The sequence below is a fragment of the Fringilla coelebs genome (genome assembly GCF_963513975.1).
Source record: "Fringilla coelebs genome assembly, chromosome: 15".
NCBI classification, from domain to species: Eukaryota; Metazoa; Chordata; class Aves; order Passeriformes; family Fringillidae; genus Fringilla; species Fringilla coelebs.
The window spans coordinates 1,233,241-1,375,326 of NC_140041.1; the positions used below are offsets into that span (position 1 = coordinate 1,233,241).

Here is a 142,086-nt window from a genome sequence, read left to right on the forward strand (position 1 = left end):
CAGCATCATATGTTAAAAGCATTAAATGACCTGCAGACCCTAAAGCTTGCTTTTTTCCCAAACAGGGTACTACCCTTCCTAAGCTGGAGCCCAAATTTGCCAACTATGTTAAGAATTGCTTCAGGACAGAGGACCAGAAGGTAACAGAATTCATCAGACCTTGATAAAGTCCAAAAACTTTTATAACCTTAGGGATTCTTCTCCACTTCTTAATCTTTACAAGCTTTGGACTGTTTTAAAGGGTTGCAAACCACAAACAATACTTCAGGTTAAATATATAGGAATGGTTTTAAGGGTTTTAGTTGGCTAAGACAGGAAAGCTAATATTTTATTACATTTTTCCAGCTTTTATATGGTTGGTAAATTATCTCTTGCTTACTAAACCCACAGAATTTTCCTTTTGGCACCATACTGGCTAAGGAAATGAGCTGTGGTTTCCCTTGCTGCTGAATTTGGCCACCTCAGCCAGTCTGGTGTTCAGCCCTTTGTTGGGGAGGGTGTCTGGGACAGCAGAGCTGTTTTGTGATGGAGATTATGGCATTCTTGCCATATTCTCTCCCAGAATCAACAGAGCTCTTGAAAGAGCACAAGCAAAAAGGTGATACCAGGAAGCAAGTTTCTGATTTAGTTATTACATAACACAGACTAAGCTGAAAATGGGTCTTGATTTCCCTATCAGAATTCCATCAAGTCAGTTTTGCAGTGACAGAATTGCTTATGCTCTCCTGCTTCCCTCAGTGGTTTGGTGTAAACTTGTCTGATGGACAAATTGATATGTTCCTGAAGGAATGTTGAAAAGCAGTCAGCCTCAGCTACTTGACCTGCTGTGGCATTAGCCAGGGTGGGCAGAGTTCAGCCAGTATTTGCCTTACTGATCCACACCCATCCTCTCACCTTCACTGAATTCTTACTATTGTGATCTAGTGTGGGTAATAATCTTATAGCAGAAGGATCCAATGTCATGCTTTCAACTTGATTTTCTCTGAAAGGAATGTACTTTTGTAACAATTTATTGTGGTGATAGTAAACTAAAAATAATTTTTTTTAATGGATTTCAATTTCTAACTTTCTGTGTACACTTCCAGGTCATTCAAGCTCTCTGGCAGTGGAGACAGACTCTGTAAGAAAAGAAAACAGTTAAAACAGTTCGTTAAAATCTGCAGTCTTATTTCTGTAACCATTATTTGGCTGTTCTTTTTAAAAATACTGAAAGAGCTTTCCCTCCTGTGTCTGATAAATGTCATCCAGATTACCTTGCCAAGAATGTGTTGTCCAAAATGCCTGTTTAGTTTTTAAAGACAGGACTCCACCCTCAGCTTCATTTTAAGTATGTATGGAATGTTTTGATAAGGCATGGTGGCGGTCAGACAAATGGAAACGGTGGGGAGACTTAATGTATGTGAAAAAATAAAATTTAGTATTTTAATAAAGTACTATTGTTTCTTTTTTTATGGATGAGGGGAATCTGCATACTGAACCCAGGGATAATTGGGCTTTAAAGTTCTCTGAGGAACTACCTTTGAGTATTTTAGCTGCTTCTCTTTAACAAGTACACATAAACTATTGTGTGTTGTCAGCTTCAAAAACAGCTCTAGTTCCACGAGCTTTGGAGCTACGGAGCAGATGATTGGGAAGAAGACTGAAGTGGCAAGCAGGGCTTTATTCTTGTCTGAAAGTGACCACTAATTATATAATTGCCTAAAACAGCCCTTCCTGCATCTCAGTTTCTGACCTGCTTGACTGCACTTTGGTTTATGGTTTCTCTCTAACTACCGGGTTTATAGGGCCTGGAACTCCACTTGTAAAATGCAATACTTTTGATCTGGGATTTGCTGGCTGTGCTGTTCTCTAAGGAGCTGCAGTCTGAGGCTGCTTCCCATAATGACTCCTGGGAGGATTTTGTGGAGAGAACAATTAGCTTGAATGCTGTAGGGTGTGCCTAGAGAGCTCACTGAGTGAGTGCAGAGCCTGTGGATAAATTCCTGGGAATGCTGAGACTGATCTCCAACAAATTCAAAAGCTTAGATGAGCAGGAAGTCCTCTCTGTTCCTCTGGCCTACACATGATGCTCAGAGCCAGTTAAATTTTGGGCCATTTTTGTTACATGAAGTAAAAACATCCGTGTGTGTGAGGGCTTACAGGTGAAGGGAAGCATGGATGTCTGTGCACTGAGGATGAAACTCCTCAAGGCTCCTGTTTGCTGTCACTTCCAGTGCATGACTGTTCTACCTTGTGTCCAGTAACTGCAGTCATGGAGACTGAAGAATACTCAGGAAACATTCAAACGCTTGTATGGTAACTATCAAACTCTGCTTTAATCCTTGCTGTGTTTGAGAATTAACACAATTGACGTGTTCTCACAGCAGGAAACCCCTAACTGAGTAAAGCAGGTTGAGTTTTCCCCGCTTGAAGGGCTTGGGACAGCTGGCTCCTGCAGCAGGTGGCTTTGCAGGACATGTGAACACGCACTGCATTGTGCTGATTGCCCATGGGATCTGTTCAACTTAGCATTCTCCAGAAGTTGTTTAGGTAGGGTATACAATTCAGTTTGTAAAATTGCCACTGAATTTCTTTTTTTATTCTTGCTATTATAAAATCCTTGGTTCCTATAGTTAAGATGCTGGGTGCAATGGAAAGCAGCGCAGGTCTCCAGAAGCAAATAGTTCTTTTGGGGAAAAAAGCCAAGGGGAAGTGCATGGTAGACAAGCAAAATGGTGCAAGTCTTGTGTCAAAGGTTCATTTAAACTTGAGTATAATTGCAGCATGTGAAATGGCAGAGTATAACGGTTTGAAATGCCTTTTTTGGTGGGGTTATGTCAATAGATGATGTCATACTCACAAGTGAGAGCAGATTTCCCTGGTGAAACAGAGCTAATGGCACAGACAGGTTTATTTAAGCAAAATTGCCCACAATTTTGGCCGAAAGAAGTGAAAATTGTACAGTAATTTCAGCAAGAAATTACTAGCCAGTAAAATACTCTGATTACTAAAGTTTTAAGAAAAGCCAGGATGTTGTTTGTAGGTGACTGACTAAAGCAGGTCTGGGGTGCAGCCATGCTCTGCACAAGCATTGCAGGGGAAGGCAGAGCCTGGATGGCCAGCTCTGAAGGAAATCATTGCTGTGCTGGTGCTGAGGTATAATGTAGGTCAAATCGTTGTCAGGCTGCTGTTGAACCTCATGTGGCATCTTTGAGGCACCCTTGTGGCATAACAATAACTTTACTTGGCCCTGGTTGGGTCCTGCACTGTTCCCTGCCAGTTTATGGAGTCGTGAGGGGTGGTCACTGCCCCACTTCTGGCCGTGGGGCCTTTTCCCTACCTCTGCTGTTGTGCTGGTCACATCTCCAAACCCTGGCTCCTTTTGGGACTGGCCATCTAATGACTGGATGCAGCTGATCCTCTTGGATGTTCACGTGCAGCTGCCAGTTCTTTCACTTGAACAGAGCCTCAAAGTTTGATTTTAATATAAGCTCAGATCTGAAAATACCTGTTGAAGAGAAAAGACAAATACCAGTTGTGGGTTTTTGAAGTACTCTTTTTGACTTTCTGCAGAGTTGAAACAAGTTCTTGCCATGGTAATGATGGCAACAAAGCTATAGTGTTTTGATAGCTGTGTTGAGGGGTCTAAGCTTGTGTGTGATCCTGGTCCTTGAGGCTGGCTGATTTGAGAGCATGGAGCTCTGCAGCCAAATGCATTGCTGTTTCCTAACGCTGGGATGGGAAAACAACCTGACTTCTTTACAGGATGATGAAATGCCTCTCCAGGTAGCGGTGCCTTCACCTTTCCTTTGTACATGAATTGCCCCTACTGCTGCCTTTCCTGTTGCAGATCCTGTCTGTTCCGGCTTTTTCCTATTTCATTTCCTTCTGCAAGTGTTTCATTCCCTACAGTGAACAGGTAGCTGTGTCCCCCTGTGTGGGACAAAGGGGAGGCCACCCAGCTGAGTGTGGGTGTGCCACCGTGCTATGTTGGCTGCAGATGGATCTCTGAGTCTCTGGTGTCTCTTGACATCTCACTTCAGAAGAGGTGATAACAGAAGGACACCATCCTGTTAGGAGCTCTCAGGCTGTGCCTTATTCCTAGGGGTTTTCAAGAGAAATGGTTGTGGCTGCCTTAGATCTGTCCTGGGGTTCTCTTTGCTCTGATCCAGCAAACCTGCCAGAGTGGCTTTTCAGAGTCCAGGGGCTGTGAAGACTTCAAGGCTCTTTGCCTGTGCTCAGCAATTGTTGCAGCCTTTGGAGAGAAGCAACTCAAGCATGGCTGGCAGGAGGGTGGGAGTGTGTGTGGGCTGAGGTAATGGAAAACAGGGCCAGGATGGGTGGCGGTTCTGGGCTCCTTGCCACCCAGACGGTCCCTCAGGGGCTGAGTTCATGCTCCTACCCCGATACCCCAAGCCATGTCCTCTTTTGCATGTGCCATTACTGACTAGCAGCCAAGCTCTCTCGACTTTTGCTTCCTTCTCTGTGGAACCAGTACCTACCTAGATCCTTATTCTCACTGTTTATCCAAAAGGGCGTTAAAGACTGGATCCTACTTAGAAATGTCAGAAAAAGCTACAAAAGAATGGGGTGGTTTGGAGCTCAGTGTTGGATGGAGCACAGCGCCTTTATTCCTGCCCTTGGCTAGTGGGCAGTAGCTTCTGGCAAGCAACAGCAAGTGATTGTGTTGAGTGAGGTTTGGAGGTTTTGTGATCTGGTATTTATTAAGGATTGCTTTGTCTGAGCCTGGTTCTCAATGAGAACACAGAAAGCTGAGTGTGTGTGATGGGGTGCAGGAAAAGTGATGCTGGATTTGCAGGTGTGCTTCAAGGGGCCTGCCTTGTCCTCCCATTTGCAGGGAGCACAGGGAATGCCCTCCTGGCTGCTCACTGCTTTACCTGCATGGACACTTGTGGGAACAATTCTGGGTTATGTTGGATCAGCTCTTTGGTGACTGGCCTTTGGATTGTCTACGTAAATGAATTTTAAGCAGTGCCTAATTGGGACCAAGTAAATCAATCAAATATATCAAATGTTAATTAAGATGTGTGCTGTGGGGACCACATGTATGGCCTGTGTCCAGTTGTAGGAATATGACTTTTACTCTTCTCCTTTCTTCAAAAGCTTCCCTCCTTCCACCACTTCTGTCACCTCTCCCTGACCAAGCCATAAGAGCCTCTATGGGAAAAGGATTCTGGGAGAAAACAAGCAAGAAAGGGCAATGAATAAAACAAGGGGGGAAAAGATGGCCAAGGGTCAAATCAAAAGTGAGAATGGGAAAAGTGAAGACCCTGGGAGGGATGCTCAGCAGGGCACCTCTGACAGTGCCCACCCTCACTGACCTGGCCGTGCCAGCGCCGTGTGCTGCTGCCCAGAGCCTTGTCCGGGACAAGGGCATGGCCAGCACCCTGCTTGTGCTGCAGATGGCCAAGAGGGAACAGAGCTGGGCCACTCAGAGTTGATGTGCCTGATTCACCTCGAGTGATTATGCTGCTACTAGAAACAGTCGTTGAAGGCAATTTTGTTAGAAGGGTCCTGGATTCTTACTCAACCAATTGCTGGGGCCTGAAGCCTGCTGAGCCCCATCCAATTTTGGTGACTTACTTTATTTAAGAGAAAACAGTTTCTTTTGCCTGTTTTCAAATTAAGCCTTAGGTTTTACATTGCTTTTAGTTTTTCTTAATGAGTAATAATTGCAGGGAGAATTAAAGATGTATTGTAGCTGTTTGAGGTATTTGGCATTTCACCACTGCAGCCACTTTTATCCATGCCTGTTCAAAAAACTCTTCCCACTGCTCCTTACATTTGTCCCAAAGTTGTAATTGTGCTATTTTCCCAGGAATGTCCTTGATAAAAGGCTCCTAGTAGCCCTTATCGTGCTATTTCGAGGCAGTGTAAGTTATCTGGGCACTGCTGCAAGTGGTGTAAAGCTGTTCCCTGGGTGTAAATGTGTGTGAGGACACCAACAACAGTGCACAGCTACAGCTAATGAGTAAAGCTTCCAGTTTAATAATAAGGCCACCTCTGGTGTTTAGGACATTCTTCCTTGTTTCTTAAATATTTTTCCCATACTTTCAAGCCTTACCTTCCAATTTTTTACATGGAAAATAGATTTTAACTCAATGACTGTAGCTAAGGGCAATAACATGTAATTGGACCACTGAATGCAGGGCACTCAGCCAGTCCTTGTGATCTGCAGAGAGCACAGGACAGGGAGATTGGGGGATCTTGGCTTCATTTTTAGGGTCTTGAATTAGGAGAGATGCTTCCACTTGTTCCCTCTGGCTTCATGGTTCTAAATAGTCCTTTCCAACTCCTTCCTAGTTCTACATCTTGCCACAACCTTCTTGCTTAGTCCTTCACTGCTCTTCAGACTTTTCAGTCTTCTGATCCTTTTCAGTTCTTCCTCCAGTCTTCCCTAGCCACTGCTGTTGGAGCAGCATGCCTTTCCCTGATCTCTAGGAAAAGCTTGCACACCATTAGAAACATGGTGCTCCTGCATGAATCTGTCCCCTGTCTGGGTTGCTTGGCAGTGTCCCTCAGAGCCCAGCTGTGGCCACGGTGGAGAGCACTGATAAAAGCCCTGCTGCTGTACCTCCAAGTGGGTGGAGCTCTGCTTGCAGGAGACATTTGTGCATGCCCTAGGAGAATGGGACTTCCAGAGATGTCTCTTTACTGATGTGTGACATTGTAGAAAAATTACATTTTCCAATATTTTTTGTGTAAATCCACCCATATGATGTTTACTGAATTCTTGCTCTGATGCAAAGTGTGGCTACAGTTCCCCTTCAGAAAGATTAGTAGAAACACAGGTTTGCCAGCATTGTTTTCAGGAACTGTGCTGTCTCACAGCCCACCCTGAGTTCCTCTGGGGTCACTCATTCACTTATGTCGCCACTGGGGACTGACACAGGGCATTGAGAGGTCTGTGATGTTGCCAGTCAGTGCCTGAGCTGCCCCTGCAGTGTGACTGCCAGCTGTGGGGACATGGGGTGGTCATGCACATTGTGTGAGTCCTGCCCTGAGCCAGCAGCAGAGGGCAGGAGCCCAGGCTGGTGGTGTGGGGAGGGATGGGTCATCCCACAGACAGGGCTTGAGATGGGGACTTGCTGGAGACAGCTTAATTCAGAAGACTTCAGTCATAAGAGGTTTATGTTTAAGAGCTGTTGAGCTGAAAAGCTCTAAGTTAAGGAAATATTAAGTTTTGAAGCTTAACAGCTTGTGATTTTTAATTTTTTTTTTTTTTAGGGAAAAGTGAAACCATAGAGGAATATAAATCCAAGGAGCCAAGCCCTAGGATTTAATGCATTGCAAAGGCTGAAAAGTGGAATTTCCCACTGGTTTGTGTAAGGTTGTCTGCAGAGGTTGGCCTGTTCTTGCCTCCCTTTAAAATCATTCTAGCAGCTGTCTCATGCTTTCAGAGGGGAGCTGCAGTGCTCCTGGGCACTGGGATCACCCTGTGCCAGACACTGGAGCAGGGTGGCCAGGCTGGGGGACACAGGGTGGGGGCAAGCTCTGGCTAAGGGGCCCTGGGCACTGGAGAGGGGCTGGATACCCAGGAGAGCAGGGTGTTGAACCAACCCACTGGCCTGCCCTTCAGCTTGAGATGTTCATCCTTGTCAGGGATTACCTTCATTGCTCTGCTGATAAAGTCCTGGGATTTGTTTATGAGTAAGCTGGAGCTTTTAGAGGAATCTGAGGGTTCACTCCCCAAATCCCATTGAAAATCCAAGGGGTGTTTGAGGGAGTAAAACCTTGATAAACTCTAAAACCCTGCCTGCTGAATAATGCCTGCCTCTCTAGGGCTTCTTTTCTCTTACAATGATACACATGGGAATTCGGGCTGTAGCATGCTGGGCTCTCCCTCTGCAAGGGGCCATGAGACATCCCTGTGCTTGAGAGCTGGAAGGGATGCTGCAGTTGCCTCAGTTCCTGAGAAGTCCAGGCTGTGATGGCTGAATCCAAGTCCTGACTGTTCTTCACCATGTTCATTCTGCAAGACTGTGCCTGAATGTGGTGGAGCTGAGGCTGAAGTCCTGTCCTCCTGGACAATTCAGGTCATTTTGAGGTGGCTACTCTGTCAAATGGCAGTAACTGCAAAGCATCCCCTCCTTCCCTGGGTGTCCAGACTATGTGGCAGAAGTGTTCCTTACCTTGGGAGGAAGTTGTCTTTTTGGGTGTAAACTGGATAAAGGCAGAACATGCACCCCAGTCAGTCTGAAAGTTGTCTTTCCTTTTACCAAGGCTTTCAAATTCAGAAAACCTCTTCAGTTGGATTTTCCAGTTGGATTTTTCCAGGAAAAGTCTGGACACAAGGCTGGAGATGCAGATAACAGGAGTAAACTGCACACGGATTTGCTCACTGCAGCAGGGCTGGGATGTAGAGCTGAACTTGGTCTTTGTAAAGCATCAGCCCAGGTTTTTCATTTTAATTTAAATCTTGGTGTGCCAGATGCAGCGGGGCCAGATCCTGGCCATTCCTGCTGGCTTCTCTTTCACATTCCAAAGGGGTATCTGGGGTAGGAAGGCTTCCCATTCAAGCATGCTCTTAAGTCCTTGGCCCCATTGAATGGGCTCCATGCTCTGTGAAATGCCTGCTCCTCATGGGATATGGACCAGTGGAGCAGGGCGAGGGAAGCTCATTTCACCGGGGGCACCTTCACTGCCCTGCAAGTGAAAGGTCAGGCTGCTCAGACTTTGATTTGAGCTGCTGAAGGGCAGTCACTAATCCAATAAGCCACCGAGGGACTGTAGGACACAGCCTTAATTCAGGCATTTGCAAGGGTGAGTGGAAGGCAGTAACCCCAGGAGCTGCCAGGGTGTGCTGCAGTGCACGCTCCTGCCCGGCCCTGTCTTTGTTTATAAAGTGTTGAGAACGTCAGGCTCTCCGGAACTGCTGTGCCAGCCTTCACACCCTGAGCGTGCTGTAAGAAAAATAAACACCCTGAAAGGTTTTCCAGTGGGCATTGGCTTCTCTGGCTGGATTTGTGCTGGGAATCTGATCACACAAGAGCCTTCAGCTGTGGAGCAACAGGTTTGGGTGTGGAGCTTTTAATATTAAATATATGTATATACATACAGATATACATATACACACATGCTCATATAAATTCATAACAGCATGCCGCTAAATGATATTTTGATTTTTTTCAGAGATATGTATGAGCTGTCTCTATTCTGTGCCCCATCTGAGTTGTTCAAGACTGGTAGTCTGAAATTCACCCAATATTGGTATTATTCTCCAGGTAACTATTTGGATATTGAAGATTTAGTAGTTTTGCCAGGCTACTGAGGCGCAAAGGATGGATCTATTTTAAAAAAGAACTTTTGTGATTACAAATACAATAATTGAAAGAAGAAAGCCCTCATGTGCCCTCTTTAAAACAACCCCTCGTGTTGTCCTGGCAGTTTTTGCTGATTGAGGTGTCCAGGTCCTTCTGGCCTGTGTGGATCCAAGTCCTTTGGGTCGTGGCTGTGGGGGCAGCTGTGCTACCAGCACATGGCTCCACAGCATGGTCTGGGCCAGCATCACCTGGGATGAGTTTTTCCATGCCTAGCTCACAGCTCTGTTGTAGCTGCTGTAATTTTACATGCTGTTGGGGCAATTAAAGTGATCAGTGTTAGAAGCAGCTTTACAAATTCCTTTTTGAGCTGTTCTGCTTCCAGCCAGGTGCAGCAGCCTTGGACAGCTTGGGTGTCGGGCAGAGCCATCAGTGGTCGTATGCAGCGCTTTGTCTTGGAGGCAGGTAGGTGATGGAAAAGCCTGAGGAGCAGCCAAGGCTCACGCCCACAGGTGACTGTGAGGGTTTTGGAGGAGTTACTGCCTCTGGCTTTGCAGAACTCCTGTGTGCATTGGGCAGCAGATACCGGACTTAGCAAGGTGAGGGGCTGGGCATGACCCTGTGCTGTGGATACTTCTCCTGTGGGGCTGAGCAGCACCTACTAGCAGAAGATGGCACAGGCTGGGCTTCTGCCACCCAAACTGCTTCCAAGAAATGAGGTACCGGTGATGATTAGGGATATATGGAATATTTTCACATCTAAACTAAATACTGTGATCTTGTGAGTCCCCAAATTCTGAATCATTCCAGTGTAGGCATCTTGGTGAGCTCAACTTGTAGGGCTCAGGATGGTGGCTCTGATGTTCTTGGCCATGTGTGAAAACAGCTTTCAGCTGTGGCAAGGTGCCATGGGACTGCCAGGACAGGGATGCATGGGGCCTCTGATGTAGGTGACATCAGCAATTGACAGCAGTTTGGGTTTTTGTTGTTTTTTTTTTTTTTTTTTTAAACTTGAATATCCATAAGACCAGAAGTGTGAAGTCTGTTAGATACATCACAGACATGTGTTAGTGCTGGAAATTTTAAAAGGACTTGCTTTGATTACTGTTTTAAAACTTAATGTTTTCTGTGCCTCTTGGGCCTGAAACTATGGGCCAAAACACCCTGTGACTTGATACCTGAAGGCTCCCCAGTGATGAACTCCAGGGATTAAAGATGTTGCTTGATTTGTGGCTGAGAGTGCTGGGGGAGCGAGCACCTCAGTCCCCGCAGGGGTGGGAGCAGCTGGGCCCGACACGCTGCGCTGATGCACGCTGTTATTTGAGTGGAGAATTTGGAAAGCTCAGAGTTCTGAGCTATGGTTATATTCTCACTTAATAAAGTGTTAACTGACGTTGGGTGCTCTTTGGAGAGTTCGGCTATGTGTGGAGGTTAACATTTCCTGGCATCTTGTCTGCTATAAGAGGAAAGAGTTACCATACGTTATCAGCGTCTGATTTTTTTTTTTTTTTCTTAAAAAAGCAAACCCCCAAACAAACCAAAAAAACCTCCAAAGTTGAGGGGGAGGAAACCTCTGGGCTTTCCCCGGGGCTGCGGGCGGTGCGGGGCGGCGGAGCGGCCGCTGGAGGGCAGGCGAGCCGTGCGGAGCGGCGGAGGCAGCGCCGGCAGCCCGGCGCTCTGACCCCGCCGTCCGCGTCCCGCGGGGGAGCGGTGCCGGGCCCATGGACCGGGCGGCCGCGGCTGTCCCGGCCCGCGAGGGGCCGCTCCGGGGCTGCCGGGCCCCGCTGCCGCCCGCCCGGGGCTCGACGGGCACGGGACGCGCTCCCGCCCCATCGGAGGTAAGGGCGCACGGCCCCCGGGCAGCCGCGGTCACACGTGTCGGTGAACGGGGCACGGCCGCTGTGCCGGGGGTTCCGAGCCCCTCGCGTCCCGGGCGAGCGGCGGCGCCGCCCGCTCTGTCGGGCCGGGGAGGGCTCGGGGGAGCCCGACCCCCTACCTGGCTTGCTCTGTAAAAAACGCTTCCCCGGGCGGCGCTGCCCGCGGCCGGGCGGTGCCCCCTCCGCGCAGGCGGTGCCAGCCCCGGGGCCGCCCGGGCGGGTCCCGCCTCCCGCTCCGCGCCCCGCGCATCGCTATGCCGCCCGCCCGGAGCGCGCAGCGCGGCGCCGGCAGCGGAGCGGAGCCCGGAGCGGGGCGCGGCGGCGGCCGAGAGGCTCCATCCGCCCGGCGGGGCTGGCCCGGCCCGGGGGGACGCGGGGGGGGCACTTGCTGATGATCGGAAGTTACTGACAATAAGCACCTTCATCCCCCCAAAGGCGGAGAGAGGGAGAGGAGGAGGAGGAGAGACAGGGGGAGAGGAGAGCTGATGCCTGACGAGTCACTCGGCTGAGGCAGAGCGGGCGGTACCACAACTTCCCGGCGGCGCGGAGCGGCGCGGAGCAGCGCGGCGCGGATCGGAGCTCGCCGGCCGGATCGCTCCCATGTCAGCGCGGCGGCGAGGGACTGCGCTCCGCTAGCGACCAGCCGCCGGCCAACCCCCTCCTCGCCCAGCGATGTATTCACTGCTCTCAGCCTGCACTTGCCTGTAAGGATTATGGCATATTTCTAAATATTTTTTTTAATTTTAAAAAATATTTTAAATTTTTAAAAAAACTTTCATTCTGGAGGCTCCGGTTGCATTTTCCTTGCAGCCAGGTGGTAATGGGGACCGGCGTCTTTTTATAAGCAGAGCATCGCTCTGAACCCTTTAAAAAATTGCAAACAAAAACAAAGAAAAAACCAAACAAAACAAAAATCAACTTTAATCATTCTACCGCATCATTTGATCTTTTGTTGTTTTTTTTTTTTCTCCAGATGTTTACATTTCCTGCTGCTGTGCTTTCAGGTACAGGTACGTGTCCTTTCTGTCCTCTCTCGCTTTTGGTTGTAAAATAGAAACAAAGGCGGCGTGCTGACCTCGAGTGCCAGGCAGGTTTGGCTGGGGCTTTCACTTGTTTCCCCCTAGTTTTTATAGCTGTATTAAACGGAGCCCCGCATCAGATGCTGGAGTGTCACTTGCCCTGGAGCTTCCCTGTGCTCAGCTCCTGTCCCGTGCCCCGTTATGCTCGGCCGCCGGTACGGGCAGGGGTGCAGCCGGTGCGCTGGTAGCCTGCCGTAGCAGCATCCTCTGGAGTGCATTAGCCTGGCTAATGATGTGAGAGGGAGTGCTGGACTCTCCTTGCACAATGTTGATTGATGCACTTGCCTTGGAAGAGCAGGCTCTCTCCTGCTCGCCCTTTTTTCCTTTTTTTTTTTTTTAATTTTCTTTTTATTTTCTTTTTTTTTTTTTTTCTCTTCTTCCCCTCTTCGGTAACTCACTCCCAAAAACCGATGCTTTGAAAAACACAAGTTTTCCTAGCCAAGAGAAGGAGGCTGCGTGCTCCCTCCCCATTATTCAGTAGAACGCCGTCCAAGTCAGCTCCAGCCTTTGATCCTGTCTCGGCAGGAATGAGGCCGTTGGAGGAACACCCTGAGCGAGGCTCTGCAGCCCAGGTGCCCGCGGGGAGGGGATGGCAGCTGCCCCACGGCCTCAGGGATTTTAGCTGGACATCCTGGAGCTGACCCACCTGCGGGGCCGCGCAGAGCAGGTGCCACTTCGGTGGCTCCGGCCACCTTCCCGCCGGAGCTGGGGGACACTTGTGACACCCTGGGCCCTGAGTTGTGCTTTGGCCGGGATTGCACCTGCTCAGCCTCTCCAGATCCCCAGCGGCAGCAGGGGATGGTCCTGGATGAGCGCTGCCTTGGAGGGGGCTCCATCCCTCTGGCCGAGCTAAAACCCGAACCAGCCCCATCCCTTGCTCTCCCACCCAATCCAAAAATTGCCCGATCGCATTTTTTTCTTCATCCCCTCCAAAAAGTGCAGCTCGAACCCGACGCCAGCAGAGCCTCCCGTGGTGGAGCAGCCTCCCCAGCAGGAGGATCCGCAGCTGTAAATTACCCTGCCGTTGGAAGGTGTTTGCTCTGTTTCTCTGCTGCGGGTTTTTTTCAGCCCGAGGAATCACAGGCTGCGCCGGGCTCGCAGCGCCGGAACCCTTTGCAGCGGGGAGAGGTTTTTTTGCGCTTGTGCGGTAACTGAAGTTAATCAGCCCTCCAGCCCCCTTCCTCTCCCCCTCCCTTCGGTGCTTTTAGTGAATCAGAAAAAGTTTGGCTGGCTGCCTGGAAAGCACTTGCTAAAATCTGATCTCTTACTTCAGCAGCCTTAAAACAAAGTTATTGGCATTTATACAGTTGGAGCTTGCAGGCTTCCAAAGCAATAAAATAATAAAAAAAAAACCAGGAAAAAAAGAAGAAAGCTCTGTGCTCTGGTGCTATTAGAACCATACTTGCTACCTTTTGTGCTGATTTTGCAGCGTTTTGGGGGCTGTGAGGTGGGATGGGCTCGGCGGAGGGGTCCTGGCTGTGGCTGGAGAGGCGGCAGAGCTCGCTGGGTGACACACGCAGAGCCGAGCTCCTCCGGCGATTGGTGTGGGGAGCCAAAACATTAGATTAGTCATACTCGAGGGCCTTCGAGTGAGTGTTTACAGTATTAATGGTAGATGAAAAGATGTGAATGCTGTAAGTTTTTATTGCCCATTTTGTTACACTTTCTTTCTGGATTTATTCATGGGATTACATGTTTTGAGCCTGAATGGGACCAAGGGATTATAGGATTTCTTTAATAATGATCAGTTTGGGTAGGAGTTAGCCTTTGGTGAACTGGAGCAAATTAATGCATCACTTAGGTTTAATATTTATTTAGTCTAAAGGAAGTTGTTTAGTTTTGCTTAAAGGGCTCTGTGTTGTATTGGGGAGATTTAAGAGTTCCTGAAGGGGATTATATTCTAAGGCTGCCTCTCGCCCTGCGTTCAAGCCATGATCTGTGGCTCGTCCTGTGTGCTGCTCTTAGAATGACTCTGCTCTGCTGCTGCCTGGTACCTGTGGCTCTGTGTGCAGAGGCAGAAATCCCTCCAGTGTGTGTGGGGCTGGAGGGATTCTGGGACAAAACACCATGGTTTGGGTATGCTCTGTGTTCTGGTGGATCCTTGTGTACAAGGGCTGTGGTGCATTGATGTGTGAGCTGCTGCCGTTCTGTGGTGGGGGCTCAGCTCTGGTCAAAAGCCTTCTCACAGACCCCAAGGCCACCCTGCAGCTGCCAGTGGCTGATGGGGCAGGTGTAGTATCTCCTGTGGGCAGGTTGTGGCAGCACTGGGAAGTGTCTCCAGCCCTGGCCACAGGGAGGTTGGAGGGTCAGGAGTTTCCAGGAGCAGGATTTAGACCCCTGGATGAGTCGGACTCCTCCAGGGCTTTGCCATCGTGTGACATTTCCACCAAGAAGCACAGGGATTAACACATGGTGGGACAGAGGGGAGCACTGCTGGAGCATGGGGGCAGCACAGCCCTGGAGCAGCCCTGGACCTCACAGGGCTCCCTGGAGGAGAGGTCATTCACCTCCCCCTGCGACAGCAATGCCCCTGTCTTGTTTTCTTCTCTTGCCTCTTAGGAAGTCACTCTGATGCTTGGAGTTGCTGCAGTTCCAAAGCAGGGACACTGGGTACCCTTGCAGACCCTGGAGACAATAATTTCTTGATGCAGGTTGTTCTCAGGAATGCTCTTTCGCTGATGGTTACTGCACTCTCCCTCTATCACATGTCATTAGCGTTCTTCAGTTTATTCTCCTACCTTTTCACACTCCAGGGGCGATTTCTCTTCCATGTGTTTTTTTTGTTCTGTATGCTTTGGGTTTTGGGTGGTTTTGGGTTTGGCTTTGGCTTTGGAATCAGTCTCTGCTCTACAAGCAGGTGAGAAACCCCGGAAGCACCTTGCAGGGTTGGAGGGGATTGCCCCATGCTGCTCTGGCTCTAGCAGCGCCAGTGACCCTGAGGATAGCAAATCTGGGGACATGAGATCTCAAAGGGCCCCCTTTGCCAGGGCAGGTGGGGGCTGAAGGCAGCTTCAGTGTAAGTTGAGCAGTAGAATCTGAGGTTCTGGGTGCTGTCCTGGTTTGCAAGAGCTTCCAGCCCTTCTGTCCCTGAGCCAGCTCAAGTGCATGGCCAGGCAGAGCCCGGGGCAATGCCAGCGTGGGCTGCCCTGGCTGTGCTGCAGAGCAGAGGGTGGTCCTGCCTCAGCCTCTTCCCTGCCTGATAAACCTCGCCATGTTCTCCTACACAGAGTGCATCTGTCTTAGATTATGAAGAGGTCCCTGATAGGGCCAAATCCTTTGCTTTTATGGCTCTTGTAGGTTAAGATCCAGCTTTGGAATCTGATCCAGAAGCAAACAGGAGGTCAGAGGAATGCACAAGGCAGCACTGGGCTATTTTCACATCTGCTGGTGTTGTGTAAGAGGAAGGCTGCTGTGTGCCATGCCAATAGCAACTTATGTTTCTCCTAAGCTCCTGTGCAGCGACAGACAGTTATTGTTTGGGACATTGTAAAGTGAGACACGGAGAAGTGTTGCTTCCACACGTTCAGTGAGCCAGATCCTGCGGTCTGGCGAAGGCACACACAGCACATGTCAGAGCGTGAGCCTGCTGAGCAGCTCCCTCCCCTCTCCCTGCCTGCTGCTCCATAGCTGCTCTCGCTGGGACCAGCAGGACGGGTGCTGAGTGCCACCAAATGGCTCTGGGGACTCACTGTGGAGAAGCCAAAGGAGGTCCTGCTCACAACCTGCCCAGCTTGCCTTGCTGGCCACTCCCTGTGCGTGTGCAGCAGTGCCAGAGCCACAGCTCCCTGCCTGCCCTGTCCTTGCTCTCCTGGTGAGAGCACCAAAGGCAGGTTGCTGGACTGCACATCCCCAACAAGGTTATTCTCATGTCTCCCCTCCCTGCCCATGGGCACCCACCTGCCTTTGTCCTCTCTGGGTGGCACAGTGTCCGTCTTGAGGCGGTGCCAAGGCTATGTGTGCTGCCAGGGGTGGAGCTTTGGGCATCCCCACATTGCTCCTGAAACGCTGTGGGATGGGGTAGATGGTGCCTCAGCGGGCTGCTCCTTCCTCGTGGTCAAGCCCTGCGTGCCAAGACTCACTGGGGCCCAGAGCCCCCCAGGCTGGGTGATCCTGTGCCTGCCCTCTCTGCTCAGCCTGGATTGGGAACACCACGTCCTCAGCACAGCATCCTTGTGCCAGTGCCTGCTTCCTGCTCCACGAGGGTGGAGAAGTCATGCTGAGAAAGACAGAATATGGCAAATGTTGTCTGCAAGAGGCTGGGCAGCTCTGTGTTGATTTTTTCGGATTGCACCTGCCTTGATTACTAGGCAGCGAGAAGACCAGAGAAGCTGTGTAAGCAAAGCCTGAGTTAATGAGCAGAGGAGCTCAGGGATGTGGAAGTGCTTGGCCCCTTCATGGGCTGGAGTTGATGGAATGGTCCCTGGCTGTGGCTCCACGCTCTGCTGGACTCCCAGTGGTGGATGCAGTTCCTGATGGCACGGCTCTGCTGGCCTGCAACCTGCAGAGGCAGCGTCCTGTTGTGCATGAAATCGTTTGTTCCAGTTGCAAATGCCCTTGCTCTCCAGGAAATAACCATGTGGCTTGCCACAAGGGATTTTTATTCCCTGCTGCTGACTCATTGCACCAGAATATGAAGTGTTGTGTCCTGAAGCTGCCCTGTGTATCCTGCTTCTGCCTGCTGCACTTGGGAGAGCTTGGGCTTCTGGAGGAGGAGGAGACACATTGGAGCAGTTGCCTGGGCTGGAGCAGGGAAGCTGAGTGGCAGTGGGCTGAGGTGTGCTGGGTTCTCCTGTGGGAGGGGCGAGGCTCAGCTTAGCTCAGGGGGGCCTAGGTGTGGGTCTTGCTCCTACACAGATGGGGGTGTGCAGCGTGTGCCCCACCAGCAGCTCCTGGCTGCCTGCCCTGGGAACACCGTGCCTTTGCTTCTCACTGAAGGTCCCCAGCCCTTCAAAGTGCTGGGACAGGTTCTCTGCAACAAAGACCCCTCAAAGACATTTAACAGGAAGATTTGCAAAGCTGTTTCCAGATTCTCAGCCCATCGAGGCTGACACAAACGTGAGCTGCTTCAGCGTTTGGGGGCTTGGCTGTGCTGTGGCAATGGGCAGCAGAGCAGAGCTCCTTGGGGGCTCTGCCCTGCACCCCTGTGGGAGCGCAGTTTGCTTTTCCAAAGCTCCAGAGGTGTGTGAGGGGCTTCAGAGGAACAGAGATGGCCATGGGTGTGGTTGAGGAGAGTGCCTAGAAGGACACCATGAGGTTCAGATTTTAATGGATGCAGTGTGATGGTTGTATTGTATTTTGGTTTTGCTTTCCTTATTGCACCTGGCAAGCACAAGACTGGATGGAGGCGAGGGGCGCAGGCTTTGGAGTAGTGCAGGATTTGGAGCGGTGTGAGGTTCAATGCTGGGTTCAGAGCAGTGTGGGATTCTGAGAGGTGCAGGGTTTGGAGCAGTGCTGGGATGGAGTGCAGTGGGATTCACAGGAGGAATTCCTGCTCAAGCTCAGAATTAGTTTTCCTTATAGAGTAGCTTGGCTGTATCATACCACGGTGGGAGAGAAAAGAGCAGAGCAAGCAAAGGGCAGCACTGCCCGAGCTCTGTGGCTGTGGCTGGCATGGGGGATGCAGCTGGTGCTGCAAGTGACTGCTGAGGGTTGCAGGAGGCTCAGGGAGGATGAGCAGCACTGGGGGCTCAGGCAGCCACGCTGAATACTTGATTTGGCTGTAAGCTGGTAGCACCGAGCTGGTCAGCCAGGCCACTGGGCACTCTCTGCTGTGGGAGGCTGAGCTCAAGAGAGGGACTCATCTGGGACTGAAAATCATTATTTTGGCTATATAAGCTACTTCCCAGATCCTTGGGAGTGTTTTTATGTATCTCTTCTTTCCTTACGACTCTGTTTTGCTCTTTTCTCTTCTCCCTTGCAGAGCTTCTTTTGCTTTGTTTTTCCACAGATTTAGATACTTTATTATGATAAGTGCAGGTGAAAAAATGTGTTAATGGAACGTGATTTAAAAAGGGAAAAGAGGAATGGCTGCTGTTGATGCCTGGCCAGGGATGGGGATACCTCTTGCCTGGGTCCCTGCCTGGGGTGTGTGAGCTGCTCTGGCCCTGGGGTGGGTTGTGCTGGGGGAGCTGGAAGCCCTGGGCCCAGGCAGGCACCTCACTGCCCTCCTGCCTGTGAGATGCTCTGCTGCAGGGCATGGCCTTCCTGTGCTCTGATGCTGAGACCAGGGGGCTTCCACCTGGGTACTTGTGGCCTGGAAGGTCCAGACATGATTGTTTTTCTTTCCTTCCCTGGGTTTTTGTGTTTTGGTCACCTGCTGTGCCATAACAGCAGGTACAAGCAGAAATTATGCAGAGCTGTGCAATGTGCTGCCTACCTAGCATGTCGCCTCTGTGTCCTGATGCCTCTCCAGATGTCCATGGAGGATTAGGCATCCGGAAAAGCAGCTGGAAGGAAAGTAAGAAAAAAACCCAAAATATAAAAGACTGTCTGGCTCTGCAAAAGTATTTTGCTATTGCCATTCAGCAGCCTCGCCATAGCATGAAGAGAAAGAAAGGGGAACAGAGAGGAAGGAGGAGGCTTAGCCTGTCATGGTCTGCGTGTTTCCCTTTGTGCTACCTCCTCACAGCCCCAGGGGCTGCGGCGGGTGGGAGCCGACTGCCAATCTTCCCCCTCCAGGGGCTGGGTTCTGGTCTGTGCCCCCGGTGCTTCCATCTGGGGCTGGTTCCCTGGGCAGTGCTGCCTCAGCCCTGCCTGCTCTGCCCACACCAACTGCTGCATTTCAGGCTGAACCGCAGGGCAGCGTTGTCCAGGCGGTGACAGCACATCCTGCCCTTTGCCAGGCGCTCACACCCTGCTCACTGTGCCTGCTCACGGAGTTACTGCCTCGGTTCTGCTGCAGCCAGGAGAGCCAGAACACTTTGAACCTCTGGAGCTCAGGTGCAGAGCTGCTCTGATGATGTCCTGCCCGTGACTCCTTGGCTGGTGCTGCTCTGGCCGTGGGGCTGCGGCTGGGCTGGTGCTGCTGAGTCTGCTGCCAATGCTGCTGGAGGTCAGCGTGCTTTGGGGGCTGTGGGAGAGCAGGGGAGGATCTGAGGCTGTGGCATTGGGGTAAAAGGCCTCAAGGTGTGCCAGGGAAGGTTTAGATGGGATATTAGGAAAAAAATTCTTCAACAAAAATGTTGTCAAGCGCTGGAAGAGTGGAGCCATACCTGGAAGTGTTCAAAAGATGTGTGGGTGTGGCGCTCGAGCACCTGGTTTAGCCATGGGCCTGGTAGTGCTGGGTTAACAGGTGGATTAGTGATCTTAGAGGATTTTTCCAACCTAAATGTTCTGTGATAAGAAGTGGGCAGTGGGGAATGGCCCAGCACATCCTGCTCACTGTTGTGTGGCTGGTGATGGACAGGAGATGGGGCAGAGTGCAGCCCCTGGGCTCACCCATGTGGAGAAGGAAGCGGGGGCAGGCTGGGGATGCTGGCGCTTGCTCCAGGCAGACCCAGAGCCCCCGTGGTGGCCATGCTGAGGGGGCTGCATCTGGAAACAGTGAGGAGCTGGCACTGAGTGGAAGCAGGGTGGAGAGGGGCCCAGTGTGCCCTGTGATTCCTCTGCTCATCATTTAAAATCCAAATGGATGGATTGCTAAATCTTGGTCACGGTCCCAGAGAAGTGCATATTGTGTGGATAGAAATGTGAGGATGCAGCAATTAATAACAGGTTGCTTTTCCTACAAGGTATTCCCAGGACTCGTTAGTCCTCCCAGTTCCTTTTTCTCCTATTTCTCCTGTATTTCAAATCCCATTTTTCCTGCTATAATACTATCTTTGGCATCTTTTTGAAGGACAGCTTGTTAAAAAGCTTTCGTATCTTTTGGAATACCCTGAGCTGCTCTTGCACAGAAATCCAGAAAAATGCAGGGAGCAGTGGTGAGCCTAGTCAATGACTGTGAGTAGTGTGTGTGTGCTGGGTGTCTGTAGGCATGGCTGGTGGGATGGGAAGCCCTGGGAGCATAAATTAGAAAGTGGGTTAAGGACATTTTTGATAGAAGGGTATTTTGCTGCTTCTCTGATGGTTTTTATCCATTTGAGGAGAGGGGTGGTCAGGAAAGCTGGCAGTGCTGTGACCACTGGGGCTGGGGTCCCTTCTTTCCTGTCACACCCTGGGTGATCTCACAGCACAGTTGCATTGCTTCTCCTGTTGGAGTATGGGCTACAATCCTGATCAGATAATTGGATTTGCCTTCCCAAGCTGAATTCAAACCACAGGTGGACTTGGACTGTGTTGTAGGAATGAACAGTGAGTGGAGTCTGTGCTCTGTTTCCAGCCATGTTCTCCAGCTCTAACATGAAGCTGCTTTTGGCCCTTACTCTTGCAGGCCGGAAGGTTGTGACCCCACATGAGCAGCCTCAGTCCCTGGGTTTGAGGCTGCACTGTAGGACTGCACGGGCAGTGCAGTATTGATTAACTGTACAATAAATTATGATGTATGTAGTGCAGGTTTCTGACCCCGTGGTCGCGACCTTGCAGTGATTGGGAGCGTTCCGGCCAGCTGAGATCGGAGCAGCCCCAGCAATCCATGGGGAGCAGCAGCTCTGCTGCAGGGACAGCACTGCTGCTGCTGCAGGGACAGCACTGCTGTTGCTGCAGGGACAGCACTGCTGCTGCTGCTGCAGGGACAGCACTGCTGCTGCTGCTGCAGGGACAGCACTGCTGCTGCTGCTGCAGGGACAGCACTGCTGCTGCTGCAGGGACAGCACTGCTGCTGCTGCAGGGACAGCACTGCTGCTGCTGCAGGGACAGCACTGCTGCTGCTGCTGCACGGACAGTGCTGCTGCTGCTGCTGCAGGGACAGCACTGCTGCTGCTGCAGGGACAGCACTGCTGCTGCTGCTGCAGGGACAGCACTGCTGCTGCTGCAAGGACAGCACTGCTGCTGCTGCAGGGACAGCACTGCTGCTGCAGGGACAGCACTGCTGCTGCTGCAGGGACAGCACTGCTGCTGCTGCTGCTGCTGCAGGGACAGCACTGCTGCAGGCACTGGCACCTTTGTCCCCAGGAGCAGGCAGTGCTGCCAGCTTTCCCTGCAATTCCACCTGGAGCTCCGTGCTGGGAGCTGAGCTGTGCCAGCCTGACCCCAGGCTGTGGGCACGGGAGGGACTGGGTGTGTGTTTCCATTGGGGTTCTCAAAGCTGGAACATCTCAGGCTGGAAGGGAGGAGTGAGGGCAGCTCTGGCCAGCATGGAGAGTCTGCCCTGCTCATCACGGTTTGAGCTGGGAGGGACCTTAAAGCCCACCCTGTTCCAACCCCTGCTGTGGGCAGGGACACCTTCCACTGTCCCAGGCTGCTCCAAGCCCCAGTGTCCAACCTGGCCTGGGACACTGCCAGGAATGAAGCACCCCTGAGGCTGCCAGAGCTCCAGGAGTGTTTGGACAGCACTCCCTGGAATGCACAGGGTGGGACTGGTGGGGTGTATGTACAGGGCCAGGGGTTGGACTGGATGATCCTAATGAGTACCTTCCAATTCAGAATATTCTGTGATTGTCTGGGTAATCTGTGCCAGTGCCTGACCACCTTCCTAACATCTTATCTAGATCTCTCTTCTTTTATTTTAAACCCATTCCCCCTTGTCCTGTACAAAATGGGAACAGTCTGCCCGCAAGGCTGAGGACTTGCTTTGTGCTGTTTATGTTGAAAGAGTAGGTAATAGGAATTTGACTGCTATTTAAATGTAGCAAACAAGCAAATTGAATTGATTTGCTCAGCTTTCATTTCTGGGAGCCTGATTTCCCCAGTGTGCTCCCTCGCTGAGCACCATCAGCTTCAGTGGTGGGGCTTCACTCCCAGAGGAAATTTGTGCAAAGTCTGATCTGAGGTCAGCAAGGCCGAGCTGGCAGAGCTGTCCTGTGCTGGGTGGTGGCCCTGGGGGTGGCACCTGAGGGCATCCCCAGACCAGGCAGGGACCTGGGGGTGTCGGGACGAGGCACCCGGCCTTTCATTCCCGCAGTGCAGTGGGCGTGGTGCTGGTGGCTCAAAGAAAGGGCTCCGGGGATCCCCAGCTCCATGGCACAGGGTCTCATGGCTGTGTCTGCCCGTGTCTGGCCTGAATTTCCCCCCAGCAGCATTTTCCCACTGCTGGTGACTGGTGATGGATGGAGCAAAATGTGGGGGTTCTTCCTGGTACCCCCAAGCTGTGCAGGGATGCAGCAGCCCAAACCTCAGTGATTTTAACACCACTTTATTTTTTCCCTTATTTAAAATATTTCAAAAACAGTTTTATTTTCCAAAACTGTTGAGAATTGTTCCCTGAAAATGGGAAACTTGCAATCTAAATTAATTAATACCAAATGAGACTTATCCCTAACTCAACAAAGCTGAAAGATAAGAAATCCTATTTGCCTGGTGTTTGCAGTGTAAATATTTCCAGGCAGAAGTGTGGCTAATAGAGATCAGAACAAATCTTCTATTAGAAAACAAACTCTGCTTTTCTTTTCTGGCCCTAGGCTCATGTTTGTTATATGGGATCCTGAAGGCAGATTGACAATTTGGTTTGGATTAAAGTCAACACATGGTTTATGCCATATTTTTGATAAGGCTCAGTAGTAATCTGATTTTTTTCCCAGGCTGTCTTTAGTACATAAGTAGTAGAATTGTCCATTCCTGGGAATATTTTTGCAGTGAAGCTATTGAAGAATTTATTTCTGGAGGGAAGATGAAATTTCTTGCTTTAAAAACTCTTAAAATCCCAAGTCAAGTTGAAATCCATTAACTGCAAGCTGTAAGCTTGATGTGAGCTGGGCAAACTTCAAGCTATTTTATTAACTGATCTAGAGAGTCTTTTTTTAAATATCTTTGGAAAGGCAGAGAGGAGGAGGCTGGCTCATGCAGGGGGAGTAGAGCAGGTCCCTGTGCTTTACCACCAGCGCCCAGTTCCGACAAGCAGGAGTAAAACCAGCCACCATTTGCACCTCTGTGTGCTTGTGAGCTCAGGCTTCTTCATGGCAATACCAGGGCACATGCTGCTGGTTCCCTCCTTGGCGAGTCCCCAAAGGGGGCTTTGGGTACCCTTGGCTACAACCCGCTGTGTATTTGTATGGTACCGATTGATTCTGGTTATAAATAAGCTTCACTCTCCAAAGTGAAGTGTCTTTTTGTCATTACTGTGTTTCCTAGAAAGAAAGTGGGGAAAAAAAGTAGAAAAATTGGGAATGGGAAGGACCCAAGGAGGAACTGGGAATTGCTCACTGCCTTTGAACTCTGTGCCTCAGCAGCTCTGTGCCTGGAAACCCATCTGCAAAGCTCTGGGTCTGTCCTCACTGGAGGATCCAGAGAGCTGTTGTGGCTCATTCTGTGGCCATCTCCATCTCTGATACCAGTGTGGAAACTCCCAAATGGGATTATTTGATCAGGATTAAATGGGTCCCAGAGTTGTCTTTGGTGCTTGAGGGTACCTGGTGCTGGCAGGACCTGCTGGGTGATTGTTCAGTGCTAGAACTGGACCCTGGAAAAGCTCTGACTTGATGGTGGTGCTGAAAGCAAGTGAGATACCTGTGCCAGCTCTACATTACCTCCCTGGAAAGGGCAGTTAGTGGGGCTGAATGGTGCCTGCATCTGCATTCATTTGAAGCTGCCTCCAGCAGCAGGTTGTGCCCAGCCAGGGGCTCAGGTGAGCTGTGCCCTGAGTGACAGCTGCTGGCACCTGTCATGGGCTGAGCTTCTTGTCCCTCAGCCAGTGGAGCGGGTTCCCCGCATCCCTCCGTGCCCGGGAGCCGAGAGCTCTGGCCTGCAGTGGAGATGTGTGTCTGCACAATTAGCGTGGCCCTTCCTTCCCTGGAGCAGAATGCTTTATTGATTTCTGTGGCCCACTCACCCCCACCTATTCAGCAATAATGACCCTTCCACCCCAACTCTAAATCATCCCAGCATGCCTCGCCCGTAAGCCCTCTAATCTTTTTGGGTTGTTGTTGGTATTTATGCTCATGGAGGTTTATGATCTGTCGGTGCTGGCTGCTGAAATGCTTTATTTATCCATAGGCTGGGCCACACAGGGAGCGTCCTTATCCTGGTATCATGTTCAGGATGCTGTAGTTAAGGGTTGTGTCAGCACTTCCATGCACAAATCTTGTTATTCAGGGGTTTTGCAATTCCGTGGAAAAGAAAACCGGCGACCTGGCACGGCAAACATGAGAGCCCAACACCCCACTGCTCATTTAGGGATTACTAGATGGGCAACCTTGTTCCTTGAGGAAAGTAGCCAAAAACATCCTCCTCCCTTGGTTTGATTTTGTGCAAAGAAAACCCTCTTTAGTGTGCCTGTGCTGGGGTGGGATGGAGAGAGCACAGGGAGGCAGGACACTGGCTGGGACCCTCTCTGGATGCTTGGAACAAACCTGTGGCTGGTGCAGACCAGAGCTGCATTTTCCTCAGAATGTGTGGCTGTGGAGAGCTCAGGAGCTGCTCCCGGGGCCACAGCCCTGCCAACAGCAGGTGATGGGTTTTATAAATGTGATTTATGGCCCTGTTAGTGCAGGAGCTTGTGGGCTTATAAATTATTTGGAGATTTCTCAATGATAGAGGGAGTGTGGTATAAACAGGAGAGATAATAGGGCTTGAGAATGTGTTTCAAAGGGCTTTTGGGGAAGGAGAAGTTCTGTGACTGCTGGCAGGCATGGGGTGATCCTGGCTGTGCTGGAGGAAGAGCCTTTACAGACCAACCCAGCCAGCATATTTTTTATTTCTCCCTGTTAATGCTGATGGGTTTTGTGGGCACTCCATGGACAGCCTGGAGCAGAATTCATAATTTGGAGCAAAAATGCTCATGGAGCCCTTTGGCCTGGGACAACAGCCTGGGGCTGGCATTGAGGGTGACAATGCAATTGAGGGTACAATGCATGGAGGGTACAATGCAGTCAGAACTGATCAGTCCTCAGGCAGGAGCAGGCAGTGCTGAAGCAGTGAGGGAGCTGACAAAAAAGATGGAGAGACAATTTACAGGGTGATACAGTGCCAGGACAAAAGGGAATGGCTTCACACTGCCAGAGGGCAGGGTTGGATGGGATATTAGGAAAAGTGCTTCCCTGTGAGGTGGGCAGGCCCTGGCACAGGGTGCCCAGAGCAGCTGGGGCTGCCCCTGGATCCCTGGCAGTGCCCAAGGCCAGGCTGGACAGGGCTGGGAGCAGCCTGGGATGGTGGAAGGTATCCCTGCCATGGCAGGGGTGGAACCAGGGGATCTTTAAGGTCCCTTCCATCCCAGGCCATTCTATGACTCATCCTGTGGTTCCTCAGGAAGGGGACTCTGTCACAGAGGAAAATCAGGATGCCAAACTGCTGCTGGATCCTTTTGTTAGCAGGAATGGGGCTGGTGTGGATGGCAGGGACTCCTGAGGAGGTCCCTTCCCCTTGGCACCATTCCCACAGAGGTCACTGGGTGTTACCTTGTTGGAATGAGCAGGAGTGGAACTGACTGGAGCTCAGGAAAAGATTTCTAGAGAGGACACCTGATAGAGGAAAGTGATGCTGGGATAATTCAGTCAGGTCCCCAGGTATCTCTGCTGAATCAGCTTTTAGAGAAGCCACTGCTCACCTGAGGTCAGCACTTGGGAGCTGCTGTGGGGACAGTTGCTGGCCGAGTCTCTGTTTTCTTTGCAAATGCAATGCAAAAAGATATTTGGTGAGTTCTGCCCTGCCCTGGTGTGCACTGCTCGGTAGTTGCCGTGTTTTACCCTAGAGGGAGTTGCTTTTCTGCAGTGGGAGCAGGGATCTGTGCTCCTTGGAGGATGTCAGGGGACCAGATGAAAGGAGCTCCCAGGATAAGCACGGGATCGCCGCTGAGGTGCTGCCCCTGCAAATGTTTATTCTCTTATGGGCAGGTTGGTCTTTGATGATCTTCCATCTCCTTCTGGTGGCAGGGTTTTCCTCGGTATCCCTTGGGTTTTCCTAAGTATCCCTCAGGTTTTCTGTATCTTGTGCCTTTGCTCCGGTTTTTGTGGAGGTCTCGACTGTGCTGCTATCAAGCAGAAGAGCAGAGATGTCACCTTGAACCTGCAGGCCCATGCTTCAAACTGACATTTAAAGTCCTTGTGGTGAATAACTCTGCCTTTTTCCAGGGTTTAGGAAATGCCTGACCAGTTTCAGGGTAGTGGGCTTGGGGTTTCTGCTCTGTGCTGCTGTTGTGGCCAAACGGGTTTGCAGCAGGAGCATCTCCCCTGGGGAAAGGGGAGAGAAGGTCAGGGGTGCTCTGAGCCTGGCACGTTTCTCAGTAATTGGACTCAGGTCCAATTGAAGAGGTGAACAAATTGCTGGTAATACTTTCAGTGGGGTGCTGCAGCTTTTGTCCCAGGAACACCCCACTGGGAGCCCTGCCCGCTGCAGCCCCGCTGCTGTGGCCAGCCAGGCTCCTCCAGCCTGGGGGAGCAGCAGAGGGTCCTGGGCACAGCCCCTGTGCTCAGCCAGCAACGCCCTTGGCGGGGGCAGGGAGCCCTCAGTCCCCTGCTCTCCTGTGCAGAGCCACCTGTGCTGGGCAAGGGTTTAATTCCTGCATCCCAGAGCTGGTTATTTCAGCAGGACTGCTTTCTCCATCGAGAAAATAGAGGGGTTTTGTCAAGGTAGTGGAGGCATTTGTAGCGTGCCGAGCTCTCTGGTCTGTGGTTTCACAAGGGTTGGTTGGGGCTGTTCTGCAAAGCCTGTTGCAGATTTCTTTGCAGCAACACCAATGCTGGGAGGAGGGACAGGGACATGAAATGATTCTGAGAAATCTGTGTATCCTGGTGTGAGCAGCGAGGAGTGGTGGCAGCAGCACAGAGCCTCTCAGGGATGTGGGGTCCAGCATGGTGAAAGGTGAAGGACGTTGCCACTGGTGAACAGAGTGCAGGGGACATGGATGAACACAGAAACTTCCTCTGGAGCAGGGAGTGCACCCCGTGCAGAGGCGAGGTGCCAGAGCTGGAGTGGTCACACTCGTGCGCGGTCAGGTCAGACCTTCCAGCCCTGACCTCCCTCGCCAGCCCTGGGCAGCGGCTCAGGGAGGCAACACTTGGCCAGGCTCGGGGGAAGTCAGAAGGACCACCCAGTTCTGATAAGGGCAATTTAGAAAGGAAGGGGGAGATTGTGAAAAGAGGGGCAAAGGGGCACAAAGGGAAGAAAAAACCCACCCCACCGCCAAACAAAACTGAAGATCAGGACCGCTGTTAAACACACTGCCTGTGAGGGAGGTCTCACCGTGCCTTTTCTCATCTAGAGCCAGCCAGGATTGTATTAACAGCTTCAACGCAATGGAACAAATTAATCCCTGATGTAATTGAAATCGGTGAGGTCTCACAATAGGTGAGTTTGACCCAGTGGGATAGAAATAGAACAAGTATTGGAATGAAGGAGTGAAACGAAGTCACACTGTTCAGCCATTGGTATTTCATTCCTAGAAACAAAGGCCAGACAAATGCAGAGAATACATGGCTCTGCTGGGCATGGTTGAAAGCTGCTCAATAATATCAAGCTTTGAAGGGATATTTCTGTGTGGAGAGGAAGTATATAGCAGAGATATAACAAGCATTAAAAAAGACAAAGAAAGAAAGGAAGAAAGAAAAAGCTCTGCTTGCTCCTTGCCTGATGGATAGCATGGTAAAAAATACCAGCTGTCAACTAATAATCGTCACCATCATTATCATCGAGATATATTGCAATTGGAGAAAAATAAGAAAAAGAGTTAAGGTCTAAATTGTATTTCTGGAGACTTGAACTGTCAGGAGCCCATGGCAAGCTGTGGCCTCCCGCAGATCTCCCTCAGCTGAGGCGCCTGGCGTTGGTTTGCTTTGGTCAACACAGGCAGCAGGAACTGGTCCCGCTGGGAAAGGGCTGCCCTTGGGTGCTGGGAGGGGGCTCAGTCTGGGCCCCTTTGGTGCTGCAGCCCCAGGGCACAGCTCAGGGGCACGGGGGCTGCCCAGTGCAGGCAGCTGAGTGCTGCTGCTCGTGGTGACAGTGTCAGCAATGTGACCTGGGAGCTGCAGGCAGTGACCTGTTCTGAGCCAGTCAGCACAGACAGGTGCAGGGGAAGATGAGAGGCTGGGGGTGTTGGACCCCTCTGGGAGCTGCGTTTCAGCACCTCAGCAGCACTCTGCTGCTGGGCTGTGCTGTGAGCAGCGACATCCTGCCTCCAGCTGGGCTCCTAAAAGCCATTCATCAAGGCTGAAACCCTGCTCTTCCCCAGGATTAACCATTTCCCAGGGTGCCACAAGATTAGAATCTCACCACATCACACATGGTGCATTTTCACAGTTCTGGCTACGGCTCATTCCACCATCAAAAGGAGAAACTTGGTTTTCTTGAAGGTGGCATCATCTTTCTCTAGAAAACAGTAAAATACTGATTGATGGGCCATAAAACATTCATTTCCTCAAATTCTCAGGTTCCAGTTGTTTGGCACTCCCTCCAGCCTCCCTCCTGGTTTCATACCAGGCTCAGTAACACTGTGCCTGCCATTCCAAGGCCGACAGATGCCTTGCTTTTGCAGTGGTGCGTGGCTTGGACAGCTGGCGGGGTCTTGGAGCTGCTGGAAGTGTGGCTGAGTGATGGCTGCATTTCTCAGAGGCTGTGTGTTTCAGAGGGAACAGAGGTCTGGCACTGCCCGAGGAGATCCAAGCTGCCTTTCTGAATGCACAAGGCAGCTCTCCGCAGGAAAGGAGGCTTCACTTGCAGAACAGCTTTTGGATCCAAGTATGTGTCACCTCACAGAGCTGTGTCCCCTTCTCTAAGGCCTGGAAATGTGTTCACCTTGGGTCTTATTAAACATTTCTGAAACCCAAAGGGATGGGCAGGCTTGACCCCCACATCACCCCATTTCCTTCTCCTTTTCCAGCTTTCTCACCAAAAAGAAATACCAAAAAGCATTTCAATGTAAATGCCATTGGTAAAGTTTTTTGTGGAATCTCCTATCTGATCACTTTGAGCCACCACTTCCACAGTGCTCCATGCCCTTTCTCACAGACCGTCCCAAAGGGTGCACAGACACCATCCATGGTGACATCTCCCACAGTTTAAATTTTTGGATATTTATCTTTCAAGACAAAAATATTTTTCCATGGGTATCGGGAAGAAACAAACACCAAAGCAAAGCTCTGTTATTTGGAAAGGCTTAGTTCCATTTGTGGAATTCTGGCACTGCTGCACCATGGCCTCTCTCCCACTGGATGTACCGAGCTTCACTGCAGAGTACCTTCTCTGCATATCTGAAGGTGGAGCTGCTTTTCCAAAGGTGCTCCTGGAGCCACAGAAGGGACACACCCGAGCACTGCTCGTCCCCTCCCGCCTGGCTGCCAGAGGCTGTGACACGACATAACAACATCCTGGTGGTGGATTGCCTTTGCAGTTAAATGGAGGAAAAAAGAGTGCATTGTGTTTCACTTGTGCTGAGGGTGGCTGCCATGGGGAGCTAGCAAATCCTGCTGTGATTTGGATACAGGAATTCTGCCAAAGTCATGGAAGCAAAGTGGTTGGTTACTTGCCTTTGAGGGCTTGAGAGAGATCTGTCTTGGATATCCTCTTGTTGACCTTATTGAGTTAACTTTCATGTGTTTAGAAGGTCATGGAGAAAATCATTAATATTAGGTTGATTTGATGGCTGAAAGGTAATAAGTATTTCCTGCTTATCAGATGGGGTTTGAGAGGACTTTGAATAGCCTGATTTGTTTATCTTTTGCAATCGGTATGGCCCTTAGCTAGAGGGATTTTGTGTTCCTGGTTCAGCTGGGGGAATGACATATGGTTGAATGACATATGGAGCTCTCTATTGAGTGCTCTGTAGCATAAATAGCAAAACACCAGGAAATTCTCAAGTCCAGCTCCCAGCTGACTTGGGTATGCTGTGGGCCTTGGACATCTCATGCTGTAACGCTTTATGACACGAACAATAACAGATTAGCATCCCCCGTTACTGGAAAGCTTGAAATAGAAAAACCCAAAGTGTGTGGAGGTTGGTTGGGTGGAAAGCCAAATCCTGCAAACGTGGCTTGGCACAGCCAGGCTCTCACTGACCTTGGCGGGGCTGGGATTGCTCCGTTCACAGGAGGCATCTGTGAGTGCAGAGATGGGCACGGGCCCGTGCAGGGCTGACATCACAGTGCTGCTCTTGGAGGCTTTTGCTGCTGCTCCTGAGCTTTTCTGGGATTAATGCACAGTGAAACCTTAGGCTGCATCAGCAGAATGGTCCTTCCCTCACCCTCCGTCTGGGATTTAACAAAGAGGGGAGTCATTCTTTAAGCCGAAGGATCATTGTAAAGCCATTTAAAATGAAATCTACTCTTATTTGAGAATCATTTGGCAAAAAAGCACATGGAAATCTCCTGTTGTGGACTCGCTGGAAGACTGATGTTGTTTCTGGTTCCTTTGGCTGTTGGGAAAGAGGTAGGACTGAATGTTCCACCTTGAATGATTGGGCAAGGACAACAGACAAGGTAGAGCAGCTTCTCCTCACGAGTGAGGCATTTCTGTTGTTTCTGGGGCTGGAGGTGATGGTTGTTTTTAAAATAAATGCTGTTTATCCCCTTGTATAAACTCTGGATAGCCAACTGTATTTGTAGCTGGATCTTATCACTGAAAGGTGTAGTGACAAATAAATAATAAATGGATAAGAAACTGATGGAAAAGGAAAAGAGACAAAGAGTGAAAATGAAATGAAATTCAATGCTCTGATTTAACAACTGGGATTTTGCAGGTTAGAAATTGTTGCCAAAGAATGAGATGGAGTTACACAAAACCACTATCTTGAAATGCTGAAATCTCAAACAAACGTGCACAGACAACAGCCCATACCAGTTGGACAGATGCCAGACAGACCATAATACAAACCCAAATCCCTGGAGGAGTCCTGTCTCCTGTGTCCACAGTGCTGCTCAGGAACTAGAAGGTGCAAGCAGCCCTTCCCTTCAGGGACCTGTTGTGGGGAGCTCTGGACCCAGGGTCTGTTTTGCTGCCTACATGGAGGAGTGGATGATCAGACTGAAAGGAAAAAGGGGCCTCATTTAGTGTATGATGTGTTATGTGCAGTAATAGCATTTCAATAGCAAAAACAAAAAAGGAAAACTTGCTTTGGTGAACAGGAGTGAGAGCCCTTCAGTTTAAGGGACTTAAAGACATTTCTGCATTCAAGTGGATTTGAGGGTGAGTGTGCTTGGTTTCAGGTGACCTCCCTGACTTGAGTGTTGGTGATCAGTTGCCAAAGGAGACATATGTTACTAATTTTTATGAGATTTATAGAAGAGTCTCTCTTTTGGTATATATACATGGACTTCCTTATCTCAGAGAGGTTTGCTTCTTGAGGGAGTGTACCCTGTAGGGAAGGGGTCCTGTGAGAGTGGATTTTAGCAATGATCAAACAAGTTTGATCTCATAAAATCAACACTGCATGAAATTTTTTTCTGGGTCCTGATACTCTCTGCTGCAGGCCAGATGCAGCCCAGGCTGGCATGGTTAATTCCCTCTGGCCACCCTCCAGCAGAGCATCCTGTTTCTGCAAGGTGGTTAAGTGTGAGCTTATCTTTAAGCAGGTGGCTAAATCCGGGTGCTTTCACTGCTGCTCTTACCACGGCTGCTGGCCAGGAGACAGCTCAGCTGCAAGGGGAACCTGTTCCTCTTCCAGGATTTCTGCCCTGGGTCAGAACTGGGCACTTCCAGGGAAGTGCTGGAGTGATACAGGCCAGGCTGGCTGCATTTCGGGGTCAGCATCACCTGCTGATTCCTGCATCAGCTACTCCAGGTCTTGGCTAAGGGTGAGGCCAGCCAGCTCCTTGGACAGGGGAAGAGGAGATGCCACCCCCTGTGCTGCTGGTGCTCTTCTTGCAAAAGGAATGGGTGCATAATTAGCTGATCTTAGGCAGGACAGTGGTGACAAAGGGGTGTTGGTGACATGTTGGAGCTGAGCACTGTGCAGGATGCTCCATGGGTGCTCCTGGGCCCACTGAAGCACTGCAGCCACAGGCTGGGGCCTCTGCAGTGTGAGTGTTCCAGAGACAATTAGAAGATAATTAAAGCATATTTTGGAAAACAGATTGCATTTTCTGTTGGGAGTTTCCAAAAAAGCAGAGCAACCTGCCCTTCCCCCCACTTCAAATCCCACCTGTTTTGGTTTTTTCCTAGAAAAATGTGAAATTCATTAACATGTGGTGAAAGCAATGTAACGACGTCATCTTGATTTAAAATCTGTTTTAAATCTTAAAATAATGGAGCCAGAATTCTAGCTGCAAATAGCCTTGCTTTGTGGGCACAAGGCAGACTGTCAGCATGACTGGAACCTTTCTGGGTTTGGTAGTTTAGCATCCTTTGCAACAATGGGATTTGAAAAGAAAGCAAGAAAAGACATAGCAAGGAGAAAAAGGAATTAATATGATTCCTGTCAAAAGTCAAGTTCTGTGTGCTTGGCTCAGGTGTAGCTGTGGTGCCTGGGGAGGGCAGGGCAAGCAGAGCCCTGCTCCCTGCTGGCCAGGGCTCTGTCAGTGTCCTGCTGTGGCACCCTGCCATGCCCTCTGGCTAGGGGCTGCTCCTCCTCCCGCTCCCCAGCTCTGGGTCACAGCTCCTGGCCACCCTGTTTCCTGAGAGTGGGAAATACTGTGACGCCTGTCTGTCACCTCTGCAATCGCTGTGAATGTCCCAGCATTGCCCTGAGCCTCCCTTGCCCAGCCTCTGCCTGTGCCTTCAGCTCCCTATGGCCTTCTGACAGCCAAATCAGAGATAAAGCACTTCCTCCTCAAAACATCAGTACCACAATCCGGCATTTTAGTAAGAGCACTGAAGGCAATCCCGCAGCATCCCTGGAACCTCATTGCTGTGCTGCTGTGCTGAGCTTGGGCTTTGGCTCAGGGTGCTTTCTGAAGCTCTGGTGCTCAGCAGCACTGCCTGCCTGAGTGAGTTTTTCTTCCTGCTGCAGGCCTGGGTGTCCCCAGGATAACTGGAAATGCTGCAAAGTTTAATTGAGGTTTTGACTTTCAGGCTTCCCTGTATTTGCTGGTATGAGATGATGTGCAGGAGGCTGCAGTGGGGCTCTTTGGAGTGTTGTGGCCACTTTCTTTATGTGTTTTAGTCTGGAGTGGATCTGAACAGGGATTTATTGACCTTTTCCATTTTCATTGCCAGTTCCCTCCCCACACTGATACATCAGAACACTTTTGCTGGCAGGCCATGTTTCAGGTCATTTATTGTGCTGTAAAGGGAGTCTGCCACCACAGTGTTGCCCATCTGTGAGTTTGGAGTGGACGGTGTGGAGGTTGTGGTGCAAATGCTCCACAGATCATAGATGGATGGTTTGTGGAGCAATTTTTGGGCTTTCCTGTTGTTTGGGTGTGAAGAGCTTTTAGGGTGCATGCTGCCCAGTCTCCCCTTTGGGAAGGCATCCTGAGAACAGTGGTGTTGTTGAGTCCTCTGACCTTCAGCAAGTCAGGATGACTCTTTGGAAGGAAAAGTGGGACTCCTGTTTTGATATTTCTTGGGAATACTTTGAATGGGAAACAAAATAAAAAGTTTATGGTGATAATTTAAGCTGTAGTGAACTAAGGTTAATTTATTCCCTTGGCCAGAGCAAACAGATGAGGTGGCTGAGGCTGTCAGACCCCTGCTGATCACAGCCCCTGGTGGAAAAGCTGGTTTGACTCTCACTGCTCCTCCTGTGGCCCTTTTGAAGTGGACAGAAACACATCCATGGCTGGCAATCATGAGGTGGCTTCACTGCAGAGCAGAGCTGGTCAAACAGTTAAGCTGAAGAGTGTACAAGTGTCACTTCTATTGTAATGGATTTTATGCCAGTGTGAAGTTCAAGTCCAGACTGCTAAGGGCAACACAAAGAGTTTTTTCCCTTGACGTTTTCCTGCAGTTAACCCAGAGAATCAGTGCAGCTGCTGAAGGTGATGCACCAAATCTCTGAGAAGGGTTTGGCTGTCCCCAGTCTCCAGTTTGGCCCTGTGTAACCTGGGAGAGGCTGTGCATATGCAGGGGGAGCCTAATTTATGGTCAGCGTGGCTGGCTAGGATTTAGTCAAAGCAGGGATGAGCAGAAGTTTTTATTCCAAAACTCCCAGTTTGATTGCAATGGCCCAGGTTTGGTTGACTGTGGAGAGCCAGCTCTGGGTGGAATTACACAGGAGTGCCTTCTCAAGGGTCCAGGTTGCCACAACCCTGAGATATGTGAAAAATCTCTTCCAGCCCGTGAGCTTGAAGAATGAGTCGGAGTTCTTCAGTTCTCGGTCTCAAGATTGTTTATTGCATCTTATCTATCAAAATTTTTCTGCTGCCCTGCTGAGGTCTGTCCAGCAGGACAGTTCCAGGCACTCTGCCTGCCCCCAGGACGGTGTTATGTCTTTATACTAAAACACATATACAATGTTTACAATTACTTTCCAATACCTATCATCTATGTTAGACAGTGAGCTTCTACTCTAAACCAATCTAAAAGTGCAAAGACGGAGGCAGAGAAGAAGAAGGAGAAAGGCTGGACACACCCAAATCCCTCCATCTTGCCCCTGAACTCCCCCTTCCAGAAACCCCAAAAATCCCTTTTTTCACCCTGTGATAATTTCACTATTATGCTACTTAAACTGCTGTGGCTTGCAGGCCTTCATACAAGGCTGGTAATTTGCTCCACGGGTCATAATCGAACCCAGAGGTGTTCTGGGCTGTGTGCCAGGGTCTCTGGCACAGGGGTCCTGGCCGTTCTGGACATCAAAAGGGATGTCCTGAGTTCCAACGGTGCCTGATGCTGCTGCCAGATCTGAGTCCCCCAGTGCCCTTGGCAGGCTGGTCTGCAGTCCCTGTGCCCCAGAGCCTTGTTGTGTTCATGGTCTGTTGTGCTCTCTCTCCCCACTCCCCACCCATCTCAGATGTTTGCTGCTGAGGAGAATGTGGATTTTCGGATACACGTGGAGAACCAGACGCGAGCGAGGGACGATGTGAGCAGGAAGCAGCTCCGGCTCTATCAGCTCTACAGCAGGACGAGCGGGAAGCACATCCAAGTGCTCGGCAGGAGGATCAGTGCCAAAGGAGAAGATGGAGATAAATATGGTAAGAATATTTACTGGGATCCCCTAGACTTCAGGTCAAAGGCTTTAATCCAGGCTGTTGTGCTAAGAACCTCTTGGGAGAAAAGTAATAAGAGCAATAAAAACCAAAATAAAAGGAAAAATAACATTTCCAGGTTAAGAACATGAGATTTGTTTTGCTGGTGCTGCCTCCCAGCTGCAGGCAGTTCCCACAGTACTGCCATGCCCCAATTTATTAGTATATGGTTGAAGAAAAGAATGTCTTTCTCCCCAAGCCATGAGCTCACAGTGTGTTTACTGCAATTCATAAATGATACCTAAATTGGTGGCTGGGGCAGTCCTTTCCCCATGAACTCCTGGGCTCGTGTTTGGGTGAATCCAGTGTTTGAATGAAGCACTCTCATCTTTTCGGGTGGCGGGATACTTGGTTTAAATTGAAAGTAGATTTTGAGAGCTTTGACAGTACCCCAGAGCTCAAGCTGAACCTCTTGAGTGTGTGGATCTTGCAGGAAAAACAGAACTTTATCCTGTGCTGACAGCACATTCAACTATTCTTGTTGTGATTTGCACACAAGCAGCATGCTGGAAATGCTGCTAGAGGCTGGGCTATGAAAAATGCTGTAATTCTGGTTCATTCTGAGGTGGTTTCTGCTGAGATGCTTTTACTCTGGTTGGCTGTTGAGAGGATTTTAGGGCTGTTGAGAACACTGGCTCTGTGTTCGGGATGCGCAGCCTGTGTGTTCCTGTGCTGCTGCAGAGGTGTGTGTGAGAGTTTGCTGGCTCAACCATTCGTGTGGGATTGTCTGGTGCAGCACTGGTGAGGTGGAGCTGAGCTATGAGGAGGGCAGGTCAAAATCCGGGAGCGGTTGTTCCCTCGGGAAGCTTCGGGAAGGAGAAGGCACACACCGAGCACTGAGGGCAGCTGCTGCCACTGCAGGAGCAGCGTGAGCTGTGCCACGGGAAGCGACGGCTACAGAGCACCTGGCAGGTAGGGAGTGACCCCCAAGGCACTTGTGTGGGGTCAGCGTCTCTCTCAGAGAAAGCCCTGCCCTCAGGTCTCATCAGCCTTGTCCTTTGTCATTCCCAAATTTCCAGATATTACAGGAGTGAAAAGTGCCACTTGGCTGCTAATTATTGTGTCATTTTCTGGCATTCATCCTCCGGAGCTCTGATGTGCAAACGAGGCGCGGGGCGCTCCCGCCCGGTGCGGCTGCTGCCCGCCGTGGCTGTCAGGTGCCGTGATGGAGATTTCCTCTCGGTGAAAGAAGGCGGCATTTACAGTGGGTGCAGCAGGGAAGTGTTCCCGGGAGCAGCTGACAAGTGCTAATTTATGTGTCAAAGCCCATCTTGTCCCCTTCATACATATGCAATCGTGTCTGAACAACAAACCTCGCGTGCGGGAGCGTGCTCGTGGCCGAGGGCACTGCTGCCATGACAGAACCCGAGATTCCCGGCCGGGAGCTCCTGCATCCCTGCCTGCCTCCAAACCCAGCTCTCCATCCCTGCCTGCCTCCAAACCCCGCTCCTGCATCCCTGCCTGCCTCCAAACCCCGCTCCTGCATCCCTGCCTGCCTCCAAACCCCGCTCCCCATCCCTGCCTGCCTCCAAGCCCCGCTCCCCATCCCTGCCTGCCTCCAAACCCCGCTCCTGCATCCCTGCCTGCCTCCAAACCCTGCTCCCCATCCCTGCCTGCCTCCAAACCCCGCTCCTGCATCCCTGCCTGCCTCCAAACCCTGCTCCCCATCCCTGCCTGCCTCCAAACCCCGCTCCTGCATCCCTGCCTGCCTCCAAACCCTGCTCCCCATCCCTGCCTGCCTCCAAACCCCGCTCCTGCATCCCTGCCTGCCTCCAAACCCCGCTCCCCATCCCTGCCTGCCTCCAAACCCTGCTCCCCATCCCTGCCTGCCTCCAAACCCCGCTCCTGCATCCCTGCCTGCCTCCAAACCCTGCTCCCCATCCCTGCCTGCCTCCAAACCCCGCTCCTGCATCCCTGCCTGCCTCCAAACCCTCCTCCCCATCACTGCCTGCCTCCAAACCCCGCTCCCCATCCCTGCCTGCCTCCAAGCCCCGCTCCCCATCCCTGCCTGCCTCCAAACCCCGCTCCCCATCCCTGCCTGCCTCCAAGCCCCGCTCCCTGGATGCCGGTGAGCTCCATGGGTTGTTTGCCTGCCCCCCCAGACCCGCCCGGCTCCATCCCCAGAGCCTCTCAGCAAACGCGTCGAGGCTGCGGAGCCTTCTCGCCCCCAGCCCCGGGCAAGGTTATGGAAATCTGCTCTCGGTGCTGCTTGGCACGAAACATTCGGAGCATGACAATCGGGGAGACAGTGAGGTGGGACACGGCGGGCCGGGATGGAACCACGCAAAGCTCCTGTCTGGGATAATGGGAGGGAGAGATGTCGGAGTTACTGGAGTGAGAACCATCTGTGTTACAGCCCAACCTGGACACAAAGGCAATGACACAGGGTTCATTATGTGCCAGGAACCCCTCCCCCTGAGGCATTATTATAGAGTAACCTTTGATCAAGACCAGAGAGAGGCTTAAACCGGGTCTGGGGATCTCAACAGTTGTAAACTTTTGATCCACATCTCCGTCTTGGCGGTCAGGTCTGCATCTGGAGGAGGACACCTCTCCTCGCACGCAGCAGATGGCCGAGTGTCCCCTGGCCTTTCCCTCTCCGGGACAGAGCGGGCTGTGCCACCCTGGCAGATGGCACCGGCTCCTGCCCCGGCCCTGCTGGGGCCATGTGGGCTGGTGGCCTAAGGATTGCAGCTCGGGGAAAGCTTTAGGAGGAGAAACACGTCTGAGAAATGTCTGAGAAAAGGCAAGAGACGTGGGCAAAGGTGCCCGTGAGCTGGCTCCAGCCGCAAATTCTCTCAGCAGCCCGGTGCTGTTAGGAGAAGGTGACATCGCAAGGGCCAGCCGGCTCAGGGCTCACTGGGAGGCTCTGTCAGGGCTCAGGTCCCTGGTGCTCATCACAAGCCCTTTAGCACCAGCCCGTTTAAAGGGTAGCGGAATAAAGAATGTTTTAGCACCTCTTTCCCGTCTTCCCTTATATTCACAACAGTGTTCAAATGTTTCTTTTTTCCTTTTTTTTTTTTTTTTTTTCACATATGTAGCTTCCAAATGGGAGGGTTGTCCTGCCTTTAAAGGGAGGTTATTTTATTGCAAGGCTTATTGACTTCTGTAAAACTTCTCACCTCTTGGTCGCAGAGAATGCCCAGAGCAGAGGGGAGGTGGCAGATCTCAGGCAGGGAACTTCTGCTTTCCAAGCAAACGAGCAGCCAGCCCTGGCTCAGGGAGGAATGCTGCTGCAGGGCTGGGGGATCCAGCCACAGGAATCCCCGTCGATTGTTTTATCCAGGTGTGCAAATGCCATGCACAAGGCAAAATGCATGCTCTGCAATGCGTGATTCTGCTGCCACAACAATGCCGGTGTGTAATTCTTGGTTTATGCATTCTTTGGGACCAAGATCTGGCCCCGTGTGTTGGATTATTAAATGTCAAATTAAGTCAGTTAATAGAATTAATTGAGTCGATGTAATCCATTTAATCAGATGGATTTGATCCCTTCTCAGATGAATTAGAATCCATTAACAGATAAGTCAATTATTGGACTAAATTAAATCTAATAATAATGCCTGCTGCTCACAGCAACACTAATTAATCTAAATACACTTACCTATCTCCCAAGGTTGTTTTATTTAAAGGCTTAATTGATGTTCCTAAAGTGCTCTGAGATCTTTAGATAATAGATGATCTGTGTGAGCAAAATATTATCTCTTAACAGACTATAAACTAATTAAAGGACTGATGTATTTACAAATTGCATTTTTACTTTAATCCCTTCAACCTATTCAGAAAGAATTTGCACTGGCCCAGAAAAACAATATTTCTATTATAAGCTTATTATTACTTTACAGGTTCCTAAGTGGTCCTTTCATTCAGAAAATGAAAGGGTGAAGGAGAAAAAACAACCATTAAATTGCTGACAAAAAAAAAAAAAAGGGACCTGGAACCTTTATAATCCACCTCCGATAAATGGTACAGATAGGGAAGAGAGGGATCAGTGACCTGAAACCTTAGATCCTTTCATTTATTTTCATTTCACAAAAGGCAGAAGACATTCTATCCTGTTTGTTCACGATCTGTGTATCCGGCGCAGTTGGGCAGGCAGAGCTCTCTTGGTTGGGTGAAGGCATTTTTGCCTCATTTGTATTTCACAGCCGTGGGGTTTTTGCTTTAATTTGTCCCCAGTCCTGCTGTCCTGCGGGGCACGGAGCAGCGATAGCCATCAGTGCAGAGGTGTGAGAGCCCTCGGCGGAGGGAACTCTAATTTGCGGAGGGTGTGTGTGTGTCCCGGGGCTGGGCTGCGAGGTACATCACTGATCGGCACCTCCGGTGCTCCTTGCTCCACGGATCCACGGATCCACCCCATCCCAGCGTCAAACACGCTCGCAGGTCCCTCCGGAGGTTACAAACCCTGCGTGTTATAAACCTTCCTCTCTGGTCTACAGCGTGGAGGCTTTATCTGGGGACAGCCTGTGCAAGGGGCAGGGGAAGGGAAGGGAAGGGAAGGGAAGGGAAGGGAAGGGAAGGGAAGGGAAGGGAAGGGAAGGGAAGGGAAGGGAAGGGAAGGGAAGGGAAGGGAAGGGAAGGGAAGGGAAGGGAAGGGAAGGGAAGGGAAGGGAAGGGAAGGGAAGGGAAGGGAAGGGAAGGGAAGGGAAGGGAAGGGAAGGGAAGGGAAGGGAAGGGAAGGGAAGGGAAGGGAAGGGAAGGGAAGGGAAGGGAAGGGAAGGGAAGGGAAGGGAAGGGAAGGGAAGGGGGTGTGCCCAGACATCACACAGATGCGCTGCTTTGGGTGGTACACAGACAGCGAGGCGCTGAGGCAAACGGGCATCACTTCCTGGGGCCGCTCCAGCCGGGCTGCCGAGCGCTGCAGCCTCCAGCTCCACCTCGAGCTGGAGCTGCCCTGGGATGCCAGCGGACCTGCCCACGGAGAGCACATTACAGCTGTCTAGACATCAGCCACGCTCCATCCTGCCAGAGATTTCATTTGTGGTAGAAGTGGGCTCTGTTCCATGAGGAGGTGTAATATGTGTGGAAAATATTATAGCAAAATAGCCTCCTTTAATTGACTCTAAATTTTGCAGGATTCCTTCCTAGGTTTGGGTAATCCGGTGCTCTCCAGAATTAATGGCTGACATAGCACTTCTTCGGGCTTGGCAGCCTGACAGCTAATTTAGAACTCCCTAAACTCATTTCACTAATGACTCCCATTTGTTCTATCTGAAAGCCTGGAAACAAATGCAAAATACCAGTGCCATTGTCCCATCTTTAGCAAGTCATTCTTTCCCTCAGTATTTCTGGCACCTTAACAGCAAGCTGCCTTGGGAAATCTGATTAACCCTTTCCCTTCCTGGAATAGTTTAAATCAATTTTGATCCATCTCCTGGAAAAAGCAGGAGTAGGAAACGAAACTTATTGTGGCTGGAAGGCTCAGAATTTATGTGCTAGAAAGATAAGAGATATAGTCCGAACATCGATTTGGATTTGTGAAATATCGCTGCATTTCCACAGTTTTTCCACGTGTATTTCCAAGCTGCTTTTCTTGCCAGGAACAGGTGCGTGCAAGGTTTTGTCGGTCAGTGCAGTTCAGCTCCAAATCCTGCATGAGCTGGGATCTGCTTTGTAATTTATTGTGCTGACCCATCAGAATGGCTGTTTCCCATTTAACCGACCTATCGCTGCCTCCAGTCTCTTCCCATTACAGTTTTGACATCACGACAAGACAAATAAATTTTTTAAAAGACCTTTTATCTTCTAAACCATTTATTTTCACTTACTTAGCCCGGGGGCAGAGCTGACCTCAGCGAAGGGGATGATCATTCACCATGGCAGCTGTACAGTCAGATGGGTCCTGGGGACAGGCCTGAGCCCAGCAGCCTTTGCCCTCCCTCCAGCTGCTGTGCTGTGGCTCTGGCCTTTTCCCTGCTTGCCCAGCAATCCCTGAGAGCTGTATTATTTTTTGTGCCTTAAAATGTCTCCCCTTTTCACCTGCAGTCGGGCGGTGGTGAAGCTGTTCCTTGAAAGCAGATGAGGGGATGAGCTGAAGCTTCAGGCAGCTCAGGATTTTGCTGAGCCAGGAGGAAGTTCTGTGTAAGGCAGAAACCTGAGCTGGGGCTGGGGATGGAGCTGGGGATGGAGCTGGGGATGGAGCTGGGGCTGGAGCTGGGGCTGGGGATGGAGCTGGGGCTGGGGATGGAGCTGGGGATGGAGCTGGGGATGGGGATGGAGCGGGGGATGGAGATGGAGCTGGGCTGGGGATGGAGCTGGGGATGGAGCTGGGGCTTCCAGCTTGCTCTGGGTAGCGAGGGCTCTTGGTTGCCCTCACCTTCCTGGTGGCTCTGAAAGGTTCTATTTGAAACACACTGTTAGCATCTTGCACAAACCATCTGTATATTGAAGACTTTTTCTGGTTTATTCTGCCATATTCTGTGCCCGTGCCAGGGTGGGGAAAAGCCTTGCTTAGGAAGGATGAGAAGTTTGAGAAAAACCCTAGCCTTTTTGATTCATGACAAAGCTATTTTGAACAAATAATTTGTTGCCAATTTCCTTTACTTTTGATTTGGATAGCTGCTCTCCTGAGCTCCTGCTGAAGCCCAGGCTCTCTGCAACAGTCCTTGTTTTGTACCTGCACTAACAGCAAAACCTTACATTTATTTTCCCTCTGACACCACACTGACTTTGGATTTCCCTACTCCTGGATCTTGAGATAGCTTAAAGAACCTTGACTTTCAGGGGGAAACAAAGATTCTCCTTTTAACTCTAAGGTTCACAACTCTCCACAAGCACTGGTCAGGGTTTGGAAAGCACAGGCCTGCCTGTCAGCAAATTAGAGACTTAGAAATAACGAGGAGAGGTAATTTAGAGATCTGCTGATAATTTGTCATTTTTAATTCCTGTGTGGAGTGGAAAGTGAGCTACAAAGTGAAAAATCTTTATTTTCATGCAAGTCATAAAAGGGTTTTTGTTAACAGTTTGTGTGTGTGTGTATAAATCTGCACTGTGATTTAAGTGTTCCCATTAGAAATGCAGAATAGGAAATAGGATCCCATCTGTGAGCAATTTAAGAGGAAGTGAGACAATGGAGTCGATTGCTGCTTCAGTTTAGATAATCAATACAAATATTATTAGTATAGTGATTTATCTTCTTAGACACGTTATGAAAATGTGAATGCCAGCCCCTGAAGACAGGTCAATATGATGTTATCTGTTCCTGCCTTGCTGTGTTTGTGGTGCTTTCCCATGAAGGTCAAGCAGCTGCTTTGTTAAATGTTCTTCCCTGGCTCTGATGAAATGAAACAGAAACAAACTTAGGGCTTTCCTTTCTCCTCCATGGCTCCGGAAATGCTCTGTGCTTGTCAGTATAGTGATTACTTCTGTCTGAAATCTGCACTGGGGACTGCTGGGGGGACACTGGGAGGTTATCTGTAGGGTCTTTCCAACCCAAACCATTCTGTGATGAAGTTCTGGAAGAAGTTTGCATAATTTTAAATATTTCTAGGCCAGGAGTGATTCTGTGCACAAATGCTGAGAGCTCATTTAGGTTTATTGCAGTTGTTCTGTGTTGGTGTCTGTTACCAAACCTTGCTTTGTGCTCTCCGAGGTTTTCCCATGTCTAAGCTTTTGGCCAGTCGTTGATTAATTCAAGCTGGTTCTTGGGGTGCAAGTAAAAGTACCCTACAAAGAGGCTAGTCTGCATTTCCAAAAGGGTTTTTAATTGCTTTTGCTTTGGAGAGGAAGGAAGGAAAACACTGCCAACAAATGCTCTTGTACATTTTGCTTTGGGTGAACGTTCCCGCGCATGATGTCAAGTGGCCAAAGAATTTTTTTCCTTCACAAGGAACATTTGGAAGAAATGAGAAATGGCAATAACCCTGTTAAGAACTGCTTAACTAAAGACAGGATGGGGAATGCAAAACTTGATGTGAAGATTACCCTTCTCCTTGAAGGTGCCATGGAACCTCACCGGGCTGTTGTGTGAGATTGCTCAGGTCAGATTCCTGGAGACTCTCGGTGCTGCTGGCACTGGCCACAGCCTCACCTGGAGCATCTCCGGCTCCAGCAGGGCTGATCTGGGGTGCTGGGACGCTGGGGCTGGACCCTCCAGGCACTGGACACAGAAGGAACTTTGTTCCTCACGTCTAATGAAGTGGCATGAATTTCATCATCTCGGTGTCCTCATGTGTCCCTCCTCAGCCCAGAGCCCCCTCAGCCCAGGATGCCAGCGGGATGAAAGCTTTGCACATGGAGAGATGCTAAGGAGACAGTGCTAACACAGACCACACTGGTAGCCTGTTTAGAAGTAATTATTTGGTGCTTTGAGATGCTGTGAGACTGTTCCTGTTTTCAGGTTGGGGTTTCCTCAAGAAAGGTGTTAAATTTATAAAAAATAAGGCACTTCAGTCACTCGGATTTCACCTCAGCTCTTTGAAAAAACAGATAGTCAGGAATTTCCGCGGCTGCAAGGTGGAGCACAGCAAACATTAACAAGGCCAGTAGCACTGCCTGGCTGTCTGCAAGAACAGGGAAGAGCCCAGGCCCTGCAGAACTGCACCGGGGCTCGGCAGAAAGGTGAAAAATAACGAAGCTGTGAAGAGGAGAAACTGCTGATGCATGGGGCTTGGAAAGCTGGAAGTGTCCAGAAAGGGAGCTGAAAATACCCCCCAAAAATGACTATCTGTGGCTTGAATGAAATAGTGTCCGATCAGCATTCAGAAACCGCTGAATCCAGGCCGCTCCAATACTGGCATTTTCCAGACTGCTTGCCAGTCGGATGCAGAGGAGAACACGTGTGGAGCGTCTGCGGTCACAGTGCTTGCAAGAAGTGGAAGGTGAGCTGGATGTAAAGGCAGTGAGAAGTCCCAGTAAAAAACAAGAAGCACCTACTTTTTCTTCCAGTGAGGAAGTGTGGGGGTATTGGGGTTCAAGGGAGATGGGAACGTAGCTGCACTCTGCGAGCATCCCTTTTAATTAGCTGTGTCAGCAATAAAAAGTGCCCACTTTGGTCCCTGAAGAGCTTTCAGTATTTTCTGAATGCCCAAAATAGACATCTCCTGCTTTTATGGTGAACAGAGGAGCTGAGGCCTGAGCTTTGTGTCTCTGAGTTGTGCTGTAGCTGCCTTGGGGATGTGTCTGTCCTTTGCTGATGCTGCCTGGAGTGGTGGAACTTTGAGTGTGACTGGGCAGTGTCCTTGTTCTCCTCCACTGCTCAGCTGCTCTGGCCTCGTCCCACAGCTGGGCTGGTGGGCAGAGAAGGAGCAGACATTGCTCCTGAGCAGCTCGACGGTGATGGGAGCTTTGGGTGTTTGACCACATGGTGGGTGACATCCTGGCTTTGGTTTACATCTGTTGTACTCAAGTGCTTTTGGAAGGACAAGCAGGAGAGGAAATGGCTGTTGGAATGTGAGGAGGGAGCTGTAGCATCAGGGGATGTCACCCCCAGCCTCTGGAGGCTGTGAGGACCTTAGAGTCAAGAAGCATTAGGGAAGGGCTAGGAATAGGATGGCATGTAAGCACCAGATAAATCTAAAAAATATTGTCCAGGTGTCCCCAGTGCTTGGCCAAGGACAACTGCAAGGCTCACAGTTTGCAGGGGGGAGTGCTGGAGCCGACTGGGGGATGCTTCAGGCTCCTGATTGCAAACCACGTACTTGGTTAGTTAGAGGGTGAGCACTGCAGCTCCCAAAAGCTGGCCTTGTCCTGTTGGGATCAGTGATGTAGGCCCAGGTGCCAGCGCTGAACTTGCCTAAAGGTAACTTCAGCATAAATCCCCCATAAGGGTTCCGCTGGTTGCGTGGAGGGATCACAGGGCTGGATCTCTGTTACAGCCAAGGCTTGATTATCCTTTTTCCTACACTCCTGAAACTCCACCGACTTCAACAGAGCCATTCCTGGAGCTCCTGTGTGAGACTGAAAGGAGATTAAGTGCCCAGCAGTGCCTCCCATTCCTCCTGTGTCTTGCACCTTTGTTCAGACCTTGCATTTCAAACCATTTTAGCCGGTGGGAGGCAAATCAAAGCTGTTAGGTTTGAGCCGGTGACAATGGCCTGGTGCTGTGTGGTGTGCCCAGCCCCTTGCCTTTGTGCGACGTTTGTGATTCTTGCCTTTATTTCATTTGCTTCGGCATCTGCATTTGTAACCGTTTTTTTCAAGTGAAGTTTCTGACTGGTGACTCATTAGGAGTAAATAGGCAAAAGGATATTGACTTTACACCTACTAATTTGGGGGTGCTAACAAGCACATGTAAGAGCTTTATAGTCACCGGGTAAATTGTCCCACCTGGGGGGGCTGGAGGAGGGGAGATAAAAAGCATTACAAAGAAGCAGCGCTTTTGTTTCTAGCTGCTAGCCTTGGCTGTTCCTGCTGCTACTGGGGCGGACCTTTGGTGGTCACCATTGCTGGAGCTTGTTCTGAGCTTCTCCAGGATTTTCCAGCCCCATTAGAGCCGTGGGCGCTAAACGTGTTCGCTCGGAAATGAGGTGCCCCTCGCATGGGCTGAGGGAGCGAACCCTCCTTCCCCCTGCGAGGGCACCGTGGTCCCGTGCTCATGGCCGGGGTCAGTGCTCAGCCCTGCCGGTGCCGGGACCCCAGGCAGCTGCAGGTGTGTCTGTCCCTCTCCAGCCATGCCTGTGCCACAGTGATGCCACCCTGAGGTGTGCCTGGATCAGGATGTCACTTGCTCAGAGTGACCTGTTGCAGGGTGGCTGGAGCACAGCTGAGAAGTGATGGCCCCAGCCGTGGTGGTGCTGCTCGAAGCAGAGGGTTGAGCTGGGTCACCTCTCGAGAGCCTTCTCAGTCTTTCAACACTGATTGTCAGAACAGAACTGGCAGGTAAAGCCACTGGTGATCCCTTGCTCTGATTTTCCTTTGGATGCATTCAGTGAGACCCTTAGGAAGTGACTTTTGTGGTTTGTCCCTATTTGTGATTTTTGTATTGAGATTTTTAAGAATTTGTATTACTTTAAAAATTAGAGATGGGCAAAGTTTTTCATCCTCCCACTTTGGTCCTTCTGGCCTTTTGCGCATCTTGGGCGAACCCCTTGTGTGGAACAGATGATGCCATCTGCACAAGGGTGTGTAAGCTGGAGTTTCTCTCAGAAGATGTGTACCAGGGTGAGAACCAGCTCTCATCTCTGCTCCTCTTTGGACACGAGCCTGCTGTGCTTGGAACAGAAGGGAGCCGTCACCGCTGGCTGTATCCGATGTCAGGCTCTCGCTCTGTGGCTGTGACTTCAGCCTCACCCCTTCTCCTCCTCTGTGCCTGACCTGGCTGCATCCAATATCTGTCTCTCAGCAGGAGGAATCCGAGGAAATGCAGCAAACTTCAGCTCCTGGGGCTAAATTGTTGTGCTCTCCAACAGCAAACTGTGTTGAACTAATTGACAACCAGCTTTAAACGCACCCCAATCAAGCAAACGCATTGATTTATTTTTTCCTCTCTTGCCGAGCACTAAGCAGCTCCCAGCTTGGTTTCCTCCCCAAGAAGTGGATAACTCATCTATTGTGTAGTAAAACTGATGGGCAGTGTTGACTTCTATACAATCCTTTCAGTATGCTTAAGGAGGAAGGAGTTCTTATGCTTCTATGAATGTTTGACCACTTAAAAAAAAGCAAAACAAAAAAAAGCCCAACCCAAAACCACACACAACAACAAAAGATGATCCATTTTCTCTGGATGTCTTTGAAAGAAGCTTAGTTTAGAGACAGACTGGAGAGAAAGGCTATTGATTTTGTTTGACCTCCAAAGAGACTGCGGTCAGTATATTTTCCCTGTTGGAGGTGGTTCAGGGCTCTGAATTTCCGTGTCAGCGTTTGTATCCTGAAGCACACTGAAGCTTTTGCTGCTTCTTCAATAAATAGCAAGCTGTAGGGAAAGGTAATGCTGGAGTAAATTTATTTCCCTCTGGATCTGCCCTTCCTTTCTTTTTCTTTCCTATGTAGTTTGGTCATGTTGCTGATGAAGCATTTACAACCTTTTTTCATTGAAGGCTGTGCAGGTTCGTGGGTGAAGCTCAGACTAAAAGCATAGTTTTGTAATCCCTCTCTTGCTTTTTTCAGGGGTGAGCCAGGTCCTTTCCCAACCTCTTGCCTGCACCAACAAGGAGCAAGATACCTTCCTGTGTAGAGTAACAAATGTTCTAAAAACTGCCATCCTCTCTTCTACCCTGATTATTCTCAACCTTTGCAGGGGAAAGCCTTCCTGATTTTTGCTTAGTCTCCTGAAGAGAAACAGATTATTCTGTCTGGGGACTTGGTTGTACTGGAAATGCTCTGCTTGTACAGGACTGTGTAGTTTTGTAGGTGTTCCTGTAAAATGGCTCGTGACAACTGATGTGCCCGTTCTCTGGTAGCCACCTACCAAAGGATGGCTTCCAGGGATGGCAATACCTGTGGGATAAGTCGGTTGTCAGGTCTAAAGGAGCTTCTTGGAGCTCTCTGGGAGATGAGCAGTGCCAGTTGGCATCTCTCCATGCCGAGGTGTCAGCTGTGTTATCTCCTCCTCATTGAACAAAATGCCTCCCTCGCGTGGTGTGGTTTGAGGTGTGTGCTTCTGCCTGCATGGCCACAAGTTCAGCACAGGCAGTTTGCTGCTGTCAGCACATCAAAGGGCAGCCTGATAAAGCTGCCACAGGGTAATCAAGTCATGGGAGAGAGTTGCTGATGTTGGGTACCAGCTGCTGAGCTCCCCTGTCACCCTTGCCACCACGAGCTTCATTTCTAACCCACACAGAGCTTCTTCTTGGAATCCCCTCTTCAGAGGAAGGGTTGGTCTTCCTGCCACTGCCAGCCTCACCTCTGCTTCTGGCTGTGCTCTGGGTCAGGGTGGAGGCTGCTGCTGTGGGTGTGTGAGCCCTGCAGTGTGTGTGGGCTGCTGACAACTGCGTGGCATCAGTTTCTAACTTAAGCACTCCATTTCACTGAGAGCAATGGCCCAGTGCATCCCTAAGAAACAATGAATGGCTGATTTATTTGTGCACTCTGGGCCAGGTGGAGGCTGCAGCCTGTGTTGCATGTATAACTCTGCTGAGACCCCGGAGCAGGACTTTGAGGGTTCCCCAGAACCTTTCACTGCTGTCCTCAGCCAAAAGCCCCACTCCCCACATCTGAATATTCAGTTACATTACCCCCTTGCAAATGGCTCTGCAGTCACCTCTGGGAGTGGTGAGAAGAGAGAGCTGGAACTGTTAAGCCTCTGCACAAACAGGAAGGCAAGGAGCTGATGGGAAGAGCTTGTGGGAGGGGGTGGATTTGCAGATGATGTCCTCCTGTTTGCACTGGACCACTGGGTAGGACAGGGCAATGCAGAGCGGCTGCCATGGGACAGTTTAGTCATATTTACTACGAAATTAATGCAACACTTAATGTAATTATTGTATCAATTTATAATTATTACTTAGAGTAATATTTACAAAGAAACACAAACATTATTATTAAATTAATACAACATTCATCAATGCACTGCTTGCTTTGGGAGTTAGTAGTCCTGAGCTTGAGGTCTGAGCACAGATTGGGTGGTTAGGTATTGCCCACCTCAAAGTCATCATGAAGCTTTGTTAATTAATGAGCAGGAAGTTTTGCTCAGAGCCCTGAGCAGCAGGTGATAGGCCAGCTGAGCATGTTGCTGGAAGGATAGGTGATCCCAGGGAAAGCAGCAATGCTCTGTGTTACCCTGTTGCAGTGGCTTCCAGCGTGTGGTCAGCAGGAGATTGTGATGATGGATCAGAAATACGACAAATTTTTGTTAATGATCAACATCAAAAACTAAGAGCATGTAGAAAAGCAAAGATGTCCTTGTGTCCTAAGTGCCTGTAATCTCCTTCTCAGACCTGGGTACCAGAATATCCCTTTGATTCTCAAAGGTAATTGCACCTTTTAATTAGCTGGAGAAAAAAATTCCCGCAGCCTGAGATCTTGCTATATAAATTATAATTAACCCCTTGGCACTGGAAGTTGAGATTTCCTGCCCCTGAGCACAAATGCAAAACGCATTAGCAGCACTTGACATCAGGCCCCGAGCAGCCAGGGGTCAGGCTGCTACCCCAAAATCCAGCTGCACTTCCCAGCGCAGCAGGGAAATGGCAAGGAAGCCACGGGAACCCGAGGGGAAGCTCTGAATACACCATTTCAGGGGGTTTGACCTGCTTTCTTTTCAGAGCTGCAAATGTCCCAACAGGAAGGACAGCACAGAAAAAAACAAACCCAACCCCGGGGAAGAGCTGGGGGCGAGGAGTGGATTTGTGAGGCGACATGGCCGGGTGCCCCGCCGTGAGAACGGCGCTGGCGCTGCCGCCCCACACACCTCCAGCCCGAGCATTGTCTGGTGCCAGACACACTTGGCTGTGCCTGTTGTGTGCAGGGCTGGGCCACCCACTGCTGTCATTCACCAGCATCCTGCTTTTTTGTCTCCTTTTCATCGCGCTTGCTGGGGGATGAGCGTTAACTCCTCACACCGGAGGTGACCTGTGCTGAAGCGCCAGGTTGGGCAGCTGGCGGCAGGGAGTGACGGCGTGGCTGGGGGATGGGGGCTGCCCCAGCCCTCTGCACCTGGGACACTTCCCTGCCTGCTCCCCTCATCCACACTGTGACCTGGGAGGAGGCCCAGGCCTGCTGAGCACCTGGAAAGGCGCTCCAGGGTCACTGAGCAGTTTGGTTTGGAAGGGATCGTGAAGGTCGGGGAGTTCCCCCCCAAGAGCCTGCACTGAAGCTCCTGAGTCTGTGTCAGCTGGTTCCTTTGCTCCGCTGGGGTCCTGGATGGAGAAGTGGCTCCCTTCTGCACAGGTCAGGCTGCAGCTTTGTGCTGGGCTATAAAAGCCCTTGCAGAGGGTGTTGTTGGCAGGGGCTGTCCCTTGTCCCACCGCTGTGGTGTGTCCTTGGGCTCCTCTGTTCCGGAGGCACTGGCCATGAGTGTCCCAGCAGGGGCTGCTGAATTCAGGTGGTGGCAGCAAACATGGGGAGACGTCACCTTGGCAGGGTTTGAAGGTGGCTTTGTCCTCCCATGCCAAAGGTGAGGGCAGCCCAGTCCTCGGGTTTGGCACACAAATGTGGCCAGCAGGGCTGCCTAAAAATATTCAGGTCTGTGTAGGTGTGGGGTGGGCAGTTCTCTGTGCACTGCAAAGGCTGGAGGGAGATGACAGAAGGGGAGTCAGAAGGTGTCCTGGTGGGGAGGAGGGATGTGCTCGCTGGTGTGGGGTAGTCACTATTGGAAGGAGGTTTGGGTTTGTCCTCTGTCTGTCTGTCTGCAGGTCCTTGGAGAGAATTCTGTGCCAATTGCAGAGCTGATCACAGAGCTCTCCAAGCTAAGTAAGCTTTGTCGATCCCAGTTTGGATGGGTATGGGCTGCACACCTACAGCAGAAACATCCCCTGCCAATGTGGCACCTGCCACCTCCAGGGATCTTTGGACATGCAGGTCCTTGGGGCCACCCCTTCAGGGTGGGGAGAGGAGGGCAGGATGGTCCGTCCCAGGGAGGACAAGAAAGAGTTGAGAGAATTTTGGATGGAAACACAGGGCTGAGTCTGAGCTTTAAAGGTAGCCTGGGTCTCTAGATAAACTGAAATAAATAGCAAATAATTAATATAATATAATATAATATAATATAATATAATATAATATAATATAATATAATATAATATAATATAATATAATATAATATAATATAATATAATACAATACATTTTCTGCTGTTAATGCTGCTTCTCTAAACTCAGAATGCCCCCCTGCAAAAAAGCTATTGGAGATACTGCCTCTTTTCTTTCTGCCCTTTATAATGCCACAGATGAGAACTAGCTTAGTTCTCTACTTGACTTCTTTTTTACATTAAGATTTAACATGGGTTCTGCTTTTCTTAATGCAAACACTTATGGTTTGAATGCAGAATTATATTTGAGATTTTTAAAGTACCTTTATTAAAACATAAAACTAATTTTACAGTTCTGACAGGTCTTATTTAAATACGCAGTGCCAGATGCCTTTTGTCCCAAATGACTTCAGGAAAGAAAAAAAAAGACTTTTAAAACTTCTCATGCAATTAAAATGCAGTAAAATGGAAGTATATAGTCTTACATATGCTGAGGACTAGGGGTAACAGTTTAAGAGAAGTCCCGTGATAAATGTTTCCAAAAATAAATATGTGAAACCAAAGGTGTTAAAGGGAGAGTTAATGCGAAACCTGATTTTTGGAGGTTGTTGCGTTATTTCTGCTGCTCATGCCCTGAGAACAGTTTTAAGAATTGGGCTGTGTCTGTAGGGAGAAACCTCTCCAAAGGGGGTGGTGCACTTTTCTCCATGATCCTTCCGAGGATCTTCAGGGTGCAGCTGATTCCAGGTGTCCCCAGGTGCTGGAAGAAGATCAGTCCTTGCCCACGTCTTTTAACCCTTACTCCAAAATAGTCACACTCTCATATCCTCTGACCCAAGAGTGATGATTTTCTGTACTTCATTTAATAATAAGTTATTATTAAATGAATGGCAAAAAGGAGCTTCAGCAACACAAGCATTAAGAAGTCAGGTATCTTTGAAACTGTGTTTGTGACCATGTCTAAGAGCAAATCCTGCTTAAAATCTTAAAACAGAAAGGAATTTTCCCCATGTGCCAGAACATTTTCTTCTGGTAGGTTGTGCTGCTGCCTTTGCTCCTTTGGTTTTCAGAGCCACAAGAATCCCACTTAAAACACCAAAGCATCCTGCAACTTTATTTTCAGCATATTTTTCACTTGGTGAAAGAAGTGAATGTTACAACGAGTCCCTTTGAGAGAATGCATAGACACACTTCTACTCTGATCCGTAAAATTAATTATTTTAATTTCAGCTTTTACTGGTGCAGAATGAGAACCCTGCTTGGTAGAACTTAACATCTTTGTGTATGGGGCACGTCTGATAATCCTAATTAAACCTCTGCTGCAGATGCTTCCCACGTTTGTGCCGATCAGCCCCGTTTTGGAGCACTCACAGACACAGGAGCGGAGCCTAGACGGGCTGACTGCTGGAGTGTGTGAAACCATCTGGGTGTTGGGACGTGGGAGAGACTGATGTGTTTGGGACTCCTCAGAAAGAGGAGATGGTGGTGCTGACATCACTCCTACTTCATCCCTAGGGATGAGCAGCCTGCCAGCAGCTGCCTGAAGGCGGTGGGCAGTGCTGCAGGTCCCTGTGCTCTGTCCTGAGCTCCTGGGCACACGCGGAGCAGCTCTGCAGACACGAGAGCACACGGGCTGCTCATTCTCTCCTTGTTGTTATTTTTGTGTACATCAGTGTTCTTATTGGGTCCAGCTGAGACTGGGAGCAAGACAGTCAAAATACCTTCCTTGGGGTTTGTAGTAATTCTGACCCTCTGCAGGGACGGGAAGGGTTCACACTCTTTCCAGACCCGAGAGGCTCCAGCGCTTTGGATGCGTGTCAGCGAGGAGCTCAGGGCCACGTTCTGAGGTGCTTGTCTGTTGGGTTTGACTGTGTCAGTGGAAGTTCATTCAAATGCGAATGATCAAAGACATCAGGGTTTGGCCCTTTATTTTTCATTTTAGGTGCTTTTTCAAGCATAACAGATCTTCTGAACTTTTTTGAGGCTCATCCTTCAGCCTGGCAGCTTGTCAGGCAGTTTTCCTGCCTCTGTAGAAATACTGTCCACTTGAGCTGTGCTTGAAGGCAGCAGGACACCCTGGTGAGATAGAGGAATTTCTGTGCTAACATTTCTGAAAGTTTCTCTTTCCAGGCTTATTTCTTAGTCATGGCAAGTTTGCAGGTGGCAAAGTTCAGGGCAGAATTTGTTCACAGCTGTCCCCGTCCAGGCGTTTTTAAAGCACACAACCTACCCGCCTCTGCTTTCACTGAATCTCGTCTAGATAAGCTTATTCACCATCATTGGAGCAACTGCCAAAATGTTTTTAGTGTCTCTTATGGTGAATTATGTATAAAACATCTGCAAGAGGCCAAGTCTGATTCCCACTCCTTAGTCCTGTTTTCTTAGATGTACAGAAGGGTGCAAATGGCTCCATGTTAGAATGACAGTATTTTGCATTCATTTCTCACATGGCTAAGGGATGACCAGCCTCTGGGTAGTACCAGCTTGGGCCAGTAATATGGTACTTATAGCTCCGGGGGGGGGGGGGGTGTTTTTGTGAGTGTTTGTTTTGTTTTGTTTTTCACAGAATTACAGATTCAGGGATTTACTGAAGTTTTATTTAAGTTAGACAAAAATCTCTTAGACTTACCTTGGTATTTATTCTGGTCTGATTCTGGTCTTATATCTGTTGAACTCTCAATTTTCATATGTGTAGGCTAATAAAAGACCTCAAATTAGCACATTTTCATTTAAGCTTCTTGTGAGATGTGGTGACTAGAGTGAGTTTGTAGGAACTATGTTTGGAAGCTTTCTCATCCTATAGGAGCCCAGCAGTCCGGGGAAGAGGACTTGTATGTTTTAGAACCTCCTTTTTACATTGATAGTGCCATTCTGGCATAAACAACACATCTCTACAGGGTGGGGAGGCAGGATCTGCCTGAGATGGTCCCTGAGATGCTTGGGGAGCACCAGCTCAGCATCATCTCCCGGGTGTGTTGTGTTAGCCAATGCTGAAGTGGTAGGGAAATTTTTTGGGTGGGTATCCCTACAGGTAAGAGCTCTGTAATGGTCCAGCCAGGTTGCACAGGGCTTAGAGCAAACCTGGTCCAGTGGAAGGTGCCCCTGCCCAGGGGGTTGGGACTGGCTGAGCTTGAGAATCTCTTCCAACCCAAATACTATGTGATTTCATGTTTCTAGGAATGGTGTGTCAGGCTTAAACAGGAAGTGATGTTAAATAGTGGAGAATGATACCAAAGAGCCGGAGAGCGATGCTGTCTGTGCCGACCATCCCGGGCCGTGCACGCCGGGCTGACTGCAGCACTGCGTGTCCCGCCGGCGCAGCTGCCCGGGCTGGGCACTCGGGCCGGTGTGCTTGGCACCGGCACGGGATTCCTGCGTGTCCTGGCCCCGAGCGCTGCAGGCGAGCCCGGGGAGCGCCGAGGGGCGGCTCGGAGCGCTGGATGTGGGACAGGAGCGTCCCGGGTGTGAGCGAGGCGGGGCGGCGGGAGCGGGGCCAAAGCTGCGCCCGGAGCCCCGAGCTGCCGGGGGAGCTGCGGAGGGGAAGGGGGGATGCCGGGATCCTGCAGCTCTCCCCTGGGGCAGAGGGTGGGCAGTGGGCAGCACACATCCCTCGGGGGAAGCTGTCCCCAAAGCCTGTCCCGGGCTGCGCTCCCACCCTGCAGCCCTGTAGGGTCTTTATCAGCACTCGAGGGACTTCCGATGTGTGTGAAGTCCTTTGTGTGGAAGTATTTACAAGATCGGGTCGCTGTAGTGGAAATGCCTTTGAGGTCTTTGCTGCATTATAGATTTTCTTCAGATGTCTCCCATGCAAATATTTAACCTGTCTGGTTCCTGAGAGCTCCTGAGGCGGTTCTGCGGGTGGCAGGTTGTGTCTGCAGCCCGTCCTTTGTTCACACAGAGCCCTCGCTCCCGCTTCCCTTCCCACCCCAGGACGGGAACACCTGCTGGCACTCGGTGTGCCTGTGTGTTGATGCCCTGAGGACCTCACACCCCAAAAAGTCTTTGTCCCCAGGTGCAACAGTTAGGGTGCTGACCGAGTGAAAGTTACGGCGTTTAAAGGAAATGCTCATTTAGAGTAGCAGCATCTTTCAAACCCTGGGTCAGGACTGGGAGCAGCCTCTGTGCTGACGCCGAGCACTTCCCCGGCTCGTGCAGCACCCCTGGAACACGGTGCCTTAAAACAGACAATATCTGGAGCCTGGGCCTCAGAGCTGCTCTTAGTCTTCTTCCCCATGAACATAGCTTTTAATAATTTGATGTGCATTTGCTGTGCTCAGGAGAGACAGGATGAGCTCAGGGCAGTGGTATGCGGGTCAGAGCACCAGCCTCGCTAATTGGGGTGGTTACTCCTAATTTGCACCTGAACATTTGAGAAGGGAGCTGGGTTCTGTGGATTATAACTATTAAATACCATTCAGTTTGCAGGACTATAAAAGTGTGCAGACAAAACCTAGGGATGCAGCCTGGATTCCCTCACTGGGCCACAGCCTGCAGGCTTCATTAGACCCTCCAGACTTTACCTAATTTTGGTGTTATTCCCTCATCATTACATCATGACTGTGGAGACAGGGTCATTCTCTCCTGTGTTGTGGTCTTGAAAGGGATTCATGTGGTTTTGGTAGGGGTAGGCACTGTTTGAAAAGATTTCAACTATTTTAAGCACTGTTGCTCATGCTGGGAGTCTCAGGAGAAGATCCAGTCTCAGCAGAGTGGATTTTGCTCTCCCGTCAGATGTGATCTATACACTGTGAACGATGGGAATGTCCTGGCTCTCAGCACCAGGGAAACAAACTGGGAAAGCTGCCCTCCATCCCAGGTGCTGTGCTCCCAGCCTCAGTGCATCCTCTTCATTAGCTGGAAATGCTTTCAAGTCTGAGAATGGTTCCCCTGACTTTTCAGAAAAAGAAGTGCAACCAAAGCAACAAAATCTTTGTCCCCTCTGAGGTCCTTTTCCCCAGTGCAAGGTGCCTGTGGACGGTGTAAGCAGCTGTGTTCCTTCTCCCTGTGGCTCCCTTTGCAGGGGTTTCTCCTGAAAAAAACATAAACCTGAAGTATCCTGTCCTCCTGCACCCTTCTTGTGTTTTCCCCTTTATCTCTTTCTTTATCTGGACCTGAGGATTTTGTGATCGGTACTTGTAAACCTTACACTTCTCAGGTCCCCTCTTTCTCCTCTCTTTCCCTGTGCTTTTCTGGCTCCTGTCCTCCCACTCCCAGGAAATATCTGAGAGATAATTTGGCATATTTTCTGCCACCTTCACATTTCTCCCTGACTTCATGTTTTCTTAGCTGGTAGATAGCTTTTCAACATATATATATATAAAAAATATATGTAATCCTTTTCACCTAGACTTGTGAGGAATTCCAGTCTCTTCCAGTGGGAGTTTTCAGGAAGGTTTAGGTTAAATGGGCCAATAAGGCAAAACATGTAGCAGGAGATCTCACCCTCTAAAGACATCTTTTCTCTTTTGCTCTTTATTTTATTCCCCTGGAAAATATATCAGAATATCTAGCTGTCAAAGAATTTAAACAATAACACGTGATCTGAAGATTGGAGCACAGGGCCTTTGAAAATAAAGATTGTAATCTCTGTGTGGTGTGTCCAGGGACAGATGGGGCTGGAAGTCAGGGGTGCTGAGCAGCAGAGTGCTGTGGGGCATGGTGGCACTCATTTCACCTGAACTCTCCTGTGCATTCTCTGGGATCTTCCCTGGCATTTCCATTGTGCCATGGCATACCTATCACAGGACAGGACAGCCTTCAAGTCCAGTTTGAATTAATGTCAAATGTGTTGGTGGTGGCTGAGCTTTTCTCCTGCTGCGTGTGAGTGGAGGGGAGACATGAGCAGCCCCTTGAGCTGGGTCAGCCTCCACCCCCTAGGAACTCTGGTTGTGTCTTCAGGGCTGGGATTCATCCCAGAGGATTTTGGATGTGCTGTTGAAGGTGCCTGTCCCCGCTCCTGAGAGAACTTAGGGAGATGCCTGTTGCACAAAGAAGCATCAGCTGTCAGGGGGGCTGCAGACCCCGGGGTTATAACCCACCCTAGAGCTGCACTGATCTCTCTTGTAGAAAAGAGGGTCAGGGATCCCTAGAAATAAGATGTTTCCTACATCTTAACACTCAGATTTTGCAGAAGTGGGAAAGCTCTGTGAGGCCTTGGCCTGTCCTAGGGCAGCTCAGGTCACGGCAGGTATCAGACATCCCCTGCTGAACCTCCTGGCCTCTGTTCCCCCTCCTCAGCACGGGCTGCAGGGTGGTCCCTGGGCGTTTGGGCTGTCTCTCAGGGCCCTGGCACGGATGCTGCTGTTTTGCCAGCACAAATGTCTCACTGGGTGCCTGCTTATCCCCTGTTGCTCGGGCTGTGCCGTGGCACTTGCCTGGGAGGGATCTCAGGCTGCTGTAACCTCTGCAGCCCACAGGAAAGGTGACTTCCATCTAGTTCTAAATTATGACATTATTTTATTAGATCTTTAAACTTTAGTTAAATTTTTTATTTAAAAAGGGGGAGGAAGGTATCATATTTTAATTAGTAGCGGTGCCAAAGGAGTCCTAGATTAATTATTTGAAATCACTCCATCCAGATGGATTTAATTTTCACAGCAGGGAACCGGCATCTTTTTAAGGTGATATTTTTCAAATTAAAATCAGCTTGGATATTAGTCATACTGGCTGCAGAGGGAGGGGGTGGGGAGCAGGAGCCAGCGTGCCCCGTGTTTGTCCATCTGAGCTGGGGCTGCCACGGGGACCTGCGTCAGAGGGGTGGGAGCTGCCGCCTGTCCCGCGGGACCAGGCTCTCCTGCTGCAGGGTTTTGTCGGTGTTAGCTCCTCCTTTGGCCGGCCAGAGCCTGGATCTGATGCTCAGAGTCACTCTCAGCAGCTTTTTGCTCTCAGGCTGGAGTGGGCAGGGAATGCCTCGCGGCTCAGCGGGAGCTGCGCTCTCCTGCTCTGGCCCGTGTGGAGCCCTCGGCTGACCCTGTGCTGGCTGGCCCCACAGCAGGGCTGGTGCCCGGCTGGTTTGGCCACTGCACATCTGTGGGCAGCTCCTCGGTGCTCTGGGTGTCGGGCACGGCTCCTGGACCAGGCTTTGCTGGCTCCACACCCCCTTCGCTCATGTGCTGGCTGCTGGACTCCCGCTCTGAGGCTGGCCTCCATCCTCTGCTCGTGTGAGCAGAAGCCCTTTCAGAGTCACCTCTGGAAAGGCAGACAGTCCCACCTTTGCTGTTCCCCTCTCTGTTAATGCTGCATTGCACCTGAGCAGCTCCCTGAGCTTCCTGGGGCAGTGGGCACTCACCGTGCTCTGGTGCTGCCCTGGAGGAGCCGGCCTTGGCCCTGTGCCATCACCCCCTCCCGGCTGGCTCACCCTGACATCCTTCCTTTGAGGGGTTATTTCTGGTCACAGAAGTGACCCTTCCTCACAGAAATGGTCACAGGGTGGATACTGCCCTGGCAGGTGAGGGGACAGCACCCAGTTGTTGCTTCAGGCTGCTCTCCATCACAGGTACCTAAACCCATGAGGCGTTTCTGAAAAACTTCCATACATATCCATATCTGTGCATGGTTGCAAGTAATATCCTGCTGTAATACAGACATTATCCCGCTTGCTGTCAGAAAGAAGTTATAATTTAAATATCCCCCGTGATAACAGATTTAACAAATAGATCTAAATAAATGTAAGCAGCTAGTAACTGGAAACCCCTGAACTTACAGATGTGACTGAGCTGTGAGGGGAAAATTGTTTAGGGCCCTTGTGAGTTAAAGGTTTGTGATATTTGCACTGCTGCAGAAGCCAAAAGCTGACTTTACAAGTGGGAAAAATATTAATGTGTTTAAATGAAACAAACTCCTATTTCTATCCCCATGGTAAATCCTTACAATGAACATATTTGCTCTTAGAGGGCTTTAAAGTTTGAAATATGAATGCCAAAAAGAATGTGACTTTTTGCAGCACAGATCAAACATTCTCCAGAGTTTGGCAAAAGCTGTATTTCTACAGTGGGGCTCAGCACTCACAGGCATGAGTATTTCCAGAGCAGGAGCGTGGAGCTGCACTTGCTGACACTCACACATTCTTGCATTGTGTTTCAACCATGTCTCCTTTCTCCTCCTCCATGTCAGAGATGGATCTGAACCAAAATGTCCAGTCTGCCTCTTCCTGCCTCTCTGGGGAAATTCCTGGAATCCGAATCTTGAGCATGACTGGAATTTGTGTTTAGATTAGAGGTGGAATAAAAGGCTGGATTTGGATCTGTCTGGGTTTTTGAGATGATGATGATGATGGCATGCTGCTTGTCTGGGTGGCAGCCTGGCCCCTTCTGCAGGTATAGCTGTGGCAGAGCAGGGGGTTTATGGAGATGCAGCAGAAATCTGTCCTCTACCCTGGCTTCTGCTGCCAACCAGCTCTGGCATACCTAGCAAGGCACTGACATTGGCCTCATTTCTCCCAGCTAGAGCCGGAGACCTCAGTCTGGACAGCCAGAAAGAAATCTGGGGCCTCCTGGATGCACAACAAGGCATGGAGGACATGTGCAGGGTGGGTGTGCATCGGACAGAACAAGCAGTGCCAAATTTCTCCCTGCTAGCTGTTGTGGTGACCTTCAGGAGGTCACTGCAATATTTTGCTCTGGAGCGTGTGGCTGAACCACTTCTGTGCAGTGTTTGAAGGCTGCTGGCTGTGGGGAAAGGATTTTCTTTCTCGTCATGCTAATCTTCCATCTTCATGAGAATAAAATCCATGCTCTTACCCTCCAGTGACCCTCCTGCAGCGTGAAGGAGGGCGTTGTCATCTGAACAGGCTGCCTAGGGCAGTGGTGGATCACCATCCCTGGGGGTGTTTAAATGCCGTGCAGATGTGACACCTGGGGACAGGGTGTAGTGGTGGCCACAACAGTGCTGGAGGAACAGTTTTGGACTTGATGATCTCAGAGGTTTTTTCCAACATAAGCAATTCTCTGGTTCTATTAACACTGAGCTGATGTTGCTGGTGGTAGTGGGGTTGGTGTGACAGGTGGAGCCCGCACGTGCGTTGGTTATTCTGTGGTAAACCAGCTTTAAATGCAGGGAGTGCATTGATCTGTGTGGGAGTGAGGGGAGAGGTGTCAGTCCTGCCCCGGGCCGTGAGCTGTGCCCTGCAGAGTGCCCGGGCAGGGTGTGGTTCAGCTGGCACTGGGACAGGGCTCTGGGCAGCTCTGCACCCTGTGCCTTTATGGGACCACACTGGTAAAGGCTTTCTTTTCTTCTTCCTTTCCAAGCCCAGCTTCTAGTGGAAACAGACACTTTTGGAAGTCAAGTCCGGATCAAAGGGAAGGAGACAGATTTCTACCTTTGCATGAACAGGAAAGGCAAGCTAGTGGGGAAGGTAAGTGTTTCCCATTCATTCATCTGTAACCCGAGTTCACCTTGAGCCGCCTCCTCAAGGCTGTACTGATGTGTTTGAGCCTTGTCCATCAGCCTCGGATGCGGAGCAGGACGGGGGATGTGGGCTTTGCAGGGCAGCTCTTGCTCTCCCCGGGGCTCTCCTGAGCTCCCCCAGGCTGCCAAAGGAGCCCTGCAGCCTCCCAGGGCTCTCCAGTGCTGCTGCAGGTGTGCACGGGGTCGTGCCTCATGTGAGATGTCACCTCTGCATCCCAGGGCAATGGCCACCTCCACAGCACCCTCCTCACCTGATCATTCTTTGGGGGGACATTTAAATATGAATTTCCCCCAGAATTCCTTTTGGGAAGAATCCAGAGTAGAAGGGCAAGCAGAGCACTGTGCTGTCGTTCGTGCTGGGCAGCAGAAAGCTCCTTCCTGCCAGCAGGAGCCAGGGACTGGCATGGCACAGCCAGGGCTGGAATCTGAACATTGGGGGATGCATGTAACAAATTACAGTCTGTTCCCCTCTTCAGCCCAACTTGTGTGCTGAAGTAGTATTTTTGTAATTCACACAGTCCTTCTTTATTGCTGGAAAAGCTGAGGCTTGCTAACCAGGCAGAGGCTTGTGCAAAGCTGAAGTGCCACCAAAAAATAAATGTCAAATAGAATATTCCAGCTTTCAAACCTCAGCTGCACTCACTTTGCACCGCCAGGAGTTCAAATCCAGCATCTTTGTGTCTGTGAAAAAGGGAAGCAGAATTTTGTTTTTAGTCAAGGCAGTGAAAGCCATATTCCCAAACAGAATCCAGAAACCAAATGGCTCTGATGAAAAATTATTTACTGTTGTGGTCCCAGGAGTGCCGCCTGTGGGACACTGCCTTCCCTGGAGGACCCATCCCTCTTCCACTTGTGCTTCCCTGGGGTTGGGATGCTCTGTGGAGGCTAAGCCCAGGTTATTTGCTGCTAGCCAGGACCCCGTGCCTGAGCTGCTTTGGAGCTACCTGCCGAGGCAGGAGGCATCCAGGGCACTGCTTAAAATCAGGGAGAAATGGAAATCAGCACTCTGGGAGGGCTGCAGCAAAGCAGCCAATTGTCTCTGCTTCCTGCACTTGTGTTGCCACCCTGCATGAGACCCCATTGTTTGGTCTTGGACAGGGAAATGATTTTAACTGGTTTTAAACCATGTTGGATGCTTTTGAAGGTTGCATTGGACACAAACCTATTTTAGATTTTTCTGTGTGTTAATTTTCCATCCTTTAAATGTGATCATAGCATTTTCCCCATATTCTGAGCATTTTCCCCAGAAATGTTGCAAGGATAACGTTGCTAATGTTTATGAGGTGCTGATACCAGTCACGGAGATCTTAGAAGCACTCAGGTGGGGTAAACTAAGCACAAAATCTTAGAAAAATCCTTTTTCTTCAGCAGACCTTGCCCCAGGTGGGTCAGCAGTGGCACAGGGCAGCCCACAGCCTTTCCTGTTCTGAGTGGAGTGTCCAGCAGCATCCTGGCAAACTCAGCATCAGTTTTTCCAAACATACCATACATTTGTATGGAGTGTATATTTAAGGCTCATCCCTTGATTTGGCCCACTGGCACTGAGGCAGGACACTTGTTTCACTTGTCACTTTTCAGGCAGGGTAAACCTCCCCCCCTGCCCCCCCCACCATGTGCTTTTCATGGTGTTAAGCTGGCAAATGTTTTGTTACAAAGAATAAATAAGTCTGTTCTTCTAAATCCTGCTGCCCTCCCAGCCCAGCCTGTGACAAGTTCCCAGAGCAGCCGAGCTGGGCCGGAGGGAACTCAGCCCTGGGCAGGAAAATGTTCCAGACGTGTTGCCCACATTAACAGCTCCTCACGAGCAACAAAAGAAAACAATAGCATGTCTTCTTGATACCAAAGAGTGTGGTTTTAATTAGTGTCAGGGTTTCAGCTCTCTTTGTGGCAAGAGTTTGAGGGAATGCTTTTTAGCCTGAATGCTCTAAACAGCCAGTAAACCCCAAGGAAAACATGAGATAAAAGTTACGCCTGGGCTTATACAAATATTTAAGTTCAGTCTGGGGGTGGAGGGGAATGAAGCCCACGAAGGGATTGTTCCATGGTTGTCCTCCCATGTTCGTTTGGCAGGAGAGGAGCCATGGGACCAGCCCGGGCCTTTCCTCTGCTCGTTTCCTGTTGCCTTGCGCTGCAGAATCCCCAACCAGACCAGCACATGCCATCTGGCTTTGTTCTCCTCCTCGCTCAGCAGTTTTGGATCCCCCCCAGTCGAAAACCTGCTTTGAATTTAGCCCCTTTTGTGTCCCATAATCACCTCCAAAGAGGGCCACGGTCAGTTTGTTGTTCTCAGCTGGAACTGGTGATGAACACAAGAGCTCCAGAGGTGGACAGGGCTTTCCCCACCTTACAGGGAAGCAGATTAACCCCCCAGGGGTAAGAAGAGCAGCCTTTGTGTCCTTATTTCTGATGATTGCACCTCCACCAGAGTTTCCCAGCAGAGCCCTCTGACGGAGCCTGCTCAGGAGCCCCAAACCTTGGGGGTTTTGCCTCTCTCAGGTGCTGCTGTGTCTGTTCACAGGCAGCAGTGACCAAAGGGCTCAGAGCTGTTTGGGGAGGCTCCTGACTCAACAGCAGCTGCTGTGGTCACTGGCACTCCATCATGCTTTGGAAAACGAGACAGGGGATGTGTTGTACAGCAGTGACTTCTCTGTTACAGGTGAGCAGCACCTGGGGAAAATAAACCAGAGTGTGTTTTTTGTGGATTCTTGGTGTTGTTTTGAAGAAGGCCCAAGAAACATTTCATTTTATTTCTTTTTACTTCTGCCCATCTGTTTCTTTGACCGTGGTTTTTTGGAGCTACATAAAAATTGTAGGTCCTGAGTTTTCTGGTCTTCCTGAGGTTTTCAGTGGACCACTGAACTTTATAAAATTATAAAATCACAGAATTTTTTGTGTTGGAAAGGACCTTAAACTCATCCTGTTCTACCCCCTGCCATGGCAGGGACACCTTCCACTGTCCCAGGCTGCTCCAAGGCCCAGTGTCCAGCCTGGCCTGGGACACTGCCAGCCACAGCTGCTCTGGGCACCCTGTGCAGTGCCCTCAAAGTAAAGAGTTTCTTCTTTATATCTGGTATAAATTTATCTTCTTTAATTAAAGCCATTACTCCCTGTTCTACTGCCACAGGTCCTGCTGAAAGGTTTGTCCCCATCTTTCTTTCACCTTTTTTAAATACTGATAGGCTGCAATAAGTTCTTCCTAGGGCCCTCTCTTCTCCAGGCTTTATGGTGGAATCACACTACAAAGAGAGAGATGAAAATACGAAAATTCAGAACAAGAATGCCAGCTGCTTTTCTGAGAAACTTTTTTGTCTTTAAAAGAATTATTAAACCTGTTTATTTATATCAGGCTTCTCACAAACACAGGGGGAAGAGGACTCAAAGGTGAAGTTCTTCTTCCAAGGAGAGGTACAATGTGACTTGTCCACTCTTGACAAGTCATCTAGAACACAACAACTCTGAATATTGGCAGTAATTCAGTGTTAGAGGCAAAGAGGAGCTGATGGTCTCTTTGGAGGAGTTCTTGAGCTTCTAACTAGTTTTCCTGGGGAGTCCTTCTGTGGTTTCTCTCTCTGCCTCAGCTTCTCTTATCTCATGCATTGAGATGAGGCCATTTGTGTTTGCTGAAGGCTGGCAAGGCTAAGTCCCTGAAGTCTCCCAGAGCGAGGGGCAGGTGGCTCTTACCTGAGCTGAGCTCCAGCTGCTCTTGTTGAGCCTGTCCTTACAGCACATCCAGCTCCCTAGAACTGCAGGGTGCTGCAGAGATTGCCTTTCCCTGCCCTGTCCCATTCCCTGGCTGGAGAGCATTTGCAGTCAGGGGTCTGTGTGAAGCTGAACCATCAAAGGATCACCAGAGCCTGCCTTTCTTTTGGGCACAGCCAGGGTGGGTGGCTGCTGCATGGGGAGCAGAGCAGAGCATCTCCTGAGCCCAGCACTGTCTCCAGGGAGGTTCCCTGACATCCCCCTGTGGCATGAGGCAGTCTGGTCAATGTTGGGGCTCAGGCTGCAGCTGGTATCTGTGGGGAGGGTACTTCACACTCTCACCTTCTTTCAAAGATCCTCAGTGATCTGGTGCCCACACACTCTCAAAATCATGGTAGTATTGGGGCATATAGGGGCATTATTTTTGTAAAAGCATTTTAATGAGTTTGATTTTATTCCTCCATTCTCTGAGCTGAATGGGAGCAGAGGGGAAAAGCTGTTTGGTGAAGGGTTGGAAGCTGTGGGCAGCTGGGTGGCTGAGGCAGAGCTCCAGACAGGTGACAGATCATTTGGGTGCCTCTTGGGGATATGTCCCCTGACACCATGTCTGCAGCACTGGGGCCCTCCCAGCGCTCCAACGAGCAGCACTGAGCTTTGGTCCCCGGGCACAGCCCAGCTCCTGAACAAAAGCTGTGCCAGCCAAAGCCTGACTGTGCCAGGGCTGTGTCATTGCTACAGGGCACAGGAGGTGGCACGGCCGGGCTGGCCACCAGTGCCTCTCTCAGCACTGACCAGCACCGCTGTGCTGGTGCCACTCGCCGCAGAGACCTGCCTCTCAGACACAGCATTTTTGTTGGTGTGATAACTGCTTTCCAAGCCAATATATTTCTTAATGTTACCAGAAAGTTGCTAATACCATATGGCAAGGCTCTCTGTATTTTTGCAGGACAACAAACAAATTGTTGCTAGATGCCAGACTGCTCTGGCAGAGCTTTATCACTGATGCCTGCCAGCAGTAGCCTTTAGGGGATAGTAATAATTTGGACTTGTTTACATTACAGCTTTAAAATAGGGGTTTTCTTGAGGCATGTGTGTGTTTAGTCAGGAAAGTTGGCTAAAAAAACTCTTGACAGCATCAAAGACTGAAGGTGCCCACCGTGGCCTGTCAATGTGCTCTTGGCCTCTGAAACTCCCCTGGCCCCATGGGAGGAGTAGCTGTGGAGGCTTCAGCAGGAGCCTCCCTTTGTAGGGAAGGAGACTCACCTAGGTGGGAGACACCAGGGGATCCTCCAAAGCCTTTCTGCTGTACCTGGAGCAGGTTTTTATCGGTTGGCTTTGGTTGAGAGTGAGGTTAAGCTTTCTTGAAAAGCTGTCTTTGAAAAGCTGCTGGTGGAGAACCAGTCCCTCATTGCAGGCCTGGGGGCTGAGGTGAGGACACTCCAGGATGAGCCCCGAGCCTGGTGCCCTCCACATGCCCCAGTCCTGTGTGACATTTGGGTGCCAGTGCTGCCTGCTGTGCCAGGGCCATCCTGGCAGCCAGGGGTGCTGCAAAGGTGCCAGGAGGTGTGTGGAGAAGGCACGGGCACCCTGGGGTTGCAGTTTGGAACTCTGGTGCAGTACATGAGGTGTTTGCCCTCCTCAGCTTGTATATTTAAAACCACACCTAACTGCATCTTGGATTTGGGGCAGAACTCTTAAGTTTCACTGGAGTTTGATGCTTATCCAGAACTTTTGCAGGAGTTGCACAGTTTTCGGGTTGCTTGAAAGGGGCTTGTAAAACCTAACAATTTTGAATGCTGAATTTGCAACATAAACATGAGCAGGATTGGTAGGGTGTCAGGTTTTATAGCACGTGTTTTGTGGATCTCTCTGTGACATGCTCAGGCATAAAACATTCCAACTTGGCATCTAAGGCGAAAGCAGAACTTGACATGGCTTTCGCTGGGTCTCGTTCAGATCTTGTTTGGAACTGCAGTCTGGTCTTCGCTCTCATGTGAGATTTTTTTTTTTTTTAGTTTAAGTCATCCAAATAAACACATGGACTGGATCCTGAAGCCAAGCAGCTTTGGACATTGCCATACTTTGGACAGGGAGATCTGATCCGGCAGGATTGCAAAGGTCTCAAAAGCAATGAGATGACAAAACCACTTTTATTTTGGTTGGGCCATCAGAATCTTCTGCATTTACCTGATCAGGCTTTTTTCCCTGCAACCTGTGGAAAAATTTTTGAATTGTTTTTCTGAAAATTTAGAAGCTGAGATTCTCATGAAATTAAAAGTGGAAGTGGAAGCTAAATCACCCTCCTCCATTCTAGACCCCAAACATCATTGGGAAGCTGGAGATGAGCTGCAGGAAGGGACCTGGGGATCCTGGTCCATGGCCAGTTGAACATGAGTCAGCAGTGCCCTGGAGCCAGGGGGGACATCCCTGTCCTGGGGACAGCAGGCCTGCCCAGGGAGGGATTGTCCAGCTGTGCTGTGGGCTGGGACAGCCTCACCCCCAGTGCTGGGGCAGTTTTGGGCACCAAAATATGTGAAAGTCACCTTTTATCTATATGTGAACATCTCCAGTTAACTTAAGCTTCTCAGCACAGTGTTTGCTCTGAAATAAAGCAAATGGTCCTTTTATTAAAAAAAAAAAAAATCTTCCTAGTATTATTTTTATGGTAAGGGTTCACAGGTACTCTGCTGAGGATGTGAGCATTGTATGTCCTGGCTGTGACAGGGCACCAGAGAGCTGTGTAACACATCTACAGGTTTTCTGTGTTTTCTCTTTAGGGAATGTCATGTTTCCTTTGGATGTTTCTAAGTAGCCCCAGTTCTCTCAGACTAAGCTTTGCAAAGTCAAGGTTCACTTGCAGCCCAAGCTTGTAAGCTTGACCTCTGAATCTTTTCCTTATCCCATGGCTGGAAGGTGTCCATCCCCTTCCAGGAAAGAAAACCATCTTCTTGAAAGCTGTGTGATAATTTAATTTAATCCTTGCTGTCTTCAGGAAGCAAGTGTCACCATAAAGCTGCTGACCTCCTGTCCCCTGTTTTGTGGTGGCTGCAGCTGTGTGTCCTGTTGGACTATTTCAGTTCCCTAAGGTTTAATGTTAATTAAAATTACTGATGGGGATCCCTGAGCCCTGGTCATGCCTTGTCTTGTCTGGGTGAGAGGGTGTGCTGCTGAATGCATCTTGTGCTGACAGTTATCAAGTTGGATTTAATTGCTTTCCTCACAGCATTTCATCTCCTAAGTGCAATTTTTTGTTGGTCTTGAGCATCTCTTAAGCTGAGGGTGATGTTCCTTCTATGCACTACTTAGCAAATACACTGATGTATTTCACTGCAAGAAGGAAGGAAGCAGTGCAGTCTTGTCTCTCTCAAATGGGTGCAGCTGAGATCATGTTCAGGGGACTCCTGCTCCTCAAGGACTGTTTCTCCTTGGCTTGCAGTTTGGTTTTGGAGAGGAGGTGAGAAAACATGCTAATTTTGCAGTGGAGAATAAAACCTGTGCTCTAACAGTAGCAAAATAGAGTCTATTTGATATGACATTACAGAACTATATTTAAGGTCCAAGAAAAGTAGATCCTGCTTAAATACATTTTTGTTCTTGAGATCCTCTTGTCTTTTGGGTACCCAAAGATACGAAGCTTTCCCAAGGGAGGACAAGTCTCAAGCCTTGCATTTGTTGTATAGGGATGGAAGTTGGTCACTCACAGGCTGGAACAAATCAAGATGATAATTTTTTATGGATGGCACTTGATTTGATGATGGATTTCTCTCTTTTCTTAGTAATATAACTTGACATGAAGAGAACTAATGCCATCCTGCATACAAACAATCACCTTTCTGGTTCTAAATTCCCCCCATTAAAGCTTGCTCCGGGGAAAGTGGTGTCACTACTGGAATCTTGGCTGGATGAGATTGCATTTGTTTGAAATGATAACTTACAGTAGGTGTGCATGTTTGTTAAATGTGAACAAATCTGGGACATAGACAACTTGCTGTGAGGTCAGCAACTGTTCTAGTCTTCTTATCCTGCTCCACTCATCATCTACACATGGGTTTTAAACCAATTTTTAAGAAAGTGTTTCCTGTAGTGGCACAACTCTCTGTATCACAGAATCACTGAGGTTGGAAAAGCCCTCCCAGACCTCTGAGTCCAAGCTGTGCCCAGTGCCCACCTTGTCCCCAGCCCAGAGCACTGCGTGCCACCTCCAGGCCTTCCTTTGATACCTCCAGGGCTGGGGACTCTACCTCCATGGGCAGCCCCTCATGTTTAACAAATTCCACCTGATGTCCAGCCTGAATCTCCCCCACACCTGAGTCTCTGTCCTCTCATCCTGTCACTTGTTCCCAGGGAGAAGAGTGACCCCCACCTTGCTACAATTATGTATTGAATTGAAGCCTACATGAAATATGCTGCTGCTCTTAGATGGCTTTTATAGAAAGTTCAGGACTGGCCTGTGGAGGCTGGAAATGACTGCTGGAAAAGAGCCCCCAGCAAAGCCCAGCAGAGCCCTTCAGCAGCAGGTTGTGCTTTGTACGGAGGGGTAAAAACACCTTCCTATCCCTTAGCACGTGCAGCAACCCAGCTTCCATGGAACTGGACCTGGTGGGTGCAGATAATGGGAGATGCCATAGATCTGCTGAGATATCACATCTGAAACCTGCCTGGGCATTCAGACCTCCTGAGGAGCAACAGCTTCCTGCTCCAGGGAACCTGCAGTTTTGACTTAAGTTTCCTAAATTTTCTCTTGGTTTTATACAGTTAATTGTAAAAGCAGTTGATATTTTTCCTCATTAAGTACATGCAGCTCTCTGAGATGCAGTTAGGAATGTCTGTCAAGCAAATGTGCATCTTTCCAGGTGAAGCCACCTGGTTTGCCCTAATTCATGTTGTGGCCACCCTGCTGCAGTGTTGGCAGGAGCCGTGGCAGTGACGGAAGGAGCAGGTGAGGAGGCCTGTCCTGGTGTAACCCCAGCCGTGCTGGTCCAGCCCACAGAGACTCCTTTAATCTGTGTCCTCCTGTTTATCCTGTGACAGAGAGCTCTCCCAGGGCACTGTGAGGATTACTGAACTTAGTTAGAAAAGGGAAATTTTGGAATGGAAGGTGGAAGGAAAGAAAAATTTTAAATTGTTCTCTTCCTTCCTCGGTTCCTGCAGCTAGTGCCTGGCACAGACAGGCACAGGGCTCTGCCAAGCCTGCATGTCCTGACCCACACATGCAGGACCGTGCCCTTTCTGCCTGTTTTCGGGAGGGATGGGGTGTTCCCAGCACATGGGGGCAGTTGGGGGCAAACATGGGCAGGGCTGCTTTGGAACAGGGCCTCAGGAGGGAGATGTGCCCTCCACGGAGCATCTCCTCCGCGCGGTTTTGTGTTACTTCCCTGCCTCGTGAGTGCACTTAGATGTCCTGTATACATAATTAACCTCTCTGCTGTGCTGGCAGACACTTTTATTGAACTGCCCATCATGACTCCTAAGTATTTTCCTTGGAGGATTGTGCAGGTTCAGAGGGCAGAGAGCTGGAGGAAACGTGCATGAGGCTGAGTGACTCTTGGCAGTTATGGATGCAGCTTCCCTGATTTACAGCCTGCTCTAGGAGCAGGAATGTGCATTTGGGTCAAGAGGTGTCTCTGTGGTCAGGATGCCTTGTCATAAATCCAAGATGCTGAGCATCAGGATGCTGCTGATGGATCTGTCCCAATAATGCCCATAAAGTGCAGGGGATGGCTGAGCACTCCGGCTCACTGCCGTGAGCAAGCAGGTTCTGCCACCCCAGAGCTCTGGGCTCCGGCAGGGCTTTGCTCACCTCCCCATCGTGTTTTCTGACCTGCCTTTAGAAGGTTGTCTGTGTGTGTGTTTGTGTGTGTGTGAAGGGGGAGAAGGGCAGTGCTAAAAGCTGTGCCGTTAACGCAGCTCCTGTATTGCCTCCTTCCACCTGGGGTTTTCCAAGCCATGTGGAGTGAGTCTACAGGAGGCTCCGAGCATTGGCCCTCTGGCTTTGAGCTTAGCTTGTGCAAAACTGCAGAGAAGGAACTTTCTGAACGCCTCACGTCTCTGGGCACTGCTGGGGGAGCAGCTCTGGAGCTGCCAGGGGTTATCAGTGGTGTTTGGGGCACCAGCCCTGGGTCCTCAGCTGGGCATCCTTCAGGAGCAGCTCACGGGAGTGCTGAGCCGTGCTGCTCCTGGAAACCCAAGCCTTCCCTGCTGTCACTGCTGTGAAATTTAGGAGACAGGGCGGGATTTCATCTGTGTAATGCAATGGGTGAATCTAACGGTGTCAGTGTCCGAGGGAATTTCAGCAGCCCTTTGAAATGATTGCTGAGCTCAGTGGGTGTGCCTCACACCTGAGGGTAGCATAAAAACCAGCACGGTGGGGTGCCAGGGCTTGGGAACCCCTTCTGTCTGTCTGTCCGTCCGTCTGTGGAGGGGGAGAGAAGGATGGGTGCAGGAAGGGTCCCTTTTTAGCGGTTTTCCTTGAAAAAGCCTGTGTGCGTGCACCTCTTGCAAACCTTTTGCTTGAGTGGTAGCTTTCCCTGCTCCAGGATTTTTGGGAGGCGGGGGCTTGCTTCCCTCGCAGAGGGAGATGCTCTCCATTGTACGGAGGGCTGCTGTCACCAGTTTGACTTTGAGCCTGGGGGCTGAGCTGGCAAAAAGGTGATAATTAAACAGAGACTCAGCCTCCTCTCCCTTAGAGTGCTGAGACTCTCTGTGCCCTGTGCCAAGCCGGCATTTCTGGGATGTCACGGACGTGTTTGGTGGTGTTTGGGGCTTTTTGTTCTTTGCAGCACATTACCAGTCGCTCACCCAGAGAGCTCCTAATTACTGCAGCGCTCGAGGAGGGGAAGTGTTTTAACCTAAGCTTAGCTAACAACAGCTTAATTTGTGCCCCGATCTTTGCACACAGAGAAACTTTTCCGTCCTGGAGGCTTCTCTCCCCGCTCCTCGCTGTTACCTGAGCTGCTGCCGCGAGCTCATTGTTGCTGTGAAAGCCGAGGGAAGTTTGGATTTCCCGGTGCCCACTGCGCCAGATTTGTGAAGCGTAAATGAGAAAAGCTGCCCTGGGCTGGGTGTGCCATAAAGAGCCGCTCAGGTGGCTCGGCGGGCCGGCTGCGGGGGGGCGGGGGCGGCTGCTGCACCTGCTGATGCCTTGGCTCGGGCTGGTGGCACAGAGCGGCCGCGAATTCCCCCTGAGCTGCAAGCTGTTCGTGGCAGGAATGCCTCGCTCCGAGGAGCGCTCCTGCTACGACAACAAAGAGCTCTTTGATCCTTTCCATTTGGAGAACTTAAAACGAGAAAGCCAAACTACAATAAGACCAAGTTGGGTCATAAAAAGGAGAGCAGGAGCACCAAAGCGCTCCAGAGTGTAATTGTAGAAGCAGCAAATGCTTTGGCACTTAATTCTGCTTTAGTGTCAGTTCAACATGTTTCACGTTTAAGACTGGAGAGCCCCTCGCCAAATGCTCTGCACAAACAATCGGGGGCCGCTGCTCGGTGAGCCCCGTGTGCTCGGCCCCTCGGCCCGGCTGCGCTCAGCCGCGCGGGCTGGAGCCGGCTCACGGTGCCGAAACTCTCCTCGAACGCCTTGCTGTGGGGTGAGCCCGGGCTGCTGCTGCTCTAACCCTGCTCTGTAAAAACTCTGGCACCACTCAGGTCCCTGCCTGGGCTGGGCACTGATCCGCTGCCAGCGGGGCTGCTCTCCATCTTGTTCCAGGAGATGCTCTGCCGGAGCCGACCCGTGGTGCTGCTCAGGCTGGGCTTTCCCTCGCTCTGCACACACCTGGGCTGCGCCCCAGAGCTTCCCCTGCAAGGTGGCGTTTAGATCAGGCATTTCATAAGGCATTTATCAGAAATTTGGCTAACAGATACCACGTCTTCCCAAAGTTCTTGGGCTGTGTTTAAACAAAAACATGCTCTGAATGATTTCTCTGCAAAGAGCTGACCTGCGAGGTGGCATGGCCTTGTTGCATGGCCAGGGAGCAGCCCCTGGGCCAACACCAACAATTTGGTCTCTGACTTGCAGAGAGCCTTTGCAGGAGCAGGGTTGTGCCTCTGCTGTGTCCTGCTCTGAGCAGGGAGCGTGGCTGGAGCTGCTGCCAGTGGGATGGTGAGGCCAAAAGGCAGGAGCACAAAAGTGGGGCACATGAGGGACACAGGAAGCCCTCATTCCCGCTGTGGAGGGGACAGGGATGTGGGGCTGGGTGGGAGACTTCCTCTGTCCTGTGGCCAGGCCATTACACTGGACCAGACAGCCCCTGTGCAGCTCTGAGGCTTTCAAGAATTTCTGTATTGTCAAGAATCAGTTGAAAACACAAAGCTCCTGTTTTGGAGGGTGAGTGCTGTGCAGAGCACATCCCTGCCAGCGCAGTGTGTATGAAATGTGCCTTGGCAGCAGCTCCCAGTTGCGTTGGTGACAGAGGGTGCAGCCCTGGGTCGGTTGCACCAGGAGCTCCTGGAGAAGGGTGAGCCTGTGGTTGGAGCAGGGCGTGAGGCTTGGCCAAAGCTGTCTCCCTTTTCTCTTTCACCCCCCTCTCTTTGGAGGAGTGAGGGGATGGCTGACAGACCCAAGGAGTGTTTTGCTATGGCTTAAGTAGGGAACTGATTAAATTTTAAATGTTGGGCACCTGATGTTTAAAAATTACTAAAAACCCTCACAAATTGATTTTCCCCCTAATAGGTTCTTCAGTTCTTCATGGTGTAGGTAACTTGTGTGAATGATTTATCCGGTTGGGGATCATAAAAGAAACTGTAAAATTATCTTGTCAGTATTTGAAAATAATTTGTGTGTCTGTGACGTGTCTTAGCACATACAGGAATGCTCTGTTTGGGGAAGTGAGGTCCTTATCCTGATTTATCTCTAGGTACTTGTAAATGCTGCTGTAATTTCATGTTATCAAACCATTTAGCTCTTCCTCTTCCAGAACGAAGTTATTTTATCTCATGCACCTTGTTTACTTCAAATTAGCCCTGAGGTTGGCCTGAAGTTGCACCTTGTTATTCCTCCACCTCCTGTCTCCGTCTTAGGCTCTGTCGGCAAATTTGAAGGTATAAGTAAATACTTTTTTGTTATTAATAGAATAAGTTCCCCCCTCCTACACACATGTTTTCTTTTCATTCCAGTCTTCATTTTCCGTGAAAAACTGACATTGCAGTAGAAGCAGAACCCTCCCAAATTGCATGAAAAACCCTTAATTCTCCTAGCAACAAGGTCAGGGCTCAAATCCAGTCCCTTCCCACGAGCATGGGGGGAGCAACCCTTCCAATTACCTGCGGTATGGATCCGGTCGGTTCACAGGCACCTGGGTTTGGGTGGATTTGAATCCCAGCCATGGTATTGTTTAAAAATTCTCTACTCACTGGGGAAGGGTTTGTAGTAGGCTGGGCCCTGAGAAACCTGGAGCTGGTTTTATGGCTTCCCATTGAAATCTGGTGGAACCCTGTGGTGTTGACTGATTTGCCCCTTTGCCACTCATGTGGCTTTGATCAAACCCAGGACTTGGAGAATGACACCCCCAGGAACTGGAATCACTGAGCTTTGCCCAGTTCTGCTGTTCATTAAAGCGTTTGTGAGCTTCCAGTTGTGGATAGTAAATGAGGACCTTTGTGCCTATCCTGGACGGAGACTGCTGGTCCTAAGGCAGAGCCCCTGTGCAGGCCCTGGATTAGCAGAACTGTTGGAAGAGTTGCCAGAACTCACCCTCTTAATGAGACCTTCCCTGGTGCCGAAAACCTTGAGGCAGGAGGGTGCGGTGCTGACTTCAGGGCAAGCATCACCTTCTGTCACGCAGATGGAACCAAAGCTCTGCTAAAGGCATGCAGTCCTGGAGGAATGGCTGGCCCTGGGGACTGGTGATGACCAGCCATGCTGGCTTTCCTCTGTTGCTGCCTCCAGCCTGGGTCATGGTGCCTGATGGTTCCCCTGTCATGGGTGTTCGGGGCTCCGGGGTGCTGGGAAGCCTGTGCAGCATGGCCCGGAGGGGTTCCCTCCTGTTCCCTGATCCCCTGCCCTTCCCACAAACTGCAGCAAACTCCCCAGGGATTATGCAGCACATTTCAGGGTGGCTGCCCTGGAAGGACAGGCTGAGCTGTCCTTGGGGAAGGGATGGTGACCTTGGGGAAGGGATGGTGCAGGGTTAGGCTCCTCACCCCAGCCTCGTGCCCAGAGGAGCCCCTAAGCAGAGCCAGGGCTGGGGGCTGAGCAGCTGGCGCTGCTGCGGCTTCCCTGCCCCCCAGGATATGATGGGTAAAGACTGAGAGGGTCTGACAGTGTTTAGTTTGGGTCGGCAGGGTTTCATAGTAGTATAGGTAGGTCTGCAGTTCCAAAAAACTCATCTGATATCAGTGGGAAGCTGAAGTGGGCTATGATGGAAATCCTTCCTTTGACTTTGCTGAGCTTTAAATGAAGTCCTGTGCGATGGTTTATATCTACTTGTCCTGTATCTACTCCTGAACATGTTCTAATACACAAATCATGTGACATTCTAGGGTATAGCACCAATAACTCAGCAATTAAAGGTCAAAATGTTTTCTGGCAGAAGGTTATGGGTGGGAAGAATTTCCTTTGTGCTCAAGGACTTGAAGATGCAGTTGTGTGATGCTGTCACTCCCTCCAGTACTGCCTGTGCTGGGTGAGAGTCCTGAATGCAGAGATCCTTCTTCTGCCATGTTCAAAGCCCAGTTCTGGATCTAGTAGGATCTCCAGGCTGAGCTGAGCCCAGTTTGGCTTCAGGGCTCTCCAGGGTCCCGGGGACCCCCAGTGGCTTCAGCACCCCTGGAGCACCATGTGTGGTCCATCTGCCAGGGGCTGCCCTGGGATCACATGGGGGAGAGTTTTCAAATTGCTGTGGAGGCTTAGACTGAAGCTTGTCATAATTTTAGTGGGATTTAGGTAGTTGTGGGTGAAAGCCCATGAAGTATTTCAGGAGTGAGGGGTAGAAGGAGAAATGCTGTTTTTTGGGCCATGTGAGATTCTGGGGTTTGGTTTTTTCTGACTAAGTATGTTGTTTCCCTGGCATGAATTCAATTCATCCTCTCTCCCTAAGGGAAAAAAGCAAAGCTGGATGTCTTGCTTTGCTTGCAGTTGAAGGCGCTGGACTGGATAAACTTAAGTGTTGTCTTTGAAAAATTTTTCTCCCCTTGGATAAGAGCATTTAAAAAAAAGAAATTATGACCTCACGCTTTCATGCTTAAAAAAAAAAAAAGATTTTAGCTGATGCTTGTTATGGCTCTTATTAAGAATGTTTGAACCAAAAAAGAGGTCCAGATGTGATGATTTTATTTATGCCAAATTGGGTTTTGGTCATTGAGCTTGCATTTGGATTATTTATTTTTTCTTTTTTTTTTTTTTTCCTTTTTCAGCCTGATGGCACCAGTAAGGAGTGTGTCTTCATTGAAAAAGTCTTAGAAAACAACTACACGGCACTGATGTCTGCAAAATATTCAGGCTGGTATGTTGGATTCACCAAAAAAGGGAGGCCACGGAAAGGGCCCAAGACCCGGGAAAACCAGCAGGATGTACACTTTATGAAGAGATACCCAAAGGGGCAAATGGAAATACAGAAACCTTTCAAGTACACAACAGTCACCAAGAGGACTAAGAGAATACGACCCACCAACCCCAGCTAAAAACAGACAAAAATAGTGTCACAATAAGAAACCACAAAAAGAAAAAAAAAAAACTGCACCAGAGGAATATTTTTACATTAAAAATAAGGAAGAAGCTCTATTTTTGTACATTGTGTTTAAAAAAAATAAAAATAAAAAAAATTAATAAAAGACTAGATGGCAAATGCTGGGGAAAGCTGTTCGGGATTTATTGTGACTTGAAAAATGAAATTAACTGCTCTATTTAAATTGACTTCTCGTTGTTGATGACACACAGGTGCTTCTTTTGCTTTTTTTGGAAAGGACAACTTCTCAAGCATATCCCCAGAGGGAAAAAAAAAAAATTAAAAATAAATAAATAAAACCAAAGAAAACCAAAGTTCCTTCCCAAAGTTACTGAGACCCTGCCCTGCCAAGTGCCGGTTGCAGTAATCTATTTATTGCCTGCTGCCCGCCGGCCAGGACAGGCGGCGGCTGCAGGGACGAGCCCGTGGAGCTCTCGGCGCACCGACCCTCTAACCCTCCTGACGACATTGGGAGTCACGGCTGCGTGATCCTGCATCCCGCTCACTTCTGGAGAATGCTGCTAACTACATTCAAGTGACTACAAGATGACCTAGTACACCAATGATAAGGGAATATTTTAAAACCAGCTATATTATATATATTATATATATATAAGCTATTTATTTCATCTCTCTGTATATTGCAGTTCCATGAACCAAGTATTACTGCCTCAACAATTAAAAAAATTATTTAAAACATATGTACATTTTTTTTTTGCTGTTCACACTTCTTTCCCCTCCCTGAGTAGTGGTTTTTAAATGCATATTTATCCTTTATGTGAGGCCAGCAGGAAATGTTCGGGGCAGTTTCCCCACTATAAACTTCATTGCTGATTCTGTAGTTCCTCCTGTTCCTTAATACCGTCTTCCTCTTCCTCCCTGGTTGTTGCCACAAGGAAGAGTCTCAGTGGGGTGATGGTGGGCTGAGTGTGAGGGAATCCACACCAGCGTTTTTCAAGAGCAGCACATTTGATACCTTGCAGTCCAAATAATATTTCCTAAACCTGTGGCCAAGCAGAAAGTAAACTGGAAAATGAGTATCTGACTGCATTAACACATACTTATGTGTGGCTTGTGTTTCCTTCATTAGAGCTTTTAGAGGGGCTCTTGCTTTCAGCTGTTTAATTCAAAATTGTGCCTTTGAAAACTTGCCCTCAGCCAGACAAATCCCTCTCCCTTGTCCTGCATAATTCACCAAGCTCATCCAGGAACTTGTTTCCTTGGTCAGTTCAGCCAGCTTTCCTTCTAGGAATTCAGCACAGGATATGGGTGATGTAAAGTGCCCCACAAAGAGAAAGTGGGGAAAGGAAGCAAGATGAAATATCTGACCTCAGATTTTAGCTGGAATGCTGATGGAGCCCAGGTGGAGTTTTAAGGAGAAGCTTGCTTGGCTTTTCCTTTTCTGTCTGCAGACATGGCTACATTCCCTGGGTACAGCCAGGGCTGGAAATGCTCAAAGCCACTAAGAAAGATTTTCTTGTTAATCAGGAGAATGACTCTCCCCAGAACAAGCTTTCCCAAGATAACTTTGAGAGCTGCAGCCAAATCCTGCAGATCAAAGCTGTTTGGGAGATGGGGCAGATAAGCATGCAAGCTTGAGGATGCTTATCTGAACCAATCTCCAAACCTTGCAAGCCTGGAGAAAAATGAGCAGTGCTAAGCAGGGTCACTCCATGCTGCTCCAGGAGGAGCTGGGCAGCTGTACAGGTGATGCCTCATGCCAGCTAAGCATGGCAGGTCACTCAACAGCCCCTGTCCCAGGGGATTACTGGGTGCTGCTCTCTTGGGGCACCTGGAGAACAGCACAGGAGCGGGACCCAAGGGTGGAATTGGTTGGTGGGGGCTGGAAAGCTTTGCCAGCTTTGTCTTCAGATTGATTCATGTGGGAAGGATTTGGGGAAAGTTCAGAGGAGCTCTGGGGTGGAGGATTGGGAGCAACTGGAAATTTGCTGTGTTAGTACCTCCAAGAGGAGACACCCAGTTGATTTCCAGAGTGAGAAAGGTTTTATGGATGCCTTTCTTCTCCTTGAAATATTGCCATGGCCCTGATGGTCTCACTGTTAGAACAACAGGGTTTGTTTGCTACTGGAGAAATTCAAAGGGGTGGGGGCAGTAGAGGCTGGAGCAGTGTGGGCAGAAGGGATCTCCTCTTCCAGACTCAGGCTGGGAGCAACCAGGGAGGATCTGCTCCATGTCCCACAATGGGAAATTGGCACATGAGAGTGAGGGGTCATACAACCGGTATGCAACTGGGGCCTCTGTCTCTCATGTCATCAGTTTACAGGAGTATTTCCTGACAGCAGTGGGACAGGTTCCTCAGGCTGTGGAAAGGCAGTGTGGTGAGGAGATTAATGCTCACCTGGATTAGGTGATGCTGGAGGGATCTGTTGGCTGATGATACACATTAAGCGTTTGTATTTGAACATCTGCTTTCAGGCTTTATTAACAACAAAAGCAGGGGCAAAGGTGAGAAGAATTCGCACCACGTCCCTTTCAGAGGACCTTCATGTTGGACAGAAGGGTGCTCTGGGTAGGAGACATTCAAAGACTGAACAGAAATAGGGGAAATCCATACTGTGCCCAGTGAGGGGCAGCCCTGTGTGTGGGGCACATGGTACTCCTGCCTGGGCTGTGCTCAGGGGTCGGGCCAGGAGCTGGTTAGAGGTGGTTGTCAGCAGCCATGGGGAACAGGACCCTCTCTGACATCCAGAGCAGAGAAGTAGCTTGTCTGTGGTGTTTAACCTCATTTTGTCCTTTCAGAAAATCTTCAGTCACCCTGAAATATGAGCTGAGATTTCCCATGGAGGCTTTGCACTTGATTTATTTTATAATTGAAGATTGTTAATGAGGATTTAATTGCTATTCTGGGATTGTCCTCAAGAGCAAGGGATGTAACACTCTGTGATGGCATTAATGTGCATGAAGCTCTGAGCGGGCACACTTTAAACAGTGCTCTGCTTAATTGGCATTAATACAAGCGTATTGGAGATACTGCCTCAGAAACACTGCTGGATTAGTCACACTGCTGTGATAGCTGACATCAGAGAGAGGCACGGGCTGCTAACGCCAGGCTGGCTTTGTCAGGTGCAGGAGCCACTGAGCCCAGGAGGGAAACTTTGTGGGTTCAAGTTTTTTGAGCATGTTGAACAAACCAGAGCTGTTTGATGAGACATTCTGGGTGCTGTCCCTGTGAGGGTGAAGCGTCAGTGGTCACAACTCCATCTAGGTCCAGTGTCTGGTCCAGGCAGGGCAAACCCTTCACCCCTCAACCCACCGTGGTGGTGTTGTGCCCTGCCTTCAGCTTACCTCTGGCCAAAAGGACAAAGACTGTCCTGGTCCCTGTACAAGGTGCCTTCCAGTCCCCTGCCAAGCTGCCCTGGTCTTCCTACCCTCTGCCACAGAGCTGTCAGTGGGTAACTGAGTTCACATCCCTGCAGCTGGAGCCCCGAAGCTGGTGTAGTCTTTCCTGCTTAGCAGCAGAGTTGTTCTGTTCTGTGTCTGCAAGTGCCATGGCAGGCTCTGAACTGGAGTGCCCAACAGAGCCTGATCTGCCCCTCTTGGCCAGCAGCTGGCTTTTGGCAACAATCCCTTGGGAGCACAGGCATGGGAAACCCGTGTTTGTTTCCCTGTGCTGTCCTTGCAGTCTTTAGCTCAGGATCATCCCCCTGGTGCTGGGTCACACGGACAATTTGGATGAACTTTTCACAGATGTGAAGCAGTGGGGCAGCCTCTTCCAGGAGCATGTTTGCAGATTTAGCCCTGCCCTTCGGCACCTGCCCTGGTGTAGCCTACCTGTGATAGAAACTGATCTCTTCAGCTGCATCTCTTGCACATCAGCATGTGTGATATCTGTGCAGCTGTAATTATAACAGCTTCTGGGAGCATGGCTGATCCACTCTCCAGTAAATGTCATGAGGTGGAACAAGGGGAGAAGGAAGCAGTCAGGTCAAAATAATGAAGTTTTGGGAAGGGGCGCTGCCCTAATAGTTAAGTGACAAGAAGACCCAATTTCTGGGTCCCTGGCTTCTGGAGTTAAGGCCATAGTCTAAACAGGCTGGATGCCCTCAGGCCTGTGAGCCCTGTGTGTCTGTGGGTGGATGTTGGAGTGGGGCAGAGTTTGGGGAGGATCCTAAAAGCACTGCGAGGCCTGAGCTCAGCCCAGCCCTGCCTGCTGCACCACTTCAGCAGCTTATTTACCTGCTTATGGAAACATGGCAAGGTGGAAGTTAGGTCTGGCTTAGGCAAACTACCAGCCTAGACCAGATTTTGGAGCAAGGCTTGACAGGCACATGTGTAGCCATAGGGGTGGTGTTCTGCACCATGTGCCTGGTGATGGCCATCAGCTTTCCCTGATAATCTGCTCAATTTGGTGCCTCTGTATTTTCACAAAAGCAGTGGAATAGGAGTTCAGCCATGATTTTAGACTCCAACTGGAGAAGATGGTCTTTGTGTTGTTTAGAAGAGTTTGTCCACTAAGGAAGATCTGACTGAGCAATTGAAGTCAGGTCTACTGGGACAGGTTGGGTAACAGAAAACATGGGTTACACTGGCTCCCAGAGCATGCTGTGTTACCATGCCTGCCTTTGAGAAATAAGGTTGGAATAGGTGAAACTGTGTGTGTGAAATAGGGATGTGTGTGTGTAGTGGTGGTTGGGCTTTTTTAGGCCATTGGATTACTCTACCACACAAGTATCTGCTGGTGCAGGAGGAAGAAGAGCTCTGTGTGTGTGTGTGTGTGTGTGTGTGTGTCTGTACATTCCCCCAAGCCCCACTCAGTCATGCTCATCCAACAGAGGGAAAAGGGTCACACAAAGCAGGGGTGTCCCCTGGGAAAACAGCTTTTCTCTGCTGTCCACTCTCAAGGTATTAAACACCGTGGGTTGTGTCTGCTGTGAGGCAGAGCAGGTATATTCCTATGCAGAATTTCCTGGTGCTGTGCCAAAGGGTGGAAGTTTATACTTAAGATTCACAACAGCTGTTTAAAGTGCCTATGTCTCGTGCCAGCCATACCACCTGAATGGCCAAGGGATATATATAAAACTTCAATTATTTTTGAATGTTTGTTGTTATTCATTTGGAGACAGATGAGAGGAGATTCCTCACAAATGATGTAACCTATGTAGACTGTTATTTCCAACAGTGTGAGCTGAAAAATTAGGGAGGAAAAACCAGGTCAAACTGAAACTTTTCCTTTTTTTCTTTTTAAGTGAGACAAAGTTCTAAGTGGAGTGATTTGAGTTTACCAGAGACATATAATTCACTCTTATTAAGGATTTATTTACTTTCTTTAAATACATGTGATTTCATAGGGGAAAAAAAGAGAAATAGAAGTTTTGAAGGTAAAAAACAATTATGTGATGAGTAAAATAGTCTCCCCTGCCTATTTGTCAGTTGAAACTGATTTGAGCCCCCCACTGAACCTTCAGTCCTTTGGCAGTTTTCTGTTGTTTTAGCAAATGCTGCCTATCTGCACTCACTGAGGCCCTGGATGGAACCTTTTCTGGAGCCCACGGATGGGTGCAGAGCCCAGACCTTCTCCCTGTCCCACCCATTCCTGCTGCCCTCATTCTGCCCCCCCTCCCCTTTTATAAGAGGCTGAATCCTGGCTGGTGGGAGCAAAGCTCAGAACACTGTTTTCTTTCTCCCGTGGCATTTTAAGTGCCTGTGTTAAGGTGCCAACCCAAGAAGATCTGCACTGTGAGCATCCCCCAGAGTCCCCCATCCCTCAGCAAGGTCTGGCACATAATGGGGGCTCCGTGGCGATCAAGACTTGTGAATTTAGTGGTTGCTGAAACAGACAAGCCAAACTGTGAGCTCTGGGATGGTAGTCACCAGTCCCTGACTGTTTGTTGTGGGTGGGACTCGTTTCTACTCAGAAAATTACGGAAAGTTTAGTCCAACCAGTGCAGCGTGAAGGTGGCTGACACCTGCCTGGGCAAAGGCTGATTCCCAGCGTTGGAGCAGACTAAAGGGTAACTGTCTGCGCATCCCAGTGGCTGCCAGGCTGGAGAACCCGTGGCTGAGCCACAGGAAGCATAACTGAGTTATGCTGGGCTTGGAAAACAACCGGTTGAGTTTCCCAAGCCACATCAAACCCATCTAAAGAGAGATGAATTGGTCTGCTCAGGCCTAAAGGATAGAAAACACTGCCTTTGTTTTGAAAAAAACAACCGCAGTGGCCAGGAATAACAGAAGACGTAACCGCACCAAAGCCTCTGATGGGAGTTTCCTCTGGGTTAAGCAGTGCAGGCATCCTGAGGTTCACGGTATGTTTTGAGGGATGTCCTGGATGCAGGACAGTGTGGCCCAGCTGGGGGAAGCACCGCAGGTGATGATGATGTTCCCCTTCCCAGCTGAGGGCTTCTTCCTCCCTTGGAATGTGTTTTCAGTGGTTTGTGCAATCCCAGTCTTGGAAGGGCCAGTTTTTTCTGCTGAAGAGGAAATTCTGAACCTGCTTTTGTCCCAAGTGAATGCAATGAGCTATGGCAATCATGGGAGAAATTTGTAATTGAGAAATTTCACCCCAAAACTTTGCAGCTTGGGGATTCAGAGATGTGCCCATTTTGGGGTACACCCCTAAGACTGCCCAGGAGAGAGGAGCCACTCTGGCACGGGTGGAGCAGCGAGGGTGCAGGAAAAGGCTGTCCCAGTGTGTTGCGAGGCTGTGCAGAGTCAGCAGCCCCTGTGGTGGCCAGTTTGGAGCTGGATGGGAGCAGAGCCCACCGTGGCCAGCTGGGAGGGGACCACGGCACAGGCCTGGAGCTGCTGCCGGCCAGAGGGATTTGGCTGTGAGGCCGGAGGGAGCGGCTAGGAACCAGAGGGAAGGCATTGCAAGGGATGGGCCATGGCCCAGCCAGCAGGGCCTGAGTTCCTGGGAGGTAGCACGTTACTTTGATCAGATGATCGGATTTGCATGAATCAGAATGTAAAAATCTTGGCTGGGGTTTACAAAGAAGTCTAGAGAAATGAGCTGCCTCTTTATGTGTGTATCTGACACGAGCACAAAGTGAAAACCTTTCCAGTCCTTGGTGGGACCATTTTCCAAGGAGAGACAGCTATGTGGAGCTTAGATGTTGTTCACAGCCATGGCAGGCTTTTGGGCTGTGATCATCTCTGCTCGAGAGCTTTCAAAAGGATAAAATGAGCCTCCTATTATAAAGACTGAAAATAATCCTAAATGAATAACACACATGCAGCTTTCACAGGCACACATTTCTGAGCCATTGGAAATGTTGGCACATGCAAACAAACAAAAACACATGTCCCAGGCCTCTGGTTTTCATAGATGCCTGCATGCCATGACATTTGGGGGGTGGCATTGCCAAGAGCTAACAAACCAGATTCCCGGGCTTGACTTGCAGAGCTGGCTTGGGGATGCAGGGACAGCGAGGGGAGGCCTTTGGGCTGGGGACAGGCTCTGGGGACCACAGCACCACAGGAGAGCCTGCATGGGGTGCCTGCCCAAGGGGGGACAGCGCAGTGGGGAGGGCTGATCCCCATGAGGCAAGGTGGGCAGTCAGGAGGCTCCAGAGAAAGTTGTGCAATGGGGAGGCTCTCTAGAAGGAACCTGAAACCAGGGATCTGAAACCCAGCTCCTCTGGAAGGCAAAGAGGTGATGCAGAGCAATTGCTTGGAAATCCACAGCTGATGGCAGTGCCTGAAGCACTCCCTGGGGAGAAAGTCTGGGTGAGTTGCCTGTGTGTGACTCCGTCTGATCTTAAAGTTGCCGTGACCGTGACAGTGGCAATCACCATCAGAGCCAGCACGAGCCTCTGGGGACGCTGAGGGCAAGGGATAGGGACCCTGCATCTGCCCAGAGCTGGCAGAGAGCTGGGCTTGTGCAGGCTGTGCCCTGCAGAGCATCTGGGTGATCACACAGCTCCGTGTGCACCATCCGTCTGCCTGCCTGCCTGTCTGGATTCCTTGGGAAAGGTAAAACACCGTTTCCTGCAGGGTCAGATATTTTGGAGGGGGAAGAAAGCAATTTGTGGCTGTGTTGTCTGCCTGATCAAAAGTGTTACCGGACTGAGCTACACAATGTGCACTCTTTAAACCGGTCCCAATTAGCCCTTCTTGCTAATGCTGTGTTTCATTCCTGGGAGACTGCACTGGGAGAGCTGTTATAACTTTGTGATTGTGCACATACCTTTATGTGCTTTCATTCTTAATCCCCTTTTTGCAGAAGCCAAAAGGTCTTCCAGCCAAAAAGGAAATCAAAACCTTTTGTTGGCTGCTTCGTAAGAATTAAGGGTGGGATGAAGGTTGTAGCAGGATCTTAATTAGCCATTGTAAATAACGAGAGCGGCAGTGCCTGCAACCATATACCACCTTGGGTTGAGATATTGTCAGACCACACAAAGCTAGGTGAATGGGCAGCACAATGGCAGATAAAATTCACCCCTGATAACTGCAAGGCAAGGCATGGCAAAGAATAATTCGAGCTGTGCCTGCACTCTGTCGGGTTCCACATTAATTGTAGTCATTTACACTCACAAAATGAGTGCAATAACAGCCACTCTGGGTTTTTTTTTTCCTCTTTGCAGTTGTGAGAGTAAAGCAAAATATGAGGATGGTTAAAGAGAGGGATGTAAAATATTCCCTAATTCCTGTCTGCTCACAGCATAGAGCCGGGGGAGACCCTTGCTAACACACTGAGCTTCTCTCTGGATACCTGATCTCAAAAGGGGATATAGTGGAAATAATAAGTGTTCAGAGGCTGACAATGAAAATACTTAGAGGCCTGGTGAGGGAATGCTTTATGTAGGTATTGAAAGGACTGTGCCTGCTTCATTTAGAGACAGAAAAGTAATGAATAGTCTAGACTGCAGAGAAAGTAAATTGGGATCTCCCACTCACCTGCTCTCCCAACACAGAGAAATTCAAAGAAAGGCAGCAAATGTCAAAACTGCTGAAAGAGAGGGGTTCTTGACTTGGGGAAAATTAACATGTAGCATGGAAATTAGCTTTGGGCTCAGACAGTGGGAGCCTGGAGAGCCTCAGAGGGGCAGGGTGTTGGGCAGCACACCCCCGTACAGACTGGTGCTTCACCCATCTCACCCAGTGAAAACTACTGGGGTTCAACCTTGTTTCATCTACATTAAATAGCTCTGGAGAAAGAATAACTCCACATGTGTGGACTCTGAGTCCTTGCCTTGTCCTGTGTCACAGAGGCCTGCTGTTCTCACACTCCAGTGCTAGCTGAAGGAACAGCAAAGACCCTCCATGATGATCTTGCAGGACACTCATATGGTCCATCCTCACTCTTTTACCTTTCCATTCCCACAACAAGGTCCACAGGCACCTCTCTTTCCAATGAGACCTTTGAGACCTTTGCCCATGTGGCAATCCTGGTTGCAAACCCTACCTTGCCTTTTCTCTCCATGCTTTTTAGATTCCAAGGCCCTTCCTGTGTCACAGAGGGACCATCCCATTTGCTCAACATCAAGATAGCGCCAGTGTGGGATGTGGCAGGAATGTATGGCTGTGTGTTGCATGAAGTTGGAGAGGAGAACGGTCCTACCCTTCCACAGGGTGATCCAGACTTGCCCAGCCCTCACTGCCTTTCACATCAGCCAGCCAGACAACTGAGTGCCAGTGGTCCCATTCTGGAGGTGGAGAAGTTGGGATTACTTGTTTGTTCCTGAACATAGCAACTTTTGCTCTCCATGTTTCACAGCCTGATCATACAAGTTTGTTGCACACATTTGGGCTGAGATCTTTTGTGGCCTGGGGGATTTAGGTGCTCAAGTCCCATCCATTCGGCACCTTACAGCCAGATTTTCCCATGATTTCAGGAGGAGATCCTTGCACATAACAGGCCCTTCGCTTTGGGGATCAAAATAGCTGCCTGGCATGGTTTGCTGGGAAGCACCACAAACAGCTGCTGGGTGGGAGTGAGTCTGGCTCCAGAGCTCTGGGCACTGCCGTGGCAGGTGTCTTCTCCAGGAGCAGCAGAGGCTGGGCTGGGCAGCGCAGCTGTGGGTCCGGCTGTGAGCCCAGCTGTGAGTCTGACTGTGAGCCCAGCCGTGGGCCCAGCTGTTGGCCCGACCTGGCTGTGGGCCCAGCTGTGAGTCCAGCTGTGAGTCCGGCTGTGAGCCCGGCTGTGGGCCCAGCTGTGAGCCCGGCTGTGAGTCCAGCTGTGAGTCCAGCTGTGAGCCCGGCTGTGAGTCCGGCTGTGGGCCCAGCTGTTGGCCCGGCCCGGCTGTGGGCCCAGCTGTGAGCCCGGCTGTGAGCCCGGCTGTGAGCCCGGCTGTGAGTCCGGCTGTGAGTCCGGCTGTGAGCCCGGCTGTGAGCCCGGCTGTGAGTCCGGCTGTGAGCCCGGCTGTGAGTCTGGCTGTGAGTCCGGCTGTGAGTCCAGCCATGGGCCCAGCTGTGAGCCCGGCTGTGGGCCCAGCTGTGAGCCCGGCTGTGAGCCCGGCTGTGAGCCCGGCTGTGAGTCCGGCTGTGGGCCCAGCTGTGGGTCCGGCTGTGAGTCTGGCTGTGAGCCCGGCTGTGAGCCCGGCTGTGAGCCCGGCTGTGAGTCCAGCCGTGGGCCCAGCTGTGGGCTCGGCCCGGCTGTACATGCTGCCGGCAGACACTGCTGTGGGTGGTCTGAACGTGGCCCGAGGTGCCCTAATCTCTGATCTGCCGCAGCAGCCAAATGATTCAGGGCTGGAGGTTTGCTTCGTACCTGTGCAAGGTGTGAACCCAGACCGCAACCTGCTGGTGAGACAACACATTGAGGGCAGACCCTCAGTCTTTCCAGGTGGCTCCTCCAAACATGGGGTGGCTTCAATCAGGTGCTGGGACCACCTGCCAGCAGCTGAGCCAGAAGCCAGCAAAGCCCTTCTTCCTCTCAGGGCATCACTCTCCAAGGGCAGGGACCAAGCCAGATCCCACAGGCAGCTCCCAGCCGCCTCAGGAGGCAGGGATCGCCTTCAGGAAGTGACTGACTTGGCAAATAAACCAAAAACCCTGCCCTTGGGTGGAATTCATGACATGTAAATTTATAGGTGACTTCTGTGTAGCGAGGGAGCAGTGATGGAGCGAATGCCTTACGGCTGTGCTTCATTAAACTCCTTTCCACCTGAGCCAAGAGGTCCCTACACCAGAGCAGCAACCAAAGCCTCTCCTGGCAGCCTCACAGCCACAGGGAAAAGGGCCATGCTGCTCCTCGGACACAGACAGCAAGCTCCAGGCTGGGTTTGGCTGTGGGCAGAGAGGAGCAGTGACACCTGAAGCAGCCCTGCTGGTGGGGTCTATCCTGCTCAAAGAAGTCACAAAATCATTGCTACAGGAGAAATTATCCCAAGTCCTTGAAAATGGCAGAAAAAATGGATCAAAGGAGTGCACAGGATGAAAGATTAAAAGTCATTTGGTATCCAGAGAAGTGGTGGTGGGTGCAGGTGAAAATGTGACTGTGGCTGGAGGTTAGAGAATCAGGGGAGGGCTGTGCCTCTGTCTGCTGGCAAATATCTGGAGCATTTTGTTCCGTTATCTCCTTTTGGGGGTGCATTATCAGCTTCACATCTGCCAAGCAACTTCTCTGCTGTTTGAAAGGTGTAGCTGGTTCCTGGGCAGGAAGTGCATCTTCCTGGAGGACGCAGGGACACTCACTAGAGTGCTGGATGTGCTGGGACAATGGAGGGGACAATGTGAATGCCCACCAGCACGGGGAGAGTGCAGGCCTCCCTCCGGTGGGGTCCCTTGCTCTGCTGTATCTCAGACACATGCATTCGGTGTCCTGCAAGGATATCAGGGGTAAATTGAGTCAATTATCTCCCACCATCTCTGTTGAAAGTGGTACTTAATCCTTTCCATTAAACCTTTTATCTGACATTAAACAGTCATTAGTTTAAAAGAAAAAAGTTAAGCTGACTCACTTTCCAGCTGGAAAAACCTTTATAATTGCAGTAAAAATGCACCAGGGCAGTTACCAATAACATTGTTTTAGGGAACAAACAAAAACCATCATCGGTTTTGTATTCATTATTTTTCTGGGCAAATGAATTTAAAAAACGGGAAATCTGACTTGTAACTTGTGGGCACGTTATTGTGTTTACTGTTAGATCTTCCTGGAAATTTCCCGAGTTAAAAGAAACATTTCAATTAAAACCAGCTACACATTTCTGGTGGGAATCTTTCCCAGTCATGAATAATAAGGAAGTCTTTAGGCTGCTGAGGAGAAATTCATATTCATCTCCCCAGTGTTTTCAGTCAAACCCAGGAACACAAGACCCTGCTGCTCTTGAGCAGGGAGAGAGGAGGGATGCTGCTGGGGATCCAGGCATCATTGCTCAGGCTGTGGGTGCAGTGGAGAAAGCAGGAGACCTGACTCACCTGCCTGTCCTTCTCCATGGACTCATCAGCTGTTTGTGTCATTAAGTCTTTGCTCACCTACACCCAACACCTACAACCAGCACCTACACCTACACTGTACCACCCTGGAGAAGCTCAGGTTTTCACCCAGGGCTTCTCTGGCTGGCATGTGTCACAGAATCACAGACTGGGTCAGTTGTTAAAGCTCATCCAATCCCACCCCCTGCCATGGCCCAGGCTGCTCCAAACCCCATCCAGCCTGGCTTGGACACTGCCAGGGATCCAGGGGCAGCTACAGCTGCTCTGGGCACCCTGTGCCAGGGCCTGCCCACCCTGCCAGGGAACAATTCCCTCCTGCTATCCAATCTAACCCTGCCCTCTGGCAGTGGGAAGCTGTTTAAAGGAGCAGGGAGGGAGCCAGACTTGGTGGGAGCTGCTGGGAGAGTCAGTGTCCCTTTCTGCTCTGACCATGGTGTGACCCAGGCAAGGATGGTGGGTGCAGCCGGGGCCCTGGAGAAGCTCCCTCCCCGCTGTGCACCGGTGATCACCCGCCCTGGGCACACAGGGACACCCTCACTTGTGCCTGGTCCTGGCACTGCCTCAGGGGACACCTTCACCAAGGCTGTGCTGAACCTGGGGTTGGACTGGGATGACTGAACAAGGACTAAACATTAAATCAGGAATCAGCTAGGGGTCTGGTGAAACATGATTGGGAATTTTGTCCTTTGTGCCTTGGAAAGTACAGCTAAAGGAAAAGGATTAAGTTTTGCATTTTTTTAACCTTTCTTTTTTCTCTTGGAAAATTCTTTCGCTTTTTCCAGCCTAGAAACAAAATCTAAAAATACTGAAAAGTGAAAAGAATGCATTTCAGGTCCCAGGTTTTCTCCTTTTGACAAAAAAACAGGCTTCCTCGAATGCAAAATTCTTGCTTACCTGTAAATGTGTGGAGATTTCCAGCCAGCTCTTACACGGATTGTTTGGTTCATAAGATCTGAAACAGCAGTGCTGAATTTTCCCATGGTTAACAGTGCAGTGCCAGGCCCTCTCCTCCTGGCTCCAGCCCTGTGTCATGCATGGCAGGGCAGCACTGAACCAGAGCAGTGGACCAGGGAGGAGGTCAGCTGCTCGGTGAATCAGGGCTCTGTTGACACGGCCAGTCCAGCTCTTGCCATCCAAGTGTTTGTGACCAGTTTGTATCCTAGGCCCCAGAGCAAGGTGTGCTGTGACATCCTTCCCAGGATCCATGTGCTTGGTGCTGGAGGCATCATTTCCAGGAAGCAATCCTGCTCCTTGTTTAATTTAATTCTAATTTATAGATTGTGTGGTCCATGAGCCACTGCTATGGTGCTGCTGAATTTACAAGGGACGGATGAAGTTCCTGCAGTGAAACCTCTCCCGTGGCTGTGGGCGCTCTACTGTGCCCCACGAGGTCCTGCTGATTTTGGGGAAGGTTTATCACATGTAAGTGAATGGGAACTCCATCCTTTAGGCCTGGGCCTGCTTTTGCATGTGGATGCTTTACTAACAAGCCACATGCCCCGGCTGTGGCTGCCCCCTTAACGTTGTTCTAGTGGGTTGTTTGCACTTGGTTTGAGCATTTTGCTTATGCTGGCAGGGAGCCCTCCCTTCCTTGCTACCTGCTCTGCTGCGTTTGCCATAGCCAGGGAGCTGGCAGGACCAAAGGCTCCTGGAGCTCCATGTACATCCCAGGAAGTCAGTCCAGGGTTTTGTGGCAGTAACAGCCATAAAGCAGAACAGCCATGACAGCAGGAGCAAGAGCAGCCCCCGTCCCTGCTGCTGCTGCCCGTGGCTGCCAAGCTCTCTGTATCAGACCGGGGTTTATTTGGGCTGTGCTTTTTGGGGCTAGAGGTTTGTCCAGCATTTAGCACACCAGGGGCTTTGCATGAGAAAAGTCATGGTGACTGAAGGGCAGGACAAAGCACGACAGAAATTACGAGGAGCATGAGCCCCTTCCCTGTGCACAAGAGCTGCTGTGAGAGGCTCCTGTTTGCATAACGAAGAGCTCGGCTTTTGCTGTCTGCCTGACTCATTTATGCTTTTCTGCAGCTCCGAGCCCCAATCCAGCCAGACTTGACATTAGCAGATGCCAAATGAATATTTGCACAAATGTTCACCAGAGAGTTTTTGTGCCGCTCCCTCCCTCAAGGTGGCAAGTGTGGGTGTGGAGAGCTGCCCTGCCCCTGTTTGCGAACATGTCCCTTTGAACTCCCTGGCGGGGAGGGTGAAAGAGAGGGGAAAAGGTTTTCCAAGCAAGAAAATAAAAATAATTAATAAAAAAGTCACCTGAACAGGTTCCAGCCTGTGTTATTTTGTTGTTAACCCAGAAACCTGTGGATACTGAAATCTGGGAAAGGAGTGAAGGAATGGAAATGGCCTCATAAGAGCAGGAATGTGGTGAGAGAGAAAGCAAAGACGAAAAAGTCTCAAATCATGACTTTGCTTTGTCGATATGAAAATTAGACACATACAAATTAGCTAGGAAATATCCTGTTTCTTTCGGGGTGTTGGGGGAGGAGGAGGCATTAACCTTAGAAAGGGAGCTCGCTGGCCACCCCAGGGAAGGTGGGAAGTAAGTGTCGGGTGATGTGTTGACTTTAATGCAGGAAAGGAGCCTGCTGCCGGGAGCAGCACTAATCCTGCATCTGCCTTTTGGGCTGCGGTTGTTAACATCCTCCTTTGTCTCCTGGATGCGAGGGCCCCGTTCCAAGGGGTGCCCACACACTGTCTGGGGCACATGGCTGGGAAGGGCAGAAAGGGCCAGCTGGGCAGGGGTTTGCAGCTGAGGAACCCAAACCTGCTCATCTGGAAGCCGTCCATGCTGGGCACAGCAGTGGGTGCTTTGCCACACACAGGGAACGGTGGCTGCCGTGGGAGCAGGACAGACCCTTCCCCTTCCCACAGCCCCTGAGAGGCTCAGGTGGGAGGCAGAATCCAGCCACCTTTCCCAGACCTCCTGAGGCTCCAGCTGGGTTTGCCGCGAGCCTGGGAGTGGGAGTGGCAGTGAAACGCCTGAGGATGGAAGAGTTAAGCACACCCTGGCAGCACTCCCCTGCCTCCCCTCCCCAGGCTCATCTAGCAGATGGGGGAAATACTAATTATCCCCGAGCGAGTGGTAGCTGTGTGCTGAGGGTGATGCTGTCCTGGAGCTGTGCCACGCTGCTCAGCACGAGGCAGCGCAGCTGAGTGAGCGTGGTGAGCCCGGCCGGGGTGACCCTCGGGGATGTGGTGGCACCAGCCTGGCAAGAGGATGCTGCAGCAAATCCCATGTTCAGGAATCAAAGCAAGGGCTGGAAGTAGGCTTGGCTTTTCCCATCCTGCTGTACCCTTGCTTTGGGCACACTGATATCCCTAATTCCTCCCAGGAATTCCCAAAAGAACAAGTAGATTTTAACTGCTGCAGTTGGTCTTTGCAGGTAACTGGAAAGCTGCTTTGGCAGAGCCTGTTTTGTTAAAAAACAAACAAACAAACAAAAATCCACGGATTTAGCATGTCTGAGATGCCAAAGGTGCCTTGTCAGCAGGCAGCTTGTCCCTGGGGTTTGCAGGGTGAAGAGACAGGTTCCAGTTGTGTCTTTTGAGTGAGGGTCTGTGCGTCTGCCCCTCCCTTCTCCCCCAGCTCCCTGCCACCGCTCCGGGCTCTGCAGATGAAAGCTGCGTTCCAAACAAAGCATTATTGATTATTATCCCCTCGAATTTCAGAGCGGGCTTGCGTTTCATGTACACGCCACAGTCCATGGGCTTGCTGGAATAAATAACACATGGGAGCTTGTTCATATGCCGAGTCAATAGGGAGCTGTCGGCTTTCATGCGATTTCACACATTTTTTCAGCTAGCTCAGCAATCCAAATGCAAAAATCCAGCAAACAGGGACATCGTGTTTATTTCTGACAATCCCTGGAGAGGACTGTATCCGTAAACCAATGAATGGATTACACTCATCCATAGATGATGGGTTTTTTTCCATCTGTGACAGATATAATATGGAAAATCTCCATTTAATATCTGATCCAAGAATAATTCAATACAAGTGAGTAATATAAGCTAAAAATGCTGTAAGTTCTGCTTAACTCCTTCAGGGTGGGAGGCAGAAGCTGATGGAATGGAGCTTGTGCGTGGTATCTCCTCTCAGTGACCTGACATCCATTCAACTCTGAGAAGCACAGCCTGTGACCAAGTGATCAGGTCTGGACCCTTCTTTAGGACACCCTAAAAGCCTGGCTGGGAAATGAACAAGGGGACTGAAAGGCAGAGGTTGTAGGTGGATCTCAGTCAGTGTTGTCATGATGGTCTTCTGGAACAGTCCAGAGTCCTGGAATCAGAGAATCACAAAATTATTTGAGTTGGAAAGGACCTTAAAAATCACCTTATTCCAATCCCCTGCCATGGCAGGGACACCTCCCACTGTCCCAGGCTGCTCCAGCCCCAGTATCCAGCCCAGCCTGCCCACCCTGCCAGGGAACAATTCCTCATTCCCAATCTCCCATCCAGCCCTGTCCCCTGGCAGTGGGAGCCATTCCCTGTGTCCTGTCCCTCCAGCCCTTGGCAATTGTCTCTCTCCAGGTTTCCTGGGGCTCCTCCAGGCCCTGCAAGGCCACCCTGAGCTCAGCCCAAAGCTTCTCCTCTGCAGGTGAACATTCCCAGCTGTGCCAGCCTTTCCTCCCAGCAGAGCTGCTCCATCCCTCTGCTCATCCTGGAGCCTCCTCTGGCCTGGCTCCAGCAGCTCCAGCTCCTGCCTGTGCTGGGCCAGGCCTGGGGCAGCTCTGCAGGTGGGCTCTCACCTGAGCACAGGGCACAGGGACAGCATCCCCCCTGTCCTGCTGCCCACACTGCTTTTGATGCATGATATAGATATATATAGAAATATATACATACACATGCCTGTGCATCTATAAACACACACATACAGTCACACACAGCCACACACCCATTACACATACACATACACATACACATACACATACACATACACATACACATATGTGTGTGCCTCTCTCTATTCACTGGTAGCCTCCCAGCATCCCAAAGCTTTTGTCCTTGACCCAGTGACGAGCAGGAGAGGAAAGGCAGCAGATGGGTGCAGACAGAGAGCGAGCGCAGGGAGAGCTGAGCCAATATTGCTCACTATGATAGACAGTGGTCTTAGCACACCAGCAGCCTAATGCAATGTTTCTTGCTGTCAGTTTTTTGGTGGATATGCTGGCAACGGATGGATTTAAGGAGGAATGTGAAGTGTCAGAGCTTGCTGCTGTTTGCAGGGATCTTCCTGGTGCAGAGGAGGGCACTGGGGCCCATCAGTGTCAGTGGAAAGGAGCAGGCACAATGATTTATTGCTGAAAGTCCATCTGAATTTAATGTATGTTTCACTTGCCTGGAGACTGGTTCTCCTTCAGATAAACTGGCTATGAGACCTGGAGCTGGATGTGGGCAAAAACAAGAAGAGGAGAAAAATAAGGTTTTGCTATTATGATTGAATTTTGTATGGGATAGACATTGGGTAACATTTTCCCTTTTCATCCTGCCCCTCTGCATTCTGATATCCCTGAGTACCCTACCTTGTCCTGTCAGCCATGGTCTCCAAATGACTGTGCAGAATTCAAGAATATTTTGGAACATATGTTCCCCCACCTGTCTGGGACCAAATATTTCCTTCCCCCTGCCAATACAAGGGAGGAAGTAGCTGATTAACACGTTCGTTATACTCATTTTTGGTACAGCACAGTGCAAACATCTCAGGTATAGCCCCTGATTTTTGTGGTGAGCACATTATACACACCCTGAGCCACAGCTGTGGAGCACTTAGTTCTTGAGAAATTAATTCAATTTTGTGTCTTCCCAATAAGCAAGAATTATGTTGTCATTAGTGTGGAGCAGATTTGGCTAAACCTGCTGCCTTGAAGATGCTTGTTTATGGTTAGAGCCCTGCCAGCTCTGGTGCTGAGGTTTATGGAGTTGTATAATGTTTGTGTGTGTCCCTGTGCCTTTACTGTTCGATCAGTGAGCAAAGAAAGAGGAAATCAGATTTGTTAGCAATAAAGTAGTGTACAATAGCTATTAAAATAGGGTAATTACATAATTAACACGGTAGTGGTAACTCACCCAGCATGAACAACAGTAAAACAGGCCCCTGTTTCCCTTGGTCCAACTCCAGCCGAGACCCTAACAAAACTTCCAAAATGGTTATTTAGTAGAAACACACACGAAAAACTTAAAAGCTATCGTAAAACTGAGAAGGGAGGCACAAAAAACCACAGGGAAGCCAAACACTTTCAAAGAAACAATAGTAAATTAGGTGTTAAAGATATAAATGCCTGTTCCCTAACAATTTAATTAGGTAGCATGTCTGTTACAGACATTATGCTGCTAGTTTTGGAACCCATGGCAGGGCCTCACAGCTCTCAATTCACACTAGCCCCCAAGAGAGGAGTTTGTTATGAAGGACTGATGTTTTTGCTCTACAGAAAAGTGTGATGGTAATCAAGTGAAAATGGCAGGTAGCACAAGAAATTACTATTTTTCTTTGCAACTTTCCTTACATATATTTACAGTAATTAAAATCCCAGTTTGAAGAATAGTTCTGGTTTTAATTAGCACCTGCTTCAGTTTCATCTGAGCTCATTCCCTCGAAGAAGGATCAAAACAACAACACTTTCCTGAAATGAGCTTGAGTTTGAGCAGTGTGAGATAAGGCTGCCCCAGCTCCTGTCCTGCCGGCAGGAATGGGGCTCAGCCCTTGGGTGTGCAGCTTTGCCTGTGGTCTCCTTAACTCCTCCTGCAGCCAAACAGCATCTCTCCTACTTGAGAGTGAACCATCTTGACCGTCTGAAATCTGGCTGGTGGGATTCTGGTTCCACCAAAAAAAAAAGGGAATCCTGGTGGTTTTCATAGAGTCATATTTTGCCTGGGCTGAGACCACTGTTAGCAACTTTTAAGATTAAATTTGTGAGGTGGAAGTGGGGACAGGAGTGCCAGGGGAGGGAAGGGTTTCGCTTGTTAAGAGGCTCCTGTTAAATGTAAGGGACAGTCCAAGTGCCTCAGTGTTGCTCAAAAAGTCACCCCTTCACTGGACATTGTGATAAAGCCTCTGCTTTTACCTCTGAGGCTCTAAAGATGTGGGTTTTTTTCTCTTGATGGCAAAGAGGGTTGCAGTTAATGACTGCTGTAGAAAGAGAGGGATCTTGTGGGAAGATTCTCCCTGACCTCTTCTCAAAGGTAGGACACTCAGCAGTAATTCCTGCTGTGTTTAGGGCAATTTTTAGGGATAAAGTTTCCATCAGAGTGTTGCTTGATAGTTTGTTCTTCTATCACCTCCCAGCAGTGTTTATACCCAGGAATGGACAGGCATCACAAGCTGAGGTGTCATTTATTTTTAGTGGAGTTTCTTTGCTTAAAAGTGATGGCATGTCCCTGGTGGAGTTAACCAAAACAAGTGAAGAGGTCCTCTCATAAGATCCCGGTTGGTTTGCAGGCTTTGCCTGAACCATCAGTCTGATTTTATGTCATCCAAAGGGGAACATGCTGCCCTACCCTTACACCACCTTCGTGCTGCCTGCACCCTCTCCGTGCTGCTGCTCATCCAGCAGATCTCAAACGAGTGGTGCTGCCATCAAATGAGACCAAGCCCATTGGAGAAGTGTCTTGGCTCCCTGCAGAAATGGGAATCTTCGACCACAGTTCAGTATTTGTCCACTCCAGAATGCAATTGTGCAGGTCCACTCCAACACTGCCGGCTGGAGAAAAAGTCAGATCTCTCTTTCAGAGCCTGCACAGGGAAATGCAGGAGCTGCTGGGCTCAGTGTACTCCAGACAGGGGGGACAGCTCTTCTAAGCCTTACTTATTCCTTTGCACTTCCAGATCTCTAATGCTGTGCTCAGCTGGAAAAGGGAAGAGCACTTCAAAGGAGGACAGGTCTTCTTCAAGCACCTCTGTTTCTGAGAGCAAGGTATGGGGGCAAAGCAGCTTCCCTGCGAAGAGCTGCTCCCCGCAGCCCAAGCACAGTCCCTGTGTTTTGGGAACATGCACCCCCTGGCTTTGTATCTAGAGAAGGAGCCTGGGCTAAGTGCCTCTGCTCGCGAGGGGCACTGCAGGGCCGGGGCTGCTCCCGCGGGGCTGTGAGCGCTGCTGCAGGCAGAGCTGCCTTTCAGGGGTAGTGACCAGCGGGGTTGGATGGACGGGCTCCTCTGACCCCATCAGCTGCCCAGCTGAGCTGCAATGCTAAGAGAGCAAAGATCCAGTGACTTCTCTTACTCTGGTATTCATGTCCAAAATTTCTCTCCAGGCCACCGAGATTCCACTTCTCCTCCCAAAGTAGCTGGCAGCAGCTCCCCTCCCCGGGGAGCAGAGGCTCCTGCATTTCCATGCTGTTGTGTGTGTTGTTTGCAAAGAGCTTTGGAGTGAAATCTTTCTCACAAGGCTTTTTTTTTTTATTAGCACTTCATTGTTTTTTCAGGGCTGGAAACATAAGCTCAGCCATCCCGATGCTATTTTGGACCTCACACCTCTACTTGACCTAAGAAAACTAAGGACAGCTGCAAAAATACAAACAAACAAATAACTTAGAGCATTGGCTACGCTTTAAACCACTAATGAGCTGAGCCTAACAACCCCCCTAGGAGGCATATGTTAATTTATATGTTTTCATTAAGTCTGGTCTTCAGCTTCCCGATTTGTCTGTGCGGTGTTGCAGGGTCCTCAGTGAGCAAGGGAGACAGAGCTGGGACTGGAGCGTTAAAGAGAGCTGGAAACAGAGCATTTTCTGCTATTAAACATCTGCTGAAAATGACAATGACAGCGTTAGGGTGGTGTAATGGGATGTTCTGGTCACTGCATGTGCACAGACATCAAGCAAAAAGCTGAAAGAATGCCTGCACTGGTGCCTGGTGGGGGGGAGGATGGCACAGATCCGCAGGGAGCTGCCTCAGCCCTCGGTGGGACTCGGGGCCAGGGGCTCTTTGCTGCCAGAGCTGCAAACCCCTGCCCATTTCACTGCACTTTCTTCCAGCTGAGCTCACATTTCCCACAGACAAGTACTGAAATTGGGAGAAAATCAACCATTGGAGAAAGGGACGGTAATGTTCCCCCTCATTGCTTCTTGGTGTTACTGGATGTCAGCGGTTCTGGCATAAACAGCTTGTTCCCCCTTCCGAGCTCTATTTTCCAGCTCGTTCCTGTGAAGCAGCAGTTATCCGTGACTTCACTCCAGATCTATTGCTTTGGGATTTGGGAAGTGCTGCCACTCCCTCAGCCCACATTGCTGCTGTGGGGTGGGGAGAAGGAGAAATGGGGAATAAACAGAGCTGTCACCTTGCACAAAGTGGCAGATGGAGCTGCTTGCACTGCCCAACCCAGCTGCAGCCCCGAGGTGGGAGCCAGGGCTGTGACCAGGGCCAGGACACGCAGGAGCTGAAGGAAACCATCGCCTCCAAGTATAAATAGCAACATGAGATCCTCACATAGCAGCTGAGATAGGAAAGCACTGGACACATCCATGCCCTGCAGCTCCTACTCTGTAATTCCTGGAGGCTGACTGTGTGCGTTGGGTGGTGCAGCATCAGGGTCAGTGGCTGGTGCGGCTGCTGCAGCCTCTTGTGCTCGCCCTGGGCTGTTTGATCCATGGGAAATCCAACTTATCCTCTTCCACAGGCCAGATGCAGCCACTGGGCTTCAGGCCTGAGTGGTCTGACCTGTGGAGGCAACGTTGATGACCAGGGGGCAGCTGAGATCTTCAGGGGGTGTGTTGAGATAGCAGAGGGATACTGATGGAGAAGGGAGCCAGCAGTGCTCATTGCCCAGCCCCACTCCAGACATTGGTGCTGTCGTGACAGGCAGCAGAACAGAGTCCACTGGCTCCAAATGTCTCTTTGATTGGAGAACTGAGATGGGTAAAAATAGCAGCTTACTGTTGAGGAAAACTGCTTCCTGTCTGGGCCTGATTTCATCGCCCAGGCCAGTGCAGCTGCAAAACCACAGCCTGGCTCTGTCACTTTGCACTCTCCTTTTACATGAGATCCAATCACTGCATTTCAGAGGGGCCTCTGGTCCTCAGGGCTCTGCTTCAGGGTACCCAGCCTCAAATATTTGGGGCTCCACATCAGTCACATTTGAAATATACTAATTGTTTATTTGCACTGAGACTGCCCTGAGAGGCTTCCTCGCTCTGCTAGGAAGTTCCCACCCTGTTTTACTTATGATCTAACCTTGCAGTTTGTAACCCTCTGGCTGGGAATGGGCACCCATGAGAGGGAAAACTCACTGCCCCTGCTTTGTGTTGGGAGTGTGGTAATTTCGCAGCTGGACTCATCTCCAGCTGGATGAGCAGGGGAAAAGGCTGGAGGCAAGTGGAGAGAAGAGCAGGTCACAGACTGGACACATTCCTCTTGAACAGGATCCAAAGGCTGTAGCCCGCTTAGGTGCGACAGAATGCTGGTGGGTGTAGGAGCAAAGGCTGAGGGAACTGGAACTGTTTGGTCAAGATCAACCAAGCTGATCCTTTAAATTGTCTTACAGGCCAGGTTCTTCACCTCCTAGAACTGTAACCCTCAGTTTGCCTTGCAGAGGTGAAGTCATTTTATGGGTGATCTTAGAAACTGCCGCTGGAACATGATTGAAGCCATTTTTGAGGCAAACAATCCCCTGGGTGCGACTGGATTTCTGGGATGGCTCCTCCAGAGAAGTGTGGAACCAGTGGTTTGGATCACGTCTCATCCTGCCAGCTCATGCTCCTCTGTCTTTCTGCAGATGACTGTCACCCCATGGTGCCACAGCCTGTGTGGCCACCCACCCTCTGCTTCCTGCCAGGCTATCACCAAACACACAGCAAGGAGCTGCAGCATCTGAAACAGGGCTAAGGCAGATGGCAGATGAGCTCCAGCAGTCTCAGGGCACCTTCAGAAAGAATGGAGCATCTCTGTCCCAAGAGTGCTGCTCTGCAGGAGGAGAGTGGCTGAATCTCACCCAGATCTGATGCTCTGCATTGAGCAGTCTCGTGTTTCACAAGCATTTGTGTTGTGACTTACACCAGCAAGTGTTTCCTCTGGTTTTGGAGGTATCTTGTGTGGGTTCCAGCTCCTCAGCCTGTGGGGAGGCTGCCTGTTCAGTGTCATATGACACTTCAGTGGCCGGAGGTTTTCACATTTGTGTGTCATCTCCCTCATTTTTGGTAAAACTGCATTCAGATTTTCTTTTCTTCTTTCCATCTTAGGAGTAGAATAACTCTGAGGATTTGTTCCACTACGATCCCTCTTCCCAGAACAGTAGATAAATATTTCAAGCTGTGTCTGATTTGATTTAAGATCTTATTTCTGTTGCTGAGGTACATTTTCCTTGCACGGAGGACAGGCTCCATCAGAGCTGTGATGATTCACAAAGGGCTGATTTGCCAGTTGTGTTCTCTGGTTGTTGCTGGGCTTGGGAAGCAAATCTGCCCTGGACCTTCCCACAGACCCAAGGGTTGCAGCTGGGTCAGGCTGGGTGTTATTGGGAGCTGCTCAGAAGGTGGAATTTCCTGTAGGAGAAGCTCTGACACTCCCCAGCTCCTTTTGTTATTGAATCAAGATAAAAAGGTGAAATTTGGAAGTTTCCCACAAAATGTAAATTTAGGAACTGTTCAGAAAAGAAAGCCTTATTTAAGTGATTTGTTTCTACTTCCTATTATACAAAATCAGGAAAAACTAAGACATTAAGCAGTGAGAAATTAAAATCTCCAGAAGGTTTGAGTCAATATACAACTCTATGCAGCAATGGAAGCAAAAAGACTAGAATGAAACGAAGCATGTCAATGCCATTGAGAGGAACCAGCGCGGTGGTGATGAAACACCGTGTTTTGACATTCTCCTGGTGTAAAATTTCATTGAAATTGACAAACGGCCGAGAAATATTTTGATTTTTAAATAGACTTTACTGGATGAGAAATCGCTCTGTTGAAAAATTTTCAGCTGGCTCTATTGCAAACTGAGTCAACAGCTGATGAGCAGACCATGTCACTGCTGGGGAGGGCTGGAGACACGAGAGGGTCAAACCCCCAGCGCTCGAGCAGCCACTGATCAAATGCCCTTGCCTGGAGCAGAAGCTGGGCTGGACCAGAAGGACGGCGTCTGGCACCTCGGCAGCGTCCGGAGGGCCCCGCACCAGGCGCTGCCTCTGCAGGGAGGACACGGCCCAAGCTGGTATCAAAGCTTCTCACTGCAGCCACTGCAGACCAAGTCAGGACACCTTTGCCAGGAGCCAGAGTCAGGTCCTAAATCAGCCTCTAAATTCCAAGCAGATGCGAGATGTGGAAGCAGGAAGAAGATAGTGAGAGGAGCTGTTCTCTGCAACAGACCTCCTGAACATGTGCTTGTGTCTTCTGCTAGTCAGGCCTCTGCCAAAGGAGAGCATCCAGTCTGAGGAACTGCTGGTTCAAAGTGACACTTGATCTCCTCTTAGGTGATTCTATGTGCATCCATGAATCTTAACTATCTGCTAAGTCTGAAACCCTGTTTGTTCTGTCATTAGCTTCAGAGCGAGGAAACAAACATGCTGAATTTCACAACTGCCTCACTTCCAGTAACTCCTTGTAAGCTAGTCAAATTATATACTGGAAATGCTAAAAAGTAATAATAATGTCACACTTAAGAAGAGCTGCCAGTCAGAAAAATGTGTGCCCTGGTTTTGGGTGCATGACCATGTGGTGCTTTGTCTCTAGGTGGAAAACTTTGTCTCTAGGTGGAAAACAGTCTCTAGGTGGAAAACTCAGTCTCTAGGTGGAAAACTCAGTCTCTGGGTGGAAAACTCAGTCTCTAGGTGGAAAACTTTGTCTCTAGGTGGAAAACTCAGTCTCTAGGTGGAAGACTTTGTCTCTAAGGGGAAGACTCAGCCCAACCTGAGGAGCTGCTGCTGCCACAGGTACCCATGCGGATGACCCAGTCTGGCCATGGCTGCACTGGGAAAATGTAGGAAGACAACAGATGTAGCACATCCCCCCCGTCTGTGGCTTCTTCAAGCGTTGTGCATTCAGACTATTACACAACAGGAGGATTTCTCTGAAGAGTTTCACGGCTGGAAGATATGTGTGATAGATTCATGGTAGGAGATAAGGCCTTTTTAAATGCCTGAAGAAGGTACAATACAACTCTGCAATGACACGAGCTGTGCTCATTTGTGAACCCTAAGGCTCTGGAGGGCTGTGGGAGATCAGGGTGGGTTTGTGCAGGAGTTGGCCACGCCGTGGGCTGTAACATGGGATCAGCACCTGGAGAGGGGGAGATGAAAGCTCTTACCTGCCAGTCACAGCCCTTGGACATGGACAGTGAACAAGGGCATCCCAGCACACGTGGGGACACCACTCACACAGAGCTTACACTGCAAGAGGGAAACCTACAAAGCTCTAGTTTGCAGTGAAGTTCTGTCGTTGACTTCTGCTGACCCTTAGGAGATAAACAGATGCTCTTTTTTTTTTCCCCTTTTTTAATATTTTTGTGCTTTTTTGCTAGGAACATCTTGGATAACTTTTCCTGATTGCCTTTTGATGTGGATTGAAGGTTAGAGTTGGGCAGAAAAACAACTGATGGGCTAAAAAGGAGATTTTTGGTGCACATGTGACAAATGCCAGGTCAGGGGGGCCCGCCATCATCCTCATCTGGCTTGATACCCCAGGGCTGCTTTTAGTGACCCTTCCCATCTCTGAGGTGACCCTAGCTTTTCCACGCTCCAGGTATATAAGAAGCACCACTGGTAGCAAGAAATAGGTGGGTAATTTGTAATGAATTATCTAAATAGCAATGATGCCTTTTTTTCCAGTATGTGAGTTGTCTATATGAAAAGTTTGGATTTTTCTTTGAGAAACTTCTTATTTGGAAGGTTTTAAAAAAAAATAATCTCCGAAAAGAAAGGAAATCTTGGTCTGGAGCTTATTAGTGAGTAGTTTGTTGTTAGTGTTTGATAGTCCAAGTCCAGGCTGTCTTGCATGCGTGCACACAGCTCACATGGGCCTGATTAAATCCCTCTAAAACCCAGGGAGCTTTCCTGCTGGCACTGGCAGGCCCTGGAAGGTCCGTGGCAAGGACCTTCCTCATCTGAAAGGACAGGAATACTCTGGAATAGGTTTGCACCTGGCTGTAGGTATTCATCATGCTTGCTGAGACTCTTCAACATTGACTCAACATTTGTCCATTCAGGGAATGAACCTGTCCAGTAACTCCTCTGGCAACAAGCCTGACTGAGCTTTGGGCTCAGTTTGACTGCGCCCTTGTAAGCTCAGAATTTAGCAAGGGATTTTTAAGAGGTTTTATGAAAACAGCTTCTTGGGCAGAGGAGAGAAGCCAGCCTGGTATTTAAAGGGCTAGAATTATGTGGGATGAATTTTCTGACAGCGCCTTTCCAGTTTCCAAGCCCAATTCCCACTTTCTTTTCATTCTCTTGTGTTGGTTTGCCCACTCCAGCTCTCATTGCTGGCTCTGTTCCTGACTCCTAAGTCCTGGAAATACCCAGTTGCCCATCTCTCCCCCAGAGCCACCACAAGTCTGGGTGGGCCACAGGTGCCACCTGTCCCAGCGAGGTGCTGAGTGTGGAGCTCCTGGGACATTCAGTTCTGTGGTGCTGCCATCAGTTTCCAGGCCTAGAAATCCATTTATGAACTCCCAGCTGGAGCTTCCTTGTATGTTCAGTGACCTCCAAAAATCTGGTACTGCAACGTGAATTCCTTCAACTGTCCACAGGAGCACTTCAGCTCTTTGAAAATCTCCCTCATTCCCTGTTCTTTGCCTGCTGGGGCTTTGGCTGATGTTGCCCTCAACCCACCTGCAGCAACATTTGATGTCTTCTCAGAGCATGGAAATGCTGTGAAAGAGCAAGAGTGCTCAAGGCTGCTTCTTGAAACAGAGTAAGCACTGAAAGCACAAACTGCTCTCTGAGGGAGAAAAGGGGGTCTCTTGCAGCCCAAGAAGGTTCAGTGGCTGGCTCAATGGGTTGCACATATCTCTTCTGGCTCCCAATCTTTGTGTCACCTGTGAGGCTTGGCTGTGAGTCTGGTCCTCACCACAGTCATACTTCCTGACTCTTTCAGGAGCCTCCCAGTTTGCCATCGTGATGCAAACTCTGCCACAGCTGCTGCACCCACTCAGCTTTCTCCAGCAAAGCTTGTCCCTTGCTCCCCAGAAAGCTGCACCCTCTCCTCCACACTGTGGTCCCAGCTGGCCCTGGAGCACAGGAAGCAGGACAAGGTCTGCTGCCCAGATCAGCCCTGTCTACACTGGAGAACATGTGTGAAGGTGGTGTGAACAAGAGAGATATGTTCCAGTCTTTGCCCAACAGGAGGCTGAGGGCTTGCCCTGCTTCCCCCAGCATCTCCTGGGATCCAGACCCAAACCCATCCCTACTGTACCACTGTCAAACTCTTCCACAGCCCAGCTTTTACCTCCTTCCAGGCTTGTCTGCAAGTAGAACAGAGAGAAGGGGTGAGGAGAAGGTAGAATGGGTGATGTCTTTTAAACCAGAAAGGGGTGATATTTCCCTGGTGGAGTCAGTGCACATGTATCCAAGGAAGGACTGAAAATTGGAAAGGAACAGAGCCCAGCTCACATAGCTGTGCAGATAGCCATGGGTTGGCCAGCACAGAGCAGGAGCACTGTGCCATGACAGGAGGCTGGCATGGGATCATCTCAGATTATTAGAGCCTCTTGTTTTATAAGCAAGGTTCTGGGGGAGGAAATATGTAGTGAAGTGAAACTGGTGATTGTACAGGCACGCCGGCGATTAGGGCTGCAGTGGGTGGGCAGTCTGTGGGGGCTGCTGTGTTAACTCCAGCCAAGGAGAGGCACATGCTTTCCAATCTATGCTATCTCAGTTTCAGTGCTGCAGACAACCCATCAGGGTGTCATTAACAAGCAGTTATTCTGCTCTTATTGCTGCGCTTTAAGGAAATATGTCAAAGGCATTTCTTGCGAGCGAGGTCTCGGTGCGATCAGATTGCTCCAGCCTTCTCACAGCATTCCATTCAGATTATAATACACAATAGTTCAGACCCTGCTGTGTCCCATTACTCAATTATGAAATTGCTTTAGAAGTTGGAGCTTACTGATTGGCTCCCAATGATTTCATACCCATCATATTTCTGTGTTTGTGCTCTTGGGCTGACTGCTCTGTCTGGTTGGTTCGAGCCATTTTACTCCTCTGTTTTATGCACTTGCATATACTTTATACCTGTCTGTATCATTAACTAGCTCCCTCAAAATGCTTTGCAACTTCAAACCAGGCTGGGAAAGCGCAAATTACCTTTGAGGGCTGTTGTTGGGGGTGTGGAGCCTTCGTGTTATTGGCTCGGGGCTGAGAGAGGTGGGAAGGTGTAGTGAACCCAAGCACAGCCCCATGGTGCAGAGCTCCTCTGCCTCCCCTGCCTGGCAGATGTGCAGCTGCCCATGAGGGAGCAAAACGGGGAGAGGATGATGGGGCAGCAACTGAATTTTTTTGTGCAGCTTCTGCCAGTCAGACAGAATCCTAAAGCACTTATCCTCCAAACATCACAACCATTTCATCTGCTACCCATCACAACCAGCCTCTATAATATTTAACTTTCTTCATTAATTACTCACAAGGGGCAAGGAAAAAGTGATATTGATAGTTTGTGAGACCTGCTTTCATGTATCAGGTCTTGACACAGCTCTTTGCCCTCATGGAGTAAACCTTTCTCACTGGTGGAAGATTTGCTGGAGAGAGGCACTGCTGCTTTATGTTAAAATAGGGATTTTACACCTGTTGGAAATAAACCCCAGGAAACCTGAATAGATGTGGTTTGATTCTACTGAATGACACAATTTATCCTGTCCTGCATGAAAGGAGAGCAAACAAGAATGAAGTCAGGAGGATTCAGCTTGTGCATCTTTGAGATGGTCAGTCCTGTTTGAATCCACCCATGTAAGAACTGAAGCAAGGTCCTGTTCTAAATTAAAACAGTGTTATGTGATCTAGTTTAGAGAGCCAAAATAAACTTGGGCTTTGAACTTTTCTAAAATGACTGCAAGTATCACTTTGAGCACCTATTATTAATAGCAGTGTTAATTTTCAGTACCATTTTGTACCACCCAAAGCAAAAAAGCTGAGGCTGATAAACTGATAGTACATGCATTGCCAGAGCCTATTAGAATCAAATTGTTGACATCTTCTAGGGAGATGCTGAGATTACAAAAAAATTCTGTGCAAAAATGTCCTTGGTATGCAATTAATATTCTGCCTCCTCTGTCAATAAAAGAATGTGATTCAGAGTCAGAGGGAACTGCTCAGGGGGTTGGATGTGTTTGGGAGCTGTGGATGTGGAGCAATTGGAAGTCACTGACCTCATGCTCAAGCCCTCAATCTGCTGTTCAAAGGGGGGAGATTTCTTAATAAAACCCCTGAACTCTGGTGGTCCCTCAAGAGTTTCCCTTGGGTCAAATCCTGAAATCCTCTGTAGGTTAAGCCCTTGCTGGAGACATTTAGATACATGCACAAATTAAGATGAATTCAGGACACTGGATCTGTCTGGCTTGTTTTTAAGGAATAGTTTCTTTCCCAGAATCAGTGTTTAGCATTTTTTTGTTCCTCCAGTTCAGAGCAGACCACCAGCAGGTTTGTTTCACCCTCTAGGTGTTATCAGGGAATTACTGGAAAGCAGCATGACTTTCTATACCTTTGATGCTAGTAAAATGATAGCCCCTTCTGCCTACACAGGGATGTAGCTAGAAGGTCTTTAAAAAGTTTCAGCTTATAGTTCCAAGATGAGTTAAGGCTTTGGCAATGGCAACAGGATCCTCTCACCTGCCAACAGATAAGGATCATCATAAATGTTCACCATTCTGGGTTATGGTGTTCAGTCAATCGAGTACTCAAAAAATATCCAGCATTGTGCCATATACATCTTTCCCTTTCAGGGTTTCCCCTGGATGTGATAATTCTGACGACCTGCCACACCACTAGGTGCTTATCTTGCAAAGTTATTTCATGTATTTATTAACTCATTATGTTTACTTATTTAAGTATTCTCTGCAGATGAGACATATGGCAATTGCTGGCCAGCTTAGTCTCAGCTGCTCCTCAGATCCAGCTGCTAATATCATTTCATAACTTGGCTCGTGTAGTTCAGATCTGTACCAAAAGACTCTGTTTTGAATTACCATTATATTTTATATTAATACTAAGCAAACTCACAGCTGTCCTACATTGCTGTTTCCACCCTCCCTGGAATTCAGCTCTCAGACAGAGGACATAACACTCTTGTATGTCTGTCTCTCAACCTTTCAGATCTGTCCTGGACTTGTCTTGTCTACAGCAGAGATGTGCTAATTGCCACTGCAGCATTCTCAGCTCGAGAGTTCCATGGCTTTTTCAAGGACAGGCCTAAGTCAGACCTGACCTGGAAAGCTTTTCCAGCAAAGCCATGGTGATTTTCAACTGGGCAGCCCAGGAAGGACTTACATGCAGACTATCCAAAGTCTCTGAGAGTGTTTGGGATGGGATTTCAGAAGTATTTAGTCACCTAAAGATGAGGAATGGTATCTAGCAGGATTTTCTAAACCACACTGGGCTTGTGTCTGTCTCAGGAAGTCAGTGGAGTTAAGCTCTGAGGCACACTGGGGCAGCTCCATGCCCTGGACACATCTGCACCTCTGCAGGAGCACTAGCACCTTTTGGAGCCTGGTGATGGTGAATCCCAGCCTGGAAGCTGAGCACACACCTTACCCCAGCTCTGGAGAATGGTTTCACCTGCAGAATAAAACCTCCCAGCTCACTTGCACTCAGCTGCTGTCTGGGACTCAGGTGTGGGGGCTGCCCAGGACAGGCATTTCCAGCTTGCTCCATCACTGAGACTGCACAAACAGCTCTCATGTGTGGGAATGACATTTCAGTCAGCTGTGCGACCCAAATATTTTCTTTTTCCCACAGAGTTGTTAGGGAGAGGGAAAATATCGAACAGTTGGATATTTTTGTGCTGAGTCCTGGATGAGCAATGCTCACAACCACCTTTCAGTCCATGGCTGCTGATGTGCTCAGGACCCTGTTTCTTTAGCACAAGGGGGGATGTGGCCTTCTGCTAGTGAACAGCTCAGCTCTTTCCAGAGAGACAGGGTCTCGTGCCTGTACTGACTGAAAGCTGGGTATTTCTGTTGGTGACAAGCTGACTGGTCATCTTTTATGGATGCAAACAGAGAAAATATGTGAATCCACTGTAAATCCCACCCTCAGCAATCCCCTGGGATAAAAGGCTAGAAAGCATCTCAGGTGACTGTGGAGTGTGCAGCAGGCTGGCAGCCGTGGCACCAGCACCCTGAGACCCCCAGCGCTGGCAGGGCTGGAGGTGCCCCTCACCTGGGACCCTTCCAAGGTACACCGGCATCGTGCTGTGCAGCTGAGAGCCAGCTCCTCGCCCTCCATCTTCTGCTTTCTCCTCAGAGTGGATTCAAGTTTATTTAATCTCAGATTTCTTGCTGAAAAATGCTCAGTGAGCATGAAATGCCTTTGAACTCCGGGAGTTTTGCTACTGCCTGTAACAGGGCCGGGAGCAGGAGACGGCCGCTCCCACAGCCATGGCAAACACCTCTGCTCCCCAGGGGCAGGAGCAGGGAGCAGGGGGTCCCTCTGTGCCCCTGCACACTTTGGCAGCAGTGGGAAGGGGGGCACAGGGTGTGCCCCTCGTGCCCCCTGCCCCTGCCCCACAAGGCGGGGGCACTCTGAGCTCCATGGGAAAGCGTTTCCAGCCCAGACAACAAACGGCTGCGAGGGACTTGGAATCCATCAGAAAGCAGATAGCCAGGAAACCCTTTCCATGAAGAGAAGAGGGGATTTAGTTGCTGAGTGCTGTAAAGATGCACACATTTTCCTAAAAAATCATTCCTAGTGCCAACGTGAAGATTCAGTGCATTGTCAAAACAAGCCAAGATTCTTATTAAAACCAATTGCTTTGGTTTGTTAGGCTACTTTGCTGTTGTACCTCTAAGCCAGCAGATGTACTGGGGTTTGGGAGAGCTGCTGCAGCCAAACCTGAGGTGGCTGGAAATGACTGTGAGCTGACCAGATGCAGGGGATACTCTGCCACAGGAGGCTGTGCCGTGGTACCTGGGACACGGTGTGTCACTTGCTGGCTGTCTCTGGGAGCAGAAGGGCTCCACACTAGAGGAGGCACAGGAAATTCTCTGGGACTCCTTGGTGCCCCCCACTTGCAGACACAGTAATGAAACAGAAGAAAATAAGACAAAATCCACATGCTATTTATTGTAATCTTCTTTTCATTTGACTGAATGTCATGAGTAACAAAGACCATCATCATGGCTTTTATTAGGCTCACTGTAGTGATACCAGGAAAGCAGAAGAAGCCCTTGTGCACTTGAAAGCTTGTTTGTTTCTCCAGCTGTATTGGGCTAACAAAAGCTTCTCATGCTCCAGCAGTACCACTGTTAGCTTAAGAAAAAAATGTGATGCTTCTAAAGTGCTCTTCTGCTCTTCATGGCAACAGGGCTGTTCCACCCAGGCTGATGAAGACAGACCGGGTATATGAAACAGGAACCAGGTCTGACACGTCTCTGATGGATGTACTAATGTAACTATTCATTTACCACCTCAGCAAACAAAGAATTCTCTTCAAAAATCTATCGAATGTGTAGTTGAAGCTAGAATTATTAATATTGACTTTATTCAGACTATAGCACTGGAATTAACAGCAAGTCAAACAAAGTTTAGAACTTCTAGTGGGATGGGTAGAGATGGCAGTTCCAATAGTAAATGCATCAAAAGTCAGGAAGCTGAGAAATAGGAGTTCTTAATTTCCTGCTTCTTTCTTGAGCCTTTTAGTTCCTCCCAGCTCACATCTCTCTGGAGTCAGCGCTAATGTGCTCCTTTACATACTGTTTCCATCTCCCATCTGGTGCTGGGAGAGCTGCTGCTCTCCTTATGGCACACAGAAGGAAACCTGAAAGCTCCTGTTTGGGAAGAGACTGGTGAAAGCAGAATGGTTCAAACCAGACGTGCTGGGTTGCCCCAGATGCGATGGTCTGTGCTGGGTACTGGGTGGAGCCGTCCCATGGTGAACACTTTGGGAACATTTCATTTTCAGCTGTTCTGAAGTGGACCTGGGAATCCCAAAGGGAAGATGTGTTTCATGTCAGGGAAGCATTTGCAGATGGCTGAACAGTGACTCTGTGCTTGGTGTCCTGGGAGTGCTGCTGGACATGAGACCTGCCACCATTCCCAGGGTGTTCTCCCTCTCTGAGGAGCACAGGAGCTCAGTCCCTGCCCTTCCTGTGGGCTGCTGAGGTACACTCAACTTTTTAAAAGCAAGCACCTCCAGGAATGCCAAGATTCCCATGATTTGAGCAAAACCTCAGACTCAGCCTGCCTTCTGTGAGCGGTACTCTCTCATCTGAGCTTTAAGGCAAGGTCCCAGCCTATCAGAGTCTTGGCAGTAATTTCCACACCAGTTTGTTGTATTTGGACTTGAGATTCCCCCTTGACCCAAAAAGTCACACTAAAATGCTAAAAGTATTTTCTTTACTTGCTAAAGAAAACACAGAGGGCTTTATTTAGTTATTCAGAACTCCTCAGCCATTCTTCAGTCACTTCATGATTTCCAGAGATGTTATCTGTGCTGTTGTCTCCCAGCTCATGCCGCTCAGAGCAGCTCAGAGGGGAAGGAAAGCTGTTACATTTCATTGTCCTCAAAAGAGGGGAGAAAAATCCAACTCGTGCTCCCAACCCAAACAACTCTGCTGCCTCTTGCATTCTTGACAGCCAGGAAGGCTCTCTTGAAACCGTCTGCAGCCTTTAACTCGCTTCTAACAAGTTGGCCATTTCCATAGACAAGATTTTTTCTCTACTGATTTATGAGCTTTAATTTATATGCAAGCCTGGAATACTTGCTTTGGGAAGAGTTCTATCTCCAGCCAAGCAAGGGCTGAGATGCAGAGCACTTTGCGTGGTATGTTCGGTATTTCCACGGCACACTCTGCAGCAGCCCCAAACACCCCAATTTCAGAGCCAGCCCGGTTGTAGGTGGTGCTGAGCACTCTCCCTCCAAGCCTGGCTGGGCCAAGAAGTTGCATTATTGAATTGGGTGGATTTAAGAGCTTTGGGAAGCCCCTGTGTGACCCGGGCAGGCACAGTCTGCCCTGCGACAGCCTGGGCTCCCGTGCAGCCCGTGCGTGACCTGGGACATTGTGTGACCAGGTTTCCATGGGTGGTAATGGAATTTTCCTATCTGGAGCTGACTCACTAGAGCCTGGGTGTAGGTAGGATTGTGCTGACTCTGCTGTTTTCTTTGGAAATGATGGAGAACATTTGGTCCTTCTCTGCATCAGGTCAGGAACTCCTGATTGGCTTATGGTGCCTGGTGATCTGTTCCCTGAGGCCTGGTACCATCCCAAATTGAAAATTGCTGCTACTGCATCTCAGCTCAAGGATGGAACCTTCTACCTGAAGGGTGGTGGATTTTATCAACACATTACTAATTTCATCATATGTAATGTAGGAGCAGCATGCTTTTCATCCACTGGTTTGTTATCACCACTTGTTCTGCTGTGTTACATGTGTATGTGAGGGCATTGGCTCCTGGGTCCTTAAAACCTCAGGAGCCATGCTAAAACCTCTGGAGTTTGGTGGAACCTTTGGAGGATTCAAGCTGGACTGGAGTGGAAGGGGGCACGTGGAGTTGGATTCACTGATTTAGCTCTGGATGGAGATGCTCGCACATCCTGGAGCTGGTGAGACCTGTTGGCTCGGTGGGTCGCCCACACAGAGCTGTGAGCTTACAGCAGCAGTGTTTACACAATTCTCAAGTCTTTGCCACTACCATCCATTCACACCAACCCATGCACGAGCCCCAAAGTGCTTCATCTCGCACATTAGGGTCAGGATGTTGCTACCACCCTGCTCCCCACCTCCAGATCTGTATGGGAATAAAGAGACAGTGCTTAAAACCAGACTCTGCTTTGGGTGAAACCAGGAGGGGTTGGGAAGGTGGGGAGAGCTGTTGTCTGCACAGATGGAACGGTGAGGATCTCAGCAGTGTTTGGTTCTTGGCAGCAGGTTTGGTCTGCTCAATGCCCAAAAACTGGTCCTTGCCTGGGTCACCACCATTGCTGGGGGATGGAATTAATTACTGATCAACAACTGGATCTGAAGTCTGGAAGGATCCTGCTACACATGGGGAACTCCTTTCATCTGTTGGACAGCTTCTCTGACTGCTTAGCCCACAGCAGCCTGTGGGGGTACTGCTGACTGCAGGCCTCTCTGAAGGACACTGAGGTCTCCCATGGGAAGTGGTGTAGGGCTCACGGCACAGCCCCTGCCGGGGATATGCTCAATCCTGAGGATGCATGTAGGTCTGAATGGAATAGCGTGATGGACATCCCGGGAGGCTGGGAGTGTGGATTTGGATCCAGGCACCAAGGCTTACTCACACCCTTGTGATAAGCCAGTCTGGGGGAGAGGCATGGGGTTATTTATCTGTTTGGCTGTAGACAAGGCAGTAAAAGGTGATCTTTTAGCAAGCTCAGAATAAGGAAACCTGAGTCAGAGACAGCCTCAGCCTCCTTCTCTGCTATCTGTGCTGCACTAAACAGGATCATTCATCACTCTCTCTGGCTTATATAAAATTGCACTCTTGGATGTGACCTCCCTCATGGGACCCACTCCACCCACCAGTACCTCCCTGACCTCATCTCCCCTTTCCCTTCTCCACCTGGCATCTCCCCTGCAGTGCCTCTGCTCCCCTCCCATCCTGCTGGCAGCCCCTCGCCGCCGGGGCCGGTATTGAGCTCGCTCTTGCCAAGTCTGGCTCCTGCCTTGTTTTTCACTTCCACCTGGGAGTCCCCTCCCCTACCTGCCTCTCACCTACACCTACCTTCCAGCTTTCCCTCTCTGCCACTTCCTGATCCTCCCTCTAAATATAGGCTGTGTGGTTTGGGAGTTGCCAAACAAAGAAACAAACAAAAACCAGTGGAAGGTTGTGGTTTCGGTTAATTTTCTCTTGCTTACCTCAAGTGAGAAACCACCTTTCACACAAAGTCATGGCCGAGCACAACCCAGCCCTAAGCCAGAGAAGCACCAGCAGGGATGGGATCAGCCATGGGGGAGTCAGCTGGGCTGGTCCTTGCAGGACGAGGAGCACAGTCAGTGCAAACCTCTGCTACCCACCCCTCTGAGTTACTGTGCTACACCAGCTCTGTGTTACTGGTAAGGAAAACAAAGCCCAGAGGTGGTCATCTGACTGGCTTCTTCATCTCGTGAGGAACATTATTCTCCACCAACTAAATCAGCATGGGATGGATTGATCTAGGCTGCTGCTGGGAAGTAGTTAAAATGTTCCTTGAAATGCCCAGGAACTAAATGTCTTTAGGCATGACACCTCCAGTGCTGATCAACAGCTGTCTGGGGAAAAGGTCTGGGAAGCAACAGCAGCAACAAAATCTAAACATACTAGCATGTATATAAATATATGCATATTATGTCTGAGGAATATAACTTGTCTGATATTAAAATCACAATGGGCTGGGGGAAGAAAACCTTTTAAGCTTTTAAGACACAGTGTCTTACATAGCTGTCCTCTAGACCCCATGGCTTGGTAGATTGTTCTCATCTGCATCAGTTTGTCTGATAAAATATACTACCTTTATCTGTGCAAATTTCCTTTCTAGAAAGGAAACTGCACAATCTCTATAAATCCTGTGGATTAAGAGATTAATGAAGCAATCCCTGGCCTTTGATTTGAGGGAAACCAACAAGTTTTTGCAACACCTTTTGCTATGCCCTTGGTGTCGCAGGCATGGGCACTGCTCTGTAATCTGTACATCATCCTCCTTGTCTGTATTCCATCTTTGCAACTCCTCAAGTCACAGAGCTGCATGTCCTGGATTTCTTTGCTTTTTCCAATGTGAAGAAAAAATCCCAAAGGCTCCACTGAAGACCCCTGTGTCAGTGCCTTCCTTCTCTGTGGCATCAGGGCTCAGATTTCCCACTCTGCCAAGAGAGCTGAGTTGTGTCAGCCCTGTGAGCTGGTCAGTATTTATGGTGCATTTCACAGCAAAATGCCAAAAGAAGTAATTAGAGAAAGACTGAAACAATGAAGAGCCAGATCTTAATATCTAGCACAAACCTTGTTATCTAGCATTATTATACTATCACTTCGACTGAGATGGGCAAAATATAAGCCAGGCTTGTCCCTGGTTAAGTTTTGCCCTTAGGTACCAAAGTAACAGGGATAATCTGAAAGGAGTTTGCCAGTGTTCAAACTGAGCTCTGACCTGTACTGGCTTTAGATCCTGTGGTGAAAATGAAATGTATTGAGCTAGAAACTTGTTGATTTTCCACCAAACAGAGCTGTACTGGAGCATCCACCTGATAGTTATGTTGCCCTGGAATGTCCTGAATGATTCTTGGCTTTGAGGAGCTTGTTGGCATAGATGGTTAAAGCAAATTTGGGGTTTTTGTGCAATGCATTGTCATGTGTTTTGTCCTTGGAGATGATGCTGTGTTTCAGAGCTGGCAGCAGCAGTAGTGTGTGACCATAACTGTGTAAGTACAGAACAAGGGAAACATAAAACGAAACTTTCCATGTTTCAGAGTGGAAACAGAATGAAAAATGCAAGACAAACTGGGAAAGAAAAGGGTTAACCATTTAAAGGATTGAGTCAAACAAAATATATCTGTGCAAGAGCCTCCCCAAGGAAGTCACTGAGACCACATCGCTTGGATCATTTAAAATTGGACTGTACAAAGCAATAGAGGAAATTCTGCAGGGAACAATCCTTCACTGGCAGGTGGGATGGATTCAATGACCTAATAAGCCTTTTCCATCTCTAAGTCCACAAGATGAGCCTGTAACTAGTGCAATATGGTTTTGCCCAGAGTTCCCATGTGTTGGCTGTGAGCAGAGCCAAGCTGCACCAAACTGTGTTAACTATTTCTGTAGTTCTTTTACCCTACTCTGGTTCCTCTTTTAGCAGAATTCCTCCCCAGACAGATGATTCCTTTATACTCCCTCCATTTTTTGGTATGTGAACATGTTAAACCACAGACTGTGTCATACATTGTCCTTAAAATAGAACAAGAGGGTAGGAAAAGAGACACCCAGCACCAGTAAGGATGGCCCTTTCCAATGGCCATGGACACAGAAGCAAGCCTGCATGAGGAGAAGTAGCCTAGTGGGTTGAAGGGGGCTACAGAACCATGCTGGCACCACAAATGAACTCTCTGGGTGCCCCAAATTCACATTTTGGGACAGCGCCACAACCCACATCACCTGACTTCCAAGGCTGTGGGACCCTTTCTCCACCAAAGGTATTTTCCTACCATGAGGTTTTTAAGGGATGCCAGTGCTGTTGCCATCTGTGTCCATCCCTCAGAATCATTATCCTTGATCTTTTAGACTCTAGAAAACACACACACAGTGGTGTTATCCTGGTGAGGATAAAGGTGTTGTTGTTACCCAACTGGCCAAACATCTTTGTTTTCTCCCTGATTCAGGCCGTGTTCTAGGGAGAGGGATGCAGCCTCTCCCCCCAGTCTGTCTGAAGCCCAGGGCTGGAGCAGAGACGAGCCAGCTGCCCCTGGCCTGACTGCTGTCTGCCTGGTGGCTGCTGCACTGCTCTCAGGCCTTCAGCAGCAAAACTTTCACCTTCTCCTTATTGTTGCTGGTTTTTTTCAGGTTTTATCAGAGGAACAACTCCCCTCCCAGCTGGAGGCAGAGCTAGGGGAGGGATAGCAGTGACCAGAGCACACAGAGCACTGACAGCACATCCAGGAACAGGTTGGAAAGGGTTGGCAACAGGATGACGAAATTCTGATTTGTACCAAAATCTCCATGTCCTGTCTCTGTACTCCAGCTCATGCCATGATTGCAAAAACCCACAGCTGTGTGAAGCGTCTCCAACATGAGTCATTCATGGCAGCTCTGTCCTGCACAGAGCACACGAGGCACAGGTCTCTGCTAGGAAAGAAAATTTCCCTTCACAGCTTTTTAGACCTTTTAAATATTTGTTGTGATTGCTGTACTAATTAAATTCAGGTGTTGCAGGTAATATAACTCCTGACAGCTTCTTCTTTCTTTCTTTCTTTCTTTCTTTCTTTCTTTCTTTCTTTCTTTCTTTCTTTCTTTCTTTCTTTCTTTCTTTCTTTCTTTCTTTCTTTCTTTCTTTCTTTCTTTCTTTCTTTCTTTCTTTCTTTCTTTCTTTCTTTCTTTCTTTCTTTCTTTCTTTCTTTCTTTCTTTCTTTCTTTCTTTCTTTCTTTCTTTCTTTCTTTCTTTCTTTCTTTCTTTCTTTCTTTCTTTCTTTCTTTCTTTCTTTCTTTCTTTCTTTCTTTCTTTCTTTCTTTCTTTCTTTCTTTCTTTCTTTCTTTCTTTCTTTCTTTCTTTCTTTCTTTCTTTCTTTCTTTCTTTCTTTCTTTCTTTCTTTCTTTCTTTCTTTCTTTCTTTCTTTCTTTCTTTCTTTCTTTCTTTCTTTCTTTCTTTCTTTCTTTCTTTCTTTCTTTCTTTCTTTCTTTCTTTCTTTCTTTCTTTCTTTCTTTCTTTCTTTCTTTCTTTCTTATTTTCTCCCTTTTAGAGGGCAAGTGAGAAGCACTTAAAGGTATATGGTGTGTCCACTGGGATAGCTGCTGGCAGAAATGCAGAGCTTTGATTGAACTCTGAAGTCATGGCTTTAAACTGTGCCAGTTTGCCTTTGCCCCAAATGGGGAGGGACCCAGGCACAGGGCTCTGATGGGAGGGGACACACCACCATCTGCCTGGGTTTTTCCCTTCAATCTGAGACGCTGGACAGCCAGTGCGTGAGGTGGGAAGGGACGGTGTCCATGGGCTGAGCCCTTCCCTAGCTTGTTTTGTGTCCCTCTGGCCCCCAGCACCATCAGGTCTGCAGTTGCTGAAGCAGGCTGCGCTCCAGAGGGGTTATCCAACATCTAAACCTTCGGCAACGTGGTTCAGATTTGCTGGCAAATTGTGCAGATGAAAAGGCAGTGTCTTACAAGAAAACTGCATTTTTGTGGTCTTGTTCTGGTGCTGCGCTGCGCCGCGTGTGGGGTTCAGGGCTTCCCGGCGCTCACCTTTCAGGTTGTCAAGGAGAATTTCTGCTTGTCAAAAATGATTCGAAACGCCCTCCCTGCGTGTCCTCCAATGTTTTGAATTTTAAGGAGTAGCCCCGGGGCAGTATATTTAAAACATGATCTCAGGGAAACTGGTTCATTGCATTTGGAAGCCTAAAGAGCGAGAATGACAACGATAAATAGACATTAGGGTTTGCGGAGTCACTCGGAGGTCAGGCGCTGCCCCTGCCGTCCCCACCCCCGTGATTTGGGCGAGCATTGCCTTTCCCCGTCCCAGCCCAGTCTCTGTGTGCCGAGCGATGCCCATCGCTGCGGGCCCCGAGCCCGGTCGGCCCGCACGGAGCCCCCGATCCTGGGCGCTGGAGCGCCTGCGAACCCCGCCGCTGCCCCGGACCTGCGAGCGCTCCCCGCTGTGAGAAAAGCACCCCAGTGCGTTAGAGACTGGAGATGGCGGCGATAGTGACTGCACGGTAACGGGCTGTGCCCTGCCAAGCCGCAGCAGCCCGGGCGTGCCCGCACCGCCCGCTCAGCCGGGCCGGGCTGCGGCTGCCCCGGCCGATCCTCGGGCCCTGCCCGGGCACTGCCCGAGAGCTCTGCGCGCCTGGGCTCGGACACCTCCCCTCGAGACACGGGCGCCTATTCTGTGCTTCCGGAGCTCAGGAAGGGCAATGGCGAGGGGATGAAGCTCCTTTATTTATTAGGTAGTCTGGCTCCTGGTTTATTCTGAGTTTTGGAATACAGCAGTGAGTTTGGAGAGAGGCAGAGTTCCTCTGGAAATGCGAGTGGAACTACATTTGCGTTTAGCAAAGTGCAAAACCGTCCTAGCAAATGCCACCGAGTATTTGAATGGCCGTCGATTGCAATCCCCAGCCTTCCTTCAGGTGCTCCCAAAGCCTAGGTTTGCCCTCCGGGTGTTAATTACACTAACAAAGAGTGGAAGGACTATTGTGAGAGTTGGTCCTGGCTCCTTATTCGAATTTTCCTGCAATATGGCTCTTAGCTATTGGTTAAAGCCCATCCACTAGTGAAACGGGAAGAAAAAAAGCCTTCTGGACTTACTTTGGGGTCCCTGCAGTGCTTGACTCTCCATAGAGGTGTGTGGCTGAACCATCACCCAAAGAGTCGGGGATGGCAGAACCTGCCTGCGTAATGAGCCACCAGTTTGTCCCATGCTTCAAAGAAGCCTTCTGTGAGCTAAAGAGGCCAAATAATATTTCTTTTCCCCCAGATTTTTTTAACTTTGGGCACCTTTGCAAATGACTGTTCTGGCTGGGATGGAGCCCCCGAGTGCCAGAACAGCACGGGAAGAGGCTGCTCTGTGATACTGCCAGTCTGAGGAGGAGGAGGAGGAAGCGCTGGAAATCCCCTAAGCACGCCTGTTTTCTCGAGACTCCCAACTCAATTCTGCAAACTCAGAAGATTTTATATAACTTGGTTTTGTCAGTTTGGAGGTTTAAGGCACTTGGCTACGCATCTGGATTGCATCTTGGGGGTGGGTTATCCAAAAAAGAGCTCAGGCAGAGCAGTTGGAAAATTCAGCCATTTCTAGCAAAACCAAAGCAAAGCAAAAGCATGGGAAGGGAGTTTCTTCTTTGGTATTTGGTGTGCTGGACTCTGTATTTAAACCCATGATCTGTCTCAGTGCTTGTCAGAGTCATCAGGTGGTGGAGGAAAGGCAGGGAGTACTTCAGGCAGCTGGATGTGCCACTGTCATCTAACCGGCCACCCCAGCTTGTGCCAGTGAAGGGAACTTAAACACCCTCTGCATTGAACTGTCTGTGCCACCCGAGGGTCTTTAGAGCGAGAAAACCAAATGGCTGTATAATTCCTGACTGTGCAAATGACTCTGCCATCAGCCTGCAAACAGAACAAGCACGGCTTTCTGCCATGGTGGTTTCTGCACCAGCGCCCAAGGGCTCCTCTCAGACTTCCCAGTCTGCAAATCTTGGCCTTAGAAAGCCCTGAAATGAAATGTTTCAAGTTGAAAAGTCCAAGTCAGCTCAAAATAGAAACAAAGAAAGTTAATTTTAAGAGCTCTTTAATTTTTAGCCCATAAAAGCCAAGAAAGTTGTGTATTGATGAGACACTGCCTCGAGACAATTGAAACCCAGCTCAGCATCCTGCTGGGGTGTTGACTATCCTTAGGTCTCGTTGTCTTCAAGAGCTGATAGAGATCAGCACCTCCGAGGTCTGAACCTTTAACCATTTGCCATGTTTTGCCTCACAGGCAGCTGCACTTCAGCAGTGGGTGAAACGATTCCTCTTTGTCTGAAAGGGCAAATTCTTCTCTTTAGATGTTTGTGCTCACCTCCCATTAACTTTGGTATGAGCTGAGCTCATGCTTCCAAGAGCAAAATTTGGCTTATAATTTCTGCATGCTTGGGGTTCCTCTGGGTACCATATAAATGTAAGATACTGTGATTCAGTGCTAAAGAGCAGAGAAAACACAAGCCCCCAGGAGACAACGTCAGAGAAAACCATATAGAACCTGTGTTTAAAACAAAAAAGAAAAAAGGGAGAAAGATTAAGCAAAACAATTGAGATTCATTCCAGAGGTGGTTTCACTGCAAGCCGAGGACAGAGCACATCTCTCCCGTGATCCCGTCCCTGCCCCACTGCGTCCTGGGCCAGCGGAGCAGGCGCAGGTTGGGAGCGTTATTGGAAACGTCTTACCTCCTATATTTTCTGGGTTTTAATCAAACTCACTGCGCTGCCAGAGGTGTTTCATTTACCAGGAGAGGGGTCAGCAAGGCAGCCCTGAGCAGCAGGAAATAGCAAATAAAGAACTGTTCCTCCATGCTTGGAAGCTCTCCGAGGGCAAGCAGTGCTTGGATGTTCATTATTGCCTTCCCTGCACCCCGCACAGATCGGGGGCACCCTGCTGTCTCCCCTGGGGGGCCACTGGGGCTTGGGAGGGCAATCAAAGGTTGCTGGGTTTGGGAATTTTGGTCATTGTCTTCTGATTTCACTAACCAGCCCTGTGCCAGTGAAAAGAGCTAACAATGCATGTACTTTATAATTCTGTTTTCTATCTGCTGCCATTTTAGAGTTTCTTGGCTTGTTACAACTGTCATAAAATTACTTTATTATATTTTCCCATCTGTTACATTTTCCCCTCTTTACAGGGGGACATTGCATGATGCACATGGGCTAATTTAGCTTTAATATTATTGTATGGCTGTTGTTTATGGAAAACGAATGCTGTATTTGTGGAACAACATGTGACTTCTCCATAGCACCAAGGAGAATGTCTGAAGTCTGTAAACTCAAATGTCAGCAAATGGACAGAGCTGCCCCCTCCTCTTCTGCCCCAGCCCTTTGCCTTTATTTGTGACCTCATCTTCCTAAGCTAGAGCTGCAATTGCTCAGTACAGCACTGATCCCCTCTGCATTCCCAGTGCCCAGCTGAGGGATGGATTCTCCTCTGGAGCAGTGCACTGCCTTCGGTGGTGAAGCCATTCAAGGTCTGGGTACAAAATCAGCATAAGAGAAGTGATTACACACACACACACGAATAACCAGGTGGATCTGCTCTTCCTTCCTTGCCTTTCTTCTCTTGTCTTTGATTCTTCTGATTCTTCTGTTCAGCTTAGTCAAAGCCTCTTGATTTGCCTCTTTCTCATAGCAAATGTCAATTGGGAAGTGTGAGGTGCCCCCAGTCTCCCACTCCCATCACAAAACCTGGGCTGTGACACCACAGTCTGGGAAGCAGGCAGGTCTGGGGATGCTCTGAGTACACACTGGGGCTTTAAGAAGGTTTTCTGAAACTCCTTCTCTGTTTTTTTTTTTTTTTTTTCTTTTTCACTCCCACTTTTAATTGCAATTTGCACAGCCACTGATGGCACCATCAGCCCATGTTTTCCAATATTTATGAGATGTATATTAAAGACTTGGTACTGTAAAATTATGCATATTATTAGATGAAGTTGAGTGTTTGAACTGGGGGTTTGGTGATCCCAAGGAGTTTCTGAGTACACAAAATCTTGTTTTACGAAAAAAAATAGATAATTTCATCTCAGAGTCCTGCTTATGTAAAATACACTCCCAACTTCCCTTCCCCTCTCCTTCCTGCCCCTAGGTGTAATACATTGTACTTTAAAACATAATTTTATCTACAAGAGAGGAAACAGTAACTACTCCAAAGAGTGTGCAGAGGGAGCCCATTCCCATCACAGCAGTGACCACAAGAGCATTTATGGAAGGGATCATGTTTGCGTGGAACAGCTCCAGCAGAGATGGGAGCATCCTGTCTCTGTCAGGATTCATGGAGTACCCTTTGTGTGGGATTCAATATCTGACTGTGAAATGCAGGGGTGGGGCTGTTAGCTGTGCTTTGATCACAGCTGACTGGGAAGTCTGGGTGTATTTTCAACCTCAACAGTTACCCAAGAGATTGATGGCAGCAGATTCAGAAAAGGAACTCCAGGTTTCCTATATCGAATAATTCGTGTCTGTTGATTGTGGTAAAAAGGTTAAAAGCCCAAAAGAGGGGATATGTCAATACTCCACCTGACCAGGGCAGCTCCAGGTGCCTCTGTGGTGCCTCTCCTTTTCTCTGGCAGTCAGTGCATCTCTGGTGGATGCTGTCCTGCAGTCTGAGCAAAGGGAATGAACAATTGCACACAAAACCATGGCTTGTGCAGGAATTTAGCTTGATGAAGACCTCAGACTGAACTGGCAAGAGGGTTTTGTTTGAACCCTGCAGCCCCTATGCTCAATTCTTTATTAACTTTTTCAATATGTTCTATTGCAGTCAGGCAACAATATGGGAGCTATCTTGTAGCTAATTTAACACCTGTAAATTCCCATGGCTGGTAATGAAACCTTGTATAGGCTAGTAGGTGAAGCATTTGCTTCATATATCAAAGGTCATTAGTTCAGTATTTGTTAACACTGTAGCTTTTATTAAATTTTTTCCTGCTTTTTTTGCATCAGCGTGCTTACAGCCTGATTAATTCTTCTGTTTCCCAAAGCTAAATAGGAAAAATGAGTATCACCTGACCCAGAACATTGGGGCTAAATTATTTGTTGAAATCTGAATTAGCCTGCTAGAAATTATACTTCCAAAGCTCCTCACCCATTCAGGGACAAGCAGATTAGGAGGCTGTGTGAGAAAGGGGAAAGAGGAGATGAGCTCCTTGCAGCAGGGAGCAACAGCTTTGGGTAACTTGTGTGCCTCCCAACATTTAAATTAATCTTTGTGGCATATTCAACAACTTGACAGCTCTCTACTACCATGAATATATTTTTATTTCCTGGCTTTCCCATTTTTGCTTGTTTTTTGTTAAGTTTACGGTTTTGGACTATTTGGTGGCAATCCTTGTGAGACAGAAGATGGTGAAGAGGAGACACAACCCAGCACGACCAAACCAAATAACCTGCCAGTAAAAGATGTCCTCCCTCAGTGTCCTTGGACACTGGTGCCTGGTGCTGGATGGGGCCTAAAAGCCCCTGGTTTAGGGAGGGTCTCCAGCAGGGATCCCTTTGCTCATACAAGGCTCATCACTGCCCTGCCCCGTGCTGCTGTTGGAAGTGCTCCTTCCCTGTGCTGAGCAGCCTGTGTCATCCCTGCTGCACTGCCTGTGCTAAAAACAGCTGACACAGGGAGCTCCAAGCCCCACAGCTGCTTTTCCTGGATGTTTTGTATCTAAACTGACCCTTTCTCAACCCTGTCATGGGCTGGGTCCACCACAGTAGCCAATTTTTCAAAACACAACCAGCACAAAGCAATGTTATAATGAAACCAAGCAGCTTCTGAAGATGAAATCACAGGGATTCTACATCCAAATGGGATGCTGCAGCTCCTGGGAAGTGCTGAGTGTGTGCTTTTTCACCTGGAAAGGTCCTGGCATGGATGCTGTTTATCAAAATAACAACTCATTGAAACACAGCTGGAAGTGCTGTCAGAAGTGTTGAATGAAGCGTTGCTGTCTCCAGTGTCTCTGCTGGCTTTTCCAGAGAAGGGAAATCAGTGGGCTCAGAATGAGCCCTGAACACAGAACTCACCCACTGGTGTCTGACTCTGTCAAGAACCTGCAGCCAGCACTGCCCCACGCCACAGACCTTCCAGAGTGGCACCTTCCCCTCCCGTCAGCCTGGAGTCATTCTGGACTCTGCGTTTCACAGCAGGTGCCACTCGTCTCAGCTCCCCTCCCAGAACCTGCCAGGAATGTTCCTGGTTATCAGCAGAGAGATTTTTGTTGCATTCCTCAGACTTCATATTAATTTAACCTAAAATGAGCTGAGCTTTTTATTAACCTCTTTATGCTGCAGCATTATAGAAATTGGGTTCTTTGTAAGGCACACATGCTGGTTTTTATTCATATCTGTGTCAGCCTCAGAGCTGGCTTTTTGATGCAATTCATTCATTCACAACTGAAATGGCTTTCTCATTCTACAGCATTTAGATGCCACAGATTTTCTACAAAGCTTATTAAAGTGTGTTTTGTACTTCATTGCTGCACTACCAAGAAACCACAAGGATTTATTCCACCAGACTATTCAGCTTGCAGAGTAAGAACACCATCTGAGGCACACATCTCTTTTAGACAAAGGAGAAGATAATTGTTAGCAAGTCAGAGGTGGTCCAAAGTCATCAGCACCTTCTGTCTGTATTCTGAATAATGTAAATATGATTCCCTTAGTTCATACACACAGATAATGTCAGACAATTCATCTATGCTCAAATGATGAACATCATTCAAGGAACTACCAAACCCACTTCTATGCTAAATAGCAGCAAAGCCTGAGAAGGGCTCAGCTTTTCAGTGATGGGGCTGCTGCACCCATTGGCTTGGGAAGAGCTGTCCTGGAACACCCAGAGCCAGAGCCACCCCCTGTGCCAGAGCCACCCCCTGTGCCAGAGCCACCCCCTGTGCCAGAGCCGCCCTTGCTGGGGTCAGATGTGTCGCTGGTTGCATCAGTGGCCTCGGAAGCCTCAGCTGTTTCAGCAGCTGTGCAGGGACTGACACCATGATCCAAAGCCCAGCTGCAGAAGGAGTTTGAGTGTCCAGGCATGTCCTGCCCTGCCCTCAGTGGGGCATGGGAAGGGCAGAACCGGGGAGGGGTTGTGTGTGCATGTGTGTATTTGTGTATGGGCATGTGCCAGGCAGGCTCAGGGTGGGCACCAGGAGGAATTTCCCCATGGAAAGGGTGCTCAGGCCTTGGCAGGGGCTGCCCAGGGAGGTTTGGAGCGCCCATCCCTGGAGGTGTCCCAGGAAGGGCTGGAGGTGGCACTCAGAGCTCTGGGCTGGGGACAAGGTAGGGATGGGGCTCAGCCTGGACTTGATGGGCTGGGAGATTTTTTCCCACCCTAATGATTCTCTGATTCCATGATTCCACGTGTACACATATGTGTACTTGTGTGTGAACACACCTGGCCCAGGTGGCCCAGAAGCAGCAGCCACAGAACAGGTGGGTGTTTTCCCTGTGAGCTGTGCACAGAGCAGCCCCAAGAGCCCAGGACTGCCCTGCCCTGGCAGTCCCAGGCCCAGGTGCCAGGCAAGGCCCACGGCCACATGCTGGGGAGGAGAAGGATCACCTCCAGCCCTGCCTGGCTGTGAGCACATCTCACTTTGCCAGGCTGCCATTGCCCATTCTCCCAGCCCTTCCCACTGCTGCCAGACGAGGAAAAGATGCTGGATCCAGCACTGGTTAGAACTGGAATTATTAACTTGACTAGCACACACCAACTCACCCCCAGAGCAGCGGGACCAGGCTCTTCCAACCACAGCCAGTGAATGGTGGTTGGTGGTTCCTTTTAATTGGGGAATTTATTTGTTTTAATTTAACAAAACCATGGTTTAGTTGCAATTTCCCCATAAGTGTTCTAAAAAGGCCTGAAATTATGCAGGCCAGCCCTGCCACCTCTCCATTGGCAAAGCCAATGCTGTGCCAGGGCTGGCCCGAGCATCCCTGTGGGTTCACTCAGTGCCTCCCCCTGCAATGCTTTGATGTGCACTTTTCAAAGCTTTTAAATCGAGATAGAAAACTCATACTTGACAGTGTTTCTGTCTGTTTGATTGAACTTCTCAAGTCTCCCCATTTCTCTTCAGAGGTAGAGAGCGCGTGAGCAAAAAGCCAAGCTTTTTCCACAGCTTATGTTCTTGTAAAAACAGCTCCAAGTACACACATTCTGCTCCTCACTCCAGTCGGGCTCCACATGCCAAGTCAAGTATTTATTTTCATTACTTTTGAGACCACCAAAATTAATGTATCTTTCAGACAGGAAGAATTTTATTTATTATGGTGGATTTGAATCCAAGAGATGAAAGAAGAGCACCGTGCATCTTGAAAGCAACTGAGCCTGGGAGCGGGAGGAGACAGCCCAACCTGAGTTCCCCTCCCTCCCTGGCAGCAGCCCCCTCCAGCCCTGATGTGTTTCCATACAGATGGACCACAGCTCCATGGAACCTCCAAATCAACACTGTCAATCTTGCCACAGTTAGAGTAGCGAGGGCAGATGTCAATGCTTTAATCAATTCCCCATTTTCCTGAGTCACTGGTGGAGCTCCTGGTTGATGGCACAGGTTGGATGGAGTGTGAGGCTTCTGGAGGGAATCTGCTCATCCCTGGGCAGCATCATCCAGAGAGAAAACAGATTAATTTTTCCCTTTTTCATGCTTTGATCCCTGAACTCCTGCTACTCACTGAGTGATCTCACCTGTATTATGCAGGTGTTTTCTACTATTTTTTGCTGTTTGTAGCAGTATTGTAGTTTTTCTCTCCTTCTGAAACCCACCCCCACACATCAGCACTAGAACTGTTTGGTGTAAAAGAGTTGGAAGCTGTGTCCTTGAGCCAGCACTGTGCTCTGCAGTGCATCTTCATCAGGAAGTCCAGACCCAGCAGGGTTTTGCCTGTTTTCCTATGGATCCCACCATGAGCTTCTTTGAAAGTGTAGAAATGGAATCCTAGCTTGTTAGAGGAAAAAATGCTGCTTCGGTTCCTTTCCAATGTGGCTAGAGTTCCACCAAAATATTGCCAAAGTCATTTTGCCCATTAGGAAGAAAATGGATTACAACTCTGTAATAACTTCAGAAAAAATCATTTCACTTCCAGACCAGAGCCAGTCACAAGATGGATTGGGCTGGTCATTGACACTGGTAATTTTTAGGCAAAAATATCCTACTGAGAAATCTCATTAATGCCACCGCAGTCGAGGCTCTTCCACACAGGGAGGCAGCTGGGTTGTGTCATAAAGATGAGAGGAAACTGTGGTGGGGCTGAGAGGAGGACAAAATCCATGAGAAATTAGGCTGGGAAGTTCAACATCTCATACAACAACTTGCTGCTTCTTCCATGAAACTCCCTGAAGCTTCAGACAAGCCCTAAATGTATTAACAAGGCACCTGACCCCAGATGTCCTGCTTGAAATAACATCAGTTTGAAAGTCCTCAAGACAGAGCATCAGATCCCTCCCAGGCTGTATTTGATATGATTTCTCATTGCAAAACCTGCAGTGGAACTGTGATGTTTAGTTGCTTTCATCATCTCTGATAACACCTCAAGCCTGGTCCCAGTTCTTTAAGAGAGTAAAGAGAAAAGGCAGTGTACTGCACGCCTAATAAAGGAGAATTTGTAGTATCCAAGTTAGTTTGAATTCAACTTAATTGTTTATTACTCTGAGGTCTCTGAAGGATAAAGAATATGGAATAAAATATTTCTATCACCTCAGCCTTTCTCAAAACATTCACAACCTGTTAAACACTAGGGTCACTAACTTTGAAATGATCTCACAATTTGATTTCACTATATTTTAATTGCAAATGATATATTGCAGGGCTCACAGAGAGTGAGGAGCTGGGACCAGGCAACGTTAAACCCCTGCTTTTTTTCCATTCTCCAGCCAGATGTACTGCAGGCAGGTGCAACACAAACTCCCAAATACCCTGCTAACGTAAGGAGAGCCTGACCTAGAGGGACTGATGTGAATGGGCTTTTCAGGCCATGTGCTTATTCAGTCCTGGCTGGGGAAAGGCTGCCAGCCCCGGCACGCGGTGCCAGAAGTGTGGTGGTTTTTTTAATGCAAAGTTGCAAAACCACAAAACTCATTTTTACTAGTGACCTTTTTACCACTAATTGTCAGGGTACTTTAAAAATAAAAGAGGAAAAAAAAAAAGAAAAAAAAAAAAGAAGCTACTTTGGTCAGGGCTGAACTGACATCCCAGAGACGCTGTCCCGGCAGCTGCTCCTGCACCCCGCTGCTGCTTTCCCAGTGTTTGCCTCCAAACCCAACTGGGTCCTGCCTGGATGAGTCAGACTGGGTTGTTTGATTTTTTTTTTTTTCTTGCAGCTTTTGATTGTGAAATAAATCACCAAAAAATAGCTGGAGTGTTGGAAGAGGGAGCAGAGTTGGGGTGGGGGTGCAGTCAAGGAGGGCCCAGGGCTGTGTGAAGGTGGCTGCTTTCCCCCCTCACCTTCACTGTCTCTTTCTCTCTAAGAACACACAGGCCTATTTTGCCCAGTTTCTAAAGTTTTTTACACATGGCTAGTCAGTAGCTGCAGCTGGACTCACTGTCCCTTTGAGAATTCAACCAGGTTTTGAACTCCTTTGCCCAGCTTTGAATTCTGATTCATTCCCTGGTTCCATCAGAATTAGCAACATGTGAGAGGTGTTTTTGTGAGCAGAGCCTGGCCTACTTTTTCCATGTCCTCTGCTGAGCTTTCTACAAAGGGACTGAGCCAAGGCTCAGCTGGGGGCACAGCCAGTCTCAGCCAGGTGACCTTTTAAGCCCATCCAGTTCCACTCTCCACACTCTTTCATGGAGAATCCCAGTTTCAGATGAGAAAAGGAGACCAGTCTAATGTTGATAAGTTCCAATAAATTAAAACAACTCAATGTTCTTCGCCTACTTTATTTATCATTTTTGCCATGTTGCAGTTTTATTGAATTATAAGGGTTAGAAGGGATCTTAGACATCACTTTGTTCAGCCCCTGCCATGGCAGGGACACCTCCCACTGTCCCAGGCTGCTCCAGCCCCAGTGTCCAGCCTGGCCTTGGGCACTGCCAGGGATCCAGGGGCAGCCCCAGCTGCTCTGGGCACCCTGTGCCAGGGCCTGCCCACTCTCCCAGGGAACAACTCCTTCCCAATATTCCATCCATCCCTGCCCTTTTCCAGCTTAAAGCCATTTCCCCTTGGCCTGTCTGTCCATCCCTTGTCCCCAGTCCTTCTCCAGCTCTCCTGGAGCCCCTTTGGCCACTGGAATGGCCTCTAGGGTCTCCCTGGAGCCTTCTCCATGTGGAACAGCCCAAACTCTCTCAGCCTGGCTTCTTCCCACCAGTGTCCGAGAGCCCAGATTGTCCCACTGGGTATCTGTTGTCACTTTTACAGACAGAAAATAGAGACATTTCCAGCTTAAATGAGAAAGAACCAGAATTTACAATAAAGTACTTGATGACTAATGACTTGGGGATTGTGTTCAGTCACATTCATGTGGTGAAGGAATCTCCTTTCTACAAAGGATTTTTGGTTTTGCTTGGACTGTTTGTTATTTTTAGCCATTATCTCCCAATTTTTTCCTGTAGTTCAGAAGTCCTAAGGTGATTTCCTCCTCTATTGCAAAGTCACATCTTCCCTGAGTCCAGCAACTACTGCAGGACAGCTTGGTTGTAAACTCAGGCTGGAAGCACTTTCCTTTTGTTTTCCTTCTGTCAGCAAATCCCAAATTTTTTTTTCACTTCCTAATATTTATAATTATCTCCAGAAAATCCTCTTGGCCTCTCACTTGCCCAGGCTGGTTTATAGCAGTGCTAAATGCTCAAAACCATCTCTCTGCATTGGCCAGTGGCCCCTCCTGCCTGGCTGAGCCCAGCAGGACAGGGTTTCCTGGAGCACAAAATCTCCCACCAGAGCAGCTGCTGAGGGAGCACTGGGTTGAGTGGGAGTTGCTGGGGGGGCAGGACTGGCCCTGGAGGACCAGCCCTGCATGCATGCCCACCTCTTGCCTGGTTCCTCTCCACAACCATCACATGGTGCTGCATCTCCACGCACTTGCTCTCGAAAGCTCTTTGCTTTTGGAAACAAAATTTCAGCAGTAAACAGTTTATGGGCTTATTTACAGCTCAATTTACTGAGCATCCTGCCAGAACACCAAGGGAATGCTGTGGTATGTTGTCTGTTGAGTGTGGTCAACAGCAGAGACGTCTTTCCAAAGTTTTTAATGCATTTTGGACCCCTCTTCTTCCTCCCCTCCCCAAATATCTCACCAGTACCAGTGCAAGCCTTACACTAGGAACACTGCAGCTAGAAAGCTACAGGAACCCAGAAAGGCAAGGAAAGAAAATAAAAATGGGTCTAGAATCACAGAATTCTATGGGACAGCCTGTATTTTCATAGCTTTCAGGTTTGTTTTTTTTTAATTATCCCAAAGGATCTGTTCTTGAGATCTGCCAGCAGCCTGGGTAGATGGGCAACATGGCAGGAGGAAAAGTTCTGTGCCAGAGAGGTCAGAGGGAGATGCCAACAGGGCAGGCTCCACACCCCACAACAGCTGCTGCTTTTTCTTGGACTGGATTTTGAATATCATTTCTACTACCTTTGAGCCTGACATTTTTCAAGCAAGCCCCCGAAAAATCATTGAAACTTTGCTTTCATTTGAAGGCAGGTGATGTCTAACCCTCAGTGGAAGTGAGTGCAGAAACAAGAGAGTTCAAGGCAGTTTGGAAACATGGAGTGAAGATGTCCTACGATCTCTGCCTCAGAATGGGGCTGCTCAGAATTTCCTGGAGAACTCTGGTAATCTGAGGCTTAATTTGTTAATGTTCAAATTAGATCCAGTTCTGGAGCTCCTTAAGTGAATGCATCTAGGACAGTGCAGAGGGCTCTGCCTTAACAAAACACTGGTTATGTCACAGTGAAAATGGAGATGGCCTTCCAAGAGAACAGCTCTAAAGGTTAATTCTCTAAAGGTGCATCAGTGTCATGGTGGTTTGGGGCTCCTCAAGGAGCCAGTTCCTCCAAAGACCCTGCAGTGACCCTAGGAGAGGAACTGTTGTCCCATCCAGACCCCAGGCACAGAGCTGCCCGCCCAAACACCAGCGAGGTGTCTCAGGCCTCACGTCTGGTGGAACTGAGGTTCTCCGGGTGCTGTGAAAGGCCCCACACATCACATGCCAGAGAGGTATGGCTGGACTGGGTGAGTTTGCAAGGAAAAGTCCTTGGGGCAGGATGCAGGGCCAGTGCTGGCTGCAGAGCAGTGGGACAGCCCCGTGCCAGCCCAGCTCCATGCGCCAGGCGCAGCTTGGGCTCAGCAGGGACCCACACGGGCGCTGGCACAGCGGCAACAGCAGCCAAGTGTGGCAGCTCTTCAGCTGCCCGGGCCCTGCTGGCCCTGCTGGCCCCGGAGGGGACACGGTGACATTGCTTGGGGCAGCGCAGGGTGAGCTTGGGTTCCCCCTGAACCCATCTGGCTGCTCAGTTCAGCCGTGGCTGTGCCCAGCTCTGCCTGGGCTATGGCACAGCGCAGCCCTGGCACCAGGAAACCTTGCACCAGGACACCTGGCACCAGGACACCTGGCATCAGGACACCTGGCACCAGGACACCTTGCACCAGGACACCTGGCATCAGGACACCTTGCACCAGGACACCTGGCATCAGGACACCTGGCATCAGGACACCTGGCACCAGGACACCTGGCACCCTGTGCGTACAGCCCGGCCCGGCCCGGCCCGGCCCATCAGGCTGCTGCACAGGGCCCCACTGCTGCCGAGCTCTGAGACGGGTGAGTGCTGAGACTGTCCTGGGTGAGCAATCCCTGCTCCAGAGCCAGGCACAACCCCTGAGCCAGGCACAACCCCTGAGCCAGGCACAACCCCTGAGCCAGGCTCACCCTCCAGAGCCAGGCTCACCCTCCAGAGCCAGGCCCAGCCTCCAGAGCCAGGCCCAGCCTCCAGAGCCAGGCTCACCCCAATTCTCCCTCCCCAGCTGGGCCAGGACCCCGTGTTTGTGATGGTGACAAGCTGGGCTGACACTGTCCCAGCTGTGGATGCTGCCCACAGCTGTTGGATGTGACCTCTCCTCCCTGCACCATCTGAGCTTGCTGGGCTTGGAGCAAGCGTGGACTCCGATCAACAAATCCAGACACAGGAGGAGAGGAACCTGTTTGAGGTTTGAGATGACGATTCTGCCCTCAGTTACACTTGAACTAGAGCAGATTGGTTAGTAACAAGATACAGACCTAATTCTGATTATTTTTACACCTGCAAAGCTAATGAGTGTGGGAGAAGGAGCAATGCTTTACACTGGCACTGGTGCAACCCCAACCACTGCTGCTGTTCGGTGCCCTGGATATTTTCTCTGCAAGATGGTTTCAAATGCTTGCAAGAGCTGAAAACAAAGAAATGAAATACCAGCCTCGTGCAGACTTTAAATGAAAAATAAAATGTCCAGGAAATCCCTGCAAGGTTTTGGACTGAACAGGGAGATACATTACAGAACTTTTTCAACCTTTTTTTGATTTTTTTCAAATTCCAAGCAGCAGAACACCAAAATGCTAACAGGCAGGGCAAATTGAGCAAAAATAAAATATTCTGTGGACTGGGTTGGAGAGTAAGGCAGTGTTTATTTTTTTATGCTTTACACTTTGGCCAGCATTTATCCCGAATGAAGGCAGCAAATGTTATTAGATTTCATGGAATGTAAATAAACAGTTATTGGTAAATACATTTTGGTGGTCTGCTTGTTACACTGCATGTCAGGAAAACTATAGGGAACTGGCAGGAGTTCAGACGTCTTCAAGGAACACAGAAAACAGACATATTTTACTAATTATAGCTAACAAAAACACTCTGAGATTACAGTTAAATTACATTAAAACATAACTTGTTGGCAAAGGCTGTGAGCATAATGCTTTGCCTATATCTTTCTGTATAATGTTTCATTGGAACAGAGCAGAACATCAGGAAGGGCTGGCACAGCCCATGGCCCCTGGCCCTCGGGGCTGGGCCAGCTGGGCACTGTGGCCTGCAGGAGCTCCTGATGTCCCCAGGGGCTCCAGGATTTGTCTGCAGCAGGGACTGCAGAGGGCTGATCCCACACCTCCATCTGCACCTTCCCAGGTGGGAAGGGAAGGACAAAGAAGCACCTGCTGAGCAGCCCCAGAGAGGGCTGGGGGGGCAGGAGCAGTGGGAATTGAGGGCTGGGGGGGCAGGAGCAGCGGGAATTGAGGGCTGCATGGCTGGAGCAGTGGGAATTGAGGGCTGGGGGAGAAGGAGCAGTGGGAATTGAGGGCTGGGGGGGCAGGAGCAGTGGGAATTGAGGGCTGGGGGAGCAGGAGCAGTGGGAATTGAGGGCTGGGGGGGCAGGAGCAGTGGGAATTGAGGGCTGGGGGAGCAGGAGCAGTGGGAATTGAGGGCTGGGGGGGCAGGAGCAGTGGGAATTGAGGGCTGGGGAGGCAGGAGCAGTGGGAATTGAGGGCTGGGGAGGCAGGAGCAGCGGGAATTGAGGGCTGCGTGGCTGGAGCTCCCAGCAGGAGCTTCGGTGCCCACACGGCCATGCCTGGAGGGTCTGAGCCGCCTCCAGCCAAGCCCTCACGGGGCTGTGAGCTGAGTGCCAAGGCTGCTCCACAGCAATGCTCCTTCCACCTCTGGATCTGCTCCGCAGCATCTCTGGGATGAGAAAGACAGAAAGGATGGCTCTGGTATGGAGCTCCTGTGGGCACAGGGACTTTGGCTATGTCAGGACGCAGGAACCTCCAGCAGCTGATTGCTAAGTTAAAACCAGAAGCATGCCTTGACCCAAGGCTGGAATTCCCATTCAGTGGGTTCCCATTTCGGTGAAGGATTTCCCTCCTTACAGGAAGGGAACTGCACTGGCTGTGCCCATGCCCGCAGTGCCCAGGAGCTGCTTGGGGCATGGCTCTGAGGGGCTCTGCAGCCCTGCTCACGCCTGGGGAGGGTCTTTGGCTGAGCACCCCCTTTGCTGCTCCCCAGCTCCCCTCCTGCTGCCAGACCCAGCCCGTGGCACTCCTGCTCCATCAGCAGAACAAACCATTCCTGCAGGAGCAGAGCCCAGGAGGGAAAGGAGGTCTTTCTGCAGAAATCATTATGTTTTAATGACATCCTGGGTTTTCAGGACAAATGGGCTGTTGTGAGTGAGTCCCCCCAGTGCAGCACTGCAAGGGGCATGCCTGGAGATCAGTGCAGGGATCCTTGCATTACACTGGCTTCAATTACAAACTGTTTACTTCATGTTTGAAGAAGTTTGTGTGAAGTGCTTAAGAGAGATGCTCAGAAACGTTGCATGTAAGCAGCATTGAGGCTCAAAAACCCAGGTGCAACATCTATTCTGCTCTCCCATGGCTGCACATCAGGAGATGACATTATTGTTATTTTACACACAGTCTCTAAACTAGAAAAAATTCCTTCCTTCAGCTGGTGGGATATTAAGACTGAGTGTCCCTGGCAGGGTGATGCAGTGGGGCTGGAGGCTCAGCTGGGCCGCAGTGATGATCTGTTTTAAACCCAGGTAAATCAAGGTGGTCATTGGTCTGATCCCAGTTTATCAGGAAGGCATGAGTCATTTTGTCTGCCAAGTAGATGGAAGGGGAATGAATGCACAGGCTAATCTGCCCAGAATATTAATAACACTTGTGCCACTGTGCACCACTCCAGAAACACACGGTTCCTGGGGACTGGGTTATTCTTGCATCCATGCCCCTGTGTAAAGAAATCCTGGAATGAAATCATGCTTCACCATTACCCCATGGTAATCTCTTCACTTGGACTGTCTTCATGTCACATTTATGGCCTGTTCTTTGCTGGGAAGATTTTTAAAGGGGATCTGAAGTTTAAAAGAAGACAGATGACAAGCTGTGATCACGAGGAAGAGAGGCTCACCATATGGAAATAGAAAGCCCTGGCTCCCTCCCCTATCACTCCTCCCCCTCCCCTGCTGAGTTTCTCTACTTCACATGATGCTATTGGGATTTGAAGATCAGAATACAAATTAAATTATTAAATGAGGAACAAAAAAAAAAAACAAAAAAAAAAAAACCAAAAACCCCCCAAAACTTGGGCCTTTCCTCTCCATCCTTCCATGTGATCCATAATTAAAAATCAAAGTGGGGAAAACAACCCTGCTGGAAGCTGGCATTTGGGATCCAGCTCAGCTGCCAAGAGAAGGATGTAATGCTCAGGCAACATGTCTGTGCCTTTGCATGCTATGGGGGTTCATGCATGAGCTGCTTCTAGAGCTAAGGCATTATTTTAATGGAAGACTTGTTATGGGGCATATTAATTGCATTATTTATTATTTACTCACTGGGAAAAGCAGGAGCACCACTCCTCAGTCCAGTGCACGTTTCCAATACTGGACTCTATGTCACCAAACCCACTCAGTGTTCCCAAAGCCAGGAGAGCTGAACCCCCATCAGATGCTTTCTGGCCATTAATCCCTACAACCTGAATGCATGGCAGCAACCCCTTAAAGCCTGGGCACTGAAAGAGAAATGAAGGAATCCCTTTTAGGCAGACAGAACTTGAGCAGTGGCAGTTTTCAGGTTCATTTTGGCTGGGCAATTTTAAAGGAGTTAGTGATGTAGCCAGAGTCACCCACGGAGGGTGCCCAGCACAGGTAAGGGACAGGGCCCGTGCTGGGGCAGGACACGCTGTGCTCCAGGGGCACTCCCTGTCCCTGGGTCAGCTCTCAGCCCTCCCACCTGCACCCCCTGGGAGCTAGCAGGGATTTTGCATTTTTGAAAAACCCCAAGCACCACACAGCAGGCCCTGAGTTTGTAAAATCTGGCCCCATTTTCAACACTGACCTTGGGCTCAGCTGTTGGCCTCAGTGGCCAGACTTACAGAATAAGGACTTGGTCCCCTTAGTGCAGGTTTGGGCTATGGACATCCCATTTAGGCACCCATGTTTGAACACTGCTTCCTTTAGCCAAAATAAATAACTGAATCAATGCTACACAGAGTTTAATCTAAACAGGTAATGGCCTCCAGCTCAGATATTCCCTGTATTCCATCGGCAGGTCCTGGAGATGGCAAACTGAAGCCTGCTTTTATAGTGTGCCAGCTCAGGGACCTGTTCCCAATTTGCAGATTTGGCCTGTTGCATTCTAAAAGATGTTTAATATACTCGATGCCTGTTTGTGTTAATGTTTACCATTGAAGTTCTTCATTATTTGATGTTGTATTTGGCCATAGCATTAAAATTCCATTGAACTGGCTGAAATCTAGTGTCAAATCAAAGCCAAAGAAGCATCTTTGTGATAGACTTTCAGCTTCCATCCAAACACTTCAAAAAACAAAAATCAATTCTAAGTGTTTGTAGCTTTTCTTCCTTTTGCCAGAGAAACAGCAAACACTTTATTTATGAGCTGTTTTTTTATATGCACGGCTCTGGAAGAACTGAGCCCAAAGCCGTGGACCAGCAGGGAAGCACAAGCTGCTCTGCCAGGAGGGCACAGCTCCATCCCTGCCAGGCTCAGGAGGGAATGGGGATGGCTGAGAGCTCTCTGATCCCTTCTCCAGGCCCCAACATTTGGGATAACAGCATTACCTACAGCCCTTCCCACCTAAACCCCACGCCCTGGGGCACAGCTGCTGGACTGCACAGTTCTGCTGCCTGGAAACGTCCTGTGTTTATTTGGGTCACAGCATCCCACTATGGCTGGGGTTGGATGGGACCTTAAAGCCCATCCCATCCCATCCCATCCCATCCCATCCCATCCCATCCCATCCCATCCCATCCCATCCCATCCCACCCCTGCCCTGGCAGGGACACCTCCCACTGTCCCAGGCTGCTCCAGCCCCAGTGTCCAGCCCGGCCTTGGGCACTGCCAGGGATCCAGGGGCAGCCCCAGCTGCTCTGGGCACCCTGTACCAGGGCCAAGGGCAGGATTTTTCCATGGGAACTCAGTGATAAAGGATCAGGAGTCAATCCCCACATGCCATGGGGAGTCACGGCCTTTGGGGGATGCTGAGGACCCTGGGGTCTCACAGAGCTGGAGCCTGCAAATCACACAGGGCTCACAAAGCCCCTGGCATGGCTCAGCAAGGCCACAAACATAAAGAGAGGTTTGCCTAAGTCCAGATGTTCCTGAACTCAAAGGAAAATATGATGGCCTGGATTAAAAACTGGGAATCAGCATTTGAACATAAAGCTGGGAGGTTAGGTCTGAGGAACAGTCAGCAGATATTCTCTTGGCCGGTTAAAAGGGGAGCTCTGTGAAAAGCCCCTTCTGCAGCCCACCAAAAAACTGCCTAAGTGGACAAGGATGTTTCAAACTGTGTCCCCTCTCCAGAATATTTCCTCCAAATTTTTAATCAAAATTAAGATACTTTGCATTTCAGTGAACTTTTTCCTTTTTTCAGGATGTTGATTTTTGAATCTAATGATAATAAATTAATTTCTCTAAATGTCATTTCAGTACATATGAACATTTCTTTTGACAGTATTAATTGGCATATTTTGATTAACAAAGAGTTCCCACTTTGTTCCAAACTGGATTTCTTTCTGAAATGGGAAAAATTGCCAGCAAAACTTTTCTCAGCTTTTGTTAAATGCTGAGAAACCAAGAAAAAGACATCCACAGCATTATAGTGAAGTAAGAATTCTGTACTCCTAATATGTAAGGCAAGGATGGGGACAGAAGACTTCTTTAGTTCTAGCAAACAGCCTTGGCCATCCCCAGCTGCGTGACCTTCTGTATCCTGAGCTGGACAGCCCATCTCCCAGGCAGCTCTGACCCCAGAGCTGTCCCCTGCTTGATGCAGGAAAGAAGCCTGTGCAGCTTTATGTGTAATAGAAACATTTTTCCTCTTCCGGTAAAACAACTACTGGCCTTACAGGGGGTTGAAGCAGCTTCTAGCTTAAGTCAATAAAATAAAAACTCCCAGAATCCCAGAATCATTAAGGCTGAAAGAGACCTCCCAGACCATCGAGGCCAGCTTGTGCCCCATGCCCACCTTGTCCCCAGCCCAGAGCACTCAGTGCCACCTCCAGCCCTCCCTTGGACACCTTCAGGGATGGGGATTCCAAACCCCCCTGGGCAGTCCCTGCCAAGGCCTGAGCACCCTTTCCATGGGGAAATTCCTCCTGGTGCCCACCCTGAGCCTGCCTGGCCCAGCCTGAGGTCGTTCCCTCTCCTCCTGTCCCTGTTCCCTGGAGCACAGCCCGACCCCCCCGGCTGTCCCCTCCTTTAGGTGGGTGTAGGAGGAGCTGTGCTCTTTCCTGAGCCTCCTCTGAGGAAGACTGAGGGGCTTGGATCTGACCATTCCAACATCTGGGCCAAGCTCTTCTGTGTAAATTGGATTGTTCTATTGGCTCCACTGAGCAACCCAGATTTTTATTAGCAGAGGATCCCAATATCAGCACTTGCTGAGCTATCCCAAGTGATATCAGTGACAAATCTGGCCTCCAGACACATTTATCACATCTGCCACTTCCAAATAAAAGGGGCTCATTGCATCAATGAAATAGCATCAGAGGAAACTTAGAGCTGAGGCAATATGTTAAACATTAGCCACAATGCTCACAGGCCGAGGAAGGCCTGATAAGCCATGATTAAACTTAATTATGGATTATTTTATATTACCTACCTCCAAGCACTGTGGAAAATTGCTTCCTTTTAACTGCCTTGGCGGCTCTCTCTGACCGTGCACATTCTGGGGGGATTTTCTCATGATTGATGTATTTGTTTACCGAGCTCCCTGCTCAAACACGGCGGATCCTCCCTTTAATCAGAGGTGCGAATACCTTAATAGTTGTCAGAGCCCACATTAACCTCTTGATTAAAAGACATCCTCACACTTACCATTAAAGAAATACATGAAACAAATTAAATTTGTATTCTCGTTATAAACCCCACAAAGGGAAAATAATAATTTGGTGTTCATGTACTTGGCTCGTTGATATTTCATCAAGTTGTACCTTACGAGAGAAATGGGTCTTTTCCTATTTTTCCCCTTTTACCAATGAGAGGGAAGGGTTTTGGTGGGCTGGGTTCTATTTTTGCCTTTGCCTTAGGGCAAAGAGCTCCATGAACATAATTTTTCACTCAACTTCCTTTGCTTGCTTGTCTACACTGGCTATTACTCTTGTTGGCTACAGCAATATTACCAATAAAATAAACATGTCAAAATTCAGAAGCACAAACAAGTTCATCTGTGACACAAATTTTGCCTGGCAAATAATTCTCCTTGTTTCTGTAAGGGCTTCAATTTCATGTGGATTCAAAGCAAATTCATCTTAAATTTGATGCCTCAGTCTTATTTTTCTTTCCCAATCTCATTAGAGTAAAAATAGCAAGGGTATCCATATGATTAAAGACTTCATGTGCAAGAAAGCAATCTGGTCATAGTGCTCCTTAGCTTTATGTACTTCTTTCTATTTGACAACATTAATTTGCCATCTGTCAGCTCAGTTACAGAGTTTACTTGCTGCTTGCTTGGCGTTTACCTCCCCCTTTTTCGTTGTCAGCTGTTTTTAATAGTTTGGCCTCCTTGAGTGGGCCATTTATGCAGATTTGAAACAGGAGAAATCCTAAAAAATGACCATATGGGAACCCACTTTGTACTACCCAGGCTGGCATAGCCATGCACAGACCTCCTCCCCCTTTGAGGCACCCCCAGCAACTCAAAAATCCAATTTTTCCATACCTCCATAGCACCTTCCATCTGGGGGACTCTGGATCATCACACCACGGACACAAACAGATGAATTTTCCTCTCTTGGGCAGGTCAGCTGAATTGCCCAAAATTTCCTGGGAGCTACATTCAGCCCTGAGCATGCAACCAGATAAAAGGTAAAAATTGAACACTTTTCCTTTTCTTGGAAAAGCCCTGGGTTTTGGGACAGGAGGCTTTTGGAACAGAGCATCTGGGCCAAGGGACTGACGTGGGAGGTGAGGTTGGCTATCAGACTGACAGGATTCCATCAGCATGGGCATTTTTTTCCAGATCCCAAATATTTAAACCTCCAAAACCCATATATGAAGTTAAGAGTATCTGAGAAGAGATACATCAGGTTATATATCTGAAATCCCACCCATTTATTTGAATGTACAGGGGAAAAAAAATCCATTTGTTTTCCATGTCATTTTTCTGCCAGTTGAAGGGATTCAGGATCCTCATGGGCACTGAAGTGAAAAGCCAACATGAAGACTGATGACTGCCTCATTCTAAAGGAAGAGCAGAGCTGTGCACTGGCCAGGGCTCCATGGCTCATTCGTGATGGGGAGTGTCAGCACTGTAAGTGCTGCCCATTGCCCTCAAGGTGGCCCAAGCTCCTGCTTCTCTACCTGACTTGGGAGAGGGGAACTGCACTTGGAAGGGTTTTCAGAAGCAGTGAAATCACCTGCAAGGAAGTGAATGAAATGTTTTGTGTTAGCATGAGAATTCCTTAGTTTGCTTTGTCCCATTCCAGGAAAAAGTCACATTATCAGGGCTCCTAACTGGTTTGCAGTGGGGGTTTGCTGGCTTCTTTCCTGGTTGCCTTTCCAGAGACTCATTTTTAAGTGATTAGAAAAAAAGGTAAAAGCTCAAAACCTTTTCAACTGAAAAGCTAGTAGAAGCTGTAGAACTGTATCTCGGGTCTGCAGAATTTAAACAGAAGGGACCATGGTTTGTCTTCACACCCATGCAGGGAGGACACAAGGGGTGGGAGATGTTGGTCTGGGGGACCTTCACCTGTCTTAAGCCTCTTTGCTGAGATCAGCCCAACAATGCAGAACAAGGGCTGGACAAGGTCAGCAAGGTCCAGCTCAGAGGGACCTGGAGCTCACCTGAGAGTGCTTTTGCTGGTTTGGAACCAAACTCTGGGCAGAAAAAAAGCCACTCAAAAAAGCCACTCTTGGGGCAGATCCTGTCAAGGAATCCTAAGGAGAGCTGCAGGTGATGGGGACAGAAGGGTGACCCTACCTGGGCCAGGCTGGTCAGTGGGACAGTCGCCATCAGGAATTCAGGCACAAAAGCTGACAACACTTTCCATCAGGACTGCTATTTCTAGCTAAGGGAAGATGGAAAGGTTTCCCAGCTCTGATGATCCAAGCCCACCTCGAGCAGCCATGAGAAGATCACCCCAGAAAGGGAAGTCTGACTGAGCCAGAGCCAGAGCCAGAGCAACACATCCAGCCCCGCTGCCCCAGTTGGAGCCCAGCCAGATGTGTGCCTGCCTCTGGGGCTGGAGCAGCCCTGTAATTTATAACAGTCTCCAGGCTGCTCTCATTTACGTGGGGGCCAGTGCTCAGCTCGTTCAGACAAAGTTCAAAGGCTGCCCCAAGCAGCTCTGCAGGTGGGATGGCCACTGGCAGGGCCCAGGCCAGCACCTGGCACCATCCGCTCGCCACTCCCTGATCAGCCCCTGGCTGTCTTGCACAGAGGGCTGGTGGGCAGCTGGTGAATCTAACAGGCTACCAAAGGTCCATCCCACCTCCTCCAGGTACCTGGCAAGCTCTGCTTTACAACGCCTCTCTGTAATGCACAGATACACCCAGATTGATGCAGGGTGCAAAAATGCAGCCCACAAAGACACCCCACCAGGCTGTGATGGTGACAAAGATCATCCCATACTGCCTGCCAAAAACACCACTTAAACTTGGTACCAAAGGCAGCATTTCATATTTCTGAAATGTAATCCCTGCTCCAAACATCTCCAGTATCAGCACACGTTGGATTCACACGTTGGATATCCAAATATTTAAGAGTATCTTTTGCAGCACTGTTGGCCAAACCCTGCCTTGTGTAGCCAACGTGCTGCTATAGATGACAGAAGTTATAATGGCAAAAGAAATCCATCAGTGTTTTGCCCAAAACAGAAATGCTGGCAAAAAAGAACATCGACATGGTGTTGTTGGCAAAATGGGGCTGAAATGTTCAGTTTAAGGAAGCTGAGCCATTTTTATTTGTAATAAGGCCTGACAGCTTTCAGGACATGCTGTCTTTACAGAGACTGGATTCATTCTAGAAGCTCATTCACTTGCACAGGGGTTTAGTGAACCAACCAGACCTCCTCCTTCTCCTCTCTGGGAAGACTCATTAGCTGCAGGGAGCTCAGTGTGAACGGGAGGTGTGTGTGAGGTGTGGGTAATTACACCAGCACCTCTAAAATAAATCACCAACCTACTGTTGATATGACTGCAAACCTGGAACAGATCCTCATTTTGGGCAGGGAAAGGGTCTTCAGCAACACTCTATAAAGTACAAAGGAAAAAAAAGGAAATTGACTTTCAAAGCAATATTTTAATAATACAGGGGTGTTGACAAAATCCTCAGAGAGCAAAGGAGCTCCATCACACAGGATGGACTCACTGCTTGGGAACATCCATGGCCCAGTAAATGATATCAGCAATGTTCCACACTTGCACATCCTCTGTAACACCACAGGCACCTCTGCTCCCCTCTCTGCAGCTGTGACCACCACCAGGGACAGCACAGGACGCCTTCCAGCCCCTCTCCCCACCTGGGCAAAAGCCACACCTCCAAGACTCACCTTGTTTTAACTACGGGCACAAAAGAAGTGCACTTACACATATTTTGGTCATACTCTGCTACTTCAACCTACTAAAAGGGAAACGAAAACCCTCTAAGTAACTGAGTTTTACAGACCTTCCTGTCCTGAACTTGTGCTGCTGTCCTGGGTCACCTGCAGAGCAAGGTCCTGGCTGAGACTGCAGGAGAGAGACTGCAGCACTGCAGCACTGCTGCCATGCTCTGCTCCTCCCTGCCTGACTTCACTCCCCTCGTTTCCCTCTCAGCTTTCCTTTCCTTAAACACTTTGAAGCTTCTTTTGCATCATGGTTGGTTTTCAGATGCGCCATAAAAATGCACATGCTGGGAATGCTGGGGTTAAGACATGGGAATGTAAGCATTGTGGAAACAACTTGGCTTTTGTTTTTTTTTCCTTCCCCTTTTTTCCTTTCTATAAACCAACTTTTCCACTTCTTCAGTATGTTGGCACTTAGAGCTTGCTTGGCCTGTTGATAGAAACAGGGACTGAAGGGGGTCAGAGAAATTATCTGTTTAGGGAAATGAGCAGAGGCTGTTGCAAGCTCTCAGCCAGGATTCCAGCAGGTAATTCCATGTGCAAGGACCTGTGCATCCAAGCATTCAGCTGTTGGGAACTCAGTGGCTGTGACTCATGACCCAGCTGTCACTGCCTTCATGCCCTGTGTCCTTGGGGAAAGATGCCTTGGGAACATTTTTGGGGAAAGACGTCAGATGCTGGTGAGTGCAGCTATCCAGGGACATCGAGTCATGGGCACACAGAATGTGTGGGTTGGAAGGGATCCTAAAGCTCATCCCATTCCACCCCTGCCATGGGCAGGGACACCTCCCACTATCCCAAGTTGCTCCAAGCCCCATCCAGCCTGGCCTTGGGCACAGCCAGAGATCCAGGGCCACAGCTGCTCTGGGCACCCTGTGCTAGGGCCTCACCATCCTCCCAGGAGAGAATTTCTTCCAATGTCCCATCCAATCCTGCCCTCTGTCACTTAAAGGCATTCCCTGTGTCCTGTCCCCCCATCCCTTGTCCCAAATCCATCTCCAACTCTCCTGGAGTCCCTTTAGACACTGAAGGGGCCCTGAGGTCCCCCCAGAGTCCTCCCTTCTCCAGGATGAACAGCCCCAACTCTTGCACCCTGGCTCCAGGGCAGAGGGCTCCAAATGTTCTTCCGTTTCTCACTCTTCATCAATGACTTGGGGACATCTTTATGCTGTTCCTGCAGTGCTTTGGACACTGATGGCTGTTCCAAAACTCTTCTCAAAAGCATAATAACACCAGGGCAATTTCAGCTCCTTTTCTCTGGCCTGTTGCAAAGTGCCTGGGGAAGTGCTGTTGTAGGCAGATCATAATTAATAATTAGCATTATTTATAGTGGGGCCTGCAGAACAGAATTGAAAGTGTCATCAGATTTTACATCCAAAATATTGTCTCAGTCAGTCCTTTCTAATTCCCAGGCATTGCTGTGGGAAGATACAATTGCACATGTGAATACTTTCCCATGCCTCCTCTCCATGTGCCTATTTCCATGCGTAAAGCATCTGGGAATGCTCGCAGGGCCTCGTTGGAAATGCAGTGTGTGTGTGTAAATTGTTGCTTGTCTACATCTGTGTATCTAATTGCATGTGAAAATCACTACTTGAGTTGCATCAATGAAATACAACTT

The 142,086-nt window shown here is 49.4% G+C and overlaps 2 protein-coding genes across 2 annotated transcripts in view; both read left to right on the plus strand.

Annotated features, from left to right (window-relative positions):
- NPM1 (nucleophosmin 1) overlaps positions 1-1,433 on the plus strand; it is a 12,023-nt gene extending 10,590 nt beyond the window's left edge. Inside the window, exons 10-11 of the mRNA XM_084215789.1 lie at positions 66-140; positions 1,086-1,433. Of these exons, the coding sequence (XP_084071915.1) occupies positions 66-140; positions 1,086-1,124 (114 nt within the window). The 3' untranslated portion in view covers positions 1,125-1,433. The remainder of the gene's footprint in view (positions 1-65; positions 141-1,085) is intronic.
- A 10,376-nt stretch (positions 1,434-11,809) lies between these two features.
- On the plus strand, positions 11,810-76,153 carry FGF18 (fibroblast growth factor 18; the record flags this gene model as incomplete). The annotated part of the gene is made up of 5 exons (XM_084215659.1): positions 11,810-11,841; positions 12,111-12,147; positions 35,063-35,243; positions 60,108-60,214; positions 75,316-76,153. The coding sequence occupies 5 exons, from the start codon at positions 11,810-11,812 to the stop codon at positions 75,580-75,582; spliced, it is 624 nt and encodes a 207-aa protein (XP_084071785.1). The 3' UTR covers positions 75,583-76,153.
- Between the last annotated feature and the right edge of the window lie 65,933 nt (positions 76,154-142,086).